We start from the raw sequence: 115,608 nt of genomic DNA, 5'->3' as shown, positions 1-115,608 counted from the left end.
CCTTTGGGCTCTGCTCCTTTTTGTTTCTCCTCAGGAGATTTTGTGAAGTGCTATTAAAATATAGAAGGAACCACACCCATAGCAGGAACCACACTAATATTAATTCTAGTTCAACAAACACTTGGAAGGGCCTGGTAGGAGGGAGTATAACATGGGGTTAAGTGCACAGCCTCTGGAGGCAGACAGCCTGATTCTACTACTTATTAACGGTGTAATAAAAGCATGAACTTTCTCAAGGTTACTGATTTCTCTGTGCCCCAGTTTCTACAATGTAAAATGGGAATAATAACAGAACTAACTTCCTAGCTGAAGATTAAATGAAATAGCACAAGTTAAGGACTTGACACAGAGCAAGCACTGATTATCATACTTGAGAAATATTCCAGAGTAAGCAGACATCACGCACTTCACAAACTTTCTTTGTTTTTCCTTTCTTTCCCTGGCTTGTGCTATGCACTAGCTGTTCATTTTACCTAGAATGCCCACCACACCTTCCCTGTTGGCGGCCCCTCATCAAGTCATCAAGGGCCCCAGTCAAATGGGTCTCTCTGGGCTCCCCTAGCACACGGTACAGGCCCTGAATAATACAGCATTGATCACATCCTACTGCCATAATTTATTATATATTATATATATATAATATTTTTTATATATTTCTTATATATGATATATTATATATATACATCTTTACAAAGCATATAGCACACACTGAGAACTCAGTACATAGTTTTGATCCCTGGGATACATCCCCAAACCTGTTTTCAATAGTTTCTTTCCACCACCATGTCTCTGATGACCTGATAATGTACGAGCATATGACCATGACCATCAGAAGACTCAGAGCTGTCTGGGGCATACAGATTAGCTTGGTTTCTTCCAAGAATAAGTTTGCTGGAATCTATTGGTTTTCTACTCTAAGAAACTGTATGTATGTTCCCCAACCCCCCATAGGAAGGCCACACAAATTAGCAGCCCCAGCTGAACAAATTAACTTTTGGGAATTTAGCTAGTTACCTAAAGAGCCTTTGGAAATTTTTCAGATTAGGCCAGGCATTTACTGATAGAAAAATACATCAGGGAGGTGGGAAGTAGGATTGAAAACTTATTTTTAAAAATAAATGAGTGTTTATGAACAAGTAAAAGGACAAAGAATAGTGAAGGCATAAAAGAAAGAAGAAAACCAAAAAAAAAAAAAAAAAGAAAGAAAGAAAGAAACGGAAGTTTTTCTCATTTGAAATGAGGAGGCACAAAATGTGGGTCTCTCTCTCTCTGGCTCCTGTGAAGGCTGGCTCTGGAGATGGCCACAGAAGTTCTAGGAGATGAGGGACATAAACTATGTAATCAAGAATTCAGATTAATCAAGTTGACAAATATTCCAAGACAGCCTGGAGTAGAGGAGAGAACTCAAACCTGAGCTCTGATCTCAGCCTCAATATTTACTGGTTCAACCTCTGAGCAAATTAGCCTTTCTAAACCCAAAATGGAGATAACATGCGTATCTGGAAGGGTTTTATGAAAATTAGAAATAAAAAAGGTGAAATATCTGGAATATATTTTGGACTTCATAAATAATAGATATTATTTTTCTTAAAAAGTGTATGAAGCAATGTAAGTAAAACATGCTTCCTAACCCACAATAAGTATATGATGCATTAAATTTAATGTACTAAAACATCTTCAGTAATTATTTCCTGACAATAGCAATTTTTCAGTAGCAAAAGAAGAGAAAAACTCACTGAAAGTTCTGGGGAAAAGTGGGCAAAATTCTTTAAGACACATAAAAGATGGCAACATCTACCTCCTAAAACAAACATACTACTATGACTCGGCATTTTTATTAGGAAATAGATTTTTACCCAAGTAGGTTTTTGCCCACTAGTTCTCAGGCCAATTAAATATTGTATCAATGGTTACACAAGATATAGGACCTGAGCTGGTCCACGGAAAATAGAAAGGATTTAGGTAGGCAAAGGGAGAGGGGAGCAATCCAAAAGAAAGGAGGGGTGTGATGCAAAAGGACCCAGGTGTCTGAGATGATCCTGAGCTTTTAAATGCCCCCATCCTCCCAGCCCCAATAAAAGAAACTCCTACACCCTTGCTTATTCACAACTACATTCTGGACCTTTTTCCATATTCTTGTCTCCTTGCACTAGGTTAGGAGACCTATTACTGATCTCTTAATTTCTGGCCACATTTCCTGCCTACACATCCCTAAACTCTACCCTAGGACACAAGGTATAATATATTGTCCCTCTGGTTTTACCCCTTGACTTCCTTTCCTTGATAATAATTTGAACTTGGTGTCTTTTTCTGGTCCTTCTAGATGACTGTTCAGCCTGATCCCATGGGGCTATTAGAGCTAAGGTTCTTGCCAAGTCCTTGGGCCCTAGAGAGGGGATGGAAAAAGACACGAAAAATACAAGATCTTTGTAAATTAATTTGACTGAGGCAGTATTTGGGAAGGTGAGTGGTTAAAAACTTTGGCAAAATTACCGAGTTCTTTCCACGTTGCCTGTCTTATAAAACACTTTGTGTTAGCCAAATTATATTAGCTGTGAAGTCCCATGGCCTACCAAAGACTAAGTGACAGACTGAAACTTTGGGTCTGAGGTTATGTTGTCACTGAACTATGGTAGCCAAAGTCATCCCCTCCAGATTGGGAAAGGCTTTCTCTTGTCTTCTTAAAGGAGAGTGTAGAAGTAGTTATGGTCATAGTCATGGTTCTTACAACAAACTCAATTATAAGCCATCATTATAAAAGTGATTTAGCAATATTTTCCATGTGACTTGGTCAAACAACAAATGCGTATTGATTGCCTACTCTGAGCAAATCATCCCAGTGAGCTTATTTGGTTTAAATTCACTATATATAACTCAATTTTGTTGAGATTGTGCAATATATTGTTTGGTTTTATTATTATTACTATCATTATTTGGCTTATTATTGTTCCTGGTAAAGGAGTTGAAAAATAGTAAGCAAAAGGAAATCACAGTCGCTTACGCCTAAGGACTCATCCCCTTCAGCCATCCCTGAGTACCAAGCCATTCCTTCTGTGGAGGAAGACAGGTGGGAACCTGTTTAGGAAAAGGTGTATTTTCATTTATTTTGAAAAATAAATGTAACCATTTTATTTGCATGGGCTGATGACCCTCAGATTTGTATTTCCAGTTCAAATCAGACACTGAACACCAACCACTTTCTCTATATTTCTACCTAGATATCACGAAAGCACCTCAACTCACCATATCCATTTTGATTTCTCCCACAAACTACGAACTGCTGTAAATTAGCACCGGTTGTGCAAAGCAGAAGCAAAGGAACCGTCTCTGACACCACACCTTTACCTCTGCATTCATTGTTTCAACATCACCTTCGAAACGACTTTCATATCCCTCTTCCTTTCTTCCTTTTCAACATCGTCTTAGTTTAAGCTCCCATCACTCTAGCACATGGACTACGACAATGGACCCCCAAATTGATCTCCCTGTGTTAACTCTTACCTCTCTCCTATCTGTTCTCTTCACTGCAGCCAAACTCATTTTTTTTAAACACAATATAATTATATCACTCTTCTCCTTCTTAAACTTTTTCAATGGTTTTCAATTACCTTTAAGGTTCAAAGAAGTTAGATCTTTGGCATTTTCACATGGTCCTGCCTAATTCCCCAACCTGGTCTTATGTCTTTTTTTTTTTTTTTTCAGTTTTATTGAGGTACGATTGACAAATAAAAATTGTATATATTTAGGTTATACAATATGATTTTTAAGGTATATAATGTGTGAAGTGATTACGATAGTCAAGTTAATTAACTCACTTATCACCTCACATAGCTACCTTTTGTGTGGTGTGCGTGCGTGTGCGTGTGCGTGTGCGTGTGTGTGTGTGTGTGTGTGTGTGTGTGTAATGAGAACACTTAAGATCTTGTGCCTTTAAAAACACAAAGCCTGGGCTTCCCTGGTGGCGCAGTGGTTGAGAGTCCGCCTGCCGATTCAGAGGACACGGGTTCGTGCCCCGGTCCGGGAAGATCCCACACGCTGCGGAGCGGCTGGGCCCGTGAGCCATGGCCGCTGAGCCTGCGCATCCGGAGCCTGTGCTCCGCAACGGGAGAGGCCACACCAGTGAGAAGCCCGTGTACCGCAAAAAAAAAATTAAAAAACCACAAAGCCTAATTCCACCTTACAACTTATATAGCTATTGTTCCTTGAGCCTGTAAGACTCTTTCTCTTCCTGTTCTTACTACCCCCTTTATACAGTTAACTCTTTTTATACCTCAAATTGCAGATCAAATATTCTTCTTCAAGAAATTTTTTCCTAACCCTCTAAACTAAGTCTGGATCCTCTGTCATGTACTTTCTCAACTCACTGTACTTTTCTTTCATAATATATATATATATTTTTTTTAAATGTGTCTCTCTCTGAGAGAACACATATTATTAGACTTCTTTTTAAAAATCTATTTTAATAGTCTGTATGTTAATTGGTGAGTTTGGCACATTAACTAGAATTACCACCTTATTAAGACTATTTTCTACAGCACAAAGCTTTTTACATAACTAAGACTTTCTCACAGTATTTATAATTATTTGTTTATATATCATGCTCTCTATAGACTATAATTTTCTTGAGGACAGATATGAATTCCAATTAATACAGTATCTGCACAGAAAGGCAAATATCATATGATATCGCTTATATGTGGAATCTAAACAAAGGGTACAAATGAACTTATTTACAAAACAGAAGCAGAGTCACGGATGTAGAAAAGCTTATGGTTATGAGGGGATAAGTGGGTGAGGGATAAACTGGGAGATTGGGACTGACATATACACACTACTATCATGTATAAAATAGGTAACTAATAAGAACCTGCTGTATAGCACAGGAAACTCACTCAATACTCTGTAAGGGCCTATATGGGAAAAGAATCTAAACAAACAAAAAAAAGAGTGGATATATGTATAACTGATTCACTTTGCTGTACACCTGAAACTAACACAATATTGTAAATCAACTATACTCCAATAAAAATTTAAAAAAAAAGTTAACAAGAGAAAATTAAAAAAAACAGTATCTGGAATAAAGTAAGTAGTAGTTTAAAAGTCTTGTAGAAATCAATTTTCACTGCAAAGTAAAGGAGCTGTTACAGTGGAGGATTACTGGACTAAATGTCAATATTATGACGTAGTATGAGTGTGTTTCATGTTTGGTGATTGCAATCATTGTTGCTTTTCTTGTGGTCATCCATTTACAATGCTTGCTGTCAGTTTATTTATCTCTTGTAAAAATAAAATACAGTGTGTGTGTGTGAAAGAAAAAAGTCTTGTAGAAGAATTAGCAAGTGAATGAATTATCATTATTGTGCTTAGAAACTGCCTTGTCAGTAATATGTTGACTTGTTTTTATAAATTCTATCTAGCAAATAATTATTAAGTGCTTACTACTTGCCAAGCAATGCATCATGTGTTATATTAGAATACAGATATTATGTATGTTAAAATACATAATCTTCACTTTTTAGATACTTATAATCTAATATAAATGATATATAATCCAATACAAATTATATCTACACTCACATATAAACATGCACACAGAGAACTGTTTGAAGTCAGGTAAAACCCAAGGCATCCAAGCCATGACATCTTTTTGGACAAGTCAGTTGACAGTTCCAAGCATCCCCATAAGAACTTTGTAAAGATAAACTATATTCTCTTTATCAAGATAATATTTTAGACTATACTTTGTATTTACATGCATTTATTATGGGTTTTTATTATAGACTTGCTCAGTTGTTTGCATACTTTTTATCCTAATCCTCTTTGAAGAGTACTAAGAATTGCTTCTTTTGTATGCATATATTCTATTTTTTTAATCAATTTTTGTGCATGTCACTAGTGGGAATTTTTTCTTTAAAGTATCATTTAAGTTCTAGATTAGAGAGTTTAAATAATAAGTTATATGCCCGGACCTGTATAAATTTATTTAGATATTCACTGAAATGTTCCAGTATCTTTTCCTTTCTTGAGCTTTTTTTTCTTTTCCAAAACATTCAAAATGCCTGAGGGTTCTTTAACTGCCCTAATTTGAATAATTAATTCTAATCTTACACCATATGGAAATCAACCCTACAAGCCAGGTTTGCCAAATCTCTTCATGGCAGTCCATGTGGTCGCTTTCTTTTTGTGCAACAGAAAGACACGCTGGCACGAGGAGCAGTGAGTCCGTTTTTTTACTTCTCCTTGAGCACACACAGGAAAAATCTCAGCCAGAGGAACTGTGCCTGGCCCTCGAAGGGGTGAGTTTAGGTACAAAGCACAATATGAAGACCAAATGGAAGGCTGAGAAGTCCAAGTTAAAGTTGCCAACTGACCTCCAGCTGTTGCAGGAACATTTTTACTTTTGCACCATTGTCCATTTGATTTATTCCTGGCACCAACATATTAAGTATTTAAGCCCTGCTCTTCTCAGGATTCCACGGTATAGAGAACAGCCCATATCTGTATTTGAGTTATTTCTCGTTCCCAAGAATCTTTGGCTTCAAAATGTGTATCCCCACAAATCCTCCACCTCTGGCTGCTGACCTTGTGAGAAAGTTCATATGTCATCTGAAGACGGAAAGAAAGTACTGAAATTCATTCCAAGAAATACAGCACAACTTCTGGGAAAGGCGAAAATGGCACAAAATTTTCTTCCTTTCAGCTATTCAGCAAATGTTCAGTGAGCGTAAAAAAAATTGCACGTAGAGAGAGAGGAGATAGCCTTAGTCTCTCTTTTTTGTGAATGAACTTTTTGTATATTACTTCTAGATAAGACATTCACATTTTTCCTTTTCTAACAAAAGTTGTGCTTTGTTTTAAGATAGTTGGCATAGATGAGAGGCTTGTTTTGGTGACCAGAAAAAAAGCGAAGACAAGAAAGAAATGAAACTGTTTAATAAATATTATTCATTTTTTAACTTAATGAAAAAAGTAGTTAATTTAATTATTTATTTAATGATGGCCTTTTGGCCATCTTCCTATATTCTTGTTTTCTGTCCATTGAAATTCTTTTTTTATATAAATTGATTGATTGATTGATTTTTTTTTTTTTTTTTTTGGCTGTGTTGAGTCTTCATTGCTGCACATGGGCTTTCTCTAGTTGCGAGTGAGGGCTACTCTTCGTTGTGGTGTGCGGGCTTCTCATTGCGGTGGCTTCTCTTGTTGCAGAGCACAGGCTCAAAGCATGTGAGCTTCAGTAGTTGTGGCCCATGGGCTCATTAGTTGTGGCTCACGGGTTCTAGGGCACAGGCTCAGTAGTTGTGGCGCACAGGCTTAGTTGCTCTGCAGCATGCGGCATCTTCCCAGACCAGGCTCAAACCCATGTCCCCTGCTTTGGCAGGCGGATTGTCAACCACTGAGCCACCAGGGAAGCCCCACTGAAATTCTTATATCTGTAATCTGCAAACGTTTGGTGCTGTTCATGGAGTCAGTTTCTTTCTATGACCTCAACTTGTATATACAGGTTCACTCCAGCAGATCCATGTGTAAAAACCTACACGGAAAGAAAAACCCGCAAGGGGAAAATTTACATCCCACACACAGTAAGGGAACATTTCTTGTTTTACTCTTCCAGAGGAATTCTTGCTACTCAAGTGATTTTCTTTGAAGAGAAAGGACAGTTTTTCCTGTACTTACACTATAATTTGATTTTACAATGTTATCATCTGAAAATTTTTCAGGAACATTGCTATTTCACAAAGTGGATAATCAGCTAATTTAATAGTTGGATTACCATATAAGCCAAAGGCAGAAAAAATACGAATGAAATAGTATTTTTCCCTTTTTTGAGCATACTTATAATTATTTTGTGTTTCAGATTATAGCAATTTCCTATCTTTGCAAGGAATTAAATTTATCCTTCAACTAAACAGCAGAGATATATTTAGTGTGTGTTATGATAGACTGCGGGAGTGGATTGTTAAGGGTAACTTCACTGAGCTCTTACAGTTTTCAAGCACTGAACAAGGTTTGCAGGTAAGACAATGTGTATGGGACTAGGGCTACAAAGATGAATAGAATACAAGCCCTGACTTCCCTTTGAGGAGCTTAAAATTCATTGTCATGTAAACAGACAATTTCAGTATTTTGCAGTGAAACCGGGTGTGATTTATGAAAGGGTGTCCTAGGGTTACTATGAGGACACATCAGAGGCATTTAACTCAATATGTGAATTCAACAAGAGAGTCTTTTCCTTCTTTCAGCAAGAAAGAATCCAGTCTTTCCAGAGATGACAGTTTCCTAGATAGTCAGTTGGACCCTGGTGGATAAATGTGCCTGGGGTGAGAAGGGGAAGAGACCTGTGATTGTATCATCAATAGCTGAGGAAAGGGTGTGTGGCACATACGGAGAAGAGAAATGCCTGTAATTCAGAGAGGAAGAAGGTGTGCACTACTAAAGAAATAAAACAGAATGCTAAGGGAGTGTTTAGGGAAGGAGAGATAACCTAGTTGGGAAGCTTACTTATGTAATACATAGTGAAGCAGGTGGTATTTGAGATAAGCCTTAAAAGATGCCCAAGGTTGCAATAGACAGAGACAGGAATGCAGAAAAAGAGATTACACAATTAAATGAGCAAAGATGTGATGACAAACACTGAAGGACATCTTAGAACAAGTTGTTCAGTTTGGCTAGAGAACTGGTTACATTCAGAGGAAAAGTGAAAGAAAAGAATGGGACAGACAGCTGGGAATATAAGGAAGGGAACTAACATTTAATGAGCAACTACTATATTACAGACACTTACTGGGTAGTTTACAAGGATTATCTCATTAAATCTTTACAACACTTTATGTAACAATTGTCATCCTTCACATGCTACAGTGAGGAAATGACTTATCCAGGGTCACATCACTAATTAGCAAGAATAATAAGAACTACTTTCATGGAACATTTACCATATGCCAACACTGTGCCTGCTAGATGCTCACATGCATTATCTTATTTAATCCTCACTACAACTTTATAAACTATTTTCCATCAGCATCCCCATTTTTTTCAGATAAAGAAAATGAGAAGCAGAGAAATGGCAGAGATCACTAAGTGACAGGGCAGAATTCAAATTCAGTCCTGCTGACTACAAAGCGCATGCTCTTTTCCACTATCTACTATGTCACCAGAGAATTGGGGATATAAAAGGGATAGGCTACTGACTCAATTCAAGCACTGGGCAGCTGTTGTATGTTAGAAAGATGAATAAGATCCAGTGGCTAAGGTCATGGAAGCAACCTAAATGCCCATCGACAGACGAATGGATAAAGAAGATGTGGTACGTATATACAATGGAATATTACTCAGCCATGAAAAGGAATGAAACTGGATCATTTGTAGAGACGTGGATGGACCTAGAGACTGTCATACAGAGTGAAGTCAGTCAGAAAGAGAAAAACAAATATCGTAGATTAACACATATATGTGAGATCTAGAAAAATGGTATAGATGAACTGGTTTGCAAGGCAGAAATAGAGACACAGATGTAGAGAACAAATGTATGGACACCAAGGAGGGAAAGTTGGTGGCGGGGGGGATGAACTGGGAGATTGGGATTGACATATATACACTAATATGTATAAAGTATATAACTAATAAGAACCTGCTGTATAAAAAATAAATTAAAAAAAAAAGAAAGATCCAGCGGGTAACCTCAAAAACCTCACAGTCTGGTGAGAGAGCAAGTGTTCACGCCAGACTCTCCTCCTTACTCATCCCGGTCCCCACCCCATATCCATTTCTCCTGCCCTTCTGTTGCTCTCTCAAAACAAAACAAAACCAAAAATTACATCTTGTTCCCTTTAGTTTCTCTTCCCTTCCTTTTGATCCCATTCTTACTTGCACTCATTTATCTCCTACCAAAAGCCAGAGAAAGCACTCCAATGAAAAATCCCTTCATCCCCTCAACAAAATAAAAATCTCTTTTAAAATTTCATAGTGGCCAGAAAAAAATAATGTAAGATTACAAGAAAGACAGGAAACAGGGAGAATGATAAATTGGAAGAATCAGAGTCAGGGATGATGCCACCAAGATTCAGACAAGCACTGGTTACAGGACTGTTTAAGTGAACAGCAGTGGGCAGGCTAAATTACATTTCCACAGGTCATCCCAACCCACATTTCGCTGCAGCATTTTCCATCACAATTCTATCAGGGAGGAGTCAGATGTGGAAACAATCTCTTATTTCACAGCCTGTTCACTTCTTACCTTGACCAGCAGACGTGTTCTGCACTATACTCTCCCTACTACTAACCTGGAAATTTTTCCTTTCTGTCCTCTTCCAACTTTTTCTGAATTTCATCCTATTTCCAGGGTTTGCAGTGACTAGATGATGAAACAAAGGAGAGGAACTGTAGTTTCAGATCTCTGCCATGAGATTTTTCTCCACCGACCAAACCCCGGCTAAAAAGATTGCTTTCTTTTGTCCCAAGGATTTCAAAGCATATCAGTGTCCAACTTGAATGAATGAAGTTATTTGACAGCACTGGGAAATGACAGCAGAGAGGGCTAGCTGGGAGGTGGTGATTTGAGTGAAATTTTTGCAAGGCATCTTGCTAGTGGTTTTCAAGCTCAAGGGTGGACACCCAAACACCAGTCAGCCCTGGAAGAACCACTTTCAAAATAGCATTAAGAACACAGTGTTCCTTCAAACCCTGGATTATATAATTATTTCTCTATCTTGTTTATCTATTCCAAGGATGAAATAATCTAGAAGCACACAATTATAGCAGTCTATTTCAACACACGTTTAGAAAGAGAATTAAACGATTTTTTCAAAAGTCACATAGGCATTGCATGGCAGTGTCAGAACTAAATTGAGCTCTTTCAGCTTCCAATTTAGTTCCCATTGGACGAGACCTTGCTGATTCAATCACTCCCACTTTTTGTCTACTCTCCTCTGCTTTGGTCATTTTTAACAATCTATTCCTTGACTATTGGGGGAAAACCAAAATAACACTAAACCAATGGAGTTAAACCTATCTTTTTGGAAATAACATTGTGTGTGTGTGTGTGTGTGTGTGTGTGTGTGTACTCCATGACATTACGTGCCAGTGATTAATGGAGGTGCTCTACATGTGTGTCCTATTTAATCCATCCAACTGTCCTGTGAGTCAAGTTTTATAAGGCCCAAAAAGATAGGAGTCGCAGAACCTGTTCTCTATTTTGCTTTGAGTTGAAGGAGCATCTTGTAAATTAAGCCCAGATTTCCAGTTTTGCTTGGGGTCTAAGTAACTGTAGAAGTTGGCTTTGTAGACACCATGGAGCCTGTATTCTTATACCAAACCAGATGACAGTCAGCAAACATGAGTGTTCATAGACTGGGATGAGACTTGGTGATTCCTGAAGTGAGACTTGGTGATTCCTGAAGTGAGATGAAAGTTTTAAGAAGCAACATATTTGAGTTGGAGCTTGTTTGGACAAGACAGTTTACTGTGCAGAGTGCTGGATAAAGAAATGAGGGACTTAGGTTCCAATACCTAAAGCATCCCTTTCTCTGATTTTATAAGTCATTTAACTATCTGGGATTAAGTGGCAATATGCAAATCCTTAATTTCTATTGTCTTTTTTTTTTTTTTGCGGTACACGGGCGTCTCACTGTTGTGGCCTCTCCCGTTGCAGAGCACAGGCTCCGGACGCACAGGCTCAGCGGCCATGGCTCACAGGCCCAGCCGCTCCGTGGCATGTGGGATCTTCCCGGACCGGGGCACGAACCCGTGTCCTCTGAATCGGCAGGCGTACTCTCAACCACTGCGCCACCAGGGAAGCCCTCTATTGTCATATTTTAAAGGACATTGAATAAATCATTATGTTAAGTATGTATATCTTTGTTTAATTTTATCTTTAGCTCTGAAACTGGGAACTCAAGGATCCCTGTAGACACAATCACAGAATTATTTAAGTAAGTATCAGAACATTAGGGAATACTGTATGATTGTATCAGTGGTTAAAATCATATTCTTCTAAATCAAACAGCCCTGTGTTTGAATCCCATCTTTGCCATTTAATTGCTGTGTGACCTTGGATTAAATATGTAACCTCTGAGGCTTCCCTGGTGGCGCAGTGGTTGAGAATCTGCCTGCCAGTGCAGGCGACACGGGTTCGAGCCCTGGTCTGGGAAGATCCCACATGCCGTGGAGCAACTAGGCCTGTGAGCCACAACTACTGAGCCTGTGCGTCTGGAGCTTGTGCTCCGCAACAAGAGAGGCCGTGACAGTAAGAGACCCACGCACCGCGATGAAGAGTGGCCCCTGCTCGCCGCAACTAGAGAAAGCCCTCGCACAGAAACGAAAACCCAACACAGCCAAAAATAAAGAAAGAAGCTTTCATTTAAAAAAAAAAAATATATATATATATATATGTAACCTCTTAGAGCCTTAAGTTTCTCATATATAATATGTGAATAATTATACTCAGTATGTAGGATTATTATGAGAAGTAAAGAACACAGTGAATAAAAAGTGATTATCACAGTACTTAGTATGTAGCAAAGACGATGTATGATATATCAATATTACTTGGATAGTTGTATAATTTTATTTGATATCTGTTATCATATTTTTTAAAATGAAGCTTTTAATAGAAAAGAAAAGGGTAGAGGAAATCATCTATACAGGAAGAATAGAAAAATTACAGCTGTTCTGAACCAAGAGCTCAGCTAACCTCCAGACTTCGCCTTTCCCCAGAAGTTTGTGCCCTGACTTCCCTAGATGCTCTCCCAAACTTGAGTTCAACAAAGATTGATTTTCATTTAGTTCAGCGAAGACAAATTAAGAAAAAGACAGGGATTTGATGGATGGGAAGCTATGTGGATTAATAAATCTGACATGTAGAATCCATGCAAAGGGCTTCCCTTAGAACAGAGCTAAGAGATCAGCACTGTCTCATGAAATTGGCTAGGTGTTTCTCAATTCATTGCCTTTTGATGTCCTAGAAAGTGATTTCTGTTTTTTATCTTCAGAGATGTTGCTTCCTAACTCTTCTTTGCCTTTTTCCCTTTACTGGAAAGAGAAAGGGTTTTAGAGCTGCCAGTAAAAGAATAATATGAACTCATAAAACCAACATTTTGTAAATAAACCTGAATCTCATGGAACTGAAAGAAAAAAATCTAACAGGAGCCAAGAAAATTTCTCAAAAAGACAACATGCCTAGTAGCAGTCTGAAAAAGACTTAGAGAAAGGATAAGAAAGACAGAGAGCAGAAGATGTGGAATTAGTGGGGATATATATTAGCTTCATTATTACTGTACCATTATTTTAGTCACAGAAATACTATAGAAAAGGGATAACTCTTTTGGTGTATGTTCCAGGACATACCATTCTGAGAAGCTTCTCCCCACAGCAATTCCTGGCAGCTCTGTCAACCTTCCTCCTCCTTCATTCTCTCCCTGAAGTCTGAGCTTCTCATCAGTGTTTTTTGCAATGTTCTGCAAACAAAAGTACTGCTGAGTGCCCATAAAAATGTCGCTCCAAAGCCACCCGCCCCGTAGCGGAGAGGTCACGGCGTGAGGCCACGTCCACAATCGCCGCGAGGTCGGGGCGCCGGGCTGCACCACGGCCTACAGCCAGCAGGAAGGGAAGGATCGAAGCATATTTGTAACCAGAGAAGACCATGAAACTCCAAGGAACGCGGAGCTGGCGGCCGACGACCCCAATGATCCGTACGAGGAGCACGGACGGATGCTGCCCCACGGAGACAACATCAGCTGGAACTGCCCGTGCCTTGGGGGGATGGCCAGCGGCCCGCGTGGGGAACAGTTCAAGGTGGGCTTTTCCTGCTTCCACTGCAGCAGAGGATGTCAAGGGGTCGGACTGTGTAGACCAACTCCGCGCCATGCAGGAGCACATGCAGAAGTACCCGGACCTCTATCCCCAGGAGAAAGAGGAGAAGCCAGCGGATCGATTAGAGGAAACGGCTGCCTCTGAGGCCACCGTAACCAAAGAAGAGGAGGGGTCCAGCTAATGAGGGCCCGGGGCGCTGGGCTCCGGCCTCCTTCAGAGCGTGTGAACATCTCCAAGAAAGTGTCCCTGCCTCTGTTGTGCTGTGCACTGTAATGGACAAAATAACTTATTGTGCTGATCAGGGGTCTTGGCCCCTTGACATACACTGAAAAACGGGTTGTATGAATGTGTGTCTCGCATGAACCTATCAGCAAATGTAGCTGCCGCTTTTGAATTCTCTTCTCAGATTGTCCTGAATTTTGCCGCTTTGAAATAATGTGCTGAATAAACTCAGCAACCAATAATCATTATCTGGGAGTGTCTTGTGAGTGAGCGGACTTATTCTGATTCATTGTATCCCTTTTAGTAGATTTGATAGCTAGTTGGAAAGTGAAATAGAAACAAAACATCTTCCTTTAAAAATACTGGAGTCGGGCCATTCCTTGTAGAAGAGGCAGGAAGATCAGACCTTGAGGATTCGACGAAGCACTATGCTTCATTTCTGATATATTTTGGTTTCCAGTTTGCATTGAGCTCCAGGTTTTCTACATTTGGAAAACAGAGCTTTGGACCCTCTGAGTGACTCCTTTGTAAGTGAAGAGAAAGGCTGTTTTTTTTTCTGTTCTTGTTATTCCAAAAGCCCTGGTTTGGGGTCTGTGTTCACAGTGGCTCTGTCTCAGCCTGTTCAGATGCAATGTTCTTGAGAGGTGGGGACCTAATCATTACCAAAGTAGCACCCAAGAGAGGAAACGGTGTCAATTAAAAGGAAAATGTGATTTTTACCTGAAAAAAAAAAAATGTCAGTCCAATGAGAAAACACATCACTTGGTCTTCTCTAGGGCCAGCTGGTTGCCTAAACAAATGTCTATAGAGGAAGGGCCACTGATTAAATTTGTGATCTAAGAACACACTTTATTCATGAGAGTAGGATCTATATCTGCATTTTTCTCCACTATATTTCCAGCTTTGTGTTGGCACATAGTAAATGCTCAATAAATTTGTAAGACGGATTCATGGATGGATGGATGATGGATGACTAAAAACATGAGGCTACTTCTGGCTCTGAAGGTGTGGCCATGATTTGCTTTTCCTCCTGAGACAGGTGGAATAGGAGATCTTGTATTTCTCTATAGCTTCCGTTGCCTGGGTTATACCATACTGACCATCTCACATGAGGAAATTCCTGTACAAGCTAAAAAAAAACCTGGTAATCATATCACTGTCTCTCTCATATCTTTGTTGTCAGTTCTGGGAGTGTCTTCAAATATTCTCTTCACGAAAGAATACTTTTCTTGGACTTCCCTGGTGGCACAGTGGTTAAGAATCCACCTGCCAATGCAAGGGGACATGGGTTTGAGCCCTGATCTGGGCAGATCCCACATGCCGCGGAGCAACTAAGACTATGAGCCACAACTACTGAGCCCGTGTGCCACAACTGCTGAAGCCTGAGCGCCTGGAGCCTGTGCTCCACAACAGGAGAAGCCACCCAATGAGAAGCCCATGCACCGCAATGAAGAGCAACGTCCTCTCGTCACAACTAGAGAAAGCCTGCGCGCAACAATGAAGAGCCAACACAGCCACATATTAATTAATTAATTTTTTAAAAAGAATACTTTTCTTGAGTAGTAAGGGGGAAATATCTATATAACTGTTTCTCATAATTACCTAAAATCCAAATGTAAGTTAAAGCTTCATGTGGTCTAGTCTTTACAAGATATACAAATTTTAAAAATACAAAAACGATTTCAAAATTTTTTGGCTATTCTCAAACAATCTTGTACTATCTAAAACAATACAATTCATAACTAAAGCCATTCTGACTTGTCTTTTCCCATGTCTTACTCTCAATGTCTCACATCCTACAGCTGCCTGAAAGCTTTTCTGTCCACAGCTCAAATCTCTACCTAAAACTCCCCCATCCAACAAACCAAGTCTACAAAGCTCTTCCCATTTCTCTCCCTCCACTTTTTATCTACCACCATTTTTTCTCTCTCTCTTCTCTCTGATGAGTTGATCTTGGCCTTTTTTGACACAAAGGACCCATCTAGAGATTCCCTGCTGATGCAGGGGTTAGGAATACACCTGCCAATGCAGAGGACAGGGGACCACAAGCCCTGGTCCGGAAGATCCAACATGTCACAGAGCAACTAAGCCCACATGCAACAGCTACTGAGCCTGAGATCTAGAGCCCACGTGCCACAACTACTGACCCTGCATGCCACAACTACTGAAGCCCATGTGCCTAGAGCCCATGCTCCGCAACAAGAGAAGACACCGCAATGAGAAGCCCATGCACCACAAGGAAGAGTAGTCCCTCCTCAACGCAACTAAAGAAAGCCTGCGTGCAGCAATGAAGACCCATTGCAGCCAAAGAAAAAAGGACCCATCGGGTTAGTTCAACTCCTCTTCATAAGAATACATGGCTGAGAGAGCCCGAAGGAAGTCCAAATCATATACAGTTTGACAAAACATGCTGTGTGTCTGACAGGGTTTTGGTGCTCCAGCCGGGTGTCAGTCCTGAGCATCGTAGGTGGGAGAGCCGAGTTGAGGACACTGGTCCACCAGAGACCTCCCAGCCCCTTGTAATATAAAACAGCAAAAGCTCTCCAAGAGATCTCCATCTCAATGCTAAGACCCAGCTCCACTCAATGACCAGCAGGTTCAAGTGCTGGACACCCCATGCCAAACAACTAGCAAGACAGGAACACAACCCCAGCCATTAGCAGAGAGGCTGCCTAAAATCATAATACTTCACAGACACCCCAAAACACAGCACCAAATGCAGTCCTGCCCACCAGAAAGACAAGATCCAGCCTCATCCACCAGAACACAAGCACCAGTCTCCTCCACCAGGAAGGCTACACAACCCACTGAACAAACCTTACCCCCTGGGGGCAGACACCAAAAACAATAGGAAGTATGAACGTGCAGCCTGCGAAAAGGAGACCACAAATGCAGTAAGTTAAGCAAAATGAGAAGACAGAGGAATACACAGCAGATGAAGGAGGAAAGTAAAAACCCACCAGACCAAACAAATGAAGAGGAAATAGGCAGTCTACCTGAAAAAGAATTCAGAGTAATGGTAGTAAAGATGATCCAAAATCTTGGAAATAGAATGGAGAAAATACAAGAAATATTTAACAAGGACCTAGAAGAACTAAAGAGCAAACAAACAATAATGAAAAACACAATAAATGAAATTTAAAATTCTCTAGAAGGAATCAATAGCAGAATAACTGAGGCAGAAGAACGGATAAGTGAGCTGGAAGATAAAATAGTGGATATAACTACCACAGAGCAGAATAAAGAAAAAAGAATGAAAAGAATTGAGGACAGTCTCAGAGACCTCTGGAACAACATTACACGTACTAACATTTGAATTATAGGAAGAATAGAAGAATAGAAAAAGAAAGGGACAGAGAAGAATAGAAAAAGAAAGGGACTGAGAAAATATTTGAGGAGATTATACTTGAAAACTTCCCTAATATGGGAAAGGAAATAGTCAATCAACTCCAGGAAACACAGAGAGTCCAATACAAGATAAATCCAAGGAGAAACATGCCAAGACACATATTAATCAAACTATCAAAAATTAAATACAAAGAAAAAATATTAAAAGCAGCAAGGGAAAAGCAACAAATAATATACATGGGAATCCCCATAAGCTTAACAGCTGATTTCTCAGCTGAAACTCTGCAAGCCAGAAGGGTGTGGCAGGATATATTTAAAGTGATGAAAGGGAAAAACCTACAATCAAGGATACTCTACCCAGCCAAGATCTCATTCAGATTCAACAGAGAAATTAAAACCTTTACAGACAAGCAAAAACTAAGAAAATTCAGCACCACCAAACCAGCTTTACAACAAATGTTAAAGGAACTTCTCTAGGCAGGAAACACAAGAGAAGGAAAAGACCTACAATAGCAAACTCAAAACAATTAAGAAAATGGTAATAGGAACATACATATCAATAATTACATTAAATGTAAATAGATTAAATGCTCCAACCAAAAGACATAGAATGGCTGAATGGATACAAAAACAAGACCCATATATATACTGTCTACAAGAGACCAACTTCAGACCTAGGGACACATACAGACTGAAAGTGAGGGGATGGAAAAAGATATTCCATGTAAATGGAAATCAAAAGAAAGCTGGAGTAGCAATTCTCATATCAGACAAAACAGACTTTAAAATAAAGACTATTACAAGAGACAAAAAAGGACACGACATAATGATCAAGGGATCAATCGAAGAAGAAGATATAACAATTGTAAATATTTATGCATCCAACATGAGGCACCTCAGTACATAAGGCAAATGCTAAGAGCCATAAAAGGGGAAATCAACAGTAACACATATATAGTAGGGGACTTTTAACACCCCACTTTCACCAATGGACAGATCATCCAAAATGAAAATAAATAAGGAAACACAAGCTTTAAATGATACATTAAACAAGATAGGCTTTTACTAATATTTATAGGACTTTCCATCCAAAAACAGCAGATTACAGTTTCTTCTCAAGTGCTCATGGAACATTCTCCAGAATAGATCATATCTTGGGTCACAAATCAAGCATTGGTAAATAGAAAATTGAAATCATATCAAGTATCTTTTCCAACCACAATGCTATGAGACTAGATAACAATGACAAGAAAAAATCTGTAAAAAATACAAACATATGGAGGCTAAACAATACACTACTAAATAACCAAGAGATCACTGAGAAATCAAAGAGGAAATCAAAAAATACCTAGACACAAATCACAATGAAAACACAACGACCCAAAACCTATGGGATGCAGCAAAAGCAGTTCTAAGAGGGAAATTTATAGCAATACAATCCTACCTCAAGAAACAAGAAACATCTCAAATAAACAGCCTAACCATACATCTAAAGCAATTAGAGAAAGAAGAACAAAAAAAGCCAAAGTTAGCAGAAGGAAAGAAATCATAAAGATCAGATCAGAAATAAATGAAAAAGAAATGAAGGAAATGATAGCAAAGATCGATAAAACTAAAAGCTGGTTCTTTGAGAAGATAAACAGAATTGATAAACCATTAGCCAGACTCATCAAGAAAAAAAGGGAGAAGACTCAAATCAATAGGATTAGAAATGAAAAAGGAGAAGTAACAACTGACACTGCAGAAATACAAAAGATCATGAGAGATTACTACAAGCAACTCTATGCCAATAAAGTGGACAACCTGGAAGAAATGGATAAATTCTTAGAAAAGCACAACCTTCTGAGACTGAACCAGGAAGAAATAGAAAATATAAACAGACCAATCACAAGCACTGAAATTGAAACAGTGATTAAAAATCTCTCAACAAACAAAAGCCCAGGACCAGGTGGATTCACAGGCAAATTCTATCAAACATTTAGAGAAGAGCTAACACAATCCTTCTCAAACTCTTCCAAAATATAGCAGAGGGAGGAACAGTCCCAAACTCATTCTATGAGGCCACCATCACCCTGATACCAAAACCAGACAAAGATCTCACACAAAAAAAGAAAAATACAGGGCAATATCACTGATGAACATAGATGCAAAAATCCTCCACAAAATACTAGCAAACAGAATCCAACAGCACATTAAACAGATCATACACCATGATCAAGTGGGGTTTATCTCAGGAATGCAAGGATTCTTCGATATACACAAATCAATCAATGTGATAAACCACATTAAAAAATTGAAGGATCAAAACCATATGGTCATCTCAATAGATGCAGAAAAACTTTCAACAAAATTCAACACCCATTTATGATAAAAACCCTCCAGAAAGTGGGCAAAGAGGGAATTTATCTCAACATAATAAAGGCCATATATGACAAACCAGCAGCCAACATCATTCTCAATGGTGAAAAACTGAAAGCATTTCCACTAAGATCAGGAACAAGACAAGGTTGCCCACTCTCACCACTATTATTCAACATAGTTTTGGAAGTTTTAGCCACAGCAATCAGAGAAGAAAAAGAAATAAAAGGAATTCAAATCAGAAAAGAAGTGAAACTGTCACTGTTTGCAGGTGACATGATACTATACTTAGAGAATCCTAAAGATGTTACCAGAAAACTACTGGAGCTAATCAATGAATTTGATAAAGTAGCAGGATACAAAATTAATGCACAGAAATCTCTTGCATTCCTATACACTAATGATGAAAAATCTGAAAGAGGAATTAAGGAAGCACTCCCATTTACCATTGCAACAAAAAGAATAAAATACCTAGGAATAAACCTACATAGGGAGACAAAAGACTTGTATGCAGAAAACTATAAGACACAGATGAAGAAATTAAAGATGATACAAACAGATGGAGAGATATACCATGTTCTTGGATTGGAAGAATGAAATTGGGAAAATGACTATACTACCCAGAGCCATCTACAGATTCAGTGCAATCCCTATCAAATTACCAATGGCATTTTTCACGGAACTAGAACAAAAAATTTTCACAACTTGTATGGAAACACAAAAGACCCCAAATAGCCAAAGCAATCTTGAGAAAGAAAAACGGAGCAGGAGGAATCAGGCTCCCTGACTTCAGACTATAGTACAAAGCTACAGTAATCAAGACAGTATGGTACTGGCACAAAAAACAGAAAAATAGATCAATGGAACAAGATAAAAAGCCCAGAGATAAACCCACGCACATATGGTCCCCTTATCTTTGATAAAGGAGGCAAGAATATACAATGGAGAAAAGACAGCCTCTTCGATAAGTGGTGCTGGGAAAACTGGACAGTTACATGTAAAAGAATGAAATTAGAACACTTCCTAACACCATACACAAAAATAAACTCAAAATGGATTAAAGACCTAAATGTAAGGCCAGAAACTTGAGCAAAACATAGGCAGAATACTCTATGACATAAATCACAGCAGATCCTTTTTGACCCACCTCCTAGAGAAATGGAAATAAAAACAAACAAATGGGACCTAATGAAACTTCAAAGCTTTTGCACAGCAAAGGAAACCTTAAACAAGACCAAAGGACAACCCTCAGAATGGGAGAAAATATTTGCAAATGAAGCAACTGACAGAGGATTAATCTCCAAAATATACAAGCAGCTCATGCAGCTCAATAACAAAAAAACAAACAACCCAATCCAAAAATGGGCAGAAGACCTAAATAGACATTTCTCCAAAGAAGATATACAGATGGCCAACAAACACATTGTCAACATGATTAGTGATGCTCAACATCACTAATCATTAGAGAAATTCAAATCAAAACTACAATGAGGTATCACCTCACAGCGGTCAGAATGGCCATCATCAAAAAAATCTACAAACAATAAATGCTGGAGAGGGTGTGGAGAAAAGGGAACCCTCTTGTTGGTGGGAATGTAAATTGATACAGCCACTATGGAGAACAGTTTGGAGGTTCCTTAAAAAACTAAAAATAGAACTACCATACGACCCAGCAATCCCACTACTGGGCATATACCCCGAGAAAACCATAATTCAAAAAGAGTCATCTACCACAGTGTTCATTGCAGCTCTATTTACAATAACTAGGACATGGAAGCAACCCAAGTGTCCATTGACAGATGAATGGATAAAGAAGATGTGGCACATATATACAGTGGAATATTACTCAGCCATAAGAAGAACCGAAATTGAGTTATTTGTAGTGAGGTGGATGGACCTAGAGAGTGTCATACAGAGTGAAGTAAGTCAGAAAGAGAAAAACAAATACCATATGAATGGTATGGAATCTAAAAAAAAAAAAAGGTTATGAAGAAACTAGGGACAAGACAGGAATACAGATGCAGATGTAGAGAATGTACTTAAGGACACGGGGAGGGGGAAAGGTAAGCTGGGACAAAGTGAGAGAGTGGCATTGACATATATACACTACCAAATATAAAATAGATAGCTAGTGGGAAGCAGCTGCATAGCGCAAGAGGGAGGAGATATGGGGATATATGTATACATATAGCTGATTCACTTTGTAATACAGCAGAAACTAACACACAATTATAAAGCAATTACACTCCAATAAAGATGTTAAAAAAAAAAGAATACATGGCTGGAGTTTACACATACAAAATTGTCTTTGAGACTCGGAGTGATACAGGAGGAGAGAAAAGGAAGTGCTCTGAATACTCACACATGTTAATCATTTTTACAAATCATGTATGAATGGGATTGAGCATAAGAGAACCCAGGCATAAATGGAAACAGTGGAAAGGAAAGATAAGCGACTCGTGAGAGATAGTTTCCAAAATAAAGTGTTAGCCTTACAAAAAGTAAGATGGTAAAGAGAGATGCGTAAACGTTTAGGAAAACCAGTGGAAGCAGTATTTAAGATAACTTGTGGAAAAGGTGAAGCTTAAATTGGAAAGAGAAATGTAAGATTTTCAAGTTTGGACTTAGTGATTGTAAAAATAAGCAATTGTGAGGTCAGAAGGCTGACAGAGCACAGATGCCATCTGCATTTGGGAGTAGAGGGGACTGCTAGAACCGACTGGAGAAAGATAGAGCTAGTGTACGTTACGAAGCACGTGTTTGTAGCCGGAGAAGAGAGAATCCTTTTTAATTCTGGAGATGGGCTGGGGGTGAGAGGTGAGTAGCCTACTCTTTTTAGGGTGAAACACTGGAATTTAACTTGTTTCAAATTATAATGATTGGGGGTTAGTGATTAAGTTGAGTACATATAAAATGCTATATGAACCATGACATGTAGTAAACTGGCTTTTGCAAATATAATGACCTGGATGATTTATCTTGGAAAAAGGGCACAGAAGCCAACATTGAGAGCAAATTTGTGATTTAAAGAGGAAAACAACCCCCAATCTTGTGAGTATAAATTGTGATGGTCGAGTTTATCAAAGATGATCATACATTGTCTTCTTTCTGAGGTCTTTTTTAAGATTTTATCCCAAAGAATATATCTCAATATGAAACAATCTGGAGGGAAAACCTGAATTTTATTGGTCCCTTAGAACTCAGTAATCCTTCAGACTACAACTGAGTTTTTCCTTTAACAGGAAATCCTTTATTATTTATAAAAGCTCTTCACAGGTTGGGGTTTGGGAGGGTGAGTCCATCCCAATAAGACAAAGAGAATGAGGTATGAGGCTCCACCTACTTGCTCATCACCGCTCTTAGAAATAAATCTTTTTTTATTGAAAAGTACACCCACCCACCCTCATGCCAGCCCTTTTGCTGATCCAGCCCAAGTTACAGGTCCTGCAACTTTACCTCTTCTACAATCTGCTGCTCTGTGATGCAAGTCTATTTGTTTGCCAAGAAGACTCTTTGGTACCCAGGCAACAGAGACACATCTGATAGAAAATGTTTTCTGATTGTCCAAGAGGTTAAAAAATAAAAGACCTCTGTCTACAAGACAACCAGAGACACCAAATTGCAATCTTCCTCCTAAAAGAAAAGAAACAGTGCCGCTGGTTCTGATGGTACAGTGGAGGTGTGTGTTTGTGAAAATCTGTGTTGGAGGATACAGGATGGAGGTGTGTGTTTGTGAAAATCCGTGTTGGAGGATACAGGACAGCTAAAGAGCAAAGCGAATAGTAAGTAGCTCTTACTTACCTCCTTAGGGACTGTCTTGGTTGTCTCTAGGTCACCCGCATCACCTAGCAGGGTACCTTGCATCTCATCGGCCACTCACTAAAAACATATTGAATTAGTTCATTATCGAGACAGTGCCTTCAGAAAATGCAAGATGGGTACCCACATAACCTTGCTGCACTTTACATGAGTGATATCCAGGCTGAGAGAGCATCAGGGCACAGGGGTGAACTCAACTCACAAAACTGGATGGGCAAGTTGTTACAGAGCCAACTGAGGAAACAGAACTCAGAGGGTCCCTGGCCATCTCTGTTCTGAACACCTGGAAAAATGCATCAGGCTATGTCATCAGGCGAACACCCAATTGGTTAGGATTAAGAGTTTAACCCTACTGGAAAAATAATTCTAAATCAGTGCCAGCATAGAAAGTGAAGTCCTTTCTCTCCCAGAACCTCTCATCCGTCCATCAGGGGAGCAAACAGAACACTATGGCTCTGTTTATGGACCAAACCTGAAAGACCCAAAGTCAGAGCCAGGAGGGCAGACCAGAGAAGGAATTAGAAAGGCAAACATGTGTTTGTGGCAACTCCCTTCTCCGTGGACCTGTGCCAGCTCTGACCCAGACATGGGGTGGCCACAACTTGTGTACCAGGGCAGCAGCTGCTGTAGCACAGTCGGGTCCAGAAATGAGGGAAAACTGCTCACCCGGAGCAGATAATATCTGTAAGGAATGAATATTTGGGAAAAGTCCCAGTGCTAGTTGAGTGCCAACCAGTCCCCACCTTCTCCGGCTCCCTCCCACTGGTTCCTCCCCTTTCAGCTGCTCTGATTCTTATAAAAACTCCACAGCCTTTCACCAGCAGCCTGTAGGAGCCTCTCTCTCCACCGCCGCTGCACAAGACAGTGAGAGCGACCCGGAGACACCATGAGGAGTCTACTCCTTCTCTCCATCCTGGCTGCCTTTGCTGTGGCAGCTCTCTGTTATGGTGAGAACTTTCTCCTGCCATTTCTTTGTTTTTTTCTTTTCTGCCTCTGACTTCAGTTGACATGGATTTTTCCTCTCCCTCCTCCTTTTCTTCCCCCTTTCTCTATTATAATCTTAGAGGACTATGAGTTTAACATTTCCCAAGCCCTTTGCACACTGATCTGTTCCATCGAGTCTTTTTTATATCTTCAATATCCGGACTATTGTAAGTAACTTAGCAGGCAAGTTCTTTCTATGGTAAGTCACTCTACACTTGGAAATTCTGCTGTCTCAGAAAGAAGATATCAACTTCCCAGCCCCTGAGCTCTCATTTTTTTAAGGATGTGTGTTTAGACTTTGATAACAATTGGTTAAGGGTATCGGTTGAATCACTCACCTTTAAGAGATCCAGTTTTCACATGAAGTTTTATGTATAGCTCTCTCTAAGAGCAAGACAGTCTCACGAACTTCCCATATTTCTTCAGTGGATGAATTTAAAAGTAAAGTTTTACATTTAAAGAACCTCAGAGAAAAATCGATTTCTTCGTTTCTATTGCTAAAAGACAAATTTTGCTTGGTTTCTATGTGTTGTTAAATATCTCTGTGTGTGTTCAAAGCTAAAGAAAGGAAATCTGAAACAAAATTATTTTTAGATCATTCAGTCTTATGCTTCAATTATCTGGGTATTCCAGGTATTCCTGAGCTCAATTATATTAATAACCATCTGTATTTTGCTTCCTCCTCTTGAAATTATTCACCAGTTTTCTGTGTCAGAAGATTTGGTTTCTTCACCTTCTTTTTAACTTTTCAATTATATTCACTTGCTTGCAAACGTGAGCTTCTTATTGCCAGATTTACCTGCTATGCCCAAGAGAGTGGTAGAAAGAAGAAAACTGTTGCTTTGGCATCAGCTGAGTTCTTTCTCTGAACTGGCATTGTGCCCAGTGTGAGATGTCAGCTGAAGCCAGTGGTTTCTGTGGCTGTCAATTTAACACAGGCTCTTAAGAGGCTTTCAGAACCTCTTGGACACTTGTCTTGGGAAAGCCAAGCTGAGCCATCTGCCCAGCCTGCCTGGAGAAACTTGCCTGTTTTCTAGGCCCTTTGTGCATTCCTTGGCCCTGCTCTCAGACAGGTCCCAAATTAAGCAAGGAAGGCTCTCTGGAGCCTTGTGTGCAGCGCTTAAATTGTCTTATTTCTCAAGACTAAAGACTTCATAGCCCCTGGGAAATTTTAGGCAATACCATGGGCACTAGCTCCTTCAACACCGGAAAAACTAAAGAGTAGAGATATCCCAGCAAGGACAGAGCTACAGAAACAACTCATGAATACTAAATGCCTGAAATTTGTAATAACCACACTGCTAAATATATTTCTCCCATCTTTTGGGCTCTTCCCTCCCCTTCCTTCCCTATATTTAGACTGTTGTGGTGTGTGAAAGGTAGCAATAAAATGGGTCTTTTTTTTTAATTCCAGAATCTCATGAAAGCATGGAATCCTATGAAATCAGTAAGTGAATATTTGACTTCCTTATTGAAATCTCATGTATTGAAGAACCTCTCCCAATTCTTAAATAGACAAAAAGGTAATATATTTAACAGGGAGGGAAAAGAGGGTCTCTTTTGGAAAACTAAAGTAAATTTAAAAATTCAACTGTAAAAATCACCAGAGGAGCAATTTTTTAAGTTTGAAATAGTGTAAGATGGCAAGTATGCTTTCAACATACTTAGGAGCCATAAAATCTCATTTGCAAATTTTAAGTCGGTACCACATCAGCCACACAGATGGAAAACAGGAGTAATGACAAAGTACAGAATCGGAGGCCGAGTCTGCTGGGAGACCACAGGCATCAGCAGTTGGATGCTATCAAATATCAACTTATAAAGACTGAGTATAGGAATAATAGCATATCACTCTCATCTTTAATTTGTTCATTATTTTTATGATGTTTAAACTGTTCATTTACTGGAAATCTAAAATTATGCTTAACAAGGCCTCAGGACAGGGAGAATTTCTCCTCACAGGAATAAAAAACACAGTGAGTAGGAATACCAAGATCAGGTATTCGATCAGGCAGTTTACGAAATCTGCTCTATCTATCCATTTAATTTTCACAGATCTCTAGTTACAAGCAATGCGTGAATGAATGAGCTTTCAGATATGTTTTTGTCAGAGAATATTCATGGAAATATTTTCAACAACTGTCTCCCTAAGACTGCACTTATTTTCTGTTTTAAGATCCCTTCATTAACAGGAGAAATGCTAATATCTTTATATCCCCGCAACAGAGATGGAGGGCGAAAGCCCAAGAGAGGTAGGTGACAAAACTTGATGGGGGAGGTCATCTTTCCCAGATCTGAATGGAGTGAGAAATGGGTTTTTTTCCATCATATATATTATTTCTAATTATATTCCCAAATCAAAGAATTTAAAAACAATGTACAGAAAACAACTGAATTTCTAGAAGACTATTTTGTGAAAGGCCCAGAAAGGAGAGGGAGGGAGGAGGAAAAGGAGGACAGAGAGAAAATTTCTATTTCCATTAAAAAAGAAAATCCCTGTTCCACCTTTCCTCCCTGTTCTACAAGTATCTCTTCATATTGGGGGATGAATGAGATCTCTCTATGATATTTTCTTATTCTTTTTTTTTCTTTTCCTTTTTCTCATTTCTCCACTTTCTTTATGCTTCTCAATTTGGGCCTCTTTTCTTTCACTTTCTAGAATCCGAGAACACAGCAAACCTGCATATGAGATCAACAGGGAAGCTTGTGACGACTTCAAACTTTGCGAACGCTATGCCTTGGTTTATGGATACAATGCTGCCTACAATCGTTATTTCCGGCAGCGCCCAGGGGCCAAATGAGATTGGAAAAAGTTTCTTTCCAGAGCCTGGTGCCTGGTTTTGTATTCCCTTGCAGTAGCATCACTGAACTATATAGACACATACGAATTGCTTAATTGTTCCTTAAATGTTCTTGTCTGGCTGCACTCCTCTTTCCTGCCCCCAGTTGAAAAGTAATGAAAGTGCAGTGGAGTGAAGGTCAAAGGGAAGTTAAGATGTGTGATTATTCCATAATAAACTTCTGGGAGGATACATACATTTTGTGAGTCTGATTTATTCTGGGAAAATCCTGAAATAGTTCAATCAAGGCCCACCTAGCCCAGAGCAGTAGATTCTGCTAATCGTGTTCTAATGTTGATTAGAAGCATAAGTGCATAGGAAGAACACATCTTAGAAGACACTCACTCACCCATAACTTGTCTAGACTCTCTCTACCTTGGGATCAGTGAATCACTGCTTCCTAGTATATGTTTTCCAGGATTTTCAAACATCATAGATGATCAGTCATATGATTTTCCTGCTCCCAAACTCTTTTCCTCGGCTGCCGTGCAGCATGTGGGATCTTAGCTCCTCCACCAGGGATTGAACCCACTCCCCTTGCATTGGAAGTGCAGAGTCTTAACCACTGGACCTCCAGGGAAGTCCCCTGCTCCCAAACTTCAAATGACTCCTAAATTCCTTCCATGTGGATTCCAGACTCTGTACCTTGGCTCATCACCCTCACCTGAATGTTATCATATCCTAAGATGCTACAGTCTTGACTCTTACTTGAGTCAAGAAAATATGTGTGCTTTCAAAATGACCAGACGTTTTTACAAGATTCGATCATGGAATTTTGGAGCCATACAAAATGCTAGAGCTCCCTTAGGCCTGGTTTGCCAATGAGGAGGCTCCAGAGTCTCCTGCTTGGTAGTTAGGGACAGAGCCCAGGATTTCTCAATCCCAATTCAGACCTTGTTCGCCTCTGTCATGAGGACTGCTGCATGTCCACCCCTACATCCGTTCCTGCTGGTAGGCCCACTGCCTCCATCTCTTTAGTGGAGCATCTTTCTATGCCTTCAAAACCCAGCTTAAGATTCAAGTACTTTATGAAATCAGTGATGGTTAAGTCCACCCAGCTCCCATCACACTCTGCAAGCCAGGATCCAGCACTTCAAGAATGTATTTAAAGTCACTTTGCTATACAGCAGAGACTGGCACAACATTGTAAATCAACTATACTTCAACAAAAATTAAAAAAAGAATTTATGTAAGGATTCAAGTACAATTGTATTATTCAATTCATGTTTTGATTAAATTTCTTTTATGTATATTTGTTTGTCTAACAGTATGGTAAATTCTTTGAGCGTGGACACTGTAACTGCAATTTCTTTTCTCTCTATAGCCTTGGTGCTATGTCTGTTCACAAAGGGTATTCAATGAACGCTAAAAAACCAGACTGACTAGTCATGCCTGGGAGTGATCAGCCAATTCTGAAACTGTTAGATTCATCACAATAATGTGTGTCATATAATTTAACCCATCATCGTATTAATATAATGATGGGTGTTCTACAATTTTCTAAGCTCTATTGCATGCAGTAACTCATTAGATTTTAGAAAATTGCAGAAGATGAGTAATACGTATTAGATGGTAAAACTGAAACTCAGAGATGTAACTTTCTGAAGACACTGTAGTGAATGCAGTGGTATGCCACTCAAATTGAGGCATTATTCACATGGTCACCAGATATACTGGCAGCAGTTAGGAAGGCCATAACATTCTCTCAGCGTTTCATTTTCTGTCCCATGGCCTGAAAACTCTCTAAGAAGTTGGGACAATTGTAGGGCTTACCTTATTTGTTTCCCATCTCTTTCGCATCAAGGTCAAGTAATCCAAAAGGAAGAAAAAAAAATAGAGGGAAAGGGGAGCAAAACAACAAAAGGGACATATTGAAAACAAATGGCAAGATAATAGACTTAAACCTATCTCAATAATCTCATATGTAAAGAGTTTAAACAGTGTGATTATCATTTTACTTCTACATATGTTATAGATCTTACAATACTTTTTTATTACTTTTGTTTTAAACAGTCAATTATTTTCTAAGAGGTTTAGATAATACAAAAATATCTCATACATTTACCCATGTAATTTCCATTTCCAGTGACCTCATTCTTTTTTGCATCCATATTTCCATCTGGTGTCATTTTCTTCCTGTCTGAAGGACTTCCTTTAACATTTCTCATAGTGCAGATCTGCTGGATTCTTTAAGTTTTAAAAATTTGCCTTCATATTTGAAAGATATTTTCACTGTATATTGAAACCTATGCTGCCAGTTTTTCTTCTAATTCCTTTAAGATATTGTTCCACTGTCCTCTAGCTTACAGTGTTTCTGATATAAAATCTGTTGCCATTCCTATCTTTATATCTCTGTATGCACCATGTCTTTTATCTCTGGCTGCTTCTAAGATTTTTCTCTTTATCATTGGTTTTGACTAAATTAGTTATGGTGCATCTTGGCGTGGTTTTCCTTATTTTTCTTGTTCTTGGAGTTTATTGAGCTTCTTGAAATGAATTAAGTTTAGAAAATTTTCACTCATTATTTCTTCAAATATTTTCCCTCCCTCACTCCTCTACTCCTTTGGAGACTGCAATGACATGCAAGTTAGGTCACTTGAAGTTGTTCCATAGCTTCCTGATGTTATTTTCATTTTTATAAGTAGTTTTTTCTCTGTGTGTTTCATTTTTGACAGTTTCTTTTAACATATTTACAAGTTTGCCAACGTTATCTTTAGCAATATCTAATTTACTGTTAATCCCATTCGGTGTATTTTTCATCTCAGTCATTATAGTTTTCATCTCCAGAAGTTTGATATGGGTGTTTTCGGATTCTCCATGTCTCAACGTTTTTAACCTCTTGGATACTGTTATGATAACTATTTTAATGTCCTTATCTGCTAATTTCAATAACTGAGTCACTTCCAGGTTGATTTTGATTAATTATTCTACTTTTTATGGATCATAATTTCCTACTTCTTTGAACTCCTGTTAATCTTTTATTTGACGCCAGACATTGCAAACTGTACCAGATATCCCTGTATTTCTGTAAGTATTCTTGAACTTTGTTCTAGGATGCAGTTTAAATCACTTTGGAAAAGCTTGATCATTTTAAGTTTTGTTTTTAAAGTGAGACCAATGCAGCATTTAGTCTAGGGACAATTATTTCCCCCAAACTGAGGCAAGACCTTCTGAATACTGCACCCAATATCCCATGATTAGGTGGTAGGAATAGGCAATAATCCCAGCCCTGAGTTAGTGCCAACCACTGTTCCCTCTGTTCCACTTGGATGGTCATTTCCCCACATGTATGTGCCAATCAGTTTTCTGCTGCCTACATGAGGGGTTCTCTCCACAGATATCCAGAGACACTCTCTCCTCTCCAGTATTTTGTCATGTGAGTTATAACCACCATATTCTCCCAGGACTTACAACTCCATTTCACCTCATAATGTCCACTAGATTCCATCTTGGTCCCACCTCCCTGAACCATGGCCTGGAAATTCTCTTAAGATAATAAGCTGTGGCAATCACAGGACCATTTCGTTTGTTTCCCATCTCCTAGGGATCACTCTCTTTCATTGCTTGATGTCCAAGGCCTTGAAAACCATTGCTTTATATGTTTTGTCTGATTCTTTATTTGTTTCCAGAAAGAAGGTAAACCCATCCCTGAGACTTATTATTGGCCTAAAATCCATTATCAGGCACAACTACTCCAAATGGTCATCCCAGCCTCAGAGTCCCCCATAGACTTGGCTGAAGCATTTATTGCACTTGCATAAGAGTTCAAATGCTCATTCTGCCTGCTCCTACTTCCCTCTCCCCTCTCCTGTTATACTCAAGAGTACTCCCCAATAAACCATCTGTATACAGACTTCCAAGTCTTAAAGTTTATTTCCCAGGAACCAGACCTATGACAGACATTCAGATAGTAAATTGGGAGACCAGGGTCCATCAGCTCCAGACCTCTTGTTTTATTTATTATACAACACTAGATTCATAGTTTTTGAGCTGGCAAGGAGTTCAGCAATAACCTAATTCAACTCCTTTCTTTTACACTGAGTAATTTGAGAGCTTAGAGACTAAATGACTATTGCAAGGGCAGGTAATTCTATTCTCTTGAGAAATTCACTTGTCCTGACCTCATAAAATCTAATTCCCTAAGCCAATTTTTTAAAGGGTTATTTATAAATGATCCATATATGTGTAATAATATCCTACTTCCCCATCTGATGAAGCTATTTTTAATGTAGTTTCTGCCTCAGTCAGAATTTTATCTACCTTCTCAGTCCTATTTCTTTTTTGAAATATTCTGGTTTGTCTAGAGCTAAGACACATGAAGTGATAGGTCACAGGTCTTATTTTTTTTCCCCATTAATGATCTTGGTAAGGCCTTTCATGGAGTAGTATGTCCTGGGAACCAAAGAGTGTTTAAACACAGCCAGGATGCTCTGCTCCTTTCCCATAAAAGCAATTTAGGATTTTGGCATAACATTTGAGAATAAGGACTTTGACAGCAGGCCTCCCAGCTCTACCACTTTGAACTGTGAAATTCTTGGTTAAGTTAATTAACCTTGCTGGGCCTCAGTTTCCTTATCTGTAAAAAAGATAATTCTAGTTCCCACCTTAGAGTTGTAAACATTAAATAAATGATTATATATAAAGTGCACAGAACACTGTCTAGCATATGGTAAGTGCTTAATAAATGTTAGCTATTTCTACTGTTATTTTCTGTGGTACTATTACTATTATTGTAATGCACTATACTCTGGATATTAAGAAATAACAAGACAGTCCCTCTTGAAGGCAGCCAGCAGGACTTATAACCAAAAACTACTGATAGCACTGGGCTGTTTGTACTCACTCCATTCTTCCTCTCTTCTACCTATGCTGACAGAGCATGCAGTTTCAGAAGATTAGGCCAGGGGAGTTCATTCTGATTTAAGGAAAATCATAATCTTAGCTTTCATGCTCAACTGGGTTTGGAATTCTTACACCAATACTTTTATGTAATAATAAAATATCCACATTAGAATGCAGTTAGAGTCATATGCTTATATAGCAGTAGTTGTAGTATGTTCAAGCACTATTTTCATCTATACATCTACCTTTTTAATAATAGAAATCTGCAAGTAATCTGATGTTCTACACCCGAGTTCTTGAGTATCTTGATTATCCATCATTAGTAGACTTTCCTTCAGTTTCTCAATCCTACTGCTTCTGGCCTCATTCCTTGTCATAATGCAGAACTCTAATAAGAGTAAATTCTATCTTAAACTCATTTTGATTTGGAGCCTTGAAACTTTGCCTAGATTGCCTCTGGTTTTTTATTTGTGAATTAGGGTTCTATTTCATCCTAGATGGTCCTTCTCTGGAACCCAGACATTGTTACCTCTCTATCACCAGATAAACCTGCTTCCATGACCCCTCCCCCAGTAAGAATCCCTGGCAATTGAAGTTAATTCAGACCAGAACATATTAACCTACTCTGCTTTCCCTAAAAGAATGGGGCACCTTTATGCAGGAAGTGTTATACACCTTAAACTACCAAGCATTATATAGTGGTATGTTTCCAACAGGAAGAATACATGGGTCTGAGAACTAAGGTATGAAAGCAGGAGTGGCTCTATGTATCATATTTTGTAACTCACATGAGGAATTTATATTTTCTATCCTTAAAATTCTAATATCTGTGGGCCTGGAAATCCTGGTTCATACAGAGAGAACAGTTTCACCAGGGACATTGGAAGAGTCCCATTTAAGTTCTAGCTGCTCTCTGGTCACTTCAGGCTTTTCATGATGAAAGACCAGTTAGCAAGTAAAGGAGTTATCTTTCCTAAAGGGGATGGTGGAGCATATTCTTCAGGAGAAGACAGGGCTTCTGAATCTAAGAAGGGAAAAACACATTTGCTATCCAGGTAAGCCATTGTAATGTATCTTGATATTCCTCTGCCCATTCGTAACAGTAAATGGACAAGTATATCAGCCATGGTCTGAGAAGGGCATGGTGATCACCTCACACTCTCAGGAATGAGGGTCTATTTCACTTACCAACTTAGACACCTAGACCACCAGATGTGCTAACTAAGAGTGAGGGAATCTAGAATGGGCCATTAAAGAGGAATACAATGAGTATTAGTAGTGGTCTTGTGACCAACTGCAGGAGCAGGGGCTGTAGCCTTCACTACACTAACCTTCACAAGTATACTAACTTGCTCCAGGAGCGAATTATACTTCAAACATGTGAATATACCAGAGGAGAAATTACAAAGCTAGGAAAGAGGAGATAGCTGTTACACTAAAACTGGGGAAATACATTTCTATAGAACAGCAATAGTATCCAGGAAACTGTGACTAGAATCTATCTATTGTAAATTTTTCCTGGAAAAGGGACCAACCAAAATCCTGGAGAAGCTGTTCCTAGAACATATTGCATGAAGCAAGTGGATGTAACAGTGCAAGTGTGGACCGTAACTGATGCTGCAGTGCTTCCCCCAGATCCCTTCTTCAGGGCTGAGGCACTCATTCCCTCAGATGCTGGCAGCTGACGGCTTGCAGGTAGCTGAGTCTCTGTCCTAAAATTGCCCTGAGCTGAAAAGAGCAGCTTGCCTTTTCTAGAAACAGTCCACATTCAAAACTGGTCAATGCAAGGGCATAAAGGCCTTAGCCCCTCTCCCCTGATGCTGACATTTTTCAGTCTTGTGACTACTTCTTTCTTATCTTCCCTTCTCCTGCTACCTCACTGTTAAACAGTCAGAATGTGTCATGGCTCAATTGCTCAGTCTATGAATATGCACGCACGCACACACACACACACACACACATATAAAGCAGAGGGAGGATATGGAAACCTCTTGGCGGGCTTTAAATTCATCCTAGGATTGAAATTGGCCCCAATTTTTCTGATTTTAAAATGTAGCTCCCCACTGCCCACCAGACTCCTTATGTGACTGCATTATGAGATTTATCTGTTAATTTCTTTAGAGAAATGAACTGGGTGACCTGTGGGGAGGTTTTCCCTCTCTCATTTCTGTGAATTCAAACATGGAAAGCTAACCAACAAACAAGAAAGCCAGAAACATAAGTCATCTGGGGTTGTTAAAATGTGAGGTTAAGCTTTGAAAATACTGTTAAAGAAATGTTCCTTTTTCTCAGTTCGTACAGGAGATTTTTATGGTGTTTACCTAGAAACACTCTGATTCCTGTACTTTGGAGAAAGCAGTATACAAGATTTGTCTCTACCTATTTCACCTAGTGATGATAACCACTCTTTTGACAACAAACCTGTAATAAAGTAGGAAAGTAATCTGCACGTATTTGGGTGCATGTGTTTAAACATCCCAAGAGAGAATTTTCCTTCTTATAAGGAGTCTTGGAAAGGTTTCTAAAGAGTAATCATTTTGTATTACAAAAGTACTCAGAGAAAATCTCAAGTGCTGTGACTTACTCATATGAGTGAATTAGTCCTCAAACATGAGATTATACCAAAGAAGACATTTTAGAGCTGAGAAAGAGGAGATAAATTTTTCACTAAACTGATAAGTACACTTAATCTAAAATGGAATTAAGAGTTGGAAGAAAAATGAAGCAAATTTAGACCAGTTTCCCAAATGTGTGTTCTAAAGAACAATGTTCCCGTCCGCATCCTGCCAAAAGTTGTTTTATGCTCAAATAAGTTCTATAGACTTTATATATCCCATTTTGGGGATATATATATATCTGGAGAGTGAAAGAGAGAGATATGATTTAATATATGAAGCCCTCACATATGATGCGTGGTCCATCAATAAAGGAATCTGAGTCTGTTTAACACGGGTTCACGAGATAATTTGACAACAGAATATTCTTTTCAGAAGGCATTGATCAACATCTTGCACAACCTATTTTAGAATTTAGTCAAGCCCAACCTCTCACTCTTTCCTTCTGTAGCATGGCTAGTATGAATTTAACATTTAACAAACAGTTAACATGTACCTGCTCTATGTCATACAATATGGCCATACAGTAACACGATGATGCAGTTTGCACTTAAAACTCTAGTGCTACAAAATTCTCTAGGTCACATGATGTACTCGTTCATTTTTGGATAACTAAATGTTAGGATAGAAACTTTTCTTATATTGAATCACTTTAAACATTTTGGCCTTAATTCTTCTCTTTATTTCACTTACCAAGCAAAATGTTACCAATGACCCAATGCTACACATTCCATTTGCCCTAATTCTAAGACAGCAAAGCTATACAATTTCTTTTATATTACTTTATTATTGCGGTAAGCAATTTAATATCAGATGCACCATCTCAACTATTTTAAGTGTTTAATACATTGTTATTGTTGACTAAGGTACAATGCTGTACAGCAGATCTGTAGAGCTTATTTATCTTGCTTAACTGAAACTTTATGTCCCTTGATGTGTAACTCTTCATCCCGCCACCCATCTCCTGACAATCACCATCACTCTTCAATTCTACAAATTCGACTATCTCAGATACTGCTTATAAGTGGAATAATGCAGTATTTTTCTTTCTGTGACTGGCCTATTTCACCAAGCATAATGTTGATTCATTCATGTTGCTGCACATTGTAGAATTCCTTCTTTTTTAAAGTTGAATACTATTCCATTGCGTACCACATTTTCTTTATCCATTCATCTGTCAGTGGACGTTTTGCTTGTTTCCACATCTTGGCTATTGTGAGTAGCACTGCAATGAACATGAGAGTACAATTATCTCTTTAATATCCTGATTTCATTCTTTTGGATCTAGAGGTGGGATTGCTAGATCATATGACAGTTCTGTATGTAATTTTTTGAGGAGCTGCCATACTGCTTTTTATAACAGCTGCACTATTTTGCATTCCACCAACAGTGTGCAAGAATTTCAATTTCTGCACAATTTCACCAACACTTATTTCTTGTCTTTCTGATAATTACCATCCTGACAGATATGAGGTGATAGCTCTGTGTGCTTTTGATTTGTATTTCCCTGATGATTAGTATCAGTATCTTTTCCTTTATCTGTTGGCCATTTATATGTCTTATTTTGAGAAATATCTATTCAAGACCTTTGCCCATTTTTTAAAAATCAGGTATTTATTTATTTATTTGCCACTGAGTTCTAGGTATTCCTTATATATTTTGGAGACTGACCTCTTATCAGAAATATGATTTGTGAGCAGTTTCTCCCATTCCCTAGGTAGCCTTTTCACTCTGTTGAGTTTTCCTTTATTGTACAGAAACTTTTTAGTTTCATGTAGTCACAATTGCCTATATTTGTTTTGGGTACCTCTGTTTTAGTGTCATATCCACGAAATCATTACCAAGAGCAATGTCATAAAGACTTTTCTCTATGTTTTCTTCTAGGAGTTTTATAATTTTAAGTCATAAATTTAAGTCTTTAACCCATTTTGAGTTGATTTTTGTGTATAGTGTAATATAAGGGTCCAATTTCATTCTTTTGTGTGTGGATATCTAGTTTCCCAAACATCACTTTTTGAAGAGACAATCCTTTTCCCATTGTGCATTCCCATTGAGATTTTGATAAGGATTGCATTGATCTGTAGATTGCTTTGGGTACTACGGACTTTTTAACAATATTAATCTTTCCTCACGAACACGAGATGACTTTCCATTTGTGTCTTCTTAATTTCTCTCATCAATGTTTTATAGTTTTCAGTGTATGAGTCTTTTACTTCAGGTTTATTCCTAAATATTTTATTCTTTTTGGTGCTATTGTAAGTAGAAATGCTTTCCTATTTTCCTTTTCAGATAGTTTGTTGTTAGTGTGTAGAAACAACTGATTTTCATATGTTGACTTTGTATCCTGCAAACTTACTGAAATTGTTTGTTAGCGGTAACAGGTGTTTTAAGGAGTCTTTGTTTCCTAATATAAGACCATGTTCTCTACAAACTAGAAGCATTTTACTTCTTCCTTCCTGATTCGTATGCCTTTTATTTCTTTGTTCAACATAATTGCTCTGGTTAGGACTTCCAGTATTATGTTGAATAGAAGCGGTGAGAGTGGGCATTCTTGCCTTGTTTCTGATCTCAGAGGAAAATATTTCAGGTTTTCACCATTGAGTATAATACGCGTTTTGGGATTGTCATATATGGTCTTTATTATGTTGAGGTATATTCCTTCTATTCCTAGTTTGTTCAAAGTTTTTATCATGAAAAGGTGCTGAATTTTGCAAAATGCTTTTTCTACATCTATTGAGATGATTATGTGATTTTTTGAAGTATAGTTGATTTACAATATTATGTTAGTTTCAGGTGTACAGCATAGTGATTCAATATTTTTATAAATTATACTCCATTAAAAATTATTACAGGGCTTCCCTGGTGGCGCAGTGGTTGAGAGTCCGCCTGCCGATGCAGGGGACACGGGTTCGTGCCCCGGTCCAGGAGGATCCCACATGCCGCAGAGCGGCTGGGCCCATGAGCCATGGCCGCTGAGCCTGCGTGTCCGGAGCCTGTGCTCCGCAGCGGGAGAGGCCACAACAGTGAGAGGCCCGCGTACTGCAAAAAAAAAAAAAAAAAAAGTTAAAAGAAAAAAATGTCATCTTGTTGGATTCAATAGCAGAGATAATTTTGTCATTTATTTTGTTAGCTCTTTCTTCGAGATTTGACATGCCTGCATATTTAATGAGTATGTCTTCATCTATGCCTTTGAATAAAATGTGTTCACCAATGGGAATTAGCAACAGATTGGTCAGGAAGAAAGAGCCAAAGTGGGAAGGGTGAGGGAACGTCTGGGAAGGCAACACAAGGAAAGAGTGCTGGGCATTAAAATTCACTTCAATTTAATTGTATCACCCACTGTGACACATGTATCCCCATTGGTTTAGCCTGCAATATTGGAGGCCCCAATGCAGATTTAGGGAGCCAATAAGTTAATTACATGTGCTCACTTGGTCCAGTCTGCTTTATTCCCTTATCATTCAAAATGCCTAACTGAGTCATCAGGTGCTACATAATGATTAGCTAATATATAACCCAGTCTAAACCCAGCTAACTGGGCCAAGAGGACAGAAGACAAAGAAATTTCATTAAAAGTTTACAATGAGTCAGATGAAGTCTCCTGGATGAAGGGCAATTTCGAGGATTTCCCAGGCTAGGCCTTACTCACTCCTCCCACCCCAGAGTTTTAAGTCCATATTAGGTATTTACTAACGTGCTTTGCATTGGATGACCTGAGACCAGGTCAGTCTGAGATAGAACTGTGACAAAGAAGGAAAATATTGTCTCAAGCATCCATACCTTTCCTTTCCAGTTTTTCTTTTTCTGTCTACTCCCTCCCACTACTGGCTCAAACAAGTTTACCTTTGTCTTTCCAAAGAGATGTCTGCATGTTAAAAATAGAATTTGGAGAGGACTATGTTGAGTCCCAAAACAATTAGTCTCAAATAGTGTCCTTAAATGCAGCAAGACAAGCTCCCGAACAAGGTGCTTTGGGTTATTACCCCCAGAGTACCTCTTAAATCATATTATCGAGTAATAACCTGGTCTATTGACAAGTAAAAGCCCTTCTTTGCCAGCTGAACCGCTAAGCAGGTTTCTCAAGCTATAAACTAAGAGTATAAGGAAAAAGAGGGCCAGACCAACTTGGTCCCTGAGGGATTCTCTATATAAAGGGGAACATGAAGATTATCTGGACGCCTAGGAATTACCAGTTTCTGGAGCCCCTGCCTTTTCCCAGTATCTATAAATTAGTCAGGATTGGTTTGAAGGAGAAGCATGCAAGTCCTAACCTCTAGAATGTCAGCTATGAATGCAGACTTATAATAGAAACTGTATTTGCACACATGTGCCTCTCTGTGTGTGTGTGTGTGTGTGTGTGTGTGTAATGAAAGAAAAAGGAGAAGCAATCTCAGTGCAAACCCAGTTGAAGGTCTTCTCCATACAGGCTCTGCCCTTACTTCTGCCCTAGGAGCCCTGGATGTATGGTACTAATTTCCCATTTTTATAAACAGATTTATTTTAAATGCTTTCACATACATACATTATCTCTACTGGTACTAACAGCATCTGTGGGTTGTAGGCAAAACAGGAATTATAACCCGTAATCAAGAGGTGTTAAAACTAAAAATTTGATAGGTTAAAGTCATCTTTGAGATAAAAGCAAAACCAGCACTGGAACTCAATTTTCAATACCTGGATACCCCCTTATTCATTACAGGCAAGAAGCTTTGGGAGTCTTTTTGCAAAGGCAAAACTAGGGTTGGACAATGTTTGCAAACTGACTAAACTTTCAACAGCATAAAGAGAAGGCCCAGCCCTAATGCTAGAAAAAGTGTTGAGAAGGAAAAGCTCCTTTGCAGTCATCTTTCAGTTTCTGATAAGACTTCCTTGATAATCACAGTCACATGTTTGAAATCAGTCTAGAAAGCATTTTCCACGATTGTCAGTCTCCTGTCATAGAACAAAATAGGTCCCTTGGACAAAATCAAATAGTTCGATTTCAGCTTTGCAAGAGGAGAAAATGAACCTGTGCTTCAAAAATATGTACAGTGTTGGGTTTTTTTTCCTTTGCACTCAGTGACCTGGAAGATGTAAAGAAGGCTTCAAGCCAAACCAAAATATTTCCATGGTTTTCCACAAGCTGAACTGGGGTTCTAAATGCTGCCACTTGAAGGTTTCAAAGTCACAATTCAGGTTTGTGCACGCCTGGTATACACATACCTTAGAATTTTGAGCAATGACATGATTTATCACTTTCATATTAAAGACAGATAGCTCTTGCAGAGGCTAAATAAGCTCTTAATGGATAAACTAGGTATTTAGATGCTCAAGCTCTAGAATGAGCCCTGCATATGCTACAGTTTTTCCAGTAAGCACATTTTTAAGCCTCTAGGTTTCCAAGAACTTCGTACTTCTCTGTACCTCTCTAAGCTTAATTGGGATTTCTTTTCAGTAGACCTCTTCACGTCCCCTTCCATCCCAGTCACTAGAACCAAAGAATGCCTAAATTAGAAGAGTAGACTTCCTCCTTTGCTTGACTTTTCCTCCCACCATAATCTCAAGGGACCCACCCCTCCCCTTTAGAAAACTCAGATATATATGTCCCTTAAATCCAAATGGCTGTCTTTATCCTGGCTCTTTTTTTTTTTTTTTTTTTTGCGGTACGCGGTCCTCTCACTGTTGTGGCATCTCCCGCTGCGGAGCACAGGCTCCGGACGCGCAGGCTCAGCGGCCATGGCTCACGGGCCCAGCCGCTCCACGGCATGTGGGATCTTCCCGGACTGGGGCACGAACCCGTGTCCTCTGCATCGGCAGGCGGACCCTCAACCACTGCGCCACCAGGGAAGCCCAGCAGTTCCCTTTTTTAAAAAATGTCTAACTCCAGTCTTTAAAATGGGAGTTTTCTCTACACTATACACAAAGATATGAAAATGTACTAATTCATATATCTCTGTGTTTTCTAATAATTTCAATACTTCTAAATCTGAGAATGAAAGACTCTTCAGCACACAAAGGACCAACTCTAGGTAAAATCCTAAAATAGTTTGGTTTTCGTTAGTGTCTCTCAATTCCCTTTTGTTTGCACTTCCTTACACACACACCCCCTTACTTCTAGGTAAAGGGTGACCCTGTGTCAGCCCCTTTAACCGCACCCCAATCAAAAATCTCCTGTCAGGAAATAATCTGTGGTCAGTCGTATGTACCTTGACACATGAAAGTCAATGTATCATTCTCTCCATAGATCATTGCTTTTTGAGATGTATCCCTATAGTCTGAAATCCTAGCTCTATTAATTTAGGAACTATCAGGCACACGTGAGCTGGTAGAGAAGATCATGGCTTAGTTGCCCAAATCTTCTTCCCCAGCTGGCTCCGAAATCTCACAATTCAAATCACTGAGAGAATTATATTAAGTTGTCTCACTAGGCCAGTAAGTGAACAACGCCAACCCTGAACTTTTGGTGTGAGTAGCTGTTTTCCCGGCCATTAGTCACCTAATGTCAATGTTTATGTAACTACAGTCAAAATCCAGAGGCACCAGCTTGACCAAAACTTTCCTTCTCAATATTACAGTACAGTTCTGCTTTTGTACACAACTTACATGAATGTTGAACTGTGTGCTTATATGAAGTTGGCCGGAAAATTATGTCTTCCTTGACAGTAATTAGGGTTTTACCCATAGATCTTCCCTCCTGAAACAACATTTAGAGGCATATTTTTTAAATGAAGGGGAAAAATCTATTAATTAGGCAATGAAGCTGTATGCCAGGTACAGAAAACCTATGTTATATCTCAGTTGAAATATTCTTATTGCACCCTACATGGGAACAATGATACGGTGTCTATCAATTAGCAATTTTACAATTAAATATACTAAATATTTATGCTATTTACTGAAACTACAAAGTATCTATTTGCAAAATGTACATATTTCTTCTATAAGAAAAAAAATAATAGTCCCTGAAACATTCATGGTTACTTAAGAAAAGAGAACAATAATAAAATGTTGAGCAGTTGCAACTTAAAGGAATTATATAATTTAAAATTTAAGAGAACACTGAAGTCCCCTCTTCTGATACTTAAATTTCTTTTGCCTCCACCCATCTCCCCAAGGTCTTTGCTAAGCAGTCAACTGATTAAATACAGCTGAAAACATGGGTATGTGAAAACTGAGGTCCATTTGTCAGAAAATTATTGTGCAGACAGATGATTTTGACTGACTTGATCTGATGATTAGTCTATAGCGTTAAGAACAATAAAGATATCAATTTGTATCTAGACAACCTCCCTCTAAACAATAATAATTGTAGTAATACAAGCTGTAGTAGTAATTGCCATTCACTGAGCTCTCTAATAGACACTGTAATAGACACTATTATGTCTATAATATACACTGTCCCAAACACTTTACACACTTCGTTCATTCTGTCCTAATAGTGACCATTTCAGGTGGATAGGAGTAACTCCATTTTCCAAAAGCGTAAGCTAAGACTCAGAGAGGATAAGTAATTTGCTCAGTGTCATCAGATCAGAAAAAGTAGAATCAGTGTTGAAGCCCACACGTGCCTGTCTCTTAAACACTGTGTCCTTTGATCAGATGGGACTTGAATGAGATGATGAACTTAAACATCAAGACTACAGGGCTGGCCAAGAGGTGTTAAAACTGTGTCCAGAATTCATCAGGACTAGGTCAGAGAATCCCAAACTCTGCCCATCAGGGTTTGTGAACTTGACAAACCGTGTGATGTTCAGAGAAGTAAGCTGAGTCAGAAAGGAGACTCTGGGTACCATATTTCATATGGACAAGAATCAAACAGAAAAATCTGCTAGTTAGGGAAAAAAAACAGGCTTGTATCACCACTTCAGGAAAATAAGATTCAGAATGCAAAGGGTCATAAACTCACGTCGGGAGAGTAAGGACAAAACACCTCTCCACTGCCATCACCCCGACAAAGGATCTGGAGATAAGACATAACAGAAACTAGGAAGAAGGCTAAAAGTTCCTTTGATTACTTCAAACCTCAGATCCTTAGTAAACTTGAAATAATGATAATACTATTACCAAAAAGGGCAACTGAGGGAATTAAGTGAGATCAAACATATACAGAACTTGGCACAATATCTGGTTTATAGAAAGTATTCAGTAAAGGTAGGTGGTGGTGGTGTTGTTTTAGAGGGCCACGTTCAGCTTTCTCATTTAGTGCGTTTAGTGTAAATACTCATTGACTGACAGTCAGAAGACCTGATTTGAATCTTGTTTGCTTTGCTCTAGCTAAGCAATGTTGGGCAAGTTACAATACCTCTCTGAGTCTCAACACGTTCATCTGTAAAAAAGGGACTAAAATACCTACTCACAAAATCATGGGGAGGATTAAGTAAGAATGTATTAGAAAATGGTTGGCATGGTATTTGGCAAGCTTCATTCACACATACAAAAAAAAAATGTACTCAACAAAAATAATTCATTGAGGGCCTATTCCGGTGACAGGCACTATTACAAGCTTAAGTGATAGAGCGGTGAGCAAAAGATATGGCTTGCCCTCATGAAGCTTACACTCTGAAAATGCTGCTTGAGTATTTGTTTGATCTGAACTGCATATTAAATTAGGGTGGTAATATGATTTTCTAAGGATGATAGACCCACAGGCCTTTACTTATTAGTAGAAACTAGTGGGTGGACCAGGCTAAAAATAGCACTAAAGAGGAGGAGAAAACAAAATTTTTTAGTGCTGTTCAGGACAGAAAAGGGTCAGCACAGAGTCGTCCAAGCCATTAAAAACACAAGGCACACAACTTTTTTTTTTTTAGAAAAAAAAAAAAGCCTTTAAGAACAACAGTAACAACATATCGAATAGAAATCTATTATTCAGAAAAGAAGACAAAGCAAACCCTTAAAACACTGTCCACTTCCTCCAAAGCATATACAGTTAAGCAAAGGTATACTTAGCTCCTAACACACTTAGCTGTTAAATATATGGGAAACTTGGGGACCACTTGGGCTCAGTTGGAAATTTCAAAGGCTCATCTAAAACAAAAGTTCCTCTCTCTACTCAGCTTCATGGAACCTGTAAAATAATTTGACAATAAAATGATGTCAAATTCTAGAACAAATTAAATATATTAAAATGAATGAACTATAATTGTTATAGTGATGTGATCCACAGTAATAGCTACGAAATACATAAGAAAAAATAACAGGAACGGGAGGGAAATTATAACAAAGCTTAAAAGGCTAGAAACGTTTCAGGAGGACCCAAGAGAGAATTCAGCAAACCTGTGGCATAAGCTAAAAAATAGGGAAACCATGAGACATCCAGTATGTCAAGTGATTTGGGAGATGAAGAGAAGAAAAGGCAGAAGTGATGACAATCAGATCAAATCAATACATTTTTTAAAGTTATATAGAGAATATTGGATGAGTACTTGAACCAAGTGATGAGGGAAATTAGAGAATTAAGCCAGACAAACAAGGTGATTAGCATGAAGAAATCTGCTTTAATAAACTTCATAGACCAGGTTCTAACGAAGTAGGTTTCAAGAGGTTCAGGGAAAAACGGACCCAAATATAGAGAGAGACTTCTAAGATGGCAGCTGAATTAAGAGGGTTGAGATGTGTTATATTTAGATTTCAAGAGAGCATTTGACAAACGTTTAGCGTGTCTTAAACCTCTTAATCATAGTTACATTCTTGTCCTTATCTAATAGCTCCACCGTCTGGATCATCTCTAAGTTTGTTTCTGTGGATTGCTTTGTCTCTTGACATTGGATTGTTTTTCTTGGTTTTATGTGTGTGTGTGTCATAATTTTGGGTTGAATGCTAGACGCTAGGTGTAGAAAAAACAATGAAGACAGAGGTCAGTTGTATTTGTGCCCTGAATAGACACACATCGGTCAGGCTTTAACATTGGGAATATGTCACCATAGTCAGTAGTTGAGCTGCATTTGAGTTTTGTTTTGCTCTAGTTGCCTTCAGTGTACCGTAGACTTTGCATCCTCCAGGGGTGAGCTGCTGTTAGCCTGTGCTTCCTCTGGGGTCTGAGGTGCCTGAGGGGTTTCCTCAGTGTTTCTGTTCTGCTCTCGGTTTTGAGCAGGCCCTGTGAGCCTGCACTCCCGGGACCTGGGGCTTGTCTCTCTCCATGCAGTGACCAGCTGTGGTTTGCTACTTGCTGCTAGGCTCCTGGTGAGGTAGGGGAAGGGGTTCTCAGTTCTGGTACAGCCTCACACTCAGAAGGACTCTTGCACCTGACCTCTGGGATGGGACTATCTCAGCACTCATACCCACTCATCCCCCCACCAGGGCAGACCAGCTCTGCCTGGTATCTATGAGGGTGTTCCGGCATGGAGAGAGTTTCCAGCCCTTCCCAGTGCTTGTAGACCTCTCTTTGTATCACCACAGGCTCCTGAGACAGACAGGTTTCCTTGCCTGTCCACTAGAGGCAGATGGCTTTCTTCAAATAAGAGAAGTTTTGTACCTGTTTTCATCACCAAGGGGGGCAATTTCTCTGTTCTCTTGTCCTGCCCCCAATCTTTTTCATGAACACCCAGTGGAGGCTTAGAAAAGAGCTCGAGAATGGTGCCTCTTCTGTCTTGTGACCCTGGCTGTTTCATGGATTCCAGAAATTTTATGATTTTGTAGATGTCTGGGGTTTTTTTTTTCCTCATTTTTAGCATGGTGATGACATTCCTTTAAGGTTTCTTTACCCTAAGTGGAATGATTCAGATAGGGCTACAAACGTCTGAAGAGTCTAGGTAAATAGGTAACATATATTATTAAGCTAGTCTAAGACTGAAAGTTACGAATTATGGCTAAATGAAGAATGCATGACCCGCCTGAATTATTTAAGTCAAAAACATCTTTTGAACTCAACTGACAAGTTGCGATCCCTGGTTAAGACATGGGCAGAATTAGGTGCGTTCAAACCTGGTTGAACAACTGGGTGATGCATCACTAAAAAGAACCTTAAATTGTATCATTTTTAACCTAAAAGGAAATTCCTATTGTTATGCCCAGGAATCTCTACTTAACCCTGTGCTATTTTTAATATTTTAATTAATGTTTTAATGAAGGTATGAAAAGAATGGCATTCCAGTTTTTGCATGAAACTAAACCAAGAGTTATTGCTGTAATACTTTGTCTTAGAATCAGGATTTGTGACGGCATTGACAAGCTAAAATAAAGGGGCTAAGGATGCATAAATGTAAGGTCCTAAAAGTGAGCTTGCACTTGTAATGAATAGTGGCTTGTGGAAGACCGTCTGCGCCATAAATGTTTTTTATCAGCTAGCATCATTAAATAAATAAATAAAAATGAGCTTGCTAAATCTACTTCAAATTTACAGTTGCATAGGATCAGTGATATCTGACTTAATAATAGAAGTTCATGTCCGAATGACTCTATGATTTCTAATATGTACAAATTCAGCAAGTGAAAAAAATTGACATAGTTACACAGAAAAGCTGCTTCACCTTAGGTTGCATCAGTGAAAGAAAGCATTCAGAGCAAAAGAAGCCTTTAGCCCCATTGATTAGATACATGTGTGGTGTCCTATTGCCATATTTACAGGAGTCATTGACTTACTGGAATTTACAAAGAGGAAGATGGCCAGGATGATAGTCTGAGGAACAGTCGAGTCAGAATGTTAAGTCTGGAAAGGGAGACCTGAAAGAACAGACAGCATCTTCAAATACTAGAAAAGAACAGAGGCAGTGGAGGGTGTGTGTGTGGGATTTGGCCCCCAGAGACGAGAAGTTATTTAAAACAATAGTGAATGGATTGGAATTAGATGAAACTGATGTAATAATATGTGTTATTTGATATGTTATTACATTTGGGGTAAGGTAGACAAACATTTTCCCCTCTAGTCAAACAAAACACTAATGATTGAGAAATGTGATGTATGTTTGTACCCTTCATTGTTAATGTAAGAAGATTTGTAACATGTCTTAGAGCAGGGGGAGAGCAAATTTCTGTTAGCATAAGGACGGAGTTATGAATTTTATAGAATAAGATTAATATTATGATTATGATATTAACTTTTCAAGTAGAAGATTGGAGTTTTTCAAAGAAAATTCATCTTTAAATTGGTGACATAGATTTGACTTTAAATATTCATAGAACCTAGGAGGAAAATGGCTGTAGCACAAAATAGCTTACTCTTCCCACCTCTCAAAGACCAGCAATGGACAGGAAACCCAGATTTCACCTCTCTGAGAAGGGATACCTGGGTGGAGGAGAAAGGCCATCGATTTTTAGTAGAGGACAAAAGCCTCAAATTTTTCCAGATGCCGTCAGGACTGAGAGTACTGGAAGTTAATTATATTTCTAGGGAGTGGTTTGTGATCCCAGAGTAATAGGAAACTGGATAAGAGCCTTTATCTTTGGTGGGGTTATAGGTTAAAAGAAAACTTCAGGAGGCAGACTTCTGAGCCACAGGAAGCATTTACTCACTGTGACCATCAGGGAAGAGTAAAGTTCATCCTCCCTGAATTACACCCTTCTGCCTTGAGTAGTAGAGACATGGCATACAGGAAATAAAAGGAAGGGGCCGACCACACAGGAAACAGATGTAAACTTGGTAAAAGCCCTCTGATTCATTGCACCTTAATGAACAGGTGTAAAGAAAAAATTATTGAATATAAAACTGTTATACCAAAAGAGAAGTATCTTAATTTCTAAGGAGTCTGGGAGCTAACGTGAGTGTGGAACTAAATTTACCACTACTAATCCATGGAATGCAGAGAGTTGCTATTGTAGGTCAGAAACCTCAGTCTACTTAGCAAGTTTGATGTACATGAGAAACAAGCAGTACTTCCATCAAAACGCGTGCTAGGGCTTCCCTGGTGGCGCAGTGGTTGAGAGTCCGCCTGCCGATGCAGGGGACACGGGTTTGTGCCCCGGTCCGGGAGGATCCCACGTGCCGCGGAGAGGCTGGGCCCATGAGCCATGGCCGCTGAGCCTACGCATCCGGAGCTGTGCTCCGCAACGGGAGAGGCCGTGGCGGTGAGTGGCCCGTGTACCGCAAAACAAACAAACAAACAAACAAACAAAACGCGTGCTGAAGTGGGGAACGTGCAGAAAATGAAGGAACACAGCTCAAGAGAAAACTTTATATCATGGAAAATACTTGCCGAAAATATCATGTTATCACACACATACATGCACACACACACACACACACACACTTTTTAAACCCCTGTAGACAAAGAATGTCCTGCCATATCAGTAAACAAAGTATGTTGACGCCATCAAGCGGTCAGCCTCTGCAGCAACCCCAGACGGTGCGCCCTGAGGGGATTCAGGATGGAGAAAACAGGATTCTGGCCCTAGATAGTTAAGGTGCATATCAAAGGAACAATTTCAGTAAACCCAGACTCTTGCACCTTCCCACACATAGAAAAGCACTAAATTCATTAACTTGAGATATCTGGTTTTCTTTAATTAGCAGTAATCTTTTGATGATCCAACTACCTGGTGTTTTTTTTTTTTTTTTTGGCAAAGGCTCCTATATATCCTGGCTCTTCCCTTAACTCTTTGGAGTGGTCCCTCAGAGCAATCTGAGGAGACTGTCTCCTGGGCTTAAGTCCTCTGTAAGTCCGCCAAATAAAACATCATTCTCAACTCTTAGGTTGTGCGTGTGTTTTTCAGTTAACACCCCAAATAGAAATGTCTGAAACCTCACTGAAATGAAACTGCTTAGCTGCTCATGTCTCAGTGCTGCCCTTTCCTGCTCTTTCTCCTGGTTCTGCCATCCTCATCTTCCCACAGATGAACTCCCTCATTCCACCTCTGAAAAGCCCAGAACTGCCCTTTTCCCTACTGCCACACATGCTGCCTCATATGGGCTCCTTGGAGGGACCCAGGGCCCAGGGTCCTGGTGTTGGTTTCAGGTCCTCTCTGTTGCTACTCTGTCCATCCAGGAACTTCTCTCAAGAATTATCTGGGGGCTTCCCTGGTGGTGCAGTGGTTGAGAGTCCGCCTGCCGATGCAGGGGACACGGGTTCGTGCCCCGGTCCGAGAAGATCCCACATGCCACGGAGCGGCTGGGCCCGTGAGCCATGGCCACACAGCCTGCGCGTCCGGAGCCTGTGCTCTGCGATGGGAGAGCCACAACAGTGAGAGGCCCCCCCCCCAAAAAAAAAAGAGTTATCTGGGATCATGGACCCTCCCTAGAAATAGAACTAACTTTCAATACCTTCAATCCCAACTAGGTCTTCAAAATTTTGTATAAAATAAATACACTACAAGAATATGTTGTACAACACAGTATTTTATAACTATAAGTAGAATATAACCTTTAAAAATTATGAATCTCTATGTCGTACACCCAAAATATACAATATTGTACATAAACTATATCTCAATTTAAAAAGACACCCATTTCACCTTTACGGCTCTGGAGCTATTTCAGGAACTGGAAACAAAAGATGCTTCATCACTTAGGAAATTCCAAAGGTTTTAAGAGCTGTGTGCCAGTAACCATGGACCAGACCAAATATATATTTATTATAAATCACAGTATCACAGGAACGTACATGGCAGAAGTTACTCTGTCAACAATGTTGAGAAGGAGATTCACACTGGGTGAAAGACGATTACAAAGTTCTGTCCCAACACTAAGGTACTATGCTTTAAAAAAAAAAAAAAGTGGAAATGAGAAAGGTTAGATAACTTGTTTCATAATGGAGCAATTGAACAATTGTTATAAAATATATTGAAACAATGGATGCTAGTGTCTCCTGAGAACAGTACACCACTTCTGTGATTTCCCTGCCAAAACCGCATAACCTGAATCTAATCATCAGGAAATAACAGACAAACCTCAATTGAGAGACATTCTACAAAAAAACAAAATACAAAATAACCATTTCGAAAATGTCAAGGTCAAAAACCAAAATAAATACTGAGTAAATGTTCCAGTTTATAGGACCAAAAACACTTGACAACTAAGTGCAAATTGTGATCCTGGAAAACATCTATAAAAAGCATTATAGGAACAGTTGATGAAACTTGTATATGGACTCTGGATTACAGAATAGTGTTGCACAAATCTTAAGTTTCTTGCTATTGGTAACTGTACTGTGGTTGTGTAAGTGAATGTCCTTGTCATTGGGAAATAAATTCTGAGATATTTAAGGGTAAAGTGTGCAAAATAGTTCTCCCCAAAATGTGTCACTTTGGCATGTGGGTTATTTTGAACTGAAGGCAACCGCGACCGGCAGACTCGAGGAAACCTTTTACCTCTCTTCACTGCCTGAAAGAATTTAAATAGGGCCCTGACAGAAAGAGAGCTATCACCAGAGATAACTTTTTATCTCTTTGGCAGCGCAAACATCTAAGTACCAAACATCTGCGCTTCTCATCTTCCCGTGATTTGCCCTCCTCCCCTTTGAAGCCCCAGGGCCATAGCCCATTCCTTAGCCAGAATGGCATACAAGCCTCAATTACCTGACTGCCATTGGATTTCATATTTTTTATGGGAATCCCACACATACACAATTAAATTTGTTTTTCTCCTGTTACTTTGTCTTACTTACAGCAGTTTAATTTTCAGATGATCAGCCAAAGACCCTATAAGGGAGGAAGGGAAAAATTTCTGCCCTTACAGGTGTTAAATTAATTAAACAAAGAGGCCATGAGACTGAGGTGGTGCTAGTACCTTGGCAGCCTATGCAAACAAGCCAGAACCTAAGTCTGTACTGGCCTCAAGGTGGAGAAATCAAAACCCAAGGACTACTCATCACAAACAGCCAATGAGGCTTTTCCAAATACGACCGATGCTAAGCTACAGCCAATCAGACAGTTTCCTTGCCTTGCTTTCATCTTTTCTCTCTCTGTCTCTCCCCAGCCCCTCTCAGTGGAGCATCCCTAACCACTTCTGTGTGGCAACTTTTCCAAATACGACCGATGCTAAGCTACAGCCAATCAGACAGTTTCCTTGCCTTGCTTTCATCTCTTCTCTCTCTGTCTCTCCCCAGCCCCTCTCAGTGGAGCATCCCTAACCACTTCTGTGTGGCAACTTTTCCAAATACGACCGATGCTAAGCTACAGCCAATCAGACAGTTTCCTTGCCTTGCTTTCATCTCTTCTCTCTCTGTCTCTCCCCAGCCCCTCTCAGTGGAGCATCCCTAACCACTTCTGTGTGGCAACTTTTCCAAATACGACCGATGCTAAGCTACAGCCAATCAGACAGTTTCCTTGCCTTGCTTTCATCTCTTCTCTCTCTGTCTCTCCCCAGCCCCTCTCAGTGGAGCATCCCTAACCACTTCTGTGTGGCAACTTTTCCAAATACGACCGATGCTAAGCTACAGCCAATCAGACAGTTTCCTTGCCTTGCTTTCATCTCTTCTCTCTCTGTCTCTCCCCAGCCCCTCTCAGTGGAGCATCCCTAACCACTTCTGTGTGGCAACTTTTCCAAATACGACCGATGCTAAGCTACAGCCAATCAGACAGTTTCCTTGCCTTGCTTTCATCTCTTCTCTCTCTGTCTCTCCCCAGCCCCTCTCAGTGGAGCATCCCTAACCACTTCTGTGTGGCAACTTTTCCAAATACGACCGATGCTAAGCTACAGCCAATCAGACAGTTTCCTTGCCTTGCTTTCATCTCTTCTCTCTCTGTCTCTCCCCAGCCCCTCTCAGTGGAGCATCCCTAACCACTTCTGTGTGGCAACTTTTCCAAATACGACCGATGCTAAGCTACAGCCAATCAGACAGTTTCCTTGCCTTGCTTTCATCTCTTCTCTCTCTGTCTCTCCCCAGCCCCTCTCAGTGGAGCATCCCTAACCACTTCTGTGTGGCAACTTTTCCAAATACGACCGATGCTAAGCTACAGCCAATCAGACAGTTTCCTTGCCTTGCTTTCATCTCTTCTCTCTCTGTCTCTCCCCAGCCCCTCTCAGTGGAGCATCCCTAACCACTTCTGTGTGGCAACTTTTCCAAATACGACCGATGCTAAGCTACAGCCAATCAGACAGTTTCCTTGCCTTGCTTTCATCTCTTCTCTCTCTGTCTCTCCCCAGCCCCTCTCAGTGGAGCATCCCTAACCACTTCTGTGTGGCAACTGCCCAATCTGAGTTGATTTTTGCTCCAACTCCTAAAATGTTTTAATATGCCTCAGTTTATCGATTAACAAAGGGCATGATGTCTGCAAATTATTCTCAAGTGGTTTAGAAAAAAAGAGAGAATGATAGAGCAAGTGGGGCAAAATATAATATCAGCCATCGATGAACGTGGAGAGTATGAACGCAGGTCGTGTGCCTGACCCACAGAGCCCAGACAAACCAAAACGTTAGAGTTTGGAGCAGAGAAAGGTTTATGGCAGGGCCTTGCAAGGAGAACGGCTCATGTCCTTAAAAAACCCCAAACTCCTTGAAGAGTTTCAGCAAAGCCTTTTTTTTTTTTTAACATCTTTATTGGGGTATAATTGCTTTACAACGGTGTGTTAGTTTCTGCTTTATAACAAAGTGAATCAGTTATACATATACATATGTTCCCATATCTCTTCCCTCTTGCATCTCCCTCCCTCCTTCCCTCCCTATCCCGCCCCTCCAGGCGGTCACAAAGCACCGAGCTGATATCCCTGTGCTATGCAGCTGCTTCCCACTAGGTATCTACCTTACGTTTGGTAGTGTATATATGTCCATGCCTCTCTCTCGCTTTGTCACAGCTCAGCAAAGCCTTTTTAAAGGCCGGGTGAAGGAGGGGTGTCCCAGAGTATGTGATCAGCTCATGTACCGTTCTCTGATTGGTTGATGGTGAGGTAACAGGGCAGTTAACCTTATCAATCCTTAGGCGTCAGTAGGTCTGGGGGCTACATTCTCATGATCATCAAGTAGTTAATTTCTTCCATTTGGTGGTGGTTTTTAGCATCTGAAAAACTCAGGAAATATGCATGAGATATTATTATCTGGCTACTTTAAAGAGGAGCCACAGCAGAAAATATGAGGCAGGGGTCTGTACCAGGAAAGCCCCAGTAGGGTCCTGCTCAGTTATAGTAGGGCATGGGAGTTCCTTGGATATACATATGTTCCTTGTACAGAAACTTGCCATGTTTCTCTAAGTTGAAAATTTTATCTAAATAAAAAGTTATAAAAAATATGAAATAATTGAAGGAGTTTTGCTCACTTCGATAGGAGTTTGAGGGTAAAAGAGAACAGATAAGTTAAAATGTTAAAACCATCCTGACTACCTAATTTTGAGACCACTATCATACTACTTTCCTTTGGATAACAAGGACTTCTGGCAGTGCCTCCGTTAAATTAACTCAGGTCCAAAGGCGTTCAGTAAGACCCAAACGAGGAATACCAAGAGCCATTTCCAAACCTTGAGGCCAGTGACTCCTTCAACCCATGCTCCGAAAGTAGCTTTAGAAAACTAGTCTAGAATGTTCAGAATGTATTCTAGAGAATCAGCAGAACATTTTCTTAAACGGCTGTTTATAAAAAATGTAATAGAAATTAACTTTCACTTTGTTAAACACCCTATGAGTTGTTGGTCTTCAAATATCTGAGTAGCCAACATGCTTTGAGCACCTACTAAGTGTCAGTGGCATCAGGACACTGAGGAAACTGCAGAGCAGAAAGGTAAAATACTTGCCCGGGTCAAAAGTTAAGGAAGTGATAGAACACGGGATTGAGCCGAAGTATCTTTCTCAAGGACTCGTGTTCTATCATTCATCAGTCAATCTGCTTCTGAGACAGTATAGTTCATGGATCCATTCCATGATATTTTACAGAGTATCTCAATTTCATTGCCAACACGACCCTGCAAGAGTGGTGTTGTCATCTCGGCTTTTATATATAAAGAAGCTGAGACGGAGAACTGACATTACTTATTTAGATTCACAAAAGCTGGGAAATCATGGAAGCAAAATACCAACACAGTTCTGTACAACTTCAAGACACATATCCCTTTTACCCATCAAGACAGCAGATTTTGAAGAACTGGGCATCATTAAGAAAATGGTAACTGGGTGAACATCAAGCTCTAAATTAACTAATATTAAATTTTCTCATGGGAACTTTAATAAAATAGCCCTCAAAAGATGATTTTTTTCAATGACTAAACATTGTCAGAAAACTTTATTTTAATCAAAAATATACACACACTCACACACCAGACCTGTGGCCTTTCCCTACCCCAGATATTATTGTTGGTGTTCTCTTGCTTCCCTCCCTCTTTCCCTTCTTCTGTCTCAGTCTCTTTTCTCTGTTTCTGTCTCTGTGTCTCGCTCTTCCTCCCTCCCCGCCTCCCCTTCCCAATCTTTAAATTCCAGCTGTACAAAAAGGTTACAAAGGTTCCTGCTGCCCCCTAGTGGTCTTATTTTGGAAGCGGCAGTCACATTAGGAAAATCAACAAAACCCTTACAGACAGTAATAATAAAATGACAGTTAACAGGGAAGTTCCCTGGCCGTCCAGTGGTTAGGACTGGGCGCTTTCACTGCCGAGGGCCCTTGTTCAATCCCTGGTTGGGGAACTAAGATCCGGCAAGACACGCGGGACGGCCAAAAAAAAAAAAAAAAAAAAATGACACTTACAGTTCTTTAGAATTTTTGGAGACAGTGGGCCATGGAGGTAAAAGGAAACTGCCTGCGATCACTGATAAGTTATTTGCCCTCACAGAGTTTCAGCAAATACACCCATAAAGTGGAGGTTAAAATATCTCTTCCTTATAGTTGTGTTGTGGGTTAAGATAACATACCAAAAGGTCTTGAAGCACAGTACACTCTCCAGAAAAGGTAATTATTATCACATTATTTATTTTTGACAACTCTACAAGGTTAAGGAAACTGAAGCTCAGCACAGCTTGCAGGGTTTTTTTTAAGTAAACTCAGCTACCAACCTGTAGAATGAGACCCATAATCCAAGTTTTTGGACTCTAATTTTATTTCTCTTCATGAAACATCAGTATCCCAAATTAACAGTTGATACAAGGAATCTTGAGAATTATTAAAATCTTAAAGGGATATTTTCATACACTACTCATGTTTTCAATGATGTCCAAAACTATATACATTTCATTGGTAAGTGATCACATCTCTAAATTGTGTCTTAAAATTGCAAGAAGAAAAGCACACAAAGATTTGTGTCCAAAACATGTTCATAAGTCACTGTTTATAATAGTACAAAGTTGAAAACAGGCTAAATGTAATACATTTATTCAATAAACTTTGGTATAAATAACAATGTTTTGGTACAAATAATAATGTTTTTATTTATTAAAAAATTTCTCAGTGCCAGGTGCTGTTAAAGGGTTATAAATGTATCAAAGCATTCAGAGAGGTAAGTACTATTATTATCTCCCCTTAACAAATGAGGAGGGACTTCCCTGGTGGTTCAGTAGTTAAGACTCCGGGCTTCCACTGCAGGGGGCCCGGGTTCGATCCCTGGTCAGGGAACTAAAGTCCTGCATGCTGCACGGTGAGACCGAAAAAACAAAACAAAACAAAAAACCAAATGAGGAAACTGAGGAACAGAGAAGCTTAGTACCTTGCATGAGGTCAAACATCAAGTAGGAGAGCCAGGAATTGAACTGACGTGTCTTTTTCAAGAGTCCGTGTCCTATTCACCAATCTGTTTTTGTGACAGTATAGTCCATGGATCCACCCCATATTTCACTGATGGTAGAATATTGTACAGCCATAAAAAAACATGTTTTCAGTAAGTATTAAGTTACATGCAGACATGCTTACATTAAAACATTAAGAGAAATCAACTATACCTCAATTTTTTAAAAAAGGAAACATAAGATGTAGAAGAAAAAAATAAGGGAAAAAAACAGCATGCAAAATTGCACACATTATTTCAGTCCTAGAACATGTGTGTGTGTGTGTGTGTGTGTGTGTGCAAAACCAAAATCTAAATCTAAATAGTACCTTTCCCCAGATGATAGGTTATGGGTAATTTGGTTTCCTCCTTTATACTTCTCTAGATATTCTGAACTTTTGTTATGAGACATAACTGCTGTGATTATCAGGATATTTAGTTTAAAAATATTTACTGCTGCTGAAAAAAATACCAGAATTTCCGAGAACAAGATTTCATTTCCTTTCACAGTTAAATAATGAAAGTGTTAAGTGGGAAAGATTTGCAAGAAAAACAATTACCCCAAGGACTGGGAACAGAGGAAGGATGTTCAGACTAGAAAGGGAAGTGTCTAAGAGAGAGGGTTTCATAGGACATTTATGCTGAATGAACTCAACACCCTGGAACCTGTTCTTGATCGATGTCACCTACTTTTGAGTGCTGTCAGCTGCTCAGAGGCTGTCTTCTGACAGTAGTCATTTGGATTCGCCCCAGACTGAAATAGTGTGGATTGAGAATCTGATGCCTTTAGAAGAGAAAACATAGAAGATCTGTCATCTGAACAGGTATAATTTCTAGAGTGGACGATTTCAAACGTGCAGTGGAAAAGCAGCAAAGAGAGCTTTCTTTTTGGCAGTAACCCTACTGTTTTGCTTTGTGGCAGTCCCTTCTGGGCAGGGCCTATCAGCAGTACCAGATGAGCCTAGCATAGGCCAACCTTGAGGTGGTATCTTCCCAGGGACCTGCACGAGCCAATCATATCACTCAAAGGCTGCAGCTCAAGATAAAACCACTTGGCCCCAAACACCATATAGTGCATGCCTTTGCCTGCTGCCTTTTCTTTTCTTTTATTTATTTACTTATTCATTTTTGGCTGCCTGGGGTCTTCGTTGCTGCATGTGGGTTTTCTCCAGTTGCGGAGAGCGGGGGCTACTCGTTGTTGCGGTGCGCTCGGGCTCTAGGCGTGGGGCTTCAGTAGTGGCGCAGGAGATTTGGTGCTCCGCGGCACGTGGGGTCTTCCCTGACCAGGTCTCGAACCTGTGTCCCCTGCATTGGCAGGCGGATTCTTAACCACTGTGCCACCTAGGAAGCCCCTTCCTGCCTTCTTAAGAAAGTTAAGGCTAAGCTGGTGAGCCAGACCTGTAACAAGACTTTGGAATTTCCCTGCATAGAGACTAGATCAGGATTTTTTTAAGTCGGAAACTAATTTGAGTTCACTTCAGAATTCCTTATTTGGTGCACAAGTCTGGCTATTCAACAGAGATTTCAGCTTTGCAAGTGAGTTCGAGTTGATTTCTTCCCTTGGAAACTGCTAGTTGGTGGTGGTCAGCAGAAGTCTCAACATAGACATAGGTGAGGAAGGTTCTTGCTGAGACTCAACCCCAAGAAAACCCCAAAGGAGCACCCTGAGAACTGATTTCAGGATGCAGCTGCAGGGGCGAAGAAGTGCTTTTAACACCAACAAATGCTGCCCTTTGACCAACAGATGCAGGAGGAGTCTTCTTCCAAATACTGCAGCCCTTGAGGTGAGAATCTGGCTTCTAAGAGGGCAACTTCCTCTCCTGCTGCTGTGCTCAAGTCTGCAGAGACCCACGGTGAGTTACCACGGAAGAGGTGATCTCTTTATGATCAGGGCTCCAGTGGTGCAAACTTTAGATGACCTTTAGTCCCTTGGGATGTAATTTCACTTAGACATTTTAACTAACACGTAATGCTGGCAAAGAGGGTTGAAAACGATTATTTAAAATTATGGAGTTCTTTACAGTTTACAGATTTGGCATCACAGAAGCTAGAGGCATAGCATTTTTTTCTTGATTCTCCATAAAATTTAAGTAAAACATTGCTTCTGTAGGACAAATAATGCAAAATCAACCAAGTCTATTTGGCTTTATCCTGTATCATACAGATCAACTCAAAAGACGTATTATAAAGTTCTCTATAATGAAAAATAACCTAATGTTAAGAGAAAACAGTTTCAGTGAGCCCAGACGCTTGCATCTTCCCATACATAGAAAAGCACTAAATTCCTTAATTTTAATGTCTGGTTTTCTTTAATTAACAGTAATCTTTTGATGTTCCGAGTACGTGCCCTTTGTTACAAAACTCCTATGTATCCGAGCTCCCCCCTCACTTCCTCAGAGCAGTTCTCTTGGGGTTACGTGAGATGCCATCTCCCGGGCTTGAAGTCCTAAAAATTCCCACTGAATGAAACATAGCTCTCAACTTTAAAAAAAAAAAAAGAAAGAAGACAGAATACCCATTTGATATCTAGTAATAGATTAAAGTTTTGGAGTTCACAAGGTTTGATAGAAGATATTTTTTATTTTGTTTTGGCTTAAATAGATTCTGTAGAATTATTTGCAAATCTGCTCTAAAGAATTATCGGTTAAAATCATTTAAGCAGTCTTAAAATTTTGTTCCAGTTTACACACAACTAGATGACTTCTCACCATAAATAACATAGTAAAAATACCAAATGGTATGCTTTTGAGTTCCAGCTACAACACTGTTGACATTCACTGGATGGAATTTTATCTCTTAATATGTTCCTTAGTAAGTACTGTTTATTAGGAAAGTATCATTTCTTTGCCCAGAAGGAAACACCTTGAAATTAAGATAACTGAAAAATATGGCTCTCAATTATAGATGGATGAGACTTAAAGAACTTGTCTTCAAATCTCTAACTTTAATTTAATATGCACTGGGTATCAATAAGTAATATTCCATTGGCTACCCATGAGAAAATGTCTTTTTCCTACTCCTGATTTCTAAGAAGAAGGACATTACCAGGAACCCCACTGACCTCTGTCCAACCCTCTCCTCACATCGCTCCCCTGGAGGTGGACAGACGTTACTTGACTGGTAACGTCAGGAAGAATAACTGGATATGCTGTGTTTGCTCTTCTTCCTCCTGGGAATTAACCCAATGGCAAAAGGCATGAGTTCTGTGTTCCTCCCATGGCAAGAATCTCACCTGGACAGGTTGCAATCCAATACTGCCTGCAGCTAAGTGGGCAAGTCAGCTCATTCTGGGGTTTACCCTTAACAAGCCCACCAGCCATCAGACCTAAAGATGGGTGCTCCAACATGTTCTCATTCAGTAGTAAAAATTATATTTTAGCCTTCATATTTCAAGTCCTGAGCAGAGGAGAGGGTTGTCATTTACTGGGGGCCCCCTTGGAGAACCCGACTCATCACTTAAGTCTTTTCTTAAATCAAAGCCAAAGGCTTAATATAGGTTTTAGGTATTCATAAAAGAGGTATTACTTATAACACCTGTGTGAGAATGTGAAGGGGTTAGGAGAGGAAACAGATAGTATAATTAAACTTTGATTATTAATTTTTTTCTTCAAAATACTCAATATGCAAAAAGACTTTTCACTGATACAAAAAGGGTCACTTCCTCCATGGGGAGATGAGGTTTTTTTGTGCTTTCAGTAATATTTGTCAAACCAAATTCAACATCTAGCATGGGTCACAGATACAGGAAGGACTGGATCAGTGTAATGGTTATGAGTGAAACTTACTTCAGCAAATACTGATTTTGAGCAGACAACTCGGTCTTATACAGTGTAGCAAATCTGCTACCACACCGTAAAAATTTAAAAAAACAGAAACCTCCATTAAATAGAGTCGGGAGACCAGAAAGGGGAGCTCTCATGCCCTGCGGCATAGCAGAGTCTAACAGGAAGAAGAAAAACACCTCTTCTTTCCTGGCAAGGACTGGGCGAATGTAAAGCCATGAACTCTCTGTTTACTATACCCTCCCATCTTCCTTTTCTTCTCTATGAAAGCATTCTTCTTCCCTTGCCCTGTAGGGACTTGTACACGGCGCACCGCAGTTGCAGAACCTGAATTGCAACTCTCTGCTGATCCTGAATAGACCTATCTTTGCTGGAGAAATACCTGGCACGCTATTTACTTCAGGTCAACAAGATTCACCATCGAATTTGAAAAATTAAAATCAAGATTTTTCTTTCCTTATAGGTCGCAGTTAAAATTGACTTTGACTTGGCACCCGGTTCCTTTGATGATCAGTACCAAGGCTGCAGCCAACAAGTCATGGAGGACCTGATTCAAGGGGATTATTTTACGAAAGAACTAGAATCTCGTAGGAATTACCACAGGGTCTGGCAACGTGCACACTTAGACTGGTTGACACAAGGAAAAGCTCTCCCTGAGAACATGACTGTTACACATGCTGTGGCCATCTTGGTTTATTCGTCGAACGGCAGTGTTCGTTCAGACTTCTCCAGAGCCATGGCCAGTGCTGCTGGGTCTCCCCAGCAATATAAACATTCATTCCATTTCAAATATCTACACTACTACCTGACCACGGCAATCCAGCTGCTGAGGAAAGAGATTGTCACAAGGAATGACTCTCTGTGTTATGAGGTGCACCATGAGGTGAAGGGCGTTTACTTGGAAGCCCCCATGAGTGCCACCATTCGCTTTGGCCAATTCCTCTCCACCTCTTTCCTGAGAGAAGAGGCACAGAAGTTTGGGGACCAAACTCTATTTACCATATTGACCTGCCTGGGGGCACCTGTACAAGACTTCTCTCTCAAAAAGGAGGTCCTGGTCCCTCCGTATGAGCTGTTTGAAGTTGTAAATATGAGCTACCACCCAAGAGGAAATTGGTTGCAATTGCAGTCAACTGGGACCCAGAGTGCGTATAACTGTCAGCTGCTAAAAGGTATTGTTATTGATCCAAACTGAATCCACTCTTACCAGGATTGCAGGCCACCATTCATTTTTTAATCTTTTCAAAGAAATATTTATTTATTTTAATTTTTTTTCTTTTAATTTTTATTGGAGTATAGTTGATTTACAATGTTGTGTTAGTTTCAGGTGTACAGCAAAGTGAATCAGTTATACATATATCCACTCTTTTTTAGATTCTTTTCCTATATACGTCACTAGAGAGTATTGAGTAGAGTTCCCTGTGCTATACAGTAGGTCCTTATTAGTTATCTATTTTATATATAGTAGGGTGTATACATCAATCCCAATCTCCCAATTTATCCCTCCCCCCATTTTCCCTCCTGGTAACCATAAATTTGTTTTCTACATCCCTATTCTTTTATAAAAGTTGTTTTTCTGAGTGAGCTTGGGGGAAAAAGGCCAAAAACATGGATATTGGCCTTCAGTAATGGTGGAATTGGCAGATTAGAGAAAACTCACCTTGTTTCTTGGTTTCTCCTCTCTTCTTTCTCCTCAACTACCTGTAGGAAAATGTGCTTTGCAGTGGCCCAGATATACAGGGCATTCTAGACAGAGAGAGTAAGTATCTCTACTGGAAAAGGTAGTGCATAAAACATAGCATTTTACCTTCTCCCTCAAGCTCATTTTTTGTCACGGTCATTTCATGAACAAGAAGTGTTAAAAATAAAGCAGGAGGTGTGATTTATTCATCCACTCCTATCTTTTCATCGTCTTCTCTGTTCCAGGAACTGGGATAGGAGGACCCAGGCGATACAAAATGAATAAAGCAAAATTACTATCCTAAGGAGGATTTTTAGTCTAATGAGAAGTGGAAATATGAACAAGTGTCTACACACAAAAGCACTAAGTATACACCAGACGTTTAAGCAATGGTTATGGTTGCTCGGTGAAGGAAGACGCTCGTTCTCTCTGGGGAAAGTGAGAAGCCTTCACAATAGGAGACCACGTGGGACTTGAAGTAGGAATGGGGGTTTTCAATGAAAAAAGAGAGAAAAAGTCATTTCAAGCAGAAAAAGCATATACTGAATCACAGAGATTTCAAACAGCCTGGTATCTTCAGGGAAATTTTGAAATTCTGGATGGCTGGAATGTAGGGTGTGTAGGACAGAGGAAGAGGCCAAGAGTAGAAAGGAAGTAGGACACTGATAGGGGCTGGAGAGTTCTGATGGGGCCAGATTGCTTAAAAAAAAACTCTTGTATTCCATGCCAAGGACTTTCAAACTTCATGCTGTAAGTAGTGAGAAACCATTAGAAGTCTATAAGGAATGGAGTATCAATCAGATCAGTGTTGTAGCAAGAGCTTTGATGATATTGTGAAAAATGAACCAAAGCAGGAGAAATTAGAGTTATCACAATAAAAATACGTGTTAGTCTCTTTTAGAAAAACATGTGGCTGATTCCATTTTATCTTTGTATGTTGCCAGCCACAGTCGTTTGACGGAGCAAATGCTGTGCAAATTCGATAGCAGATGCCGTACCCTGTTTGATCCAGAAAGAGGAAGACTGTCCTTATCCACATGCGCATTCGTTTACACTCAAAGTCAACTGCAACCCAGCTACAGGGTCTACCTTTGAAATATTCCCGAATCTTCCTCTACTCCATCATCACTGCTGCTGTTAATAATTCAGCCTGTCCGCGTTTCTCAACACATCAGGGCTGCAGTGCTGCAAACGTCCTCAAACTGGCATCCACACTGAGGTCAAGGTCCTGCTCACTCTGGCCTATCTGTAAGGCCAGAGACAGTCATTTCCATTAACTGATAAGTAACACTCTGCTTATTCCAACATCCCGGAGACTGATGCAAACATGAACAATGGGAGAAGGGAGGCGGCATGTTTTTCTCATCTGAGAATCCTTCCCTGGGAGGGAGTGAGGTCAGTGGTCTCCCCAGCCCTGTTTTTCCAGATGGCTGCTGCTGCCCACTTGACTTCTGACCAATCACCTGGACTAACCATTAACCTCAGCCTGGGGAATTCACAGAATCTAATTTCTCATGAAACTGGAATCCTCTCAGGAAACTGTTTCTTCTCCTTTCGATTTTTTCACCAGCAGAAGCCACAAACTATTCCATGTCCCCAAAAGTCCCTATGAGCCAGTGACTTACGTTTCCTCTCCGGTTCCCTTTTAATCTGACAGACGCAATATGTGAAAAACAACATGAAGCCGTTTAAAATGGGTCAGCCAGGGACACTGCAGTTCTCCCAAGAAAGAGACAGTAGACTAAAGAGCAGAGCTTCCCCAGTCCTTCAATGTATTTCAAAATTGCTTCCATTAAGTTGTAACTGAAGTTCTCAAGTTCAAAGAGTTCCTAGGAATCTGTGGCCTTCGAAGAGTCAAAAGGTCAAATTGGTAGCATAACTCATTGAGGGGAGTGAGTTCGCAAAAGAAAAATTGTTTAAGACATTCTAAACTAATAGCTTTTTCTTCTAATTCTTCTCTCACCCCTCACATGACCTATACTTGTTACCATAGAAACATGTTTTCAGGCCCCGTGGAAGACTTAAAATATGTTATGTTAGTTATTTGTCCTTAACTGTTGCTTCTTTCAGCAAAATAGTCTGTGCCAAAAATCTGTAGACACACAAATACATGCTCTGTTCTGTATCATTGGGTTCACAAAGAAGAGGGGTTTATTTGCGAAAATGTTTCACATAATTAAAATTCTTAAGCATGCTTCTAGAAAAAAATGTAGCCAATTGTTTGTAGTCAGTGTGGTTTTACATGTTAATCTTGCCAGTTACTAGCAGTGGGAATACAGGCAAATGGCTTAGTCTCTCTGTGCCTCAGTTTCTTTATATGTAAATGGGAATAATTTTTAAAAAGAAAACTTACCTTGTAAGATTCCGGTGAAGAGAAAACGAAGGAACGCATGCAAAAGCTCTTAGAACCATATGTGACACATGTAAGTAAGTAATCAAAACTCTTTGGCTACTATTACTATTACTATCATAAGTCTTTATTTTATTAACTTACTGTTTCCTATTTTCTTTTACTCTGGGTTTCAGTTATCCCAAAGTAATTTTCCCAATTTGTGGCATCACACTTACCTTGAGGTAGCGTGTCTGTCTCAGACGAATGGATGAAAGAATGAGTAATTGGATGAATCTGGAGACCACAGGGCATGATGGGTAGAGCAGAGATGGTGGAACAGGTGAGAGCTGGGCATATGTTAGTAGCTCTGTGGCCTTGTGCAAATGACAACTCTGAGCCTGTTTCTTCATTTATAATATGGGGGCAACACGTGCCTGGAGGGAATGTTGTGATAGCACTTGTTACCCACCCTCTCAAACACAATTGAAAAATTCTGGGAAAGTACTTTGCACATGGAGCTGGGATAACAGTTTAATGGCACAAATGTCTACTTCAGTAATAGTGACAGTTAGAATAGAAAGAAAGGAAGAGACAGAAGAAACACATGTTTTTTTGGCCATGCCATGCGGCTTGCGGGATCTTAGGACCCGGGACCCCTTCAGTGGAAGCACAGAGTCTTAACCACTGGACCGCCAGGGAAGTCTCATAGACAATATTCTAAAAGAATAACACTCATCACTCTAAATTTTGACAGAAAGAGGTTATAGATAACATTTACCACCAAATAAGATTAACTAGATATACTGCATGTCACTTTTACCTTTTTTTTTTTTTTGCTTTTTTTCAAGAGATTGAATACGTATTTCTGAACAATCTAACTCACAGATTCAGACTTCATGAGATAAAAGGCATAATATTATGCATTTCTCCCCAGACTGTATACCCAAGGCAGAGGTGACCAAATTCAGGTTATAATACACCAATAAAATGGTATTTGTATAGAAATTTAGTTTACAAAAGGCTTTCACACACATTATCTGTTTAATTCTTACAACCACCTGTACTTTGGGCTATTGACCCCCCTATAATGATGTGAACACTGAGGATTAGAAAGGTTAAATGGTTTTTGTAAGATTATTCAAGCAGGTTATAAATAACAAAAGTGAGACCGTTTCCCATTTTTTCTGACAAAAAGTCCAGGACAATTTTCTCTGTAGGTCACTTTCAGGAGATTTATTTTGTCATTCAAAAATGTTATTGAGAACCTAAAATTTCTTCAATCTTCTGTGCTCTGACTATTGACATTATAAACACACTTCACATTCATATAAATATACAAATATGTTCACATAAATGTATATATAACAAGATAATAGTTGATCTTTCCACATGCATTTAACTAGTGTTTTTCACCTTAACCTATTTTATTACATTATTAAAGATTGATGGCCATGACCTACTGAACTGATGTCACAAACCATTAATGGAATCACAACCTCCAATTTGAAAAGTACTGTCCTAGGGACAGAGGGAATAAAAAGCATTGAATAGTCTAGAAGAAAAGTAAAGACAAATACAGAAGTAAAGTTAATGTGAGTTGTTCTGAAATGAGAAATTTTATAGACTGTAATTAATTTAATTCACAGATTTTTTTCATTTATTCTCCTAAATATATTGTCTGCCTGTGTGAAAATAATAATAATAATGTGAGGTAGAAATGATAATGACCATATGAGAGGTAGAGAAAAAGTATCAAGAGAGTTAGGAAAGAAAAGTTACTTTAACCTGAGAAAATAAAATTAAAATAAGCTATTTTTAATATCCTAGTTATTATGAAGGGTGCCTAAGAGGTGATTTTGAAGGATGAGTATGATTACCACATAGTAATATCTCTATTTTTCTCTTACTTGAACATTAGCATAATCACAATGAAGCAAAGTGAAGAGTAGTAGTGGTGATCATAGTATTTCCAAAAGCCTGGAGGTGGTCTCATTTTACAGATGAGAAAACTGAGGCCTAGTGAAAGTAACAAACATGATCACAGTCAAGCATCTAGGGGTAGAGCTTCAATACCAAAGCCAATCACACCCTCAAATCATAATCTTTCTCTGTTATATTGTTTCCTTGTCAATCAGTTGCTGACAACTCTTCAGTAGAATCTTATCCCACGAAAAAGTGAGAAAGGGTGGGGTTAGAGGTCCTTGTGATCTCTAGCCTCAATGAAGAGAAAATAAAACAGAAAATGCTTAAGAATCATTCTAAGGAGTGACCTGCTAAAGTGGTATTGATTGTTCCTAGGTCCCTGTGAGAATTCAGATAATACAATTTTAACACAAACTTTGACAAAAGCTTAGAAATAAGTATGCATTATTAATTTTTCTTATATAAGAAAAGTGGGGTTTTGAAAATTACTGTTGGTAATTTTCCAAATAGAAATTCCAGGAAACTCAAGGGATCTTACATATTATGTGGAAGCAATGGAAAAGTATTTCCCCAACATCTGATCATCCTGTCAAACAATATGGTCATCAAACAATTCAGGCAATCATAGAGTTGAATGATTTTCTACCTCAAATGTCTTTTATATGCTAAATAATCAACAAAGGCTGGTTGAAAAGGAGATTCCACTCTTTAGAGCATTTTTAAAATTTTACTTATTTATTTTATTTATTTAATTTTTGGCTGCATTGGGTCTTCGTTGCTGCACATGGGCCCTCTCTAGTTGTGGCGAGCGGGGGCTACTCCTCACCGCGGTGCACGGGCTTCTCATTGCAGTGGCTTCTCTTGCGGCGGAGCACAGGCTCTAGGCACGCAGGCTCAGTAGTTGTGGCTCGCAGGCTCTAGAGCGCAGGCTCAGCAGCCGTGGCACACAGGCTTTGCTGCTCCGTGGCACGTGGGATCCTCCTGGACCAGGGCTGGAACCTGTGTCCCCTGCATTGGCAGGCAGGCTCCTAACCACTGCACCACCAGGGAAGCCCTAGACCATTTTTTTAAAGGTTTACATCTTCCATCTCATTCTATATCCTTATCCCATTGTACTCCCAGTTAGTAGTTACACCTGACAATAATCTTTTATATTTCAGTGTTTCTTCCATCAGCCACATCTTAGTGGCTGCTAACCTTTCCCATGAAGAGTGTGTACGTGTAGGCAGTATACACACACACACACACACACACACACACACACACACCAAACAGGACTGTGTGAATTGTTTTTGCTCACCTTGTAATAAAAAATTTGATGAATGTACATGCAATATATGGAGAGATAATACAGTGGTTAAAAATAGAGCGTTGAGCCAGACTGCCTAAGTTTGATGGCTGCCTACACTACTTACTAGATGCGTGATGTTTGACAAGTTTCTTCACATCTCTGTGTCACAGTTTTATCAACTAAAAAATGAGGATAAATGCCTCATAGTTTTGTGTGGATTAAATGAGTTAATTTATAGCAAGTGCTTAAAATGACCCCAGCACAGAATAAGCCTTTAATCAATGTTCACTTTCATAATGGTGATAAAGATGGTGATAATTAAGATGGGGATGATGGTAACGGAAATAATTCTGCTGCGGATGACGATAAAGATGGGAAATCCGGAGATCTCTACCCCCAACTTGCTGGGTACCCTGAGGTACACCTCTTAACCTCTTGGTACCTGTTTTATTATCTGCAAAATAAGCAAGCTGTCAGTTAGAGAACTCTAAGAGAGAATATTTTTTTTAAGTGGCTAGCTTCACACTATTTACAATAGCCAGGACATGGAAGCAACCTAAATGCCCATCGACAGAGGAATGGATAAAGAGGATGTGGCACATATATACAATGGAATATTACTCCGCCATAAAAAGGAACGAAATTGGGTCATTTGTAGAGACGTGGATGGACCTAGAGACTGTCAAACAGAGTGAAGTAAGTCAGAAAGAGAAAAACAAATATCATATATTAAAGCATATATGTGGAATCTAGAAAAGTGGTACAGATGAACTGGTTTGCAAGGCAGAAATACAGACACAGATGTAGAGAACAAACATATGGACACCAAGGGGGGAAAGTGGCGGGACGGGTGGGATGAACTGGGAGACTGGGATTGACATGTATACACTAATATGTATAAAATAGATAACTAATACGAGCCTGCTGTATAAAAAATACATTAATTAATTTTTTTAAAAGTGCTACCTTCAACTATTTTTGTTAGGAATTTTCTAAGTTTAAAAGGTGAACCAAAGGAGAAATGAGGTGGTTTTTTAAAACAATCTCTGCTACCTAAAACATCTCTAACTCTTTTTATGTTTTTTTGTTTTCACAGCTTCCAGCAAAAAGTGCATCCCTATTCCCGTAGTTATTGTTTCTCTCTCATTTTTGACCTGTGTCATCATCTCTTCCAAAAGTAGAGCATAAAAAAAGGTTGTGGTTTTTGCCTTCCCTGTACCCTTTTGCTTTATTCCAGTCAGGGCACCCTGAATCCCCGTAGAGAATCATTCCGCCCAGCTATCAACTGATTCAGAGCTGGCTCAGTCCACTGCCTATGGGTAGACCTGTAGGTATATTTCTTCTTCATGGATACAGAGATTCATGTTGGATAGAAATGACTCAGTCTGAGCCTGTGAGACATAATCAGGGTACTTTATTGGGATTGGGGCTGGGTGTGGGGTGGGGGCCACTTTTTATTTTGAGTGGAGAATAGTGAAAGCAGAATATGAGTCTAGAATCGCTAGCAGCTATCTTGCCACTGAGAAGAGAGCCCCTTGTCTTCCTGAGAACGGAGCTAACACAATGAAAGAAGAGCTGAGAAATGAAAAGAAAGTGAATCTTGGCGAAAGTCTATGTGCCCCTAAATCCAACTGTGCCTGAAACTGGATACCATGGGCTTTTTCATTACATAAATCAATAAATTATATTTTTGCTTCAATAATTTGAATTAAATTTTCTGTCTCAAACAATTGAAGGAGTGTTATGATGAATACAATGATTTTCCCTTATTTTTTAATTTAATGATCCTAAATATTAGGAACAAATCAGAGACTCTTGAGTTAGAAAGCAAAGGACAAATTCATCAAATGAGAAAGTGTTGAGACCCAGAGGCATACTAAAGGTGTGAAATTTCTTTAGAGATTTTTTTTCCCTGATGTCAAGCAATTTTATTATTTTAAAAATTTTTTTAGAGATTTTTATCAGCATTCAAGACCAAACCAATGTAGAAACCCAAGAAACAAAAGGGAAAGTTAATGAAAGATGTTAGTGGAGTCTCATTCACTGCCAGTAATGGGGTGTTGCACACAGGTTTCTTCTAAAATATTACAAAAGTTAGAATTTAAACTCATATGTTAACTCACAGAGGACTTTATGGCAAGTTAGATTTTAAGCCTTCATCACAAATTTAAGCACATTTGTTAGGAAAACAAGTGTATGTATGTGGAGATAAAGGAGAAAAAAAATCTAATTACCAAGGAAATATCAAAGATATATTGAGTCCCCATTATGTGCAAACAGTTAAAAAGAAGTATAAATCATCGAACTTCACAGCTGGGGATGTTCTCCGACTCTTCTTTCAGGTAGTAGACAAGATAAGTGGGGTGATGGGGGATTGCTAGGTCTCTAAAGACCCTACTAACTGGGCTAAATGGGGTGAAGATGAGAGCTAGTTCCATACCTTTGAATTCTGAAAGTCCAGGCTACTTAGCTCCTCTGAGATTTAGATAAGAAGCAAGCATTTTTTTAAAGAGAAAATAGGATTTAAATTTTTAAACGAAAAAATGTTTAGGGCTTCCCTGGTGGCGCAGTGGTTGAGAGTCCGCCTGCCGATGCAGTGGACACGGGTTCGTGCCCCGGTTCGGGAAGATCCTACGTGCCGCGGGGCGGCTGGGCCCGTGAGCCATGGCCGCTGAGCCTGCGCGTCCGGAGCCTGTGCTCCGCAGCGGGAGAGGCCACAACAGTGAGAGGCCCGCGTACCGCAAAAAAAAAAAAAAAAAAAAAAAGGTTAAATGAGGAAAAATCTTAGGTATTCTCAGAAAGGAAGATTCCAATAGAGAACTAGAGTTAACTGATTTTAAAGTAAGTAGTAAATTCCATACTTCTTAAAAAGAAAAAAATAAAACTAGAGTTATTGTCTTTCTTATTCTTAAGAAAGTTTCTATTAGGTATCATGTGAAATATGGCAATCTTTTTTTTTAACTGGAGTAAAATCACTTTACAATGTTGTGTTAGTTTCTGCTGTACACTGAAGTGAATCAGCTATATGTATACATATATCCCCTCCCTCTTGGACCTCCCTCCCCACCCCATCCCACCCATCTAGATCATCACAGAGCACCGAGCTGAGCTCCCTGTGCTATACAGCAGGTTCCCACTAGCTATCTATTTTACACATGGTAGTGTATATATGTCAATCCTAATCTCCCAATTCATCCCACTCTTCCCTTACCTCCTGTGTCCACCCATCTGTTCTCTATGTCTGTGTCTCTATTCCTGCCCTGCAAATAGGTTCATTTGTACCATTTTCTAGATTCCACATACAAGCGTTAATGATACGATACTTGTTTTTCTCTTACTTCACTCTATGACAGACTCTAGGTCCATCACATCTCTTCAAATGACCCAATTTCGTTCCTTTTGATGGCTGAGTAATATTCCATTGTATATATGTACCACATCTTCTTTATCCATTCATCTGTTGATGGACACTTAGGTTGTTTCCACATCCTGGCTATTGTAAGTAGTGCTGCAATGAACATTGTGTCTTTTTGAATTATGGTTTTCTCAGGGTATATGCCCAGTAGTGGGATTGCTGGGTCAGATGGTAGTTCTATTTTTAGTTTTTTAAGGAACCGCCATACTGTTCTGCCCAGTGGCTGTATCAATTTACATTCCCATCAACAGTGTAAGAGGGTTCTCTTTTCTCCACACCCTCTCCAGCATTTATTGTTTGTAGGTTTTTTAAGATGGCCATTCTGACCAGTGTGAGGTGATACCTCATTGTAGTTTTGATTTGCATTTCTCTAATAATTAGTGATGTTGAGCAACTTATCATGTACCTCTTGGCCATCTGTATATCTTCTTTGGAGAAATGTCTATTTAGGTCTTCTGCACATTTTTTGATTGGGTTGTTTGTTTTTGAAATACGGCAATCTTGAGAGCATACACTCATTTGCAGTTCGTGAGAGCTCAAGACTTTTTGGTAGGCAAATGGATTTGTCTAACTTTTTTCCCCAATACAAGCACATCTCAGAAATCCTACTTCTATTATGGTCAAGTAACAAGCACTAGGTCTTTTTTTGTGTAAAATGTTAGAGCACTTCCATTTTTCAACCTCTATTATCTCCTAATCATAAGACTTCAGTAGGAGACAAAGAATAACTCATTTGCTCTGGCCTTATTCACATAGGCAAGAAAATGCTATTACTCCTCATCATTATTCTTATGTACTTCTGGATAAATCATATCAAAAGTATTTAGTGATGGCTTATGATAGGCAAGCCACTGAAGTGTACAGAAATTGGTATATGAGTGACAAAAATGCAAAAGTTTTGTTTCCTAGGCCTGAACCAGATTATTTAGTGATAGTGTATACATTTACCTGGAACTCGCACTGTAGGAACTAGAAATAGAATTACTAAGAGTGGGAATTAGTTGAGGGTTATTTCAATTATGCTTTAAGATGAAACACAATGTTTAGAAACATCCTCAAATATAATACCATACTTGATTTTTTTGAACAATATATTCTTTTCAGTAACTGCCATTTCAAGCAGGGTTTCTTTGACTATTTATTTTTATTTGAATAAAGCAAAACTTGAGGAACACGGTTTGCCAGGTGACTATTCTTCAAACTCATGTCCCAACAGACCACATGTCTGGCATCCAAGGTCTTAGAAAGTACTATAAAAGCTCGCAGGATTTGAATTGGTTTTCTGACAGAAATGAGCACTACTGTTGCACTCCTACTAGTCCTTGGATTTCTTAAACACAGAAACCTTGGTTTCCATAGTTTTTATGGCTTTTTGGAGGATCTCTAAGATTGGTCTCATGGTTTTGACAATTTGCTCCATCTGATCTGCAGTTGACTCGATGGTATCCTTGGCATTCTCAGTGTTTAGTGCATCCTGCAACTTTTTCAAGGTGTCTGTTGTAGTGGCTTTGGATGGACCAGGACTTGGGCTTTTCTCAGATGTGGTATCATCTGATTGCTCTTTGGTGTCTTTTCTATAGACGTCACTTAACTGAAGATTCATGATTGGATATTTCATCAAGAGTGAAAGAGAAGGTTCCAAACTCTCAGGGATGTTACCATTATTCAGCACAGAGACAATGACCGGTGTATGGACATTTTTGAACATTCCTTTGGCTGACTGTTGCAACTCCTTTACACTGCTACTCTTCTCAAGCATAGAGCACATAGCTGTTGCAATCTTGGAACATAAAGGTTCCCTTTGCATTCTGTCCTGCTTTGCCACCACTGCAGATTGCATCTCCTTAAAAGTTTTGAGCATCTGTTCAAAGACATCCTTAACATTACCATCTTCTTTACAGCCATCAAGAAGATCTGAGTGTTCATACTGCTGTTAAACAATTCGGTGAGTGCATTTGTGAAGGAAGCAAGATCGTGCATGTGAAAGAAGAACGTTTTGGCAGCTTGAACGAGCCTCTCTTTATCCTTTTCTGACCTTGAAGACATTTCTTCAGAAGAAATGTTTCAGCACTGTAAAACAAGTAGTAATCCAAATGAAAACTAAAAGTATATTTGTCAACCATAAAGAGACTGAAAGTATAATCTGAACATGAGAATAACTCGTATCAAAGGTTGGAAAGCTATACAAGCTTCAAAACAGAAATGATCTTGTGCTTTAATAAAAAATAATTTAAACAGAGTAGAATCAGGGGGTTTCATTAAATTTAAACCACATATCAAATATTGCATGCTAGATCCTGAATTGGATACGCTGACATATGGAATGACAGTATTCACAGGTATTACCCTCAATACCCATCCAATCTAGTGAAAAAGATTGGATAAAACATTAAAAATTACATAGAGGGGCTCTGGTTTCAGTTAAGATAGAGCAAGCACACTCCATCCAATCTTTCCTACTGATGACAACAAAAAATTCTGGACAGAATATATAAACTATCAAGTATCTCTGAAAGGTGGATAACAGCAGACTGAGGAGGTAGAGAATGCAATATTCCAAAGAAGATCAAGGCCATCTAATACAAACTCCCAATGTCTGTCCTGTCCTTTCTGTACTTTCATTACAACTCATCTTCTTCTGCAATAGAGAAAAATGTTAATGTCTCTAACCATGTTCACAATCCTCTTTTGGTATTTCCTCTAGAATTCTGCTCTATCAATCATCTCCCCTTTTCTCTTGTGCCGTGAACTGAAGTCCTCCCAAAATTCATGTGTTGACACCCTGATTTCCAGTATGACTGTAATTGGAGACAGGTCCTTTAGGAGGTAATTAAGGTTAATGAAGTAATAAGGGCAGGGCTCTGGTACGATAGGATTAGTGTCCTTGTAAGAGGAGACACCAGAGAGCTCCCTCCCTCACTCTCTCCACCTTGTGAGGATGCAGCAAGAAGGTGACTGCCTGCAAATCAGGAAGAGAGCCCTCATCAAAAACTGAATGGGCTGGTACTTTGATCTTATATTTCCCAGACTCCAGAGCTGTGAGAAAATAAAACTTCTGTTGTCCAAGCCCCCAGTCTATGGTATTTTGTTATGGCAGCCCAAGCTGACTAATACATCTTGCATCCTCCATCACTCCCTCTTTATTTTTCCTTCTCCTTTAATTATGTACATACTCAGTTCCCTATTCAGTTGGTTAGGATTCCAGGCTTTCACTGCTGTGGCCTGTGTTCAATCCCTGGTCAGGGAATTGAGATCCTGCAAGCCACATGGCGCAGCAAAAAAACAAAAACAAAAACAACTGCCCTATTCAGTTTTAAAAAGAGTTTGACTCTGATTTCTCTTCAAGTAATGATTCCATCTCACTCCTTCCTTTAATTCTCAAATTTCTCAAGAGAGAGATTCTTTACGTCATTGTAATTTATTCTATCCCTCACTATTTTCCTGTAGGGCATCAGTAAGTTCTAATTATCAAATCTCTTGGCCTATTTCCAGGCCTTAACCATCTTGAGTTCTCTGCATTATTAAAATTGCTGAATACCTCTTCCTACTTCAAGATTTTTTCCTCTTGAGGGCTCCATGATGCTGTATAACTCTGGTCCTTCTATATCCTCTCTAAGCATATATTTATTTTATAGGTTTCTCTTCCTTATACCACCAATGCCTTTCCAGTCTCCTAAGTGCCGCAAGGCTGTGTTTTTGGCCCTCATTATATTGTACACTTTCTCCCTTCAAGATCCCATAACTACAAATGCCATCTGTATGCAGATGACTCCTAAACTTCATGGCGTAGGTTCAGCAATTCTCCCGATCTCCAGATCTACATTTCCAACTACCTACTGGTCATCTCCACATAGTGACTGCACCAGTATATGCCATACAATCATCCAAAACTGCTCTCACCTCCTCAGAAAACACTTTCTCCTCTTAATCTTTGCCTCATTATTGAGGCTCAAATCCCTTTTCCTTTTCTCTTTCCCATATTAAATCAGTCCCTAAAATTTGTTAACTCCCTTTGAACTTATTTTAATCCATCCCCTCCCTTCCATTCCCATAACTACTACTCCAGTTAACTCTCATCTAGACAACTTTAATGGTCTCACATTTTATCTCAATATTTTTGTCAAGGGGTCACAAACTGGCAATCCACAGGCGAAATCTAACCAGCAGATATGCTTTGTTTGACCTACCACAGTGTATTCTCAAAATTTTTTCAGTTGCAAATTTAAAAATTGAAACATAGAAATCTGAATTTCTACTGATTATTGAAAAAATGAAATTAACTGGCAGCATTAAGTCCTTTTTCTGAGCTGGAGAAATTTCTAGAGCTGAGGTTGTCCCCTTTAGACTAGACATTCACCTCTATACCCTATTGTCTTACACTAAGTGTTTCAATTACTTACATATCTTGTCCAGTTACTATAGGCATTGGAGTTGGTAACCCATGTTTTATTGTCCATACCCACTAACCCAGTTTGTATAAACTGACTTTCCTGAAATCCAAACCTCCTAATATTATCCCATAACCAAAAACCTTCGATGGTTCAGTATTGCCTAGAGAATAAAATACAATTTCCTAGCATGGCATCTAAGGCCATCAACAAACTGCTCTCAGTCTTCCACTACTTGCCTTCCCTTCACTGCTCCCACATATACTCTGTGCCACCAGCATAGTGGGTTAATTTTGTTCCCTGAAAATGCTCCACAGTTTTTTGTTCACAGTTTTCCCTTCATCTGTATCATCTCCTTCATACCCCACCTCCTTACACATCTATTGAAATCCTACTTATCCATACATACATACTTCGGCTACACTGGCCACAATACTTTTTTCCCATGTTCCTACATGGTGGGTCCCTAGGCTATGTCAAATGCAAAATGATCCAGAGGGACAAAAGCAATCTACTACACCCCACTTGGTCCTTCTTTAGAACTATAGCGCAGCACCTTTAGATTGTACAATCCAAGTCTCCTAGCTGGCATCTTGGTTCCCAATCCTCTACCCACTCAATAACAACAGGAATTTTTCTTGTTAACATAAGAATAGCTATCATTTAGTAAGTTTTTGCCATAAAACAGGCACTGTGCCAAGTATTTTACATTTATTATCTCATAGTCCTTTTATGCCAATCCATAAATTACAAACTAGTAAATTACAAATCACTAGAGGCTGAGTGATTTTCTTGCTTCTGATGTGTCTTTGCTGCAGAGGAATCAGTGGGGATTAGGACAGAATCTAGAGAAAGAAGCATGGGAGACTCTGATCTAAGCTTTAAGGGAAAGGAGTCAAATTGATCTTTAAGGTTTTTATATTGTCAAGACAATTAACCAAGATGACAAGAGAGATAGTGATAAAGAGCAGAACTTCCAGCCAGGAAAGAAGAGCACACACAAAAAAAACACATTTGGCTGAAAATATCTGTATCTATATCTCTTGAGAACTTAGATCAATCAGCAACAGGTACAAAATGCAACAGAAGCTAAAGGAAGTTTAATATCTGGAAAAGTTGACATGATGGGAACCCAAAATCTGACAGCTTCAATCAAAGAGGCATCTTGTCTACTGAATTGAATTAGCTCAGTTGGATAGCACTTTTCAACGACAAAAAAGTCCATTAAAGAACAAAAATTTTAATGTTTTACCATTGCACTACTAATTACTTATAATTATTATAATAATTATTATAATTATCACTTATAATTAATATTACTTAATATATATCAATTTTATATTAATATAGAAAATAAAAGAATTCTGAGAACTAAACCATGCAGAAACAGTCGATGAACCAGACAGGCAGAGGGACCCAGCAGAGACTAGCAAAGCCTGTAAGTCATCACATTCCATTAGAAACATCCAGTTGAAACCAGATGAAAAAGCACTGCAGCAATACTCCCCAACAACTGCTGGGACCACTGAACTCAGAAACACAGCAAGGTAAGCAATATGGGTACTTCTATCAGTATTGATATAATACTCTGTTTCTCCATATTAAAGGGTGTTTGCAGTAACAGGTCAGGCTTGAATCCTAGTCATAACTATAATAAATCAACAAAACAACTTTTTTTAAGCGGATCCCGTGACATGTTCCTGGTGATCATTTATGTCTCTGAAGACACCAAGAAAGAAGAAAAATAACAGCTTATATAATTAACTCAGAGGGGATGATATAGTAGTAAAGACATCAATTTTAGAAAAGAATAAGGATGAAATGACCCCGTGTGAATGTGTGTTGTTTACATGGAATGTAACATTTCCTTTTATGTCTTTAACATTAATTTAAGCATTCAGTATCTGCGAAAATATGAATGTGTGATCTAATTCTAGTTAATGTATAGCACTTATGCTCCTTCATAAGTTATATTACATTTAAATATCACTGGGCCTTTGCTGTGTGTCTCCAAATAGACTGTTATCTTCTTGAGGGCAAGGAACATTGTCTACTCAAGGCATATGGCAGAGGTTTCTCAAGTGAACATTTGATAAATGCTGGTGAATGATCTAGATATTCTGCTTTCTGGTCAGAAATATTCTTTTAAAGACTTTATATCAGAGTGTCATCACACCATGATCAACCTTGTTTTTTTTAATGAAAGGCCATGGTTTTGATTTAAATTAAAGAAGGAAGCTCAGGACTAGTTAGTAGCTGTTATTTTCTCCTGAAAAGCTTCTGACTTTACCCATACCCTACACCCACACTCCCAGATAAGTGAACCTTGCAGGATAGCTGGACCAAATATGGGTAGTGAGGACAAGAGACACATTGGAGAAAGGTAAAACCTTAGAGAGCACTAATCACCAAACATCAGAAGCTTGGACAGGGTCATGGTTTTTCTTTTTTTCTTTCTTTCTTTCTGTTTTTAATTGTTATTATGGGAAAAGTTCAAACATACACAGAAGTAAAGACAATAATATAATAAACTCCCACACCCCCATAACCCAGCTTCAAAAATTATCAAAACAAGTTTGATCTTATTACCTCTATGAAGCTACTCCAATCTGCCTTCTAGGTTATTTGGAAGCAAACCTCAGTATCATTTCATCATTAACTTTTTCAGGATGGATTTCCACAATGGCAAGAGCTCTTCAGTTTGACCTTATGCTCCTCAAACCAATAATATTTAACAGAATTGTCTTTGACTTTGAAACACACCCAGTGTCCTGCTGTAAAAATTTATTTTTGATGTCAGTGTAAAAGTTTTTGGAATGCATTTGCAATACATATCAAAAGTAATATAAATTTTTATTCCTATTGATTACATAAATTGTATATTTATATAATCTGAATTTCCTCTGGAAATTTATCCTGAGGAAATAATCCAGATAATTGAAGAGTGAAAAAAGAACTATGTGTATTAAAATACTTATATTAAGACAGTGAAACAATTAAGAATTTGTTAAATTATGGTAAAGATATATGAAATACTTTATAAAATATAAATATATTTTATATAACCAATAAAATAATTATAAAACTAGAAATAGGGGAAGTGTTTAAGTAAGTTAATATAAGATGAAATTTTATTTCTTATTATTACAACTTGGTAAAAATACTTATGCATTTAAATAAACTTTGGAAAGGAATAATAAAAGAAAAACAAGATGGTAGGTTTATAGGTGTTTTTCCTCCTACATATTAAAGTGTTTATATATCATTGCTATAAACTTTTTATTTTAAAATACTTTGTTTTATCAAATCTTTTAATTTCATCATGTTATAATTCTACCGTCTATCAATGCACAATCACCTGTCACTTCCTCCATGAATCTTCCTCTAATGACCTCCATATTAAATTTTCTCTTTAAATTCCTATAGCACTTGAGAGTCGATGCAGTACTGTTATTCACAAAAGTATCCTGAGAAATTTTTATTTACATATGTGATGATCAATACATTTTTATTTTGCAAGGTGGTTCCTTTCCTGAAAAACTAAAAGAACTGTATAGTATCATTAAATAAACTTTAACTTTCAGATACAATCGTCAGTATATTTCTCCCATTTCTTATATGCTCTTTAATCATGAGCGTTTACTTCTTATTTCAACAATATTGATGAGTTAGGTCCAATAAGAATCCATCTGAAGCTAGTCTTTGTTTTCATTCCAAGTTCCTAAGATGAGCAGATCAAGTATTAGTGCTTCCAGATTTGTTTACTTCCTTTTTTTAAATAAAATAACAAGCCAAAATACATGTGATAGCCTAACTTTATTTTAGCAAAAGAACTCGCTTATCACACAAACTTTTTCCACCCACAGCCCAGATAGAGCAGCAAAGAAAGCATAGCTGCTTCAGCAAAGGCTGGGGTGAAACTGGCGTGCCAGAGACCAAGCACTCCACCTGCTGGCTAGCAATTCCCCATCAGGCTGCCCCAGGGCTCTTTAAAACTTATTTCATGAACCACTACAATAAAATGCTCAAATAGCCACACAAATTCGGCGGTACAGAAGTGGATGGTAACTGCCCATCACTAACAGGGAGCACTATCGTGTTATAACAAATAGTGTAAAAGTTCACAACTGCCATACAAAAGATGCAGGTGATCAGAGCTGGATTAAGTACACCACTTAGCTACCTGCTGATGCCCATCTTAAAAGTCATTTTTTAAAATGACTTTAAAATTATTTTAAAAGATTGAACTTTCAAGTTAATATTTAAAAGATCTGCCCTGAAAATGCAGTAAGATAGAGGACAGCGTATAGCCCAGAACTCCTCTCAGCTACAGTACTGTATATCACTGGTAAGACATCACTTGAGCCATGCCTGAGTAACAACTGTGATCTTTAAGAAGGGTGACTCCAACTAATTGCAGACCTTTTTTGTTTTGCTGAGACAAGTAAGCAATTCGAGCATCAGAACTAAATTGTCATGGGCAATAGCTGAAATGCTGCACATTGCCAACTAAGATTTTTCATGCGGTGTATAACCTCTCCTCTAAGTATCAAGCACATATTTAAGAGTGTCAATTGGAAAGGTACAAATTGTTAACCCTCCCTAGATGACAGACTGTCTCCACATGGCCCCAGTGTAAATATTATTAAAGTATGAGTTCTTTTGTTTTGTTTTTAGTTTTCTTAATTTTTATTGGAGTCCGGTTGATTTACAATGTTGTGTTAGTTTCTGCTGTACAGCAAAGTGAATTGGTTATATGTATACATATATCCAGTCTTTTTTAGATTCTTTATCCATACAGGTTATTACAGAGTATTGAGCAGAGTTCCCCGTACTATACAGTAGATGCTTATTAGTTATCTATTTTATATATAGTAGTGTATATATGTCCATCCCAATCTCCCAGTTTATCCCTCCCCCCATCCCCCACTTTCCTCTGGTAACCATAAGATTGTTTTCTACATCTGTGGCTCTACTTCTGTTTTGTAACTAAGTTCATTTGTACCATTTTTTTAGATTCCACATATAAGTGATATCACACGATATTTGTCTTTCTCTGTCTTACTTCAAAGTGAGTTCTTTAAAATTTGAATTTGCACAAGGCAAGCACCACCTCCATCTATAATTTTGTATGACATAGTGCTTTCAACTTGATGTTGTAGTTTTAAATCTGTCTTAACTTCCTAACTAGATTAGAAATTTCACGGAAGCAGGGACCATGTCTCTTTCACTTCTGTATGCTCTACAGAGCCTAGCATACTACCTTATAATAAATAGTGAAGTACTACTCTCCATTAGGCAAATTGCTACTGAATTATTAAATTACTTCCTTCATCGGGCTCTTCAAATTTCACTTGTCCCAAACATAATTAATTGGTTTCACCTTCAAACCCCACCTCTCTTCCACCTAATTCTCTAGCATTTATCTCACTGTTGAGATGGAAGTAATTTTAAACTGTATTCAGTACTGGGGCAGGTATGGTGGCAGGGCTGCTGAAGATCTCTTTGCATAAGGAACCCTCAGTCCCCTTCCCCAAGGAAGAAAAAAAAGGAGGTAAGCCTGACTCAGAAAAATAAGTCTTTTTTCGTTAGATGTGAAAAATAATTCTGAGCACATCATGATATCTCTTACTCAGACTTGTTATTGGCACAAAATTATGGATATCTGCAACCTAGGAAGAAGGGTATAAAAGAGCATGTGCAAGGGCTTGAGTATGTAAAGGAAAGAAAATACTACTTTTGTAGCTGAAAAAGTACTGTATCTGATTTCTGGTAAGACTGAAACTTTTCATCAATTAATTACTACTATTTCTTCTTTTACTGTCTGTTCAGAGTTGTTTGCATGTTTACCTGACTGTTTTCTGTATTAATAACAAGACTAGTTAGAAACCAATACTTTTTAATATTTCCTGTATTTTAACCAGTTTGCTTTCAGTCCTTCTTACGTGGTCATCTTTGTTAGTCAAATTTTTGTGTGACTTTTTCCCATTGGTTTTAAGCTTATAAAGCCCTCCATATACATTTGAAAATTATCTGTTTTCTTCTAGCTATTTTATTATTTGATCTTTTTTACATATGTTACACTGATATTTTTAAATTAATGTTTAATCCCCCACAAGCTAGCCCATTATGCCAGGATCATTTATGGAATACTAATTTCTATTGATTTGAGATTCTATATTTATTATATGTTAAGTCAAATGTATAGAAGGGTCTTCTCTGGGGACTATTTTGTCCCATGACTCCACCTACTCTTGCACCTATACAATACTTGTTAATATTGTGTTTTTATACTGTTTTAATGTTTGAGGAGGAAAAAGTCCCAACATTACTTATCCTGAAAAAAGTAAGTAGTCTCACCTATTTAGTCTTTCAGATGTATTTTATGATTAATTTGTCAAGTTGTGTTAAAACAATGAATTAATTAGGAAGGAAGTGACCACTTGGAAACATTCAACCTCCCATCAAGGAGGAATGTTCATCTCTCCATGTGTTTATCCTGAGGTAAATAGAACCACACATCTTTTCTAAAAGCCATGCCTTCAGATAACAGCATATGACAGCTTTTAGAGAAATTTCCCACTTTTTCAGGGTAAGAAAGACTCCTCTCACCTAAATATCTGGATGGGGATGTAGTTGGTGATCTTCTAAATTCAAAGTCAGAAACTGGAGTTTTCACTTCATGATAAGATCTGAAAACTAGGAACCAAAAAAGAAAACAGTTTAACGTAAAATTTCTAGGAGAAAAAAGCGAAAATCAAAGTCCCAATTTGTGGTTATCAAATTGCAGTTTGCAACCCAATGGTGAGTTTGTGGAATATTTAATAGTCCTTTAACAAACAATTTCTTTAAATGGAATTGAGATATATTCTAATTTGTGGACATTTGTATCTGTCACGTGTGTGTGTGTGTGTGTGTGTGTGTGTGTGTGTGTGTGTGTGTGTGTGTGTACTGTATCTAAATCAAAGATAAAAATGAATTTCTGACCATTGATACAATTTATTCCACCAGGGGTACTAGTGCATTTTCCTAAAATTAAGAGCAAAAATTATTATGTTCCCAATCCATTTCCAAAATTTTTCCCCTTTCCATTTCCAAACTGTATCTTTATAACTTGGAGGATAGGTTATGTTCATGTTTACTTTCTTGAGAGAAAACATCTTCATTCCTTCCCCCCATGCTTCTGAGATTCCCAACAACTAGGCTAAGAACAGTGGTCCTAGAAAGATAGGGCCCAGATTAATTAGCATGTTGTTTACACAAAGAGAGGAGGAGCCAGATCCCACACAGGTATAAAGGACTCCATTTTCTCCTTCTTTTCTCCCAAGAATTCAAATGAAATATTCAAGTGTCAGGCACATAGTAAGCCTATTCCAGGTGTGCATACTGAGGAACATTGTTCTCACTAGCTTCAAACTCTCAACCAAATTCACTCAGAAGGGTGTTGCTTATTCCTTCTTTCTCTGAGCCCAAAGTACAGACACAAGCAGGCTACAAACACCAGGTTTATTTTATTCATTCTGTGATGTACTCTTGCTACTTATTCCCTAATACCTTTGTGAAATGACATTATCTTCTTTCTGAGACTAACTCTAGCGTATCTGAATAATGGTCAAGTGTAATATAGACAATTCTAAATAATTTAATTTATAAGCTTTGCCAATGGAGAACCAGAGAGATAGTCAGAACTGCCCTGTCCCTTCCATGATGCCCACTGTCTCTCCAAGTGAGATTTTAATCTAAGGAACCTTGAAAATAAACTGTTATCACGAGGATATTTTGGTAAACATTCTAAAGTTATATGTGTTGCCTTTGGATGCCTCTTAGGTTTGGAGAGCAAATAATTGACCTGTAAAGACATAAAGAGTGTTTTGAATATTGTAAATTAAGATAACAGAGTATACAAACAAAATTAGCAATTATTGCCCTGTAAACTCAGAGATCTTAATATTCTTCTGATCCTACTAATTTAATTCCAAATATTAGAAAAATCAGTCTGGTTGGGGTATTCAATGTGGTGACTAGAGTTTGAGGAAATTAAGGGTCACTGGTAATCAAGAGCTAATCATTTCAAATATGTTATTAAATATTACTTGGAAATAATCACATTTATTAATAATCAGATGCTAGATAAACACAAATCTTTCCTATCTAGGATCTCCCCCCCTCCACAAGATCTAATGCCATAATTAATGCAGCAACAAGTTGCATTATGTCACCCATATATTCATACACTGACTCCAAGTTTCAAAAACTTGTTTTGAACAACTTGTTTTCTGAGAAATTCCTTAGATAGCATACTACTTTGCTATTCATAAAGTAAAAGATTTCCTGGTCAAATCTATACATCCAGCAGATATTTTTCAAGATTTCTAGTAAAGATTTACTATTGTATTTTTCAGAGATCATATTTGAAATATGGCTCAAAGTGACTTCCTCTACCCAGATAACCCAAAAAGGCGACAAGAAGTAAATCGTCTTCACCAGGAGCTCCTTGACTGCTTATCTGACAGCTTCCATGCCACCAATAAGCTGATTGGGGTTTTAAATACACACTTAGGGTGCAGGCTGGCCTCCATTGAAATGAAAAGAGATGCGACCATCAAAGAAAACTGTGATATCATCATCCAAGCCATGATGAAAATCCAAAAAGAATTGCAAAATGTTGATGAAGCACTAAAAGATAAACTAGAGCCAACCCTTTATAGAAAACTTCAGGATATTAAGGAAAAAGAAACCGAGAAAATTGCAATAGTACAAAAGGTTATTTCAGTCATCCTGGGAGAAGCTACTTCTGCTGCCAGTGCAGTGGCTGTTAAACTCGTGGGCTCAAACATCACAACTGGCATAATTAACAAGTTGGTCACTGTGTTAGCTCAAATTGGTGCTTCTCTCCTTGGTAGCATAGGAGTTGCTGTTCTTGGCCTTGGCATAGATATGATCTTCCGTGCCATCCTGGGAGCAGTGGAGAAAACACAGCTTCAAGAAGCCATCAAAAGTTATGAGAAGCATCTGGTGGAATTCAAGTCAGCCTCAGAAAAATATCATCATGCCATTATTGAGGTCACCAACACAGTGAAACAACAAATGAAATAAACAGTTACTTTATTTGCCACTGGAATATTTTTCTGCTTCTTTCCCAATAATAGTGTTTTGCTTCTTTGATTAGGCTTATTTTCCATAAGCTTCCAAATAGACATAAATACCATAAACAACTCAGAAAGAGGACTCAAAGATGCTAAAACTAGATGACTCTAGAGAGTCTTCTATCAATGATGAATGTCTGGATCAGTTGGTGCTAGACCCTGTGAGTAAAAGATTACATCCTGGTATGTCTTCTCACTGTGCTCTACAGATCAACATTAGGGTGAATGCTATTGTAGAGCAGCAGGTGTAGGGGTTACCTTTTCCTTTTCTAATTCCCAGTCAAAATCCTTCAAATTTGCATTGAATGCACAGACTTTCACTTCTACCACCAGCTCAGACATCATTTAGTTCTAAGGGACATACTTAGTAACTTCTGCCCACATGCAAACACTAAGCCTTCCAATGGAATAGAAATACTACCGTAATTTTGACCATCAGTTTAAATCCAATTTTCTGTAAGTTGGAAGAGACTGAAATATGGTTTGTAGCAATTTATGTCAACGATGAAAGGAGGCAATCGTTCTGTAAACTTCTACTAATTACACACTGTAATCTGGATGGAACTTTAAAGAGGGAAAAGTTAAAACTATAAAAGATAAAAGTTGTTTCTATAGTTGCAATCAACCCTGACCAACTGTGATGTGATGATTAAATATCCCTCAAGTGAATGTCTGAACACTTTGGAACATTTTCAAAACAAGCAAACAAGCAAAGCCCAGGTATATAAATGAATTTAGTATGCAGGAGAAGAAACTGCTACTTACTGTTTTAAGAATTGTCATTTAAAGGAAAGTTGTAATTTATTACTTTATGAGTTTTTAAAAAAGCGAAATTTTATTTTCAATACTAGCAGAAAGCTTCCCTTGCTATATAAAACTTTAGGTGATCCATTTCATTAATTATCTAATTTCAGGAAAATCCCAAGGCTACAGAGGTCTAATGGTTCAGTTGAATTTCTGAAGATGCCAAGTGTTTGTTTTCTAAATACTTCACCAACCAATTACTCCCCATTGAGACTCCTAGGTTCTACTTACAAATTTATTTTAAAAGTCATTCATGTTGACAAAGCGAGAGAGTGGCATGGACATATATACACTACCAAACGTAAAATAGCTAGTGGGAAGCAGCCGCATGGCACAGGGAGATCAGCTCAGTGCTTTGTGACCACCTGGGGTGGTGGGGGTGGGATGGGGAGGGTGGGAGGGAGGGAGACGCAAGAGGGAGGAGATATGGGAACATATGTATATGTATAACTGATTCACTTTGTTGTAAAGCAGAAACTAACACACCATTGTAAAGCAGTTATACTCCAATAAAGATGTAAAAAGAAAAGTCATTCATGCAAAAATGTTCGTTACAGTTGATTCTTGCATCCAAGTACAAGAAATGTCTTTAAATTTTAAAAGCTCAACATATCTTAAAACTTAAAAAGCTACATGAAATACTGTAGTTTTTCAAATGTAGTCTTTTCTTTACCTTGTCATTGCTTTTATAAATTAGTTGCAAAATGTCACAATTTAGTTCATCTTCAAAATTAAATTTTATTTTGTTTTTATTACCTGATTCATAAACTTGTATCTTGTTACTGCTCTTGTGGACTCAGAGTTCAGTCTAAAACCAAATCAAGAATTTTCTCAAACAAAGGTTAATTCAGGTAAGGGATCAATCTTATCAGTTAAGCCCACATTTAAATATTTTCTCAACATTAATACATACCTCCGTCAAGATTTTGGAATATTTATAACTGATAGTAAGAATTGGCCTATATCTAACATTTTCCTATAAGTGATAGTACTGATATTTTTTTAATGTTTAAACTCACCTTTAGGGGGAAAAGAGTCTTAAAGAGCAGATAAAAGATAAGGAAAGGACGAAGATTAGAGCTAAGGGAATAATCCCCTTTGTATGGTGACATCATAAAGGATTTTTGGTGGGTGAAAAGACCAGAAACTAAAAGAGCCAATATAAACCAACCTCCACACTCGTAAATTTAAAACTGATTGTACAAATATCCCCATATTTCCTCTTCAAAAACACGAATCCTGTAGATTAGCACTCTGGGATTCTAACACGGGCACTGAATTGCTCAGGTCTACAAATATTCTTTGTGTAAAAACAACTACTCAACTTCCAGGCGCACAGCACGCTAGCGAAGCGCATCTTCCGGGGATTCGTTTTCTAACGGAAACTCCCGAAAGATCGCACGCGCTTACGTCATGAAAGAAACAAAAAACCTACAATACACAATTCAAGGTGACAGGCACAGCGCTAAACATTTCCCTATCGGTTATCCGCAGGCCTCTGGCGTCTCAATAAATGGAGCTCCCGGAAATTAGGTCAGAATGCCTGCGGCGAGGTAGGACAGTGGTCCCATCAGCCAATCATATATATCCCCCCCCCCCCGGCTTCATTTTCATATTCTTATTGGGCTAGGTAAGTGTCAATCAACATGAAGCTCTTGTACTGCGTAGTGAAGGCGGGCTTTTAGTCTATAACCAACCAATTCGGTACTGTATTGTAGCGGAACACACTCTGGTCCTGGAGTTCTTGGTTACTCTCTATGGTTCCAGGGCGAAGAAACGCTGAGATCTTCGGCCCGTAGGGACAGGAAGTGACGTAAGGATGGCGGAGGGGCGCGAGGTTTCAAGATGGCGGGGGCTGGTGGGCTGATTGAGAGGCAGAGGTGAAGGGCCCTACGAAGTCAAAGAGGCCGAGAATCGTCCCCTCCCCGCTTCTCATAGCCCCAGGAGCCCAGCAGAAGTGTGAGTGTGCGGGATCGTTCCGCTCCGTTTTTTCATCTTTCCCGTCTCTTCCCGCGGCCCGCGCGGTTGCCTCGGGGACACCAGGCCCTTCCGCCCTGCTCTTCCTCTCAGCAGTTGGGGTCTCCGCGATCGCGGACTAGGGGATCCCCTGGGGCGGCGCGGCGTCCAGCGGTCAAGCGGCTGACTTCGCCCGGGTCGGTCAGCGCCGCCTCCTGACGTTGCCCGGTTGGTTGCCTTAGGCTTGATGTCCTGCACCTCGAGGCAGGGTCAACTGTCGCTGTGGTTTTGGCAGTTGCTAATGCTGTTGGCTCCTATGGTGGACCTGGGCTCCGTCTCTTTGTAGCCTCTTTGACTGTTGAGAGTTCCCCTGAACAGCCCCGTGACTCGATTTCCCTATCACCTCTGCTTTGAGATAGAAAAGTAGTCTGTGCATGCAAACTAAGACTCCAGTGTCTTCTGTAAAAATTTTCTGTACTTCGTATCTATTCTAGGTTTCAGGTGTGGGAGAGGAGGGTTAAAAACACGGGCCTGAGGGTAATTGAAAGAGGGAGGCAGAAAAGATCCAGGCCATCAAAGATGTAAGAGCTTCTATTTCTGCTAATCTTGCTTGTTTCCGCTTCCTTCTCCCTCGCTCCCGGTTTTTCTGAGAAGGAAACCCTTGACAGGGCAAATCGGTTGCCACTGGAACAGCTTGGAAGCTTTTAGCAGAAAGCAAGGCAGTTGAACAGTTGCTGAAAGACGCATTCGCCAATAAACTTGCCTGACAGAATCTTCATGAAGGGAAGGTGTAATTCTGTGGTCTGCTAAAAAATCTACCTCATGATCTTACCTTTCCCACGCTTGAAAAGTGTCTGCTTTCAAAAGGAAGGAAATTTATCACCCTTTATTATTGGAAAGAGCAAGTATCAAAAAGCTAAACCTCATTCATTTGGAATGACAGGAAGAAGGGATATAATAGTGTTTCGGTTAATTAAAATGTTGATTTATAAAATAGGTTCCCTCAAACACAGTTATCCCTTTCGGTTACCTTAAAAAATACAAATCAGGAGTCAAGTAGGCATTATTAATAAAATATCTTAATGTTGATGTTTTTAGAAGATCTCTCATATAATATCAATACTTTATTTTGAATATTTGTGTTTTTAGTTATGGTTTAAGATTCTGCTTGAGCGTCAGGAATTACATCTGAATTAGAACTAAATCTGAATTAAATAGGCTTAAATTAATGAGTTCTTACTGTCTTAGAGATGATGGGAATACATGCCAAGAAACCGTGGAGAGAGGCAAGGCTGAGCTGTTTGTCGTTGAGCCCAGATCATTACCCTGTTCCCTTTTTATTCCTTTTTCACCCTACATGTAAATAAAGGGAGGATATAGGAAAAGAACTAATGGCTTCTCATCTACATGGTTTATGTCATATTGTTGAGGCATTTTTTGATTGATTTTTTTCAATTGACGAGTCAGTGCTGTGATCCAGAAAAGAAAGTTAATTGACGACTTAATGATATTCATAGTGGTCTTCAGACCCATTACCATTATGTTATAAATAATAATAGGAATCTAATTTTTTGTGGTTAGAGAAGTTGAGGCTGTCTTTCCTGCACACTAAAGTCAAAACTAGGGAAAGAACAAGGTCTTAATAATAAAAGTTTCTTTTCAGAGATTGGTAGGAAGAAAATTTTATAAATATAAAAAGGAAGAAATTTTGTAAATCTAGGAAAAATAAGCTATTTTTTTATCTTTGCAGGTTTTTAGGTTTTGTTTTTGTTTTGTTTTTTAAACAAGCAAGTAAACCACACAAATTGTCAACATGGGACGGAGATCTACATCATCCACCAAGAGTGGAAAATTTATGAACCCCACAGACCAAGCCAGTAAGTGTCCATTAATGTGGAATGATGAAGAAGAGGGGTGGTAAAAACTGTAAGCTTTAGGGAGTGTACTTTATTATTTCTTAATTATAAGATCAGCAGTGTTAGGAGGTGTCAGTTGTATAAAGTTATCTAGTGTTCTAGTGGGCACATGATTAAAACTTTTAAGCATGAAAAAAATTAGTACCCGTGTTTCTAATTTGATTGACTTGCAAAGTAGAATTGGCAATTCTCTTTGTATTTGGAATTTTGAACAAATTGTTTTGCAAGTTCTTATTTAGTATTTTATGACATCTTTTCAGATTCATAGTTATTTTTTAAGGAACTTAAAAATGTCTTGAGACATTTTTGGTTGACATAATTGGAAGGGTGCTATTGGCATCTAGTGGGTAGAGGCAAGAATGCTGCTAAATATCCTACAGTGCACGGGGCAACCTCGGACAGTAATCTGTATTAAATTGGAGAAAATGCTAATGTTTAGGATTTTAAAGTTTTATATTCTTCCTCTCTCCCTCTCTTAAGGAAAAGAAGCTCGGAAGAGAGAATTAAAGAAGGTACGATTTCAGAAGCATCCTGTTAGATATAAATGTAGTTTGGCACATCTTGTTATTTGAGATGAGTGGATTTAGAAAACATTTCCAGTTATTTTCCAGAAAAGATATTTTATGCTTCTCATAACAAACCGTAAGATTTACTAAGCCAAAATACTGTACTTAGAAACTGAACTGAAATAATTTTGTAGATGAGCTCATGATGGGTTACTGTAACATGGTTTATTTGATTACCCTTCCCAGTGACTTAAATAAATACTTAAAAAAATAATTCTCTTTTGCTATTTATTATAACATACTGCTTTGTTAGAAGCCACTGAGTTAGTGAATGGAAGTAAATGTGATGATAAATAGCTTTGTACATCCATTTTCTTGACTATGTAGTTGTTGAGTTTGTCGCAAAAAGCTTCCCCAGAATAAGAAAGGGTTTACTTTTTAGTATCATACCTTAACACATTGAGAGAACCTAGATTTTTAATAGTTTTCAACTGTTTATTCTTGTTTCATTGCTGACATTAAATTTCTGCAAAATTTTTCTCTAATGTATAATTTTAGAATTTAGCTGCAAACTTTGTTTTAAGGAAAAAAACCCTTAAAATACTTAAGTAACTGCTAAGTCTCACAAGGTTAAAAAGAAATACTTGCCTAAGAAAACACTTCTAATAAATAACATTTATCTTTTTGTCTGAAGTTGAAACATTTTGGGGAGTAAGAAATTAATTACATAACTCTGTTTCTGGTGGTTGAAACAAGTGATCAGAAACCAAGGAGAAGTTCAACTTCAGTTTACATGGATTGTTGAAACAAATTGAAACGAAAACTCAGGAGTGTTCAGCTTCTTTAAATTCTGCTCTTTTTTCATTTTTCTAAGAACAAAAAACAGCGCATGATGGTACGAGCTGCAGTTTTAAAGATGAAGGATCCCAAACAAATTATCCGGGACATGGAAAAATTGGATGAAATGGGTAAGAATTTATAAAGTGCTGGATTTTACAACAGGGATAATAGTCTGATACATAGAGGCAGGCAGGTAATGAGTGAAACAGCACAGACACAAGAAATATAGAAAAGCTTATGGCATGTGATGCTTAGATTTAGTTTTAGAGTTAGAAGAACAGTGGGGTGAGGGGCTATTACAAACTGGAAAGCTCATCTAGAATAAGAGGGAAGCCATTCTTTAGCTTTAGCTAATTGTTTTTTATAAGTTAACAAAAGCCCAGTTTGGCTTGCTCATTTTTTTAAGAGAATACTAAGTCTGGATTTTGAAATCACCTTGGGGTTTTTTTGTTTTGTATTTTAATATTGGCAACTACCATTTAAATCTAAATATTGGACCACCGTGAATATAAGTCAATTTCCCATCTTTTCCAATGAGAAGATGCAAAGATAATTGACCACTTAGTAAGGATATAGAAGAAATCAAATACTTAAAATCAAATTTTAAAACTATCGTATTAGGATTTCTTCCTTTTTCACACTTAACAGAATAATTTTATCCAGTCTCATCATGTGCATCTTCAATATCACTGCTTTGTCATAACTGGAATCACATGAAATAATTGCATGTTGTCTTTTCTTGTATCTGAGTTGCTTGAGAATCATCTGTGATGCTGCCATTGGAAGTTTTATCCTAACTCACAAAAAAGTTTCTTTAGTTTAACCAAAACCTCTTCAAAATAGAATGCAGTTTTACCAAGTTCCAAAGATCCTATAACATATTTAATTAACCTTTACTTCCCTTATTTATATACTTTATACTTGCAGGTATGTGAGGGAAAAAATCCTAGAAAGTATTTTTAACAGAACATTATACAATTAAGTAAAAGTAGGAGTCAGAATGGTGCAAAGTGGCGTTAGGTAGTTATAATTAATACAGAGGACGAGTCACAAAATGGATTCCATATTCAGCCCATTCTCTTAACTTTAGAACATGGAGTTTTTCATTTTCCTTTTTTTTTTTAGTAGCTTTCAAACATCCAAAAATAAAATAGTCTAACTAACTCCATGCTTTTCAGCTGTCAAATTTTTGCCAATTCTGTCTTCTGCCCCCTGCTGTTTTTCTTTTTAATTGCATGTTAAAGTGATCTTTACAAGTTTTGTTTACAAAGGTTTCCAAACAAGTTTGGTGGTTTGCCTAAAAAACAGAGATAGTGAGTAAAAGAGATACAGTGGAACTTCTCAATGATGCATTAAATGGGGTTCAAAAAAATCCAGTTATGTGGGGTTATGGTATTACAAGCTTTCTGAAATAATGTGGCAGAGCCTCTGCAGCCAGCCTGGGCAAGAGTTCTGGGTCAGGTTGTATCATCTCGCGTCTTTCCCAGTTCAGCTATAACTGATTCCACTTGTTGCCTGTTCTAAATATTGGTAGGGACAATTCCTAGCCCTAGGATGTCAGGATATTACCTGCTGAATGACCCCAAATTGTATAGTAATAACTGAGGTTTATTGAGCTCTTACCTTGCTACATACCAGGTTTTTTCCCCACGTTTTCATTTAATCTTCATGACAACTGTTTTGGGTAGGTGTATTGCCCCTATTTTACAGATGAGGAAACTCAGGCACAGAGACGTTATGTACCTTTCTCAAGGTTATACTGTTAGGAAGTGGCAGAGCTGGGATTTAAAGTCAAGCATTTAGCACTTTCATTAATCACACTAGGAATAGTGTGGTTTGAGGCCATACTTCTAGTTTTGAGTAAGTCATCAAGGTTAATAGTTAATAGGATTTAAGAAAGATGACAATTAAGCTTGTGATTCTTTTAAGAAAAAGGAAGGAACACTATTCATCACAGCTCTAATTACAATTTATAAAACTCAATACAAACTAAGCAGAAAAAAGTGTACCTTGACTCCCATAATTGGGAGATTCTGGAGGGAAGCTTGTCTCAAAAACCCAGATATCATTAGCAAGACTGTCCATCTGTCTGACCACTCTCTGTCAGCATACTGCTAGTGAATTTCTTGGTATAGAAGGTGGAATATGTGTGTGGAATTAGTGGTGGTTGAGAGATGAGGCCATAGACTGCTCTAGTTTTATTTCATTCCTGCTTGTGAGAGCTTCTCTCTCCCATATTTAAAATCTCAGAGGAGGATCTGGTCCCAATTTGGATCGTACGCCGATTAATCTCTGAGTCAGTTAGTGGCAAGGGGGATGGAGGGAGGCAGGTATGGTTGACTAGGCAGGCCTGGGAGTCCTGTGCTAATCTCTCTTGGTCCCTTTAGGGACCTGAAATTAAGCCCCATGTTGAACACATGGGAGAGAAAGACTTATATGGTAGCTAAACAAGGAATACTAACCCATATAAAAGTAATAGTTGAGTGGTAAGCCAGACACCACTGGATATTTTATTTGTGTTCTCATTTGATCATCAGAGCTTGATTGTGAAGTAGTTGATGTCTCCATTTTCCAGATGAAGAAGCTGAAGATCAGAGAATTCAAGTAAAATGCCAGAGATCTCAGAATTAAATGACAGAGCCAGTGTAGCATGTAAACCCAGGTTTGTCTGACTGAAGCTTCACTATATCAGGTTGTTAGCATAGAGGAGTGAAAATTGATTTTTATTACAATGATGATAAAGTCAATTAGGTGACATTTCTTAGAAAAGGAAGTAAAATTAATGGCCTTCTTAAAGGGGTGGAATTTTAATAAATAGTGCATTTCTTTTGACAAGAATATATCTGATGTCTGGATCCTTTTGAAAAGTTTTAACATATAAGGAGATTTTTATTAAATGATATAGCCTATTGATACCTAGACAAAGTGACTTTTTTGTATTTAATTTCATAATCTGCTCTTTTCTCTCAGAGTTTAACCCAGTGCAACAGCCACAGTTAAATGAGAAAGTGCTGAAAGACAAGCGTAAAAAGCTACGTGAAACCTTTGAACGTATTTTACGACTCTATGAGAAAGAGAATCCAGATATTTACAAAGAATTGAGAAAGCTAGAAGTCGAATATGAACAGAAGAGGGCTCAACTTAGCCAATATTTTGATGCTGTCAAGGTAATCAAGTTTCTTTTCAGAGCTAAACTAAAACTTTATGTTTAGATCTGCTCTTAAAGTTGTTCATGGGAGACCTGATCGTGTTGAACCACCTCCTCTTGGCAGTTTCTTGTCAACTAAACATACACCTACCCCATGAGCCAGCAAATATAAATCTGTGTATTTATACAAGAGAAGTTGATCTACCTGCCAATACAGTAATAGCTGAAGAGTGGAAACAGCCCAGCTGTCCATGAAGAAGATCATGGATCAACTGTTATATATTCATAAAATTGAATACTACTCAATGATAAAAAGGAATGATCAACTGATACTCAAAACAACATGAGATTTAAACACATTTTTTTAATGGATAAATCTCAAAAACATGCGATCCTTTCTTCATGGTTATGATTCCACTGAACACCAGGCAAAACTAATTTATGGAGGAAAGATTTTGTATCAGTGGTTGCCTTGGGACAGTGTTAGGGATTGATTGGGAGGGAGTATGAGGTATATGCATTTGTCAGAACTCATTGGATTTGTACATTTCATTGTAAATTTTGCCTCAAAATAAAAATGAAAAAAAAAACAAATGGTATAATTTTGGTAAAGTAGGTAGTATGGGTCCCATTTTACAGATAAGGAAGCTAAGGTAACTTGCTAAAGTCATACAGCTCATATGTGACAGAAATTCAGCAAAGGCAGACTAATTTTAGAGCCCACGCTCTACCACTGAATATATATTATTCTGAAGTTTCAGTTGATTGGCAGTCTTAGCAATGTTGACTTGCAGCTTTGTATTCTTGTTTTTCATGATATTTGTGTTAGGTGGAAAGCAAATCCAGGTTCTGAAACAGCTGATGTTGAATTTTTAGTGTTGAGTTTGGGGATTACTCTTATCTATTGAAAGATTCTCCCTGTTTCAGAATGCGCAGCATGTGGAGGTGGAGAGCATTCCTTTGCCAGATATGCCGCATGCTCCTTCCAACATCCTGATCCAGGACATTCCACTTCCTGGCGCCCAGCCGCCCTCCATCCTTAAGAAGACTTCAGCCTATGGGTAAGGAAGTGGTAACAGAGTCAAACAGCGTGTAGTAGAAGCGTCTCTTGACTGTCCTGTGCCAAAATTAATGCAGTGGGAAATAAAGGACAGTGGGGGTGTAAGCAGTTCCTCATTTGATTAGCTATGAAATGAGAAATCCTTTGAAAATTGTTCAGAAGAGGAAGTAGATACCTCAATTATGTGATTACTGTACATTTTCTTTACAGACCTCCAACTCGGGCAGTTTCTATACTTCCTCTTCTTGGACATGGTGTTCCACGTTTGCCCCCTGGCAGGAAGCCTCCTGGTCCTCCCCCTGGTCCACCTCCTCCTCAAGTCTTGCAAATGTATGGCCGTAAAGTGGGCTTTGCCCTAGATCTTCCCCCTCGTAGGCGAGATGAAGACATGTTATATAGTCCCGAACTTGGTAAGGAGTTCCTTTTGCTCTTAGAACCTTTCCACTATCATTTTTTATGTTGGCTGTTGAACCATCTTGTTCACCACCCTCAGAGCTTGGGAAATAAATGAGGATAGCATGTACATACCAACAGACGGATAAATCATAGAATCTACCCAAGTAAAAGCAGCATGCATAAGGAAGTATGGAAATGTTTGTTGTGTTTTAAATTAGACTTCTTGAAGATGTCACTCTCTTACCATCAATTCCTTAAGACCTGGATAACTTGGATACCCGCTTCCCTTTTAGCTTTATCATTATCAGACTAGAGCATCATTGTATACAGTCACAATGATTGTGTATGTGCATGTCTGTATGTAACCTTCTAAGTAGAATTTGTTTTCAAATTTGAACCTTTTAGAAAAAAATCTTACATTATCAAAAAGAATTTAAAACAATTGTCAAGTGAAAATATTGTCAGACTATATGAATAGCTGAGATCATACATAGAAATTTTTAAAACAAATTATTTTGAGTTAAATAGCCTGATTTTCTGTATTTGGGGGTGCCATGTAGTGGAGGATCCACATGTATAACTTGTTCCCGGCTTCCTCCTCCCTTTTCAGCTCAACGGGGTCATGATGATGATGTTTCCAGCACCAGTGAAGATGACGGCTATCCTGAAGACATGGATCAGGATAAGCATGACGACAGTACTGATGACAGCGACACTGACAGATCAGATGGAGAAAGTGAAGGGGATGAATTTGTGCACCGTGATGATAATGAGAGAGAAAACAATGAAGAAAAGAAGTCAGGTATGTGCAGATGAAAATTCCATGATATTGATCAATAAGAAGCACACAAGCCTAAGGTCCTGATTTATTAATGGATCTGTGAAGGCAATTGTGAGGTCCTTGAAAGGAGGGATCAATGCTTTATTCATCTTTATATTTCTAAAATCTCAAAGTTGTTGACACATAATAAGTACTAGATGGATAATTATGAGGGGGAAAAAAAAATCTAAGCAGTATATGTAATTTAAAAAAAAAGCCTATGTGGTAAAGTCCACTTTTGGGGGAAAAGATAGCTATTCTTAGCTATTCAACAGCATAAAGATGTTCTGTCATGGATATGTATAGGAAAGAGAGAATAACCACATAATTGTATCAAGAAAACCACATGGTTTTTAATGAGTCTGTTTAAATATCTACATTCAAAGCCCTTTAAATTTTCTGTGCTCGTGGTATCTTACATGAACGAGAACCATAGTTAACATAAAGGTACACCTGTGAGTAGAGTCATGATTTAATGGAAACATGTCATACTTATAATGTGTGTTATGTGTTTGTTTGATTATGATAAATTCAGACTGAGTTACATATACTTTTAGAAAGAAGCTATGGCATTCATCAAGAAAATTTACAAAATGTATAGTTTGTCACATTTCAGTAGTCTTGGAGCTTCTTTGGTAATTGTTTTTGCAGGCTGCAACACAGTATATATTAGTAATACTACTGATATTAGTATTAATAATGATAAATTTTTCTCCTGATATTTCTTAAGAATCATTATTGCAAACCAGAAAGCTAGTTTAAAGGGGTGGATAGAGCTGGTAATGAAAAATGATAGAGGACACTTAAGGTAGGACCTAGTACTTTAAAATATCAATAGAAAGTTGCTAGAGCCACAGCAGTTCTTTTTTTCTCTAGACTGCGATCATTTGCCTCATTTTCCTTTTTTTCAGCCAACTAGTTTTTTTTGTTTGTTTTTACTAGTTAGTTTTTCTTATATATATTCATCAGTGCACATGTGCTGGAAATGGTTATCCTAACTATAATTTGACATTCAGCTAATAATTGAGTTTCTACTATATGCAAGGCATTTTTCTAGACACTAAGGATGCAGAGTAAATAATACTGAAGCCCTGCCCACGTGGAACTTCTATCCTCCTGTAAATGTTTACCGTCTAAGAATAAGAATGCTCCTAATACTGCACCATTTAGCATGTTTAGGTGTCTAGTGGAGAGCCCTTGTCAGGTTGAGAAGTTTCCTTCTAGTCTAAGTTTGCTAAGAGTTTTTATTATAAATACTTCGTAAGTATCTGTTGGGATGTTATTATTTTTCTTTCAGTTGTTTATTGTAATGAATTATATTCATGGCTTTTCTAATGTTAAACCATTTTGCATTTCTGGGACCAATGCTGCATGTTTATGATGTATTTTTCTTTTAAAACACTATTGAATTCAATTTGCTTGTATTTTATGTTGGCCAGCAGGTTAGTTTTGGTATTAGGGTTATGCTAGCTTCAAGTTGTGGGTAGCATTCCGTCTTTTCCTGTGCCCTTTTACAGTAAATTTCTGTAACTTAACGTTTGGCTGAATTTTCTCATAAAATTATTTGGGCCAGGTGCCTTTGAGGGGCTTGCTCTTTGACTACCATTTTAATTTTTTATGTTCTGATCTTATCACTTCTTTGACCAATTATAAGTAATTTATATTTTTCTAGAAAATCATCTATTATTTTAATCTGGGTGTTTGATTTTATTGGCATAAAGATGTTAATAGTATTCTTTAAATTTTTTAAATTTGTAACTTTGAAATCACTGTAGCATATATTTACCATCAGTTGGCATTTGATTTACTATCTTTAATATGGCTATGTCTCTCTGCCAAGTAGTGGGAAGCAATTATATCTAGTACTTTATAGCGTTTGTCTTATAGTAAGCATATACTGAATTTTGTTGATCCCAATCCACTCCATTCTCCCTTCTCTGACCCTTTAGGTCTGAGTGTGCGATTTGCAGATATGCCTGGGAAATCAAGGAGGAAGAAGAAGAAGAACATGAAGGAGCTGACTCCTCTTCAAGCCATGATGCTTCGAATGGCAGGTAAGGCAGGGAAAGAACAGCGAATCACCTTTTGGTATTTCCTCCTGCCGGTTGCTTTACATATATTTTCCTATTTAATATGTCAGCAATCAAGTAATAAATCCTTGTTTTTCAAAAGTCAAGGTTTGGAGACATAATCCTTGTTTTTCAAAAGTCAAGGTTCAGCTGCCCAAAGTTACATGACTAGTTAGTAGTTGGACTGGCATTTAAGTTCAGGTCTGTCTTGTTCTAAAACTTGGGCTCATTCCACTCTGCTACACTAGCATGGATAAGTAGAATACTATTTTACTCTTGCGTTATCTAAGTATTTTATTGAAGAAGACTTGATTGTTAATTTTAAGAAAGCATTTATTGAGCATGTGTTTCAGGCATCGCTGTTTTACAGGCTGTAAGAAATGAGTCAACTCCATGTGCCTGGTTTAAAATTTCTTTCAGGTCAGGAAATCCCTGAGGAGGGACGAGAAGTAGAGGAATTTTCAGAAGACGATGATGAAGATTCTGATGATTCTGAAGCAGAAAAGCAGTCACAGAAACAGCATAAGGAGGAATCTCTGTCTGATGGCACATCTTCTGCTGCTTCACAGCAGCAGGCTCCTCCACAGTCTGTTCCTCCTTCTCAGATACAAGCACCTCCCATGCCAGGACCACCTCCTCTTGGACCACCACCTGCTCCACCTTTACGGCCACCTGGACCACCTACAGGCCTTCCTCCTGGACCACCTCCAGGTAAGTACTTACACGTTGTAAATAAATAAGTCTAAATGTGGTTAAAATGAAGTTATTTCAAAAAATATACATCATTAGTGTTGATGATTTCTTGTTTCCTCCTCGTGTAATTCCCTAAGAAATCAAGATTCTCAAAGGATAAGCACAACTTGCTCATTCCTACAACATTGTTTGCAAGTCATAGTGCTTCTGACAGCCATCTTTTTCTCCAAAGCTCTTCCTTTTTCAGGGTTAGTTCTGATTTTAGTCGGCAGAAACCTGGAGTATGTAACTGGGAGTTTCTTTAGTATTAGTTTTTTTTTTGGTTTGTTTTGCGGTACACGGGCCTCTCACTGTTGTGGCCTCTCCCATTGTGGAGCACAGGCTCCGGACGTGCAGGCTCAGCGGCCATGGCTCACGGGCCCAGCCGCTCCGCAGCACGTGGGATCTTCCCAGACCGGGGCACGAACCCATGTCCCCTGCATCCACAGGCGGACTCTCAACCACTGCGCCACCAGGGAAGCCCAGTATTACTTTTTAATATGACAAGTTGACCCAGTTCTGAGTTGGTAGCAAGCGGGACTAGAGCACAGTAAATACTGTTGTGTATCCTTCTTTGGTTGGGAGTTTTTGGATATCAGTGTAATCATTATAGTTAGAGACAGAGTCATCAGTGTTAATCAAGTCTTTGGCTTAAAAGTTTAAAAAAGTTTATTTACAATTTGAAACAACATGTAAAACTTGTTGGCTAATTATGATTTTAGTCCTTCATCCTGTAGTCAGCCAATTAAATCTTCAGTTGAATTCATCCTCTTCTGATTGGTGCAAAGCAAAATTACCTTTCTTATGACATTCTCAGTGGTCTTTGTCTGTATATCTTAATGAGTTTCAGGGGATCCTTAAAGCACCCTGCTCTATATTCCATTTTCAGCTTATATTGGAACCATTTAAGAAGTCTCATCTTCATATATTTCCAGCCCAGCAGAGCTGTGATTTTGTCAGTGCTGGGAAATAAAGAGAAATGGTCCATAATAAATGTTGAAGTTACCTGATTTCAGGTTAACGTGATAAGTTAAACTAAATCTCAGTCACCTTATACCGCAGTTACTACTTCGAATATATTTGTTTGACATTAACTAATCACTTTTCTCTTTTTAGGAGCTCCTCCATTCCTGAGACCACCCGGAATGCCAGGGCTCCGAGGGCCTTTACCCCGACTTTTACCTCCAGGACCACCACCAGGTCGACCCCCTGGCCCTCCCCCTGGTCCACCTCCAGGTCTGCCTCCTGGCCCTCCTCCTCGGGGACCCCCACCCAGGCTACCTCCCCCTGCACCTCCAGGTGAGGCATTGATTTCTATGACAAAAACTTGTCTACTATATATCTCATTTGCTCTAAGACATTTTCACATTTCAATATCCTGAAATCAAGGGGTATCTTAAAATAGTGGTTTTTATTTGCTTTTGGCGTAGATTGAAGTTGAGTTCTTCCAGATGGTATTTGCCTTTGATTCTACCTATCACATGAGGGACTTTTTCCACCCAGAGAACACTTTGGATTAAATTCTTCATTTAAGACTTTTTTTTTAGGACTACACTTAGAATTGTGAAGTCATGCCATACATCTGCATGAGTATCAGTTGAGTTTACAATCACAAGGGAGATGTTTTTTTCCATTCTCTTTACCCAGTATCAAGGTTAGATATGCAAATTTCCTTGTGATCTTCTTAGATGTGACAGGTATGTATGGTTTACTACACTGACTGTCTCAGTTTAATGTGAAGGTCTCCTTTTAAGCTCCTCAGCTTGGACTTGAACTTTTTTTCTCTCTCTCAGTGGTATTTGGAATAATTATGAGTCTGTATAAGCAATAGCATCTTAGGTTTGATGAAATTTGGTATTTTATAATCACAATCTTAGAAGAGGCATTTGGAGAAATTAAATCTGCACTTCCTGGTAAATGATGATGGTATGTCTGAGCCAACAATAAGACGTGAATTCTTTTCCAGTAATGGTGACATTTTGTGATTAGATTTTCTCATCCCAGGGTTAAAATTATATTTCCTATCCATTGAGTTACCTTTTGAGGGGGAGAAGTGTTGTGCAAATCAGTAAATAACGGATGGGAATCAAATCCCCAACCTTCATTCTGATAGCATCTGCGATCTACAGGTAGAATAGAATCTTGGGCTGTCAAATTTCAGATTTGACAATTTGAGATCATATTTGAAACCAGTTGATGTTGTTAATTTTACTTTATAAGTTTAAAGGAGCACATTACTGAGAGAGGAAAAAACATAAGTACAGGGATACAAACAGAAGGTGAATACTGTTTTATAAAAGATATTCTTTACTATCAGAATATATTCCTGAGTTTCAAATAGCAAACAACATGATTTATTTTCTATAAATTTTCCATTTAAAAAAATTGTCAACCTATGTTTTTAACATCCTTAATAGTAGTTAAATTTTATCCTTGTGGTATTCATCTGCCCGTTTTCTCCTTCATTTAGGTATCCCTCCACCTCGTCCTGGCATGATGCGCCCACCTTTGGTGCCTCCACTTGGACCTGCCCCACCTGGGCTTTTCCCACCAGCTCCTTTGCCGAACCCGGGGGTTTTAAGTGCTCCACCCAACTTGATCCAGCGACCCAAGGCGGATGATACAAGTGCAGCCACCATTGAGAAGAAAGCCACAGCAACCATCAGTGCCAAGCCACAGATCACTAATCCCAAGGCAGAGATTACTCGATTTGTGCCCACCGCACTGAGGGTACGTCGGGAGAATAAAGGGGCTACTGCTACTCCCCAGAGAAAGTCAGAGGATGATTCTGCTGTGCCTCTTGCCAAAGCAGCCCCCAAATCCGGTCCATCTGTTCCCGTCTCAGTACAAACTAAGGATGATGTTTATGAAGCATTCATGAAAGAGATGGAAGGGCTGCTGTGACAGCTTTTGATGCTAGAACAGGCTTCTGTTCACATCAGTGGTTCATGGAGAGAGAGGCCCTTATTCAACTTAGGTGAAAGAGCCACTTTCACTGTCAGGGTATTTTTAATTTCAGTTCAAGGAATATCCTAAAGTTTAGCCTTGTTCAGAATTTACTGCATATAAAAGAGGGTATTTCATTCAAAATAGATTGGTTATTGAAGCAGTGCTGCTAACATCCATCCCCTTTCATACCACCATTTTCATCCCACTTCTTCCCCTACTCCAGTTCCTTGGAAACTTGTCATCAAGGGGATCTTTGTTACTTATTTGTTTTGATTCTCGTGTGCTGTGGGCACTGGAGTAGAGATTTCTAAAAAACCAGTTTATTTCACCCCATCTTGCCTTTCATGTTTGAGTTATTTTTAATGTTTTCTTGTAAATATTTTGTAATATTGTAGTGAAATGGGTCACAATGTCATTTCCTAATACAAAGCAAGATATGTGGGAAGAAAATGTACAATTCTTTGATTAAAATTATTTCCCACTGACCTAAACTTTAAGTGTTTCATGGAATAAATAAATAAATGTTCTACACCAAGACATCCTCTGTGTTACTGATAACGTATAAACATAATATCTGTTTTATGGGCAGAAAAGAAGCAAGTATTTAAAACTTGGGTTTAAGGAACTACCATTTCTGGTATGGAATGAGAATTTTATTGAAAACGTGGTTAACATGTTAAGTTTTAAATTTTAAAGGATGAAGAAGAGATAATTATTTTCCTTTAGGTTTATTATATGTTAGCTTTGGAGAAATTGAGAGGGTTTATATATTGCTAAAAAGATGAGTCGTCTTCTCAAAGATTACTTTCTTCTCCAGAGCTTTGTGAACTGATACTAGTGAATGGCAAAAGGTTCTTTTAAATCATTTCTAAACTATCAGTCAGAAAAGGCTGCTACTTTTTCTTTTTTGAATTTGTCATTTATATGAGCCTTTATTATTAGAAGCACAGAAAATGAATGAGAATGTTTAACACTTTTAATTTGCATTGATGCTTTCTTTACGAAGTGTTTTAATAACTAATACCTATCCAGTAATCCTGGGGAGGTATTTTCCCCATTTTACAGAGGCAGGTATTGGAACTAAAGGGCTCGTGTGATTTATCCAGGCACCCATAGTGTGTATTTCATACACGAAGACACACACCATATGTATACACACAGTGAGACAATCTATGCATTGCGTTTAGGCTAGACATACCTGGTCTTACTTTCCCGTTGTATCTTTTTTCTTTTTTTTTTTCTGTCCACTTAGTAGTCACCCCAGTTTTTTGCTTTTATTGATTTTAGCTTCTAATATATAGTGTCAATTCTTTTATTTTTTTTTAAACATCATTATTGGAGTATAATTGCTTCACAATGTTGTGCTAGTTTCCGCTGTATAACAGCGTGAATCAGCCATACGCATACATATATCCCCATATCCCCTCCCCCTTACGTCTCCCTCCCACCCTCCCTATCCCACCCCTCTAGGTGGTCACAAAGCACCGAGCTGATATCCCTGTGCTATGTGGCTGCTTCCCACTAGCTGTTTTACATTTGGTAGTGTGTATATATCAACACTACGCTCTCACTTCATCCCAGTTTACCCTTCCCACTCTCTGTGTCCTCAACGCCATTCTCTTCGTCTGCATCTTTTTTCCTCTTCTGCCCCTAGGTTCATGAGAACCTTTTTTTTTTTTTTTTTTTTTAGATTCCATATATATGTGTTAGCATGCAGTATTTGTTTTTCTCTTTCTGACTTACTTCACTCTGTATGACAGACTCTAGGTCCATTCACCTCCCTACAAGTGACTCAATTTTGTTTCTTTTTATGGCTGAATAATATTCCACTGTATATATGTGCCACATCTTTATCCGTTCATCTGTTGATGGACACTTAGGTTGTTTCCATGTCCTGGCTATTGTAAATAGTGCTGCAATGAACATTGTGGTACATGACTCTTTGAATTATGGTTTTCTCATGGAATATGCTCAGTAGTGGGCTTGCTGGGTCATATGGTAGTTCCATTTTTAGTTTTTTAAGGACTCTCCATATGTTCTCCATAGTGGCTGTATCAGTTTACATTCCCGTCAACAGTGCAAGAGGTTTCCATTTTCTCCACACCCTCTCCAGCATTAATTGTAGATTTTTTGGTGATGGCCATTCTGACCGGTGTGAGGTGATACCTCATTGTGGTTTTCATTTGCATTTCTCTAATGATTAGTGATGTTGAGCATCCTTTCATGTGTTTGTTAGCAATCTGTATATCTTCTTTGGAGAATGTCTGTTTAGGTCTTCCACCCATTTTTGGATGGGGTTGTTTGTTTTCTTGATATTGAGCTGCATGAGCTGCTTGTATATTTTGGAGATTAATCCTTTGTCAGTTGCTTCATCTGCAAATATTTTCTCCCATTCTTAGGGTTGTCTTTTCGTTGTGTTTATGGTTTCCTTTGTTGTGTAAAAGCTTTTAAGTTTCTTTAGGTCCCATTTGCTTATTTTTGTTTTTATTTCCATTGCTCTAGGAGGTGGGTCAAAAAAGATCTTGCTGCAATTTATGTCAAAGGGTGTTCTGCCTATGTTTTCCACTAAGAATTTTATAGTGTCTGGCCTTACATTTAGGTCTTTAATCGATTTTGAGTTTATTTTTGTGTGTGGTGTTAGGAAGTGTTCTAATTTCATGTTTTTACATGTAGCTGTCCGGTTTTCCCAGCACCACTTATTGAAGAGGCTGTCTTTTCTCCATTGTACACTCTTGCCTCTTTAATCAAAGATAAGGTGACCTATGTTCATGGGTTTATCTCTGGGCTTTCTATCCTGTTCCATTGATCTATTTTTCTGTTTTTCTGCATTTGTCATTTACATCATGGTTTTATAAAAATGTTTGTTCTGGTTAGATCACTGCTGTGAAATGTAAGCCTGATATAAATCTTCAGTCAGGTATATGGATAAATATTACCATTTCTTTATCCAAGTATCGCTTTATTACACATTAATCACTCCTTAACATCATTGTGAAATTCCTTTAAGGTACTATAAAGTGTGAATTAAGGATCATCACATGGCATGGAATCAGCATAAAGCCCGAGGTGACATCTAAGTTCTAGTTGCAATTCTCATTTTGCATATTCTAGTTTGTGCTCTTTATTAAAATATCTCCCTATTTATGTTTAGCTGGGAGACATTTTTTAGTATTAAACTACTTTTTACTGCATTCAAGTCATTCTTCAGATCACAGAAGATGCCACAGTCACCACCCCATGTAGAACTGCACGTTTCTGTTTTGTCCTGAATGCAAACTGGAGCAGGTCTAATACCTGGGAATGTTCCTCAGCCAGAATCGGTTTGGAGGACAGCCTTATCACAGGACTTCTGGAGCTCAAAGCTCTTCCTGAGCAAAGCTGTAGATAAATTTACACATCCAGGTCCTGGGTTCAGGAAGGTATAAATGAGCTGTGGGGAAGCTTTTCTTTACATTCCTGGAAATAAGGACTTTTGGTAAAGTTGGGAGCTGGGACTTCTGTGAGACCAAAATAACTACCTACTCCAGTTCTTTTGTCTCTAAGAAGGCCTTGTAGTTGGCTGTGAAGGAAAAGTAGGGAGGACAGGGCAAGTGGCCAGGACTGGGTGAGCAGAGGGGTTTTCCTTAATCGGCCTGTTCGTTTTGCTGAGGGTCAATAGCCAGTAGAGAGAGAGGTTGGAGAATGAGAGGATAATTGATGGTATGAGGTACCTGAGGGTTTGGGGAGGCGTGAGGGAGTACAAACTATTCATTCCACAGATTGTTATTGAGCGCCTGCTGCAAGCTAGGTGCTAGGAAAGCAGTAGTAAGAAAATCAGATGAGGTCTCTACTATCATGGCTCTAATGGAAATTCCAGGAGATAAACATCAATGTCTATGTTACTTCTGTCTCATACTTTGAATACAGTATTTACCAATGCTAATTTTTTTAAAGAATTTCTTTTTTTTAACCTGCACTAATAAACAATTTGGAAAAAAATAATCTGAGGTCTGCATGTGCCACGTGCTGGCGCAGTGATACTCATCAGACCTTTATAATATTTATATGTTACCTTTCTATAGTTATTTTTAAAAAATGAAAATGTTTTCTCTGAACATTTAAAAATACTAAGTATCAACTGCTTACCTTAATGATGCTGCAACCAAATAGAGAAAACATTTTCCTTAGAGAAAAAAAGTTTTCAAAGAAAAAACCATGGCTCCCCAAATACATGTTTTTCCTTGATCTGTTATCCTATTCAGAGTATTTCCCCTTTTTAGCCATCTGAAGCCTAAAAATAAGATGTTTTCTATTGTCATTTACCATAATGAATCCATATTTAGTAAGAATTATACCACACGTGCAGGAGATAAATAACTGATATGTAGGAAAATTAACACTTTAAAAATGCTATGAAATGCAAAAAATGTTTTCAGGACTTTTTGTAACAATATTTTGTGAGGAAAATTAGAACGCAGTAATGTTTAATATCCATTGAATCTCAAGAAAAAATTAGAGTCCAAAGAAGAACACAATTAACTACGTTATTCATTATCATTGCACCCAGCAACCTTGACCCCAATAAACTGGGGAGTGAGGTAAAGAACGAAGGAAGGTGACAGCCAAAGTTCAGGTAGGGAGAGGGGAAAAAAGAACATTAGTATAGCTCTGAAATCTTGCCTGGTTTCATGAAATGTACCACCCACAAATGAAAAGGCCATATTATTTTCATGAAGGCCTGGCTTTTTTCAATGAGTTGATAAAGGTTGCCATATTTAGGGACTTATTGTAAGACGAACCCATACCTTCTAATAACGGCTCTTGGCTTTCTTGTGTGAGGAGGGAACTAAAATACAGGCAGAGTACAAATCCAACATTTGCTCCTAAGACGATTCTTATTACAGAGTAACCCAAATCACAGGAGGAGGTATTTCTAAATCCATATTTGTACTGAGTTTATCCATAAAAATACATGTTCATTTTAAAAACTTGAGGGTTAACGTAAAGAAGTAAAGAATAACATGAAAGTACCACTTTTATGGAGAAAAACCAAATAGAGCAACAGAAGTTGCTTTAAAAGATGCTTTGTGTTTATTACTTTTTATTTTTGTGTGTTTGTTTCCACTGATAGACCAGAACAGGGATCAGCAAGCTTTCCATAAATATTTGGGGCTTTGGGAACTACAGAGTCTCTGCCACAACTACTCAACCCTGCCTCTGAAGTGTGAAACCTGCCGAACAGGCAGGTGGCCGGTCACACTCCACAGCCACGTGGGGAGGGACCCAGGAGAGAAAAACTCTGGACAGGTGGGCCTGTGAGGGAGTCAGGGCACCAGTGAAGGCTGGAGGCCCAGCGTGTGTGGTTTCCCCCTAGGGAGGACCATGGGAAGGTGGTCCCCAGGGCGAGTCAGGGCTGGAGGTCATGCAGGGAATGTGCATTCTGGGCACGAGGCTGGAGTAGAAGCCACCCGGTATCCTCACCCCCTCACTGCTTACCCACCACAACCGGGCAGCAGCCTGAGCCAGCAGGAGTCATACTTCCCTCCTGCCAAGGCCCTCAGTGCCCTCTCCCCACAGAGCCTAGCATCACGCTTCTGTAAGGAAGGCAGGCCCAGAGGAACTCCAACCACTACCACAGAGCCCGTATAAAGTTGGAATTTGGAGCCCTGAGGCAATAAATTTATAACTGGCACACGAGAGCATAAGGAAAATTCAGTCTTTTTACTTCCACTTTCACAACCTAGTTGTAAAATTATTGGCACAAATTCCTTTAACAAAAATCTATGGAATGTTTCTCAAGCTCCTTCAGGCGGGTGGTTAGGCCATTAGCTTATGCGTATTAGCTGATGATAAAATTTCTGTGTGTCATTTTGTTCTTAAAAATATCTCAAGAGGACTGCAATTGACTGGCCATCTGTGTTAGGGGTTTGTTAAGTAGAACAAAGCTAAGAACTAGGAAGTAAGCAAAAAATACTCAGAAACTCTGACAGAGACAGTGGTACTCACTCAAGGATTCCGTGTGCTCTTTTACGTTTTCCAGCCTTCTTTGCAGTGAGATTTAAGCATGAACTAGTTCTTTCCCGAAGCAAAAAGTGGGTGTGAGTTCCCTGCACTCCTAACCCCCTGCCGCCGGAAGAGACAGGAAGTACTTTGGTATGGCTGGCAAATGGCATATATATGAAAACACGGCAGAAGAATAGGCTGGAATCTATGAATTTTATAGACTTCCTTTAAGGTCTACTTTTATGGAAGCTTCAGGAACACAGGGATTCCATCTGTCCTGTTTGCTCTTGCTAGAACACTGTGTATCAAGGGTTTTTGTCAGGGGGATAAACTTTGTCGTGCTAGCAAAGGTCCGGTGACATTCCTCCCCATAGCAGTGGGTGCCTGCTCATGTTATATTTGTATAACTAAGGGTCCGGATCCCCCGTTTACATGATTCCACCCTCTTCTATGCCCCTAAGGAGGATGAACTGTAGAAACTGCCTTAATGGGGTTTCTTACCTTCTGGCATCCATTTAGGCTGGGTAATAAGCGCTGTGTAGGAGGAAGGGAGGAAAGTGAGGTCATGGTAATTACTCCCCTGGCCCCTCCCCGCATGGTTGCCTTGGGTTAGCTTTTCCTGACTCTCCCTGTCATGTGGGCTCCTCCACACTACCTTCTCCTACCAGGTCTGGTGACCACACCCCTTCACTCCATCAGCCGAGGGTGGTGGAGCCCAGCGGTCACCAGCCCTCCCATGTGCTTTCCCTGCATCACTGTAAGCAGTCCCTTCATTAAACTGTCCTAAAATCACATTTGGGCATGCCATCTGTTTCCAGACAGGATCCTGGCTGACTTAGCACCTGAATAAATATTCAACAGAGGATGTGTTGAATAAATAATATATAAAAGACAGAGAAGTCACCGAATACAGATAACAAATGTGTTAATATTATAAAACTCCCAGAACAGTGTTTGGCGCATGGTACATACATGTTTGTTAGAATGACATTTGCTTTTCAGAATGAGACCTATGGCTGTGATGGAGAGGACAGATTGGCTGCAAGGTGACAGACCCCAGGTGGGAAGATGCATCTTTCCCCACTGTAGGGGAGAGATGAAGAGTGCCAGACCACCACGGGTGGGTCGAGGGGAGGAGTCGAGAGGTCTGTTCCAGAGGAAGAAAGCACAAGACTGGATAACCAATCTGATGTAGGGGATGAGGCAGAAAGAGAAACAAGAACGTGGGGTCTCCAGCTTAGGGCTTTGGTTGCCTGGCAGTGTCCAGCGAATAAAGGCTGTGAAGCTGCCTTATTGAGGGTGATGATGAAGAACAGCAGGAAGAAGATGACTCCAGCAGCTAACGTTTATGGAACGTTACTGTGTGCCAGGCATTTTCAGAAGTGCTTTACATGTATTAATTTATTTAATCCTTACTACAACCCCGTGGGGTAGCTAGTACACATTTTACAGATGTGTCTGTTGAGGTGAAGAATGATTAGATAACTTTCCCAGAGTTACACAACTAGGGGAGCAGAAATTCAAACCTAGGTAGTGGACTGGGAGAGGCGGGTGTGGAATGATGGGAATTGGTCCAGTTTGGAACAGCTGAGGTTGAGACCCCAGTGAGATAACCTATGGCGATCTTAAGTAGGCAGGTGAAGTGTGAAGTTTAGAAGGCAGGTAGGGGATATATACCATAAACACTGAGAGACAGGGGAACACAAAAGGGAAAGAGAAAATCGAAGTAGAAAATATAAGGTAATAATCACAACAACAGCAGTAATTTATTGAGCTCTTACCATACACTAGACACTAAATGCTTTATGATAAGGAAAAGATACTATTATCCCATCTTTATGCATGAGAAAACCAAGACTTAGCAAGCTTATAAATAAATGCCTAGATTTTTATTGGTTTGAATGCTTTTCTTCCTGGCATAAGTTCAAATCAGAATAACTGACTGGATTCTGTTTGGGCCCGACAATGGGAAGCAGGATATTGGAAGAGGGGAGAAAAGTGAGGTCATGGTATTTACTTAATATATACATTTAAATGTATTAAAATTATGTATAATTATATATATATAAAGCATATATAAATAAAATTTAAAACAATTCATTATTAGAAATATTGATACATGAACTATCATGTGAAAAATACCAGGACATTTTTACCCTATGTGAAGACACGCAAAAAGATAAATTCAAGAGAGAACGTTCCTTGATGAATGTGAAAGCAAGGGGATGGTGTCGGAGGATTTGGATGTTTAAAGTACATGAATGTGGGACTGAAATACCCACAGACAGTGGTTCCCTCTTTTGCGTGGTGCTTGGACACTGCCGACATTCGCCTTGGATGTCTCTGTCTACCTCCGCTGCTCAGCAAGTCCTCTTCTCAGGGTCACGCTTTTTTCTTTAGTTATTGAGAGAGGGGAACACAGCCCATGACAGCTTGAAACTGGCCTGGACTATTGGCTAGACCCTGGCGTTACTAGGAGTTGGCCTGACATAGCTGTACCATGGTATTACGTGGAACATAAACCATTTCACATGACACCAACAACACACAAGGCCATTCTACTGTGAAACATCAAAACAAAACCGAGATCTCTGTATCATATATGAACACAAAAACATAAGCGTTGTCCAAACCCCAAAAATGACCAAACAGCCCCTGTGTTGGCCCATATGCATTAGCATCTTCACCTATTACAGCTTTAGCCTCACTTCCTTCCTTGTATCTGATTAGCTGTATTAAGCTACCAAATCAAAGACGTACCTCTGTTCCCTCCACAGTATGGAATCCTGGGCGAAGCCCCAGACTAACATCCTATACACAGACCCAAGCCCTATAACAAATCCTTTCTAATATATTAGACACCTCACATCTCCCCAGTATGTGTGCTCCCTGCTACAAAGAACAACAAACCCAACTTGTTAAACTACAGGTATGTTCCTGGTGGTCTTTGGCTGAAGGGCAAAGACAAAACTATGGATTCAACTAAAGTGCTCATTACTTGGACCAGGACTCTCAACTCAGTAATAGTGTGAACATCTGGGACCCCTGGGCTTTTGACAGGAACAAGAGAGTTCATTTGACAAGTACTTTAAAACAGAAAGCAAGTAAACCCTTACGAGCACTTTGCTTGTCTGGTTTGCCTAAAAGAAAGATAATTTTGTTTAGTGTAGGGCTTATCCCTCCTTTGTTTCCATCATTTGGAGTTAGGCTGTGCTGGCTTTTTAATTGCATGGCTTGATAAAATTATCAAAGACCCCAGTTACTATCCAAACCCACTGTTAACCTTTTTTTGTGTATATATATATATATGTTAAAATGTGTTTTTCAACACCTAAACTTTCTTTCCTCTCCCTGTAGAGAAAACAAAATAAAGCTTTACGGTGATAATTTCGTATCTGCCTGAAGCCAGCCAGCTTCCTTTCTTTTTTCATTTTGTTTTGTTTTGTTCCTCTTACTCTCCATTTCCCTCTCTTGGGAAACTAAACACTTAAACATTAACTAAGTTTGTCAGGGTCAAATTTCTCCTGCTTTAGTCATTCTAAAATACCTACATTGGCTTTATGAATTAATAAGTTGCTCTAACACAACACTGTAAATCCACTATAAGTCAAAAAGAAAAAAAGTTGCCACCATTTCTATAACTTCTTTAAAATTGAAACTTAAAACATTGATTAAAATTAAAATATGTAAAAACCTGTATTCAAATATATGGGATGATAACAAAAGATGCATTCTCAAATGGTTCTTTGCCAATATTCTTCTCGGCTTTTGTAAAAAAATGTTTTTGGACTCCCCTGGCAGTCCAGGAGTTAGGACTCCACACTTCCAATGCAGGGGCCAACAGGTTCAATCCCTGGTTGAAGAACTAAGATCCCACATGCCGCTCGGCGCAACCAAAACAATTTAAAAATTTAAAAAAATAAAATTTTAAAAAATGTTTTTGCTGTCACGATATATCTCCCTCTAATTTCTGTATATGCAATGTGAAAATGCGAAGGAGAAAATGCATCTCCATTCCAGTGCCACGGGTAAAGTAAGCCAGCTTGCCAGCGTTCCCTGGGTAGGACAACGTAATAACTTTTAAAGAACATATTCTACTTACATGTCAAAATAAAGACAAATTAGGAAGTGTCTGGGAGCACAGCGACCCAAATTGTGAAAAATCTCCATCCCTTGACGCTCTCTCCTTCAGTCTGTGTCCCGTCATCTTCTGAAAGGCTGCTCTTCCTCGACAGGAGATTAGACCTCACAGATCCCGCACGCCCTGTCAGAGATTCACTTACACACCTTTCCCTACATTCTCTAGATTTATATTCCCCCTAGATGATTTTACCCATGAAGACCATTGTTAATCATGACTCCCAGATTCTTATCTCCAGGCCAGACTTTCTCCCCTGGATTCCCCGGACGCAGGTATATTGCCTTTTGACCCCCATGCTTTTGCACGTGCTGTCCCTCTGCCTAGAACGCTCTGTCGTGTCAGGCTCACTTTTGCACTAGACCCATCTCAGGTGCCACTCTCCCCACCAGGCCGAGAAACACAGGTGCCTCTTCTCTGTTACTATAATACCCTGAGCATCTCCCTTTCTTAAGGTGTAGCCTGCTAGATTATAATCATCTTTCTAATTATATGATAATCATTGTTCTTGACAGCCAGTTATCAATCATAGATGTAACATGTAACATATGCTCAATAAATTGTTGAACGAACAGGTTCCATTTTTAATCTGAGTGGGTGCATTTAACAAGCTACTAATTCCAAACTAGGTTGTCCTTCAAGGGGGAAAAAATACAAATTCAGGTTCACAAGGTTCATTTCGCTATTTACGACTCTCTTTTCTGTTACAGACTGGATTGTAGATGTCTTATAGCTAGTAAAACAGCCATTAAGCTTGTTTTTATGGTGCGTTAGACGAGAAGTCACAGAATTGCTAGAATGCCAGATGTTTACTAACTTCAATAGGTCCCGTGACTACTGCTACTTGCTCTAAATCCAGTTTCACATACTAATGGTTACTATTCATTGAGCACATTTCTATATGCGAAGCTCAGTGCCTTAATTTACATTATCTCATTAACTCTTCCCCCAGATCCACTGATGTAACTCTATTATTATGCCCAATTAATAGATGAAACTGAGATTTAAAGAGATTGAGTAACATTTCCAAAATCACCCACCTACTAAGGAGGTGAGTGGATTTGAGCCCAGGTCTCATTCCAGAGAGTAAAAGTTCTTAAACACCATAGTACATGACCTTTCAACCATCGGAAGGAGATTTGTGAAGAGTTTGCATATAGTTATCACCAATTATGGGGCCAGACTAAACCTTTTGATTCCAGGCAGACAAAACTAAACAGACCAGTTCTCAGGGACACAAAGGCAAGACTGGCCCTGCAGGAAAAAACAAAGAATGAACAAATCCTGGCCAAGTCACAGCCTGCCACGCTGAATGGCTTATCTCCACGAGAAAGCGCATGTGTGTATACACACACAACTATGGATTAGAAATCTACTAAGGACAAGAATTCAGGTCCCACCAGTTTTTGTCCTAAATCTTCTTCCATCAGGTCTCGTGCTTGAAAAAATATTGGCCTTTTAAGTTAACAATCATACATTGGCAAGAACTGTTTGTGCATCAAAGATCTACAGGCTGAACTGATTTGGCAAGGGGTGTGCATTTATTTTTTTTAGGGGTGTGCATTTATTTTTTTTAGGGGTATGCATTTTTAACTGCCAATAAACTATTCAGGTTTAAAAACCCCTCAAAAACAGAAATGGTGAGGGACTGACTGAAGCTTGCAGCAGGGGAAGTATTTAAGGGGAGCCTAAGAATCTCTGGGACAGTGGTGGTCGAGGTAGAATGAGGATGGGGGTCATCACTGTACCTTGTATCTGGCCTGTTTTTATCTTCAGGTAACAGGATCAGACTCCTGTGAATCTTTAGAGGGAAAAGAAAAGTTTATCTTATAAATGTCCTATCCTAATTTCTTTACCATTTGGTAATAATCTTTCATGTGCCTCAAATTTTTTAGGAAATTAAGACATAAGGTCAAAACCAGCACCTGATATACACTTTTTTTCCCTCCACTGCCCATCACTCCACAAAGTGGTAACAATGAGAACTATTCCTAATAATTGGGCATTAAAAACAACAAAATCGTATTAACTACAGTTACCTATTCCCTAACCTATAAAGGTAAGCCTATATCCCTGTAGAAAATGGTACTTCTTTCAATTTACTGAGCATCTAATATCTGGCATGCAATAAAGGAACAATCTCAGTCATCAAAATAGGTATTATGACTATTATTTTACATATGAGGAAGCCTTCTGAGTAGAAGGTGGTAATGGAGTAAACAGCTGGACACCTTGGAAACTGCCCTGGGTACATACCCTTGGTATTTTCTCACATTTCACATATTTATTAAAGCATTACTGTGCCATTAATCAACACAACCCCAATAGGCATTGTTGGAATGAGGTCATTACTTTAGGCCTCCGAACAGGGGTATGTGTGGCCTGACCTTGGTATGCTTCAATCTTGATCACATGGGAGAAGTAATCCCGACATTCATTCCACAAGCAACAGAGAGACACAAGTACTAGTGGAAGCTGATGGGGAATTCTTTCTCTGATAGTAACTTATTTGTTCAGTGTCCTACCTTCAGGACACTGAACAAATAAGTGAGCTTTAAGAGTCAAAATCCAGTTGGTCTCATCTACAGCTATACCCCATCACCCATCACCTAGTACTGTGCATGGCATATAGACATGCTCAATAAATATTGGGGAAGAAATAAAGACAGTCCATGTGAGAAAACGGGCCAACTACAATACTACCAAGAATGAAGACATACTGTTTTTTTGTTTTCTTTTCAAGAAGACTTCAACTCTGACTCACAGGAAAGATGAATCCAAAGACGTGAAATCTAAACGGGGATCTTATTTTGTGGAGCATGAGGGCCAGGACAAAGCTTGTAGAAAAGGGTGAAATGGAAGGGTCAGTTAAGGACAGATTGGATTGCTAGTGTGTAACTTTCAAATTCTTGATCTGAAATCATTTGTCCTTGCCTTTTCTCACATCTCACATATTTATTAAAGCATTACTGTACCATTAAGCAACACAACCCCAATAGGCATTGTTGGAATGAGGTCATTACTTCAGGCCAGTGGTAGAACATAAGGGACATCAAGAGGGTGATTTGTTGTTATAAAGCAAAATCGAACCAATTACATTTCCACAGGAATCTAATATGGTGGAGATAAGACCATTATGAAGCTAGAAACTTGAGAAAATCATTTTTAAAGCTCATAAGCATATGTAACTCATGACTAAAGGTGCTGCACTGTTCTGCAACATGAGTGTCAGGGGAACAAACTTCCAACCTCGTGACTCATGCTTCCGTATTACACATTACACACTCATGCTTCCGTATTCTTCATTTTAAAGAAATGTGAACATAAGCGTGTTCATAAAAATATCTGATACCGAAAACACAACAGCTGTCAGGCCAAGAAAAATCTGTTGACACCGTGTCATCAGAGCCACACTTCCAAGACGGCAAGTTATTTTACCTTTTGAAAAGTATGGGCGGAGAGACAACTTCCTGCCCAAGACCAGCTCGAAGCCACCGTCTCCTTCCTAGAACAGGTTCCTGAACTGCCCAAACAGGGCAGGGGAGCAAAGGCCCTGGGAAGGGAAAGTAAAAATAACTCCCCCAGCCGCATTCGCACCTACTCTGTCTCTCCTCCGCCTTCAGGCGAGGAGGAAGAGTTCCCAACTCTGCCCACCTCCAGGCCAGTGGGTCCCTTCTGGTCTCCCTTGCCCGCCTTGAGGGCGACCTGCGGACCAAAGCAGCCCAGAAAGTGGCTCAGGCCGACCCACCAGTACCTCCTCCAAAGGCCTCCCGGTTGCCCCCTGGGTCACCCGGCAGGCCCCCGCGATTACACAGTTCTCTCGACCAGACAACTTTCACCGACTTTATTGGCCCCCGACCCTAATGGGCCCCTCGCCGCCCACCTCCCCACTAGATCGCGCCGGCCCTCCATAACATCAACCGTATTCAAAAACACTGCGGAGTGGCTATGGAAAGAGCCTTTGCTGAGGAAGCCAGCTCTCCTGTGGCGGCGTCAGGGTCACTTGCTCTTCGCCTTCTGACTCTCCGTCTTCTTGGGCAGCAGCACGGCCTGGATGTTGGGTAGGACGCCGCCCTGGGCGATGGTCACTTTCCCCAGCAGCTTGTTTAGCTCCTCGTCATTGCGGATGGCGAGTTGCAGGTGGCGAGGGATTATCCTGGTCTTCTTGTTGTCCCGCGCGGCGTTGCCAGCCAACTCCAGGATCTCCGCCGTCAGGTACTCCAACACCGCCGCCAGGTACACCGGCGCCCCGGCTCCCACTCGCTCTGCGTAGTTACCTTTGCGCAGCAGTCGGTGCACTCGGCCCACCGGGAACTGCAGGCCCGCGCGAGAGGACCGGGACTTGGCCTTTGCCCGCACTTTGCCGCCCTGCTTTCCGCGACCAGACATGTTTGTCTCTCGCCTAAAACTCCAGCTAGGGGAAATAAAACCCAGCGGTCCAGTTCCTAGAATGGAAGGGCAACGTACCACATCTGAACTGCCTCCACCAACACTTTGCTGACACTAGGCAGCGCCTTCCCATTGGGCGCGGCAACAACCTCGGCTCCGGTGACCAATGACAGGCAGGCTCTTCTCCCAATTAGAGCGCTGGCAGAAGGACCGCCTTCTCCAGCTTGCTCCAATCAAAAGAAAAACTGCTAACCCTCATTTACATAACCTTCCATATGAATACCCTGGGCCCGACTGCTCCGCCTTTAAGGGTTCAGTTGAACTTACAGGATCCTGAGGTTTCAACGTCCTCGCTCACTCGCAGGAAAATAACGTCTTAAGAATTAAGTAACCGGGTTTCCCTAGTGGCGCTAGTGGTGTAGTGGTTGAGAATCCGCCTGCCAATGTAGGAAACACAGATTCTAGCTCTGGTCGGGGAAGATCCCACATGCCACAAAGCAACTAAGGCCGTGTGCCACAATTACGGAGCCTACAAGCTGTAACTACTGAGCCCGCATGCCACAACTACTGAAGCCCATGCTCTTAGAGC

The 115,608-nt window shown here is 39.1% G+C and overlaps 6 protein-coding genes and 1 pseudogene across 10 annotated transcripts; 5 read left to right on the top strand and 2 right to left on the bottom strand.

Annotated features, from left to right (window-relative positions):
- The first annotated feature begins 5,585 nt into the window (after nucleotides 1-5,585).
- On the top strand, nucleotides 5,586-13,987 carry LOC101274061 (mitochondrial intermembrane space import and assembly protein 40-like; annotated as a pseudogene).
- Nucleotides 13,988-24,193: 10,206 nt separating this feature from the next.
- Nucleotides 24,194-27,569, top strand: MGP (matrix Gla protein). 2 transcript variants are annotated; one of them, XM_004281117.3, is made up of 4 exons: nucleotides 24,309-24,500; nucleotides 25,952-25,984; nucleotides 26,714-26,789; nucleotides 27,197-27,569. In XM_004281117.3, exons 1-4 carry the CDS (start codon nucleotides 24,440-24,442, stop codon nucleotides 27,336-27,338), a joined length of 312 nt encoding a protein of 103 aa, XP_004281165.1. In that variant the 5' UTR covers nucleotides 24,309-24,439; the 3' UTR covers nucleotides 27,339-27,569. The 2 variants fall into 2 exon arrangements, with proteins under 2 accessions (XP_049550311.1, XP_004281165.1); XM_049694354.1 differs by lacking the exon at nucleotides 26,714-26,789 and having other exon boundaries at nucleotides 24,194-24,500.
- Nucleotides 27,570-56,400: 28,831 nt separating this feature from the next.
- ART4 (ADP-ribosyltransferase 4 (inactive) (Dombrock blood group)) lies at nucleotides 56,401-68,096 on the top strand. Of its 4 annotated transcripts, none has more exons than XM_033408167.2 (3): nucleotides 56,401-57,140; nucleotides 59,602-60,310; nucleotides 67,462-68,096. In XM_033408167.2, the coding sequence occupies exons 1-3, from the start codon at nucleotides 57,039-57,041 to the stop codon at nucleotides 67,551-67,553; spliced, it is 903 nt and encodes a 300-aa protein (XP_033264058.1). In that variant the 5' UTR covers nucleotides 56,401-57,038; the 3' UTR covers nucleotides 67,554-68,096. The 4 variants fall into 4 exon arrangements, with proteins under 4 accessions (XP_033264058.1, XP_049550310.1, XP_033264059.1 ...); XM_049694353.1 differs by lacking the exon at nucleotides 67,462-68,096 and adding an exon at nucleotides 61,065-61,973 and having other exon boundaries at nucleotides 56,402-57,209; XM_033408168.2 differs by lacking the exon at nucleotides 67,462-68,096 and adding an exon at nucleotides 61,764-61,973 and having other exon boundaries at nucleotides 56,403-57,209.
- A 2,932-nt stretch (nucleotides 68,097-71,028) lies between these two features.
- C11H12orf60 (chromosome 11 C12orf60 homolog) lies at nucleotides 71,029-71,852 on the bottom strand. Its single transcript, XM_004286943.3, is given in 2 exon segments — nucleotides 71,029-71,673; nucleotides 71,676-71,852. Coding segments are annotated over 2 exon segments (729 nt in total). The 5' UTR covers nucleotides 71,827-71,852; the 3' UTR covers nucleotides 71,029-71,095.
- Nucleotides 71,853-82,576: 10,724 nt separating this feature from the next.
- On the top strand, nucleotides 82,577-84,472 carry SMCO3 (single-pass membrane protein with coiled-coil domains 3). Its single transcript, XM_033408165.2, has one exon. It carries the CDS (start codon nucleotides 82,587-82,589, stop codon nucleotides 83,262-83,264), a length of 678 nt encoding a protein of 225 aa, XP_033264056.1. The 5' UTR covers nucleotides 82,577-82,586; the 3' UTR covers nucleotides 83,265-84,472.
- Nucleotides 84,473-85,920: 1,448 nt separating this feature from the next.
- On the top strand, nucleotides 85,921-101,047 carry WBP11 (WW domain binding protein 11). Its single transcript, XM_004281119.4, has 12 exons — nucleotides 85,921-86,077; nucleotides 87,825-87,951; nucleotides 88,471-88,502; nucleotides 89,371-89,464; nucleotides 92,307-92,503; nucleotides 93,412-93,545; nucleotides 93,755-93,954; nucleotides 94,551-94,742; nucleotides 96,710-96,814; nucleotides 97,250-97,540; nucleotides 98,678-98,860; nucleotides 100,032-101,047. The coding sequence occupies exons 2-12, from the start codon at nucleotides 87,888-87,890 to the stop codon at nucleotides 100,463-100,465; spliced, it is 1,926 nt and encodes a 641-aa protein (XP_004281167.1). The 5' UTR covers nucleotides 85,921-86,077; nucleotides 87,825-87,887; the 3' UTR covers nucleotides 100,466-101,047.
- Nucleotides 101,048-114,459: 13,412 nt separating this feature from the next.
- LOC101283538 (histone H2A.J) lies at nucleotides 114,460-115,136 on the bottom strand. Its single transcript, XM_004281120.4, has one exon. It carries the CDS (start codon nucleotides 115,017-115,019, stop codon nucleotides 114,630-114,632), a length of 390 nt encoding a protein of 129 aa, XP_004281168.1. The 5' UTR covers nucleotides 115,020-115,136; the 3' UTR covers nucleotides 114,460-114,629.
- Nucleotides 115,137-115,608: the final 472 nt, after the last annotated feature.

This window comes from Orcinus orca, chromosome 11 (assembly GCF_937001465.1).
Source record: "Orcinus orca chromosome 11, mOrcOrc1.1, whole genome shotgun sequence".
Classification (NCBI taxonomy): domain Eukaryota; kingdom Metazoa; phylum Chordata; class Mammalia; order Artiodactyla; family Delphinidae; genus Orcinus; species Orcinus orca.
The sequence above is the reverse complement of the archived record's forward strand: the minus strand, read 5'-3'. Positions and strand labels throughout refer to the sequence as shown.

Coding starts and splice junctions, on each gene's coding strand:
- MGP (XM_004281117.3), top strand. CDS start 24,440: ATGAGGAGTCTACTCCTTCTCTCCATCCTGGCTGCCTTTGCTGTGGCA. Junction 24,501..25,951: donor TGTGGCAGCTCTCTGTTATG/GTGAGAACTTTC, acceptor TTTTAATTCCAG/AATCTCATGAAAGCATGGAA. Junction 25,985..26,713: donor CATGGAATCCTATGAAATCA/GTAAGTGAATAT, acceptor TTCTGTTTTAAG/ATCCCTTCATTAACAGGAGA.
- ART4 (XM_012537222.3), top strand. CDS start 57,039: ATGCAGCTGCAGGGGCGAAGAAGTGCTTTTAACACCAACAAATGCTGC. Junction 57,210..59,601: donor CAAGTCTGCAGAGACCCACG/GTGAGTTACCAC, acceptor CTTTCCTTATAG/GTCGCAGTTAAAATTGACTT. Junction 60,311..67,461: donor TAACTGTCAGCTGCTAAAAG/GTATTGTTATTG, acceptor TTGTTTTCACAG/CTTCCAGCAAAAAGTGCATC.
- SMCO3 (XM_033408165.2), top strand. CDS start 82,587: ATGGCTCAAAGTGACTTCCTCTACCCAGATAACCCAAAAAGGCGACAA.
- WBP11 (XM_004281119.4), top strand. CDS start 87,888: ATGGGACGGAGATCTACATCATCCACCAAGAGTGGAAAATTTATGAAC. Junction 92,504..93,411: donor AATATTTTGATGCTGTCAAG/GTAATCAAGTTT, acceptor TCCCTGTTTCAG/AATGCGCAGCATGTGGAGGT. Junction 96,815..97,249: donor CATGATGCTTCGAATGGCAG/GTAAGGCAGGGA, acceptor AATTTCTTTCAG/GTCAGGAAATCCCTGAGGAG.
- LOC101283538 (XM_004281120.4), bottom strand. CDS start 115,019: ATGTCTGGTCGCGGAAAGCAGGGCGGCAAAGTGCGGGCAAAGGCCAAG.